Source organism: Amblyomma mixtum, chromosome 7 (genome assembly GCF_055824585.1).
Source record: "Amblyomma mixtum isolate Tamu chromosome 7, ASM5582458v1, whole genome shotgun sequence".
NCBI classification, from domain to species: domain Eukaryota; kingdom Metazoa; phylum Arthropoda; class Arachnida; order Ixodida; family Ixodidae; genus Amblyomma; species Amblyomma mixtum.
The window spans coordinates 110,324,761-110,468,939 of record NC_143018.1 but is presented as its reverse complement, the minus strand read 5'-3'; the positions used below and the strand labels follow the sequence as shown (position 1 = coordinate 110,468,939).

Sequence of the window (144,179 nt, the reverse complement as noted above, 5' to 3'; positions counted from 1 at the left end):
AGTTTTGGAGCCTATTGAGGATGACATTGTCCATGAGTTTGCCTAAGCATGATGTTAATGAAATTGGGCGTAGATTCTCAGTGCTGAGTTTCTTACCCGCTTTAGGAATAAAAGTGATTTTCGCGTGTTTCCACTCTGGTGGTATGTTGCCTGCATGACAGTATTTGTTCATAAGGTCTGTAACCGCCGCGATCGACGTTGCGTCTAAGTTCCTGAGAGTCTTATTTGTTACTTTGTCTGGTCCTGCCGCAGATGTTGTCCGCAGTTTTCCAATTGCGTACCAGACCTCTGCGTCTGTGATGTCTGCGTCTAAATTTGGATTAGGAGTCCCCCGGTAGTCTGGTTGTGTGGTACCATCATCCGTGTTTAGATAACGTTCTGCTAGCTCTTTGATTAGGTCTTCAGTTGTACCCTCATATTTATGTATGAGTCTGTACAGTTGACTTTGTTGCACCGGACGTGTTTGTTCTGGGTCGAGCAGGTGTCTTAGAAGATGCCATGTCTTCTTATTTCCGAGCTGTCCATTGACGCTTTCACATATTTGGTTCCATTGTTGTGTTTGGAGAGTAAGTGTATGTTCCTCGATTCGCCTCTCGATTTCAGCGATCTTTTTGCATAGTCGCTTGTTGCGTTTTTACTTCTTCCAGCGTTCTTGGAGGCCTTTTTGTGCCTGCCACAGGTGTAACAGATTTGAGTCTGGAATCTGCTCCTCCTTCTCAACTGGCACCCCAACGCTAGTGGAGCTGACATCCTCATTCAGGGAGATAACCCAGTCGCTAAGGTTAGAGATCTCCTTTGGAGCTGTTTTGTCGCGAAGTTGCCTGAACTTGTCCCAATCCGTGGTTCGTATTTCTTTTGCTTTGTTTTTAAGTTTCGACGTGGGGAAGGTGATGCTAAGGATGAAGTGATCACTACCAAGGTTTTGCCCGGTGTTGACCCACTTTGCGTCCTTGACGTTTTTAGAGAGGGATAAGTCTGGAGATGTGTCTACACATACACTGTTACCCATATGTGTGTGTGGTCGCTCGGGTTGTTTAGCATTGTCAGCCCTAGTGACTGTATGATTTGCCAGAGCAGGTTCCCTTTCGGAGTTGCTTTGGTATATCCCCATGCTGGGTGTTGAGCGTTGAAGTCTCCCACAATTATTAGTTGAGCCCCAGCAGCCAGCTTTAGTGTGGGACTCCATTGCCTTTGTTTCTGGGCGGGTTGTATACATTAAGAATGAAGAGATTTCAGTCTCCTTTTTGCCTTGGTAGTATTTCAAGTAGGGTGTAATCTTCTTCCGAATCATTTATAAAATGTTGAATTGCGGTGATATTTCTATGCACCAGAGTGGTTGTGAAGGAGCCGGCTGCGTTACTAGTATCATAATGATGTGGCAGATATGCTTTATAGCCTGGCAGTGTAGCCCTGCCGCTAGCTTCTTGCAATGCAATCACGTCTGGGGTTGGAACAGACGGTGCTTGTTGGATGTGGAGCTGCAAGTGGGCCCGCTTGCGGCGGAAGCCTCTGCAGTTCCATTGCCAAATTTCAAATTTTTGGCGTGGTGCCATGCTGGGTTATAGATGGTTGTGGCGTCGTGGACAGATCCAAGATGGGGGGTAGGCGGGCCTCGATAGTTGTAAGCCTATCCATTATTTGCTGCATGCAGGTGGCTATTTGGGATACCAGTCCCTCTAGTGTTGCAAAGCGAATATCTATCTCTGCAAATTTGGTAGTAACGAGGCCTTGGAAGGTTGCTTGTTCTGTTGATATAGCGCTAGTTCTCTCTGACAGAGTATTGATGTCTGCCCTGAGTTTGGTAGGCGCTTTCGACGGCTGCGGGGTGTCGGCTTCCGAAGCCTCGGCCTTTCTTTTGGATTCCTCGCCTTCTTTTGTAGGAAGCGGTCTTTTAGTTGCTATTCTGGCGTCTGGCTCCGTCGCGTTATGGGCCGAAGACTGGGACGCGGTGGAGCGAGTGTGGCAAATAGCGTCTGTTTCCATCGCATTATTGGTCGAAGCCTGGGACGCGGTGGGTGGCATTCTAGCCGCAGTGGCATTCTGTACCTGATGCGCTTGTAACAGGCGTTTAATGTCAGCCAACTCTTTTTTAAGGCTGGCAATTGCTCTGTCTCGGGATTGTAGTTGGATCTGAAACTCCTTCTCTCAAGCGTCAATAGGTTGGGAGGCCTCTGCTGGCCAGCTCACCTTTTTATTGGAGCGGCTATCGCTGCGTCCGCGGCTCGAGCTTCTCTTGTCGTTCCCTGCAGGGTTCCCCTGGGACGGGAAGGAGCTGGAGTTGTTCCGGCTGTGGCTTCCTCCTTTTCCGGTAGCACCGTGTTCCTTCTTCCTGGGCCTAGACTGGTGTCCGTGTAGTGATGAGTCGTTGTCCCCTTGCTTGGGTGCCTGGTCGCCACGGGGCGTTCCTTGTTTGTTCCTGTTGATCAGCCGGAATTTGCAGTTCCGGCTGCCTGTGTTGTGGCCCCCGTTGCAGACGATGCATACGGGTTGGGAGGTTGGCTGTTCTCCCTCAGGTGGAGGCGAGTGATTTCCTCCGCAGCGGCGGCAAAGGTTCGTTGTAGGTTTGTAGCAGACGTCGGCCCGGTGTCCTACCCTCCTGCAGTTGTAGCATACTTCATGTTGCTCCCTGAAGGGGTGGACCCGAAAGACGCCACACTGATAGATTACTTGGCTGGGTAGTTTCTTTCCAAAAAAGGTGATTTGTATTGTTCTGGATTGCCCGATCCTTCGGGCATCCACAACTTCTATTCCTACGTTTCTATTTCCGAAGCCTTGGCGAACCGCTTCGGGCGAGTCTCCCGCGTAGGCGTTGTAAATGACCCCTTTTACTGAGTCTTCGGGCGCCGCCACGTACGACGTTACGTTGTAGGTTTGACCTTGGAGGTTCAGTTTTTCAATCTTGGCGTATGCAGTCGCCCGTTGACGATCGCGCGTGCATAGCGTGAAGGTGTTGTTGGCCGTATTGACTCTGATAATGTCTTCATTCTTCACCGTATCATACGGCAGCCTGGCCACCTCGCAGGCGCAGAAGAGTAGTAGTCCGGGCGCAAAGTCCCTCAAATTCCACCCTTGTGGTCGGCAGACGATTTTGTAGTCATCGGTTGGTAAGCGCGGGAGAAGGGCTTTCTTGCTGAGTGCAAGTAGCTTTTTCCCGTTCTTTCGCGATGGAAAATTGGAATTAGACTTGCCTTGGCCGTGCCCCTGCGCAGGCTCGTCGTCGGTTGATGCGGGCCCTTTATTCTTCAGGCCTCGTTGTCGGTCGCGGTACCGAAGAATGGTTTCCCATTTTCCGTCCTCGAGCTCCGACGCTGATATTTTCTCGCCTTCCACGGCGTACTCCATCTGTGCGGGTCCCTGGGCGCTCAGTTCCCGGCGGAGAGGTGGCGAGCTAGGTCGAGCTCGATGGCTAGGCCGGCAGTCAGCCGGCAATATGCCTAGGTGTCCGTAGATTGGCAAACTCCGGCTTCAGCAGGCTCTGGACAATGGCCCGGATGTCGTCCAAAATATTCGAGCCCGAAGGCTGACTCTTTCTGCCGAAAAGTGGCTTCGAGGCGGGAGCGCATGCGAGACACGTCAGCACAGATCCGTCCTCTTCCTCTTCCCTCTGTCGCGCTGAAGCGTCGCGGCGTTCAGCAGTTTATTTTTCCCGCCAAGCAGCACGTGACGCTGACGTCACAAATATGACGTCACTAAAACACGTGACTTTAACGTCGCGTTTTTGTTTTAATTATGACGTCACTTTTTAGTTGTCCACGCACTTCGAAGACGGCGCTGGCTGCGCACCATGAGCCGCCATGTTTTGAACGTATGGGCTTCTATGCAGCCTACGCTACCATAGTACATCTAGCTTGGAACCTATTCAAGCTTTTGCGCGATACTGTTGCCACGTATCATTGTAGCGTCCGTTCGTTCGCGCAAGGCCGCAACAAAGGGGTGTTATCATTTTTGTTCGTGACGCGAGAAGCGGCTGGACTAATCTCGATTGTTCACAGCCACGAACAACTGCATATACATGTTTCTAGATTACTCTAGATGATCTCGACCTGTTATCTCGAAGTTTCCTTGCCGGCTTTAAATTTAGCGATGCCGCGAGCGGCGGGCATTCGTAGTTCGACGATTGACGAGCACGCGTGTTGCTTACGCCGCCACCGAGTGATTCAGTTCTTTTGCGGGCGCAAGTCAGCCCAAATAAAGAGCTTCGTTTTCAAGTCTTTCTGGTGTCTTCTTGACCGCTGGACTGCCGTCACTACAACGTGACGACGACGACCGCTACGACGACGACCCCTACGACGGCGACCCCTACGACGACGACAACTACGACTACGACGAAAACTACGACTACGACGACAACTACGACTACGACGACAACTACGACGACGAAAACTAGAGCACCGACGACGACGACACGGCCAGACTTGAATCTTTTACCGCTGCCCTTCAACCTTATCATGAACGCTAAAGGACTCGAAGTTAGCATTCTTTGTGTTTATTTTCATTTTAAAGCATCGAGGCGATGCTTCTTTGAGAGGGGGGTAATGCCACGTATCATTGTAGCGTCCGTTCGTTCGCGCAAGGCCGCAGAAAAGGGGTGTTATCATTTTTGTTCGTGACGCGAGAAGCGGCCGGACTAATCTCAACTGTTAACAGCCACGAACAACAGCATCTACGTGTTTCTAGGTTACTCTAGTTTCCTTGCCGGCTTTAAATTGAGCGATGCCGCGAGCGGCGGGCATTCGTAGTTCGACGATTGATGGTAAATTGTTTGTTGGTTTGTTGGTAAATTGGTTTTTGAGGAAAGGAAAAGTATCTGTCTCGCATATCTCGGTGCACACCTGAACCTCGCCGTAAAGAAACTTAGGAAGATGGGAGTGAACGAAGACAACGTATTCACTAGACGCGCCTTCGTTCATTACAAACCATCTAGCTGGCTGGCGCAGGCAATAAAGACAAAAAAAAGCTGGCTGGCGGAGTGGTTAGCGTGCTCGTCTCGCACTCTGGAGACCCTGGGTCGATTCCCCAACTCGACCATTTTCCTACTCGGTTTTATATATTCCTCTGGTCTGACTAGAAATGTTAATTACCGTATTTTCCGGTGTATACGACGCGGTTTTTTGTCAAAAATCTTGCTGGTGCGTCCTATACAAGGGTGCGTCTTATATGCGAATTTTTCGTTTTTTTTGCGAGTTCAGAAGTTACTCAGGTTCATGCTCAAGCTTTTTTCCCCGAAAAAATATCACTACCAATGATGCGGTAGTAACACGGTTAATACTTCAATACGGGGACCGCCGTGCGCAACTTTTTTTAGGTGAACTTTATCATGAAACGGCGGGGATGACGACTTCCAGAATCGCAAACACGCGGTCGTTTCGGAGGCGCAAGCAAAAGTAATGTGAAATTCCAAAAGATGGCGATAGTCGCGCTTCTCGCCATTGTCAAAACAAGCCAAGCCGGAGTTCTTTTTTAGTCATTCTTTGCAACTTCGCAATCGTGTACGTATTACGTTTGTGTTGGAGACTTCGGCGTGTGTTTTCCACTACCTACACCTGTCGTGCTCGGTCTTACTACAGTATGCCACCGAAGTTGCGCAAGAGCTACACCGCAAAGTTCAAATTATCTGCGGTCGAGTATGCTACCGAAAACGGTAATCGGGCTGCGGGCCTACGGAGCTACGGAGCTTTTATGCGATCAGATGAGTCCATCCATGGTTCATTTCGCGATGGTCGAGCAAGCGTGTTTAATTAACCCTCACTAGACTAAGTGGGTAAATTGGGGTGCGTCTTATACACGGGTGCGTCTTATATACCAACTTTTTCAATGAGAGCCTTCATATATGGCGGGTGCGTCTTATACAAGGGTGCGTCTTATACACCGGAAAATACGGTAGGCTAATTGGTTAATTATCTAATTAACAAAACTGAGTCCCACTTACTTGGAGCATCAACATATGATCCTTTTAAACGGTTCCATACTTACAAGCCAAGGCACAATTAGCCCCGTTTGAAATTCGCGCACTGTGACGTCATGACCATTTCGACCCATTGAAAAGCATGACATTTCCGTCCACAACTCCTGCTTACAACGATGAGGCATTAAAGCCTTCTGCCTTAACAGAAACAGATGGCCCGTCGGAGTTCATTTTAAGGCGGAAGCCTTTAATGTCTCATCGTTGTAAGCAGCAGTTGTCGACAGAAATGTCACGCTTTTCAATTGGTCGAAACGGTCGTGACGTCACAGTGCGCGAATTTCAAACGGGGCCAATTGTAATTTGGCTAGTAGGTATGCAACTAACCGAAGGGATTGCATAGTGATGCTCCGAGTAAGTGGGACTGAGCTTAGTTAATAGCTTAATTACCCAATTCGCCTAATTAACTTTTCTAGACAGCCCATATAAATAAATAAAACTTAGAAATTGGTCGAGCTCGGGAATCGAACCCTGGTCTTCGGAGTGCGAGACGAGCATGCTAACCACCCCGCCATGTCAGCTCGACAGTTTGGAATGAACAAAGGCGTGTCTAGTGAATACGGTGTATTCGCTCACTCCCATCCTCCTCCCTTCCCTTCCGTCGAGGTTTAGGTGTCCACCGAGATATGAGAGACCTACATTTCCTTTCCCCAAAAACCAATTTACCGACGAGCGAGGCGTAGAACCGAATGGGCGATGGCGTTCTATGGACTCCTTGCCAGCGTTGCAAGACGCTGTCGCGTTCCACTCTTAAAAGCGAAGCTTAACATCTTAACCACACATCAATGACCGCACTTTAGGTCAAAAAAGTGCCTCCCTGAATTTTGACCGGTGTCCACCGAAATATCTGACACAGTTACTGCGTAATTTCCTTTCGTCAAATACGATTATCATTTTCTTCATTACGGGCCCTCTGTCTTCTTTCACTCCCACTTTTTCCCTTCCTCTAAGGTGCGGTTCAGGTGTCCACCGTGATGAGAGAGAATTACTGCGCCATTTCCTTTCCTCAAAAAGCGTTGCGTTCAAAGGGCAAGGCATCGCGCCTAACAGGTGGTGGCGTTCCCTGGACTCCCTGGCAGCGCTACAACACGCTGTCGCGTTCCACTCCTAAAGGCGAAGCTTAAGCGTCATTAATTAGCAGTTAATTAGTATTCAGGCATTAATCAGTAATTAACCATTAATTAGTGATTTGTCATCACTTAGTAATTAGAACTCAATTATATGTGACGCCACCAGTGCCACAGAGGCAGCGAAAGTGGTGCGGAAAACGCTTCCGCCTCTACGCACTTTAGACAGTCAAAGTGCCCCCTGATTTTTATTCACTGGTGTTGACAATGTTTTATAGTCGGTTGATTCTGAGGAGAGGAAAGGCGCTCAACTGGAGCCAACTGGAGCCCTGGGTCAACGGACAATCAATTGGTAAATTTGTTTTTGAGGAAAGGAATTCTCTTTCCTCTGATCTTTCAACTCTCCTCTATCTTCACGTGGCAGCGGTGGTGGCTCGGCTAGAGCCAGTTGGCAGGCCCGTGGAATTTCCTTTTCATCCCTCTCTGTCACAACAACAACAGGCCGAGCAGCAAATCTGTCCTCGCTACGGCGAGCATGGGTTCGGCCGCTTATCTGTTTTTTCAGCGGCGTCCGCTCCGGCGGACGCACTTGTTGCTGCGACGCGCGTCTTTTCTTTCCCTTTTCTCTTTTATCTGAACTCTTAACTCTCCTCTATTTGCACGTGGCAGCGGTGGTGGCTAGGCTCGAGCCAGTAGGCAGGCCCGTGCAATTTCCTTTTCATCCTTCTCTCAGTCACAACAACACAACAGCCCGAGCAGCAGACGGGCAGCAGAAGAGCCATCACGCCGGAGCCACGATCGCCGCCGGGCGCCGCCCTTCTTCCTTGTGCTAGCCCGTGGTGCTCTTGGCCCTTGTATCTATCATGTAAAAGCCCTTGTACATATTGTATATAAATGTCCTTTGAGTCACCGTCGCCTCGACCGTTTCTTGGCTCGGAGGCCCAGTCCCAACAGGGGTGGCAGCGGTGGGATGCCGCAGTCCTAAGAGTGGATGGCAGTTGCGGGATCGACCGGCGTCAGCTACCTCGGCGCGTTGAGTGCCTGATGTTTTTCCCTCAATTCGCCAGACTGCTCTAGCGCACGTGATTGTAGTTTAGAATAGGGCTGTGTGTTGCACTGGAGAGAGCTTTGCTGTTTCGAGCCAAGTCGGAGCGCTTTGAAAGGAAAGCTGGTGCAGAGGTAGTAAACAAAGCGGAAAGAATTACTTGCGCTTGTCATGCTAGTAGCTCTATAGCAGTGAACCGCAAGGGAATTCTAAAAGGGTAAGCTGCAAGAGACTACTGTGCGCGATGGAGAACCTTAAAGTGAAGGAACTCGTCGAAATTTGTGAAGAGCTAGGCCTTACCGTACGCCGTGCGAAACGAAAGCGCGCGATTCTCGAGATCATGTGGAAGGAGGGCGTAACGGCTGAAGAAGCCAATGAGACCTTGGCTGAGATCAGTGAACGCCGTGAGCGCGAAGACGCAGAGAGAGGGCGACAAGAACGCCTTCAGCAGGAAGAGCGAGAGCGACAAGAACGCCGAGCGCGAAGACGCAGAGAGAGGGCGACAAGAACGCCTTCAGCGGGAACGGCGACAAGAACGCCTTCAGCAGGAAGAGCGAGAGCGACAAGAACGCCGAGATTAGAAAATTAAAAGAATTGGAGCTGCGGAAAAGCTCGCCGGCGCCTAGCGTAGCTTCAATGACAGTGCAGTCTAACGGCCAAAGAATCCGAGACCAACTGCCGCCGTTCTTAATCGGCGTGGACATGGCAAAGTATCTCGTAAAATTTGAGCATGTCTGCGAGAGGAATGCCATTGAGCGAGAACTATGGACTAGCTCTGCTTCCCGGGGGAAGCATCTGAAGTGATTACGTGTTTGTCGAAGGAGGCGTTCGAGAGCTACGAAGAGGTCAAAGAGACCCCGTTGAGGAAATATAAGCTGTCACCTGAGGCATTCCGGCAAAGGTTCCGGTACGCGAAAAGAGGCAGTGAGTCGCACGTCGACTTCGCGTTTAAGCTGAAAGCCGACCTAGTTGAATGGCTCAAGGGCGAGGAAGTTTATGACGGTCGTAATAAAGTGGTAGGGTGCATTGCGCTAAAGCAATTTTACCGCTGTATCCAGGACGATTTAAAGCTCTGGCTGCGGGATATGCTTACTGAGGTTAAGCTCAACAAGGCAGCAGAGCTGGCTGATGAATACTACACTCGCCGAAACTTGCACAGCAGGGCATTACGCATCGAAAAGGCGGAAACAAAGGATGCTTCTCTAAGGTAGCCTGATGGAAGGAAACCGTTCGCGCGTCGCGATTTTCGAAAATATGCGTCTGCTTTAAAGGAGTCTGTGGGCGAAGAACAAAACGAGTTACGGAAATCTGACGATGCTCTTAAGCAGCGCGCAGATGCCCCACGTGCGTTTGAGTCACGGAGGTCTTTGACATGATACCGCTGCAAAAAGGAACGGCGTATCGCGGCAAACTGTACACAAAAGGTTGCTTTTGCAACGATTCGGGAGACAGACAAGAATATGCGGTTGTTGGAACCATATATGCAGGAGATTAGTGTGAACGGTAAGAGGTGCAAAGCCCTTCGAGACTCGGTGGCAACTATGGACGTTGTCCAGCCGTCTTAAGTGTCTCTGAATGACTTTACAGGAGAATGCGCGTGGATAAGGCAAGTTGCCGAGGAGCAATGTGCTTGCTTACCGATCGCTGCAGTGATCATTGAGGGACCGAGGCGGCCGTGTATGCCGCCCTCCCTGGGTATTTTCCTTACCTCTTTTCGAACAGGCGGGAACAGCAGGAAGATAGCTCGATAAAAGCTTTGAGGGGGAGTGCTAAAGGAGGAACAAAGAAAAAGAATGTTTCATTTCATCAGTAATCCGGCTTGTGGTACCGAAATGGCGCTGACCCCCGTGGTCGTAAGTACGAACAGCTTTTGATCCCACAAAAGTATCGCCGTCAGCTATTGAACCTGGCGCATGAAAACGCGTGGGCAGGGTACCTCGGCTTGAAAAAGGCCAAAGCTAGGCTCGCCCCAGAGTATTACTGGCCTCATTGCTAGAAGGAGATTGAAGGCTTTGTGCGCTCTTGCGACACTTGCCAGAGAGTAGGCAAGTCTACCGACAAGTGGCAAGCGCCCATGAAACTGGTGCCAATCATAACTGAACCCTTCCTCCGGTTAGTGATTGATATTGTAGGGCCACTGCCCGAGTGCAAGAACGGTTGTCGGTACATTCTGACTGCTCCGTGTGTCGCAACAAAGTTTCCTAAAGCGATACCTCTCAAGGAGCTCAATTCTCCTCAGGTCGTGGACGCCCTTCTCTCAATTTTCGCCCTTGTCGGATTTTCCTTCGGAAATTCAATGTGACCATGGCAGTGTCTTTACCAGCTGCCTAACCGCTACGTTTTTCGAAAGGTGCGGTATCAAGGTCGTACGGAGCTCGATGCATCACATGCACTACAACCCAGCAGAGCGAATGCACTCGGTGCTCAAAAGAATATTGCGAGCTGTTTGTTTTGAGCGCGAACGCGATTGAGAATCCTGCGTGCCTGCAGCTATGTTCGCTTTACGATCCGCTCCCCATGAGAGCACTGGCTTCAGCCCTGCGGAGCTGGTGTACGGCTGAGCTTAATAATACCGCTGCGCATGCTGCGAGAGTCGTGGGAACGCGATGAGGAAGACCCAAACGTGGTCACGTACGTCTTTAACCTACTTCAAAGGATAGGAAAAACGAAAGATCTTGTAGTGAGCCACATGAAGGCAGCGCAAGAATTGTCAAAAGGGTACTATCACAAGTGAGCAAAGAAGCGTACTTTCGATGTGGACAGCCAAGTAATGATACTGCGACCGTCTAAGAAAAATAAGCTTGAGGTCCAGTAGGAGGGGCCAGCGAACGTGGTATCGAAACTTTCTGATGCCAACTACGAAGTTAAACTAGGTAGAAAGCCCAACAAAATCTATCATAGTGACCTGATGAAACCGTACATTCAGCGTCACGCTGTCGTGAATGTGATTTTGAATGGTTCTGACGAGGAAGGTGCAGAAATCCTGACCTCTGCGGACATGAAGGAATGCGGTTCGGAAGCACTGTAAGAACAGGTCGACCTAGAACCACGTCTAAGACAAGCCCAGAAGGAAGACTTAAGAACGATTATTTCTGAGTTCGAAAAAAGTGTTTTCGGATCGTCCCGGAAAGACGACGCTAATTGAGCACGATATCGAGCTAACGTGTGAAGAACCGATCGGTAGTAAGCCGTATCGCAGTTCTCCCGTAGAGAAAGAAATCATAGCAGGTGAGATCAAGCGAATGTGCGACCTGGGAGTCATTGTACCGGGTGAGAGCGATTACACATCGCCCTTGATACTAGTGCAAGTACCGGGAAAAGATCCCAGACCGTGCATTGATTACCGGCGACTAAACGCGATAACCCGGGATCAGACCCATTCAATACCAAACCTTGAGGAAAGGCTGGAGACAATGTCTAAGTCGAATTAGATATCCACACTAGACCTCGTGCGTGGCTATTGGCAAGTCCCCCTTACAGAGCGCGCCAACCGCTACGCCGCGTTCGTTTCCCCATTCGGAACGTTCCGGCGGACCCAGTCATGTTGAGTTTCGGACTCAAAAACGCGCCATATTGCTTCTCCAATCTAATGGACCACGTGCTCCATGGTCTGTCCGAGTACGCGCTCCCGTATCTCGACGATGTCGCCATCTTTTCTAACACATAGCAAGAACATGTAGATCAATTACGAGTCGTGCTGAACAGTTTGAAAGATGCCGGCCTCACAGTCAAACCTGCTAAATGCCTCCTAGGTTGCGGCCGAAGTGACTTACCTAGGGAATGTGGTGGGGCGTGGCCGGCGTAGACCATCAGAAATAAAAGTAGCCGCTGTCGTAAACTACCCCCGGCCAACCACTAAGACCTAGATAAGGGCCTTTTTAGGCTTAGCTGGATATTACCAGCATGATGTAAAAGATTACTCGATGCTTGCCAGTCCTCTCACAGACGCGCTTCGAAAGTCGGAACCCGTGAAGGTGATATGGGACCAAAAAAAAAGACAATGACTTTCAAATGCTGAAACAAGCCTTGAGCGTGGAGCCAGTTCTAATGGCGCCTGATTTTTCAAAAGGCTTAAAATTCAGTGCGATGCCAGTGATCGGGGCATGGGAGCTGTGCTATGCCAAGAGGATGATGAGGGCAATGAAATGCCAGTCTTGTACCTAAGCCGTAAGCTGACTTGCCGTGAAGAGGCGTACAGCAATTCTGAAAAAGTATGCGCCTGCCTGCTGTGGGCCGTTCAGAAGCTCGCCTGCTTCGTCGCCGGTTCCAAGTTCGCAGCAGAAACCGACCACTGCCAACTAACTTGATTAAATAATATGTCGTCTAAGAGAGGCCGGTTACTGAAGTGGAGTATGATACTCCAGCAGCACAATCTTGTAGTTTGTTATAAGAAAGGCGAGGCAAACGCGAACGCAGACGCACTAAGCCGTGCGCTCTGAGCAAGGCTACCTTTGACCTCCTCGCTATTTACATTTTGTCATTTCGGGAACGGTTGTCAAGTTCGCTCGTAAATCGGACAAAATTGATGTTCTCATTCGCGGCCTCAGCCGATTGTTTTCCTGTCCAAATGATCTCGAGGGACCCAATTTACACTCATTTCATTCCTTGTGTTGCATGCGTTTGACACTTTGTTCGAGTTCTGATTTTAAGAGTTCTGGTATCCCACATGTGTCTCTTGTTGAAGAGGGAGCGAAAAGGGGACAGAACTATTGCTAGCGGAGTTTTTATGACCGTTAAGTCTGGTGTTTTAACGGTCGACGGAGGGCACTTGCTCGTGTTGGGTGTTGCCTGTTGTCTGTCGGTTCTTGGCAACATGCAGAACGATCAAGCTCTTCGGAAGGACCGAGCGAAGCTGGCACAGGCACCTGAGCCACAAGGCGGCGGAGCAGTGATCCTGTCCTGACGAGCGGCACCTGTTCACAGAAAGGAGCCTGGAGCTACCTGCGGCTGAGCACCGGACGAGAACTTGGAGGAACCTGGTGTACGAGCGCGCCCCTCATCCGAGCTACGCGGAAGCAGCTCGTCTTCGTGGCGCATTGTCTGGCGGCGGTGGTGCTGCTGTGCTTTTGCCCACATTCCGCTGGCCTCTCTGGAAACCAGCGCCGCGCGCCCGCCGTCGCGCAAAGCAAGCCCATCCTCTAATCGGACAAATCGCGGCTTGCAGCGTGAAGCATCCCGCCTCGCCGGCGCGGACCCTTCCTCCTCCCCCTCCTCTCCGTCGGTTCGAACTCCTACGACGCTTCGGCGGCTGCCCTTTCCAGTCTGCAAGGCTTCAACGGCCGAGCCCTCCCGACCATTCGTCTAATTTTAATGGTAATGGCCAGTGCCGGGACCTGATTGGAGGATTTGAACGGCTGGCTGCCGCAACGGACACCGGCGGCTAAAAAAACGGAGCCGCGCTGAGCAGCGTCCGCTTCGGCGGACGCGGTTGTTGGTGCGACGCGCGTCTTTTCTTTCTTTATTCTCTCTCCTCTGACCTTTTAATTCTCCTCTATCTGCGCGCAGCGGCGGTGGTGGCTTGACTGGAGCCAGTGGGGAGGCCCGTGCAATTTCCAACAGCAGCAACAACAACAAAAACAGTGAGGTGGTGACGAAGCGCGGCTACGGCCGCTTATTTGTTTTTTCAGCCAGCGTCCGCTTCGGCGGACGCGGTTGTTGCTGCGACGCGCGTCTTTTCTTTTTATCTTTCCTCTCATGTGTTAACTCTCCTCTATTTGCACGTGGCAGCGGTGGTGGCTCGGCTGGAGCCAGTTGGCAGGCCCGCGCGTTTCCTTTTCATCCATAGGACCTGTACGAAAGTGTGCGGAACCTCGGGGTAACTAAGGTCTATATGATTAGTTGAACAGCCGCTCACAAGCCCCACTCCACATCCTCAACGTCTACAGCCCCCCTAGCGACAAAAGTACATGAGTGGCAACCCTCGTTCGTAAGGCCTGCGCGGCTGCACAAACAGGGATGCTACTCATCTTAGGTGACTTCAACGCGCCGCATACCGAGTGGGGCTACCCCCGCAAAGCATGCAGTCGTAAGGGAGCCAAAGTGTGGGAGACAGCCCAAACACTGGGCCTGACACTACTCCTAGACCCCGACAGGCCTACTCGCATTGGAAACAGTGTCACACAGGACAGCTGCTCCGATCTCACTTTCGCCCGCAACATCCCAGACGCACGCTGGGAAAACCTCGGCATGAACATAGGTAGCGACCACTATGTTCTCAGCACAACCTTCACGGCTACACACAGCAAAGCCCCCAACCGAACAATCAGGCACACTAACTGGGACGCCTTCCGATACGTGCGTGCCAAACGCACTTCGGCCCCCATAGACGACCTGAACAAATGGACTAACTCGCTGCTCGAAGACACCGCCAATGCCACCTCCACGACTACCCAGGACGAGGATGGCCCCTCTCCCGACGCCAAACTCATACACATGTGGGAGGCCCAGCGCAGTGTTAGCGCTCGCTGGCTGCGCCAAAAACACAATCGATCCCTCAAGCTCCGTCTCGTTCGCCTCGAGCGAGAGATCGAAGCTTACTCCATTAAACTGAGTCAGGAGCAATGGCATCAAACCTGCGACCGTCTTAACGGCCAGTTAGGATGCAAAAACTCGTGGTTCTTGCTCAGACATCTACTGGACCCAACTCACACCAAATCCACATCTCACAAGAACCTCACCCATGTCATACACGCTTTTCAGGGCACAAATGAGGAACTCTTCGCTACCCTGAAAGACAAATACATCAATATTTCCACTGAAATTCCCATCCCTTCAGGGTACACGGGTGCTCAGAACACTAACATGGACGCCGACATCACGGCAGGAGAAGTCCGCGCCGCCCTCAACCAAATAAAACCACCGCAGCCGCTGGCGACGACCACATAACCAACAAGATGCTTCGTAACCTCGAAGATCAGTCCGTCGAGGCACTCACGGACCTCTTCAACCAACACTGGCATGAGGGTCGCCTTCCAGACACTTGGAAGCATGCCAAAGTGATTTTCATACCTAAGCCAGGCAAACCTAAGCCAGGCAACTCCTCAAAAGGCCAGACAAGAGCATCCAATTGGCACTCATTTCGTGGGCCCAGGAAGTCGCCCCCACCTGGGGGCCACACCAAGCCCACTGCCCTAAATCCCTCCAATCTATGGCAATAAAGTTGTTTCTCTCTCTCCTTTTCATCCATTCTCTCAGTCGCAACAACAACAAAACAGGAAGGGAGGCATTCGGTTTGGTGGTAGTGGTGAAAAATGGCTGAGGCTTAGCTAAGGTTAAGCCTAGTCAGATGCGAAGCATATTGATGGCTAGGCTTGGTAATACATGGCTTTCCTTGGTTGAATACTTGGTCATTTTAATACAACCACTAGAAGTGTAGCAAGGATTGCCGTGGCAGCTGTATACGGGATCATCGGTGAATTCAATGCAGAGTGTACAACCGCTGCCCCAGCACCGGCTACAACAGCATTCTTGGCACCCATGGAAAGTACATTAGAAAGCTGAGGCAAGCTCAGCTTTATGCCGCTGCTGTAGCGTCATGTGGTCAGCTGCAGCGCCTCTGATGTGGAGCCTCCACCGCCGCGGCCGATCGCGCGAGCCGGCGGCCCATCTCTCCTCTGCTGTGACGTCATGTTGTCACGTGGTCAGCCGCCGCGCCTCTGATGTGGAGCCTCCACCGCCGCGGCTGACCGCGCGAGCCGGCAGCCCATCTCTCCTCACTGTGACGTCATGTTGTCACGTGGTGTCACGCGGTCACGCTAAAGGTCAATGGTAGTTCCACCGCCGCGCTTGACGGGCTGTAGTGTAGCTCTAGTGATATGCTTCGCATAAAACATTTATGGGCAATCAAAATTTTTATCAGGAAGCTGATTGGGGTAGGACCCTATTTGCCCTTTCCCTTACAATACTAGGTGGAGCCTGCACGTGGCAGCGGTGGTGGCCAGTTGGCAGTGGTGGTGGTGGTGAAAACATTTATTCAGAACAGGAGGTGTTTGGATCGGCCCGTAAGGGACCGATCCTCACAAACACTAGGTGGAGGTCCCTAGTTTGGGACCCCAGTGGCGGTAGCCGCCGCCCGGGCGCGCCCGACCAAGGCTTGTTGGGCCTGTAAGTCGTGGCAGCCGAGCAGGGTCGCCTCCCAGTCCTCCCGGGTTGGGTTGGGGATAGGGGGAATGGCCGGGTTGGAGGGGCAGGCCCACACCATGTGATAGGTGTCCGAAGACACCGCACCACAGTGCGGGCAGCTGCCGCTAAAGGAGGGGTCAAAATGTTTTAGTGCTGCCGGGCACAGCAATGTATTGGTGAAGAGGCGGAGAAGAAGCCGCTCATCCGCCTTCTTAAGGCCTTTACATGGGCTAGGGTAAAGGCGATGGCTATCTTGAAAGTAGGTTGCGATATTTTTGAACGTATAAACCGGATTAAAATCGGGTTCCTGATCAGGTGGGGAGGAGAAAACAGCCCGGTGAGAGAGCGCGCGGGCGGCTGCGTCTGCTGCCTCGTTTCCTGCCAACCCCTGATGAGCAGGGGCCCATATGAGGTGACGGTGTGCGGGGTCCGTATCCCGTATGCAATTTTGGTATATTCGATAGGCTAGGAAGGGAGTGCTGCCTTGTTCGACGTTCCGACAGGCCCCTCGCGAGTCGGTAATTATGTATTTTGAATTGGAATGTGAGGCCGCGAGAGCAATCGCGACCTCTTCTGCTTGTGTTGCACTGCGGGCTCTGAAAGTGAGGCCGTTAACTGTGTTGCTGTTGTGAACTACCGCGGCCGTGTACCATCCCCCGTGGTGAGGGCCGGAGGCGTCCACGTAGTATACACCTGTTTTGTTGCCATAATATCGGGCTAGCGCTTCCGCTCGTGCCAGGCGCCGACCATTATGGTCTTCATGTGACATGTTTGCTGGAAGAGGCCGCACGTGGAGGGCACGTCTCCACAGTTCCGGGATGCGAAACCTGTCTTCCATTGGAGGGGTGTGTTGTATATGGAGTCGAGCAAGAAGGCGGCGACCCGACTCCGTTAGCGACAAACGCGTGTACTGGTTTGTAAGGTGCGCCTCCCGGAGCTCCCGGAAAGTGCCCGTGCACTTCATACTTCTCTCAGTCGCAACCAACCAACCAACCAGCCCGAGCAGCAGACGGGCAGCAGAACAGCCATCACGCAGGAGCTACGCTCGCCGCCGGGCGCCGCCCTTCTTCCTTATGCTAACCCGTGGTGCTCTTGGCCCTGTATCTATCATGTAAAAGCCCTTGTACATATTGTACATAAACGTCCTTTTACTCACCGTCGCCTCGACCGTTTCTTGGCTCGGAGGCCCAGTCCCAGCAGTGGTGGCAGCGGTGGGATGCCCCAGTCGTAATAGCCTCCACTGTGCAAAGGCACTGGGAAGACTATATCGCAGAAAGCACGGTACAGTTTCTTCTGTTTCACAGTCGTCCGAAAATCATTTGGAAACCGCGCGGAAAGGAACACTGGCTACATTATGCCAGCTCGATGGTTTGGAATGAACAAAGGCGCGTCTATCTCCAGCTCAGTGGGACTTAGTTTAGTTCATTGCTTAATTAACCAATTAGACTAATTAAGCTTTCTAGTCAGGCCAGACAAATAAATAAAACCGAGAAGGAATTTGGTCGAGTTCGGGAATCGAACCAGGGTCTCCGGAGTGCGAGACGAACACGGTAACCGCTCCGCAATGGCAGCTCGATGGTTTGGAATGAAGAAAGGCGCGTTTAGTGAATACGGTGTCTTCGTTCACTCTCATCTTCCTCCGCCCCGCCGCGGTGGCTCAGTGGTTACGGCGCTCAGCTGCTGGCCCGAAAGACGCGGGTTCGATCCCGGCCGCGGCGGCCGAATTTCGATGAAGGCGAAATTCTAGAGGTCCGTGTGCTGTGCGATGTCAGTGCACGTTAAAGAACCCCAGGTGGTCGAAATTTCCGGAGCCCTTCACTACGGCGTCCTTTATGGCCTGAGTTGCTTCGGGACGTTAAACACCAATAAACCAAACCAAACCATCTTCCTCCTCTCCCGTTACGGCGAGGTTCAGGTGTCCACCGCGATGTGCGACAGATACAATTTCTTTCCTCAAAAACCACTTTACCGATGAACAAGGCTACAGCCGAACGGGCGATGGCGTTCTGTGGACTCCCTGGCAGCGTGGTGGAATGGTCACGTGACCAAATATGGCGGCGGCCGTGCTCCCGCGCTGTCAAGCGTCTATAATGCGCGCTTGTCTTGGCGTGAATGCTTTGCTCTGCAGTCCTCCAAGGAGAAGTGGCAGCGACAGGAAGAAGCTAGAAAGCGACAACGTGCACTAGAGACGCCAGAACAGCGTGAAGAACGTCATGCAAAGCGTCGTGCTAAGGATGCAGCTCGGCGACAACGTTCTACCTCGCAGAGTGGCTCCACATCATCGGTCACCGATGAATCTCATCACCTGAGTTGTTTATGCCCAGTTTGAGGAATTTCTCCGTCGAAGTGTTGACCGGCAGTCCGAGAGCGCATTTGTATGTTTTTCTAAAAATTGCCTTCACTGCTCCTTTTCTTGCTCGAGAGGTGTTTGGTAGGGGACGCCGTATAAGATCCTATTGACCACGAGGGCATGTACTAGCCTACATGTGTCTTCCTCCTTCATACCTCCTCTTCTGTTGGAAATTCTTGCAATCATCCTGGTGACCTGTGCTGTGGTATTTGCTAGCTCTCTGATCGTATGATCAATACGACGGTTGCTTTGGATCCACATGCCGAGGATCTTAACTTTCGATACTTCCGGAACCTTCGCTTCCCCTATGTAGATATCTTTGGAGTTTTGCAGATCATACCCTTGTCTACAAGGGTACAAGAACATATCGAGGCCAACCTTCTCGCGCAGAAAACAAGACTGATGCTTTCCGCAACAGGCCGAAACACGCTGCGGTTGCTCGGCATGAGGGACGCTTTGAAAGAAATCAATAGCACAGCGAACGTTCCAAATGAAATCAGGAGAATCATTAAGATCAGTCCGATTCCAAAAAACATGCATCCCGATATACATAAGGCAAGAAGAAAGGCAAGATCTGAATTCCACGAAAGAAGCTTCGCCGGGGCAAAAGACGTATTATACGTTGACGCAACAACATACAGACACCGATACGGCTCGGTAGCCAGCGTGGTGGATCACCAGCTCAGGGAAATCAACTGCACTTCGATAAAATCTAACAACATCCTCGAGGCTGAGGAAGCAGCAATTGCACTCGCCATCACCCACCAGAGCGACGAGCCCCATGCACACATCATTACAGACTCGCAAGAGGCGCGCAGAAGGTACAGCAGTGGACGCATATCCATTGCAGCCATTCACATACTCAAGGCGAGGACAATCACTTTTACGAGATGCTTCATCACGTGGACACCAGGCCATGAGGCTGTCAAAGGGAACCAATGTGCGGACGCCAATGCCCGAGCATACGCCAACCGGGAGGCGCGCACCGAAGGGGAACTGGACGCAGTCACTAGACGGTATGAAGCCATCTTAGAACACCAACGAGCCCTCCGTAGGGACTACCCTCCTCCCCACAAACACCTTAGTAGAGAGCAGTCGGTTGCTTGGAGACAACTGCAGACTAATACATACCCCAATCTGAGTTTACTCAGCAAAATTTATCCTTCCACATATGCCAACAAAAGCCCACTATGCGGTGAACACCCAACGCTTTACCACGTTACATGGGCCTGTCAGAAAATGCAGGCAGTGCCGATAAACAACACACCAACACCGGAGCAGTAGGAGGCTGCGCTGTCCAGCTCGAAGCCTGAAGAGCAGCTCAAGCTCATCGACAGGGCTTGCAAGACTGCAAAGGCCGCTGGGGCCCTGGACTGAGGGCTCCACCTACGCTTCGATAAAGAACACTTGTTGTACAATAAAGTTTTTCATTCATTCAACACCTGACCGCTTAGGAAGGCCTCAATGCTACCAGGTGAAGGCAACGCGCCGAGGAATCGCCAGATGAACACGCTCACTATTGCTCACGCAATTTACCCGTTTGGTTTGGTTTGGTTTATGGGGTTTAACGTCCCAAAGCGACTAAGGCTATGAGAGACGCCGTAGTGGAGGGCTCTGGAAATTTCGACCACCTGGGGTTCTTTAACGTGCACTGACATCGCACAGTACACGGGACTCTAGAATTTCTCCTCCAAAGAAATTCTAGCCGCCGCGGCCGGGATCGAACCCGCGTCTTTTGGGTCAGCAGCCGAGCACCATAACCGCTGAGCCACCGCGGCGGCAATTTACCCGTTTAACCAGAGCTAAACGAGAGCTAAACCACTGCAATCTCCAAAAAATCATGGCGCTCTAGCATTGCTAACCACGGAATATTGAGTAGTAGTAGTAACCGTGCTTTATTCAAATAATGATTTTCAAAAATGAAGGAAAAGAACACTGCTAGCCTCGGCATCTGCCATCGCTACAGGAAGCACCTGAACTGGGGCAGCGGAAATAGAGGAATGGCAGGGAGACTGGAGAAATGATTGAAAGAGGTGAGGGGGCAACCAGAAAGGAAAGGTGGGAGAGAGGTACTATATGGAAGTATCCTGTCTACGAATCAACAGAAAACAGGGTTTTGCAGGTGGACACCAATGCCATGTAAATGAAAACAAGATTGAGGTGTCCTCTCCTTTTTTTTCTTCCTTTCTTTCCCACCTTTCCCTTAGAGCGTGGCTCAGGTGTACACCGAGATATGTTACAGATATACTGATTTCCTTTCGAACCAACGGAGAGGAGGGGGAGGAGGAAGGGTCCACGCCGGCGAGGCGAGATGATTCACGCTGCAAGCCGCGACATGTCCGATGAGAGTCTGGGCTTGCTTTGCGCGACGGCGAGTGCGCGGCGCTGGTTTCCAGAGGGGCCAGCGGAATTTGGGCAAAAGCACAAGGCCCAGGCAGAGAGGTTTTAAAGAGGGTTAGAAAAATGCAGGTGCCGCCAGGAACAAAACCTGCTTTTTATTGCGAAAGCAATACTGCGCTAGGTTTTGAGACTCCAGCGTCGTCCCGGCTGTTGTGACGTCACGCCAGACGGAGAGAAAACTGAGGCCCAACTCGGCTCGTAACTGCTGTCCCAGGGGATCCACGCTCCGCCACGCAGCAGCTGCGCGCCGCTGCCGCGAATAAAAAAAACAGCAAAACGAAAAATGAAAAACCAAAACAAAAAAAAACAAAAATATAAAAAAACAAAAGCTGAGCACAGTGGCAATTGCCACCACCCCCGTTTCAAAGGGGGCGCTCCTATCCATTCATCCATTCATCCATCCAGCAGTTATCCGCAACCTCGGCTGCCGGCTTTGGCCGCGTAGCTCGGAGCTTCTAGACAATCATCCGTTAGCATCAGCCGCTCGTTTCGGCGACCGAGGCACGCATAAATCTCCCAGCACGTGAGGAACCTGGTGTGGTGAGTATAATGCCATGTAAAACAGACCACCAGCCAAACCAGGCGCAGCCAGGGCTATTGGTTTTGCAACTTACCGGGCTTAACCAGCTAAGCCTCTGTCATTTTTTTAAGATGCACACTGGCACCTTACCCGTTAAAATATTTTGAGAAGGAAAGCAAAGAAGGAAAGCCAGCCGAAGAATGTGATGAGTTGGCTGGTGGCATTGAGATGCTTTAATGGCCGCTGGCCTAGCGGCAGCGCACCGCCCCGCATCACTGTTAGCCTGCCAGCGTCTGCGAAACTCATCGCTTTGGGTTCCGACCTAGCATTCTGCTGAACTGAGGCCTGCCTGTTCCTGCCGCTCCTCCTGATTTTGAGCTTGTTGCCTCTTCTGGTCTCCCTCTTCTCTCTTCTACGGTGAGGCCGTTCCAGGTGTTGGGGTTTTGGCCAGGTTTTTTTAGTGCTGAACCGATAGTTAGGTTTAATGAATCCTTAGGCCTCGTTCAATGTCTTTAGATTCAGTGGGTGGGGGCCCGGTGCCCGGGTGGTTCGCCAACCTGCCGGGCCAAAGTTTGCCCCTGGATTCTTTCGGACGGAATGGTGTCAGTGACATTCCCGTATCACTTGTACCCTTTGAAGATTGGTAAGCAAAATTCAAAAATTCTAAAATGATCCAGGAGCAGATGAAGGCTGTGACCAGCCGCCACTTGGAGATCTCTGAAGTGGGCCCTTTCAGCCGTAGCGGCATTCTGTTTCGATCCTCGGATGTGCGGTGCGCGTCAAAGTTGCTGCACTGCACATCGAGAGAGAGAGAGGTGGCTCTTTAAGGAAAAGCAGAGATTTTAGCAGGCCTGTATATTCGCTGACATACTACTGTGCGTAAGGGAGGGAGTAGGGGAGTAAAGATGGAAGAATGGTGGTAGAAAAGAGCGCGGTCATTAAGAGGGTTGCAACGCAATAGTTCACTGCATGTGGCTTCCTTGGATGAGACCGAAATCAAGTTGTATGCATGGACAGGGGAATGATCAAGTGTTTGGCAAATTAGAGTGTGTTTAAAACACCAGTAGCCCCTAAATAGACAAATAAGAATAACATTGCACGTTGCTGCTGTCTGCAGCAGCGTAAAGGGCCTAATATGTAGTCCACTGTGAGTGGCACTTGGGTGACGGACTGCATGCATTGTTCATAGTGCACACGTTCGTTGGCGTACGCTGGACATGCGAAGGGAATATGAAGCACAGTCTCAATTGAGCCTGAGTTGTCTCTGCTTGCTCCAAGCGGTATCGTAAAGTTTTCGTCAACGCAAAATCGCATCATTTCCAGTTAAGCCCTTCATTCCAGAGCAACTCGCTTGTTCAAAAAGTATCCGCGGCGTGAGCCCTCTCTCTCTCCTCAGAAACTACTTGACTTTCAGGATGCCGGTGTTGGCCTATTATATATACCGCTGTACCAGAGGTGCTAATGGCTCACGTGTGCCGACAGTCTGGGATTGCCACAGCTACAGAATCTTCGTGCCCGTCTGAGCTTAATGTTTCGCCCATAGTGCACCACGCCAACCCGCTACAACCTCGTACTTTGCAATGCAGGAATTGCTGGCGCTTTGGTCATAGCAGCAAAACTTTCAAATCTGCGACGCCGTACCGACTATGCGGGGAGAACGATTCCGTAGACTTCTGCACATCTGAGGGGCCCACTTGCAGTCTCTGTGGCGGCGTTCAGCCAGCTTATGGGGCTGGCTGTCCTAAACGTTCTGATGAGCAAAATGTTCTGAACATCATCCAGCAGAGAAGGTGCTCTAGAGCTGATGCTTATGCACAATTAGGCAGGAAAAGGCTCTCTTACGGGGGTCTTGCTAGGTCATCTGGGTCTGAGGTAGAGGTGCTGCTGACAAAGACTGTGATTTCAGCTATCGAGAAGGCGCTTACAGGCGTTGTGGACCGTATGTCCATATTGAAAAATCCGGTATCGCGGCAAACCGGATTTTACCGGAACATATCGGTTTCATACCGGTCCGGTATGACTCTCATACCGGCGAGACCCGTCCGGTTAGATGGCTATACCGGTTCATACCGGTCCGGTATCGATCCCAAACCGGACAGACCGTTCCGGTACGGAGCTCATACCGGGCAATCCATTCCCGGTTCGAAGCTCAAATCGGACAGACCAGTCCGGTACGGAGCTCAAACCGGACAGACTAGTCCGGTACGGAGCTCAAACCGGACATACCAGCCTGTATTCAGAGCGATATGTGCTGCGGTTTTGGTCCTTGGTCTGCAGATTGACTGTTGTACGCCAGCAGATATTTATTAGGGGAAGGGGGGTGGGGGGGCAGCGTGCGCATAAGTGCGATAATCAACACACACACGGTTTTGCTGAAAGGGCTAGCAAAAGAAAAGGGCTAAGCGTGAGCTTCGCAGTGGCAAAACATGCAGTTTGTGCATGAAAGGCGGGGGCTGTATGAAGGGGAATTGCGGGCAACCGCCATATTGGCTTCCTGTGCAGCACCCTGACAAAGCCAGAGCGGCTGTGTGCGGGCAAACGGCTAGTATATATCCGCCAGCAGCCTTCGTAAGTCCTTTGAAGATTACTCTGTATTTCACAGTGCAGAACTTCAAGACTGGCTGATAAACATGGCGAGCCTCCGGTGACTGCGCCAGAGGCTCCAAAAGGTTTGTTACTGTCGCGTTCATTGCAGCAGCTTTCTTAATGTTCGCTAGCGGCAGCCTCTAGCGACGCACCGATGAAGAAAGAAAATTCTTGGTTTCCGTGCAGGAATTCTTTGCTCTTCTTCTTCAAGTGATCGCCCACTGATAACGCAACTTGTCCAAGCGTCATCGCCAGCGGCCCCACCCTTCACTCTATCAGGAACACATACTAATCACAAATCGCCCAGAACATTTCTATCGACGAACAAGAAAAGGTTAATTCAACGGAGCCGGCAGCTTGGGGTGTTCCCTTAAGGGCGACGCTTCGTGCTAGCTATAAGATACAGCGCTCGAGAGAACAAAATAAAAACAAAAACCACCTGTAGAAACCTTACACGAGTAACCCGTCTTTGCGCAATTTTTTTAAAGCTTTTTTCTTTTCTCTCCTCACCGCCTTGCCTTTTCCTGGGTCCGGTCGCAAAAAAAAAAAAAAAAAAAACCTGCGCATTCCTGGCTTTTCTATCGGCCTTTGTTCCTTCCCCTTGGGCTCCTCTGTGTCTGTCATGTCCCTTCCAGTGCCGTTCCCCGAAGCGGCGCGGAGGCGCTCACACTACAACCCACGACCGAGCATTTTAAGCCGCCCTCCCGACCACTCTCCCCGCGAGGCTTCCATGAAGTGGCGAGGAGGTTCCGATTCTGCTTGTTCACTGTGCCCGGTCGCAGCGCGGTGACTTTATGCAGAAGTCCTCCCCCACCTTTCCTGATTTTGTTTGGAACAGGTTTTTCACTCCTGCGGCTGGTTGAGTGTCAAGCGATGAAGGTAGCTGCGAAAACACGCTGGCACTCGCTCGTTGGCGTTGAATTTGTGTTATACAATTTTTTGCGCCTTTCTTCGTTTTGCCTTGATCAATCCATGATCAAAGATGACATTGCCTTCAATGCGTACGTCCAGTGCAAATATGGTGGAACCCTATCATCCTTGTCTCAGTGATGAATGACTTCGCTCCGAAAGACGTGACTGGTGAACATTTGACCGGTGGAGGCCACGGCGGTGAAGGCGGATTTTATGACGGCGACGTCGTGCTGCTAGGACGTAAGTACGCATTTTAAATCACTCTGTTCTTTAAGTACTGCCTCCGTTTCGGGTATATGCTCGGCGTCAACAGAAACGTTCTAACTGTCCAGTGTCTTTTTAACTAAAACTTTGTAGATTGCACAGCGTAGAGCGACGAAATAGCGCAAAATTTTCTTTTAGTTACATACCGAAATTGCTTGTCCTTCATGATAACACGACTAAAATTAGTTTTATAGTCTGTATTCTTTCTTTACAGAGGCATGTGGTGTACACGTGCGGGAGCAATCATCGATAAGCGTCCTGAGGGGGAGCGGCTCAAGCCCTTGAACAAACATCAAGCATCGCATCGATGCTGCGGTATGTGCCGTAAATAATAGAGGCTGACGACGCAAGCATCGGAATCGTCCGAGCAAACCTGTTTACACACCAACAATGTTACGACGCAGAGTTTCAATACATTATTGATTCAAATATGGAATGCGTGAGGTGCATTCACGATACTGAGCATTGCCAATGCTCAGGGCCTGGCGTCTTGAGACGCCTTGCTTGTCTGTGGCTTGTCTGGGCCCACGAGTACCCGCAATTCAGAGCCCTGTTTGTGCTGCTGGGGTATGCATTTGTAATTATTGCATACAGGTGTACCTCGGGAATGGAATTTTTATTCCTTCGGCAACGTGGGCAGCAGTTATGGTGGCACCCAAAGATTCGCGTTTCTGCAAGGACGCAGCCTTTGGACGACTCCACAACTCCTGGAAAGGCGCGTTACAGGGCAAGCTTGCCATCGGAACCTGAAGTCAGAAGCCTCGACAGTGGGCAGGAAGCCAATGACCCCTGAAAAGCTACAAGCCATTGGCCGTAAGTTGCATGTCACAGTGCTCAATGCATTATGTTGTGTGTCAGTGCCCAATTAAATGATAAGGTGGGGGCATTATGTACTACCAATCATATTTTCTTTTCTGCAGGTGCTTTTCACTACTTCATTGGCCAGCACCCTGTAGAGACCCCAGCGCCGGTAGATCGCCGCAAAGAGTTAAATTATTACCTCAGTGGGCTGGTTCAAGACATGCAAAAAAAATAAACATCTTTTGGAGTTTTTGATGCATTATAATACTCACCAAGCTACCAATACTTGGTAAAAGCTGGGAGCAAATAACACAATTGCACATCGACTGCAATACGAGTCGCTGATAATCGCAGATTACCAGTGTCTGAGGCTCTGTATATTGCAGCATTTGGCATGTACACTTATGGCCCCAGTTTTTGGGCAGATTTAGTCCAAGTGGAATATATTGAAGCATTTTATTCCTGACTTTTTCCTGTGATACAGGGCCTCCTGTATAATACGGGCCTAGCCTGTAGAATACAGGACTGTCCTGTAATCCGGTATGAATTTTAAACCGGAACCGCATACCGGGTTATTGTACAGGATTTGCGATACCGGATTACCGGAGTATCCTGTACAAAACAGGAGAGTCCTGTATTATACAGGACTGTCCTGTTTTATACAGGATATTCCGGTAATCCGGTATCGCAAATCCTGTACAATAACCCGGTATGCGGTTCCGGTTTAAAATTCATACGGGATTTTTCAGTAGGGGTCGACTACCTTCAGTGAAGCTCTATCCCAGATCATTTATAGTCAGGTTGCTCCTTCAACTGTTGGCCTTCCCGTTTCATTAACTAGTCCTTTGCAGATGAATGCGCATTGTATAGGGCCGTTGATAGTCCGAATCAGTGTGTGCAGTTACAGAATGATTTGAACAGGGTGTCTGATTGGTGTAAGAAATGGGGTATGTTTATTAACTTGCAGAAATCTGTGTATATGCGAGTCACAAAAAAAGAAAAAGCCCCATGAATTCTCTTATACAATTAATTGGACAAAACTTTCGTCAGTATCAGAATACAAATATATCGGCGTCTTCATAACCTCCAACCTAAGCTGGAGACGACATATCGACTATGTAACAGGAAAGGCATGTCGCGTTCTTGGTTTTCTAAGGCGTATCACCAAGCAATTCCCTTTAGAAACAAAAGAGTTACTTTTCATGACAAACGTTCGCTCGGTTCTCGAATATGCCCGTGCAGTATGGGACCCTTGGCATAAAACGGATATAGATAAACTTGAGAGGGTACAAAACTTGGGTATCCGATATGTCTTTAATAACTATACGAGGAGTTTTAGCGTTTCACGTGAAAAAAACTCGCTGAGATGGAAGACGCTTGAAAAACGTAGATATTGTTTGAGGTTAGAATTTTTTCATATTATTTACTATTCCAATACTGGCATAAACCGTGACGTGTACATCCATTCACCAAGCGATATTTCGCTACGCCGTGACCATCGATTAAATGTTAAGGAAATTAACTGTAAATCAGGGATGTAAAAATATGCTTTTTTCCCTAGGTCTATAAGAGATTGGAACCGCCTCTCTGAAGAGCTGGTATTAATTACGTCAGGTGATTTATTCTCATCTCTGTGAATGCTGTTTTTAGGCTGTATTAATGTTGCATCATGGTTTCATTGTATGTGCTGCACTCTGTTACCTTTTTCTTTCGTTCGTATGATGTGTTATTCCCCCCCACTGTAATGCCACTTGTGGCGCTCTGGGTATTACAATAAACAAATAAGCATAGGCTTTCCGGTCTCTCTCCCCTGAATCCTATTCCTGTTACGTCCTCGTCGGTGCCTGCACATGGTTCCTGGAGTCTCTCTACCGCTTGCACTACGGACGTAGGGATGATGAATCATTCCCGGGAGCGTCGAGCTCCTTCCTCTCCGTCCAAGTCTGCCCTCCAAAACAACAAAAGCAACAAAAGTTCCTCCAGTAATCCGCATCACACCGATGTGTTAAAGGAGGCTGTCACGGCATCACTGCTTTTGCATTAATCATGGCGAAGTTAAAGGTCGCACGTTGGAATTGCCGTTCAGTTGCATCGTCATTTCACGATTTATCTCATTATTTCTCACTATTTATTTGCCACCTAATCTCACAATTCGACCGAGACATAATTTTACTTCTAAAAACTTGGCGTACTCCTATTAGGTCATCCTCTGTCGAACTTTTCCGGGTATTCGGAGCCGACGCAGTTGCGGCCTGGTTGCAGGCTTGTGAACATTAATTTCTTCTTAATTTTTTTCATCGGTCGCATATGTCACAGCAAATTCAAAGTCCTGACTGTGAATTGTGTCTTTTGATATCGCAATTCCACAGGGTTTTCCGCTTATCGTTGCTACTGTCCACTTTTCTTGAGGTGTCCCTAGTACAGATCATTAAAAGAGCGGTGATTGCTGGTGATTTCAATTCTCATCACGTAATCTGGGGTTTTAGTGCAGGTTCATGTGGGCAGCTCCTTGGTCATGGATGTTGGGAAGAACGTGCGTTGCTGCAACAGTTCAGGAGTTACTTAAATGCGTTCCGATTAGCGGTCTGTCATTGACTTAACATTGGCCATGAACAGACGGCAGGTTTCTTCGTGGTCTACATTGGATTGTGGTACTTCCAGTAAACACTTTTCGATAGCTTTCACCACAGTAGCTTGTCCCCTCAGAGTGACTGCTTCTCCACAAAAATTCGTAAACTCCACACTTTTCAAAGAAACTTGTGTAATCCTCTTTCTCCTTCATTGCATCATCTGTTAACTTGGATCGCGCTCAGCAAGTTCCCTATTTCCTGTTAGGGGCCTCTGAGCGTTCCGTGCTAAGTACTAAGTACTAAGTACTAAGAGGTATTTGGAAAGGAATAATGGTGCCGGGACTTACTTTCGGCAATGCGGTTCTGTGCTTAAGGGCAGAAGTTCAGTCGAGATTAGACGTAAATCAGAGAGCTGTTGGAAGATTAGCACTAGGTGCCCACGGCAAAACCACAAACGAGGCAGTACAAGGGGATATGGGCTGGGCATCGTTCGAGGCACGGGAAGCTAAGAGTAAAATACTATATGAAGAACGCCTGAGGAAATTGGACGATAACAGATGGGCAGCTAAGGTATTTAAATATTTATACAGAAAGAACGTTGACTCACAGTGGCGGAAAAGAACTAGAAAACTAACCAGTAAGTATGCCGGTCATGAGGACGGAGAAAGAAAGAGCATTAAACGACAGGTTAAAAACGCGGAAGTTAAAAATTGGATGAATTCAATGGAAAAGAAACATAGTGTAGAACTATATCGATTCTGGAAAAGGCAGATCAGGAAAGAATTTTTCTATGATAACTCAAGAGGCAGTGCCCTACTTTTTGAAGCTAGATCAGGGTGTCTTAGAACGCGCAGCTACAAAAAGAACTTTAACGAAGAAGATGACACATGTGCAGTGTGTGGTAGATCTGTGGAAACAATTGAACACCTCATAATCAAATGTGATGGTATCCATCCGGATGTCGGTGCAGGCACAGTCACTCTTTCTGAGGCCCTAGGGTTTAAAGATAACAATGGTCATGTAAATAAATCTGCAGTGGAAGTCAGCAAAAAGCGATTGGAGGATTGGTGGCTGAAAAGCAGAGATGTGGCATAAGGTTAGAATAGTAGGAAACCGTAGGCAAAGTTGATGGAGAATCTTAATGAGAATTGCCAACACACTAAACAAAAAAAATAATAAATAAAGAAAAGCTGAGCATGGTGGCAATTGCCACCACCCCGTTTCAAAGGGGGCGCTCCTATCCATCCATCCATCCATCCATCCATCCATCCATCCATCCATCCATCCATCCATCCATCCATCACGGTGCAATCTACGGTCAAAAACAACCAGCTCTCCCTCTGGTGGAATGATGAGTGTGAGAGAGCTTTTCAACTGAGAAAAGATGCCTGCAAAAGCCTCTCTAATACGCACTTCCCGAGGAATGGGTTAAATTGCAATTTTTACCAGGCTTCATTTAAAAGGACCATTGGTAAGACGAACGAGGAACACGACGCAAATTTGAACAGTTATCTATCAAGCCCAAACAACTGTAAAGCTTTTGTGCCGATTCATGGAACGCAACCATAATTCGCCGTCTTCTGAAGTTACAGAGTCAGTGGTACCAAATACAAAGCCTGGCTCTGCTCTTTCAAGCGCGGCTGGTGGTTCCATTCGTCCTACCCCCTCTGCGCGCAGACTTCGTTGCGGTTACACCCTCTGAATTATTTTCCAAAGTTCCTGGCCTCAAACCAGCAGCCTGGATGCGATGGGGTCTTTATCGCTGGGGTGAAGTCTCTTGTGGAAGGCTTTACCTCTGATGTAGTGCATATTGTGAATGTGTCCCTTGGGACAGCTTGGCTCCCTGCTGAAAGGAAAATTGCGAAAATAATCTTACTTCTCAGAGATCCTAAGAAGGGTTCTGTAATCGATTACATTCGGCCAATTTCCCTCTAGTCTAATTTAGTAAAACTTATCAAACGTATTGTTTGCATACGACTTACAGGTCACTTTATTCATTACAAGCCTTCAGTGCTTTTAAGAAAGAGTTTCGTCGTGGGCGCTCTATCTAGACTGCTCATTTAGATTTGAAAAGCAGAATTAGGGTTGCAGTGGAGAAGAAAGAGGTCGCGGCTTTAGTGACTTTGGATATCGCTAAAGTATATGACAACCTACAGCATTCTATACTATTGAGCAAGCTCAACTAAACTGGCGCCTTTTTACATTCTTGCATGGGTGCAGGAATTCCTAAAATATATATTCGGAGGGTTCCTTTCCTTCCGAAACCCTTCCTCAGACTAGAGTTGTGTCTCAGGGATCGGCTCTGTCTCCTTTACTTTTTAACATGCTTATGTGGAACATACCACAGTCAGGGTGATATCAAAGTGTATGTGTATGCGGACAACACAGCCTTTTTGCTTTTGATAGAAACATTCATTCATTTTACCAGCTATTACAGGCCTACGTCAATGCCCTGGAATTATGGCTGGGTAAGTTTCTTCACTCTTAACGAGACCAATTCTTGCGTTCTCGTTTTCCCTCCAGCGTTCCCTCTTTATATGTTTGTAGTGTATCGTAGCTTGTGAATCCCGCAAGTTAAGTCCTTAAAGTACGTAGGCGTAATACACGACCCTCACCTAGACTGTTGACCTCATATCAAAAGCATAGCCCTCGAAGGTGAGCGAGCTCTCGCTCGCCTAACGCGACCGCATATCCAAAGCACTTATCTGCCAATGTGCTAAACGGCCTCCTGGAGGAATATCTGTTCTAGTATGCGAGCCATGCTGTTATGTTCACAGATGCCTCTCAACAAGGCGAAAAAGCAGCAGTAGGTGTTTATTCCCACACCCTGGATTCGTGCTATTCTATCCGGGTCCCTGATAATACACCAATTTTCTCTCCTGAATTTCTCACTAATGGTTTGGCCCTTCAAACAGTTCCCCGCAATATTTCTCAAGTAACATTCTATCGGACTGTCTCAGTCTTGGCAGCGCTTGGAAGTTTGCAAACTAGTCTCTTGTACTGATCCCTAATGTACTTTGTGCCACTTGATGTGCAAGAAGCACGTTTTCAGCGGATCCCAGGGCACTGCGGCATTGCTTCAAATTCGATGGCCGATTTCTTAGTGAAATAAGCCGTCAATGGACCTATTTCCCATGTCGTTCTGGACCTCACCAGGCTGACCACGACCCGTTATGAACGTTACCTAAGCCATGAGCCCATCCTTGGTACAGCGGAATTCGAACATATAAAATTCACATGGAACATATGTCCTAGCGCATCAAGGCAGTGTGAGGTTTCCATGACGCTGTTGCGCTACAGGATTCCTCGCCTGAATCTATATTTCTGCCTTTCTGGGCTTACGCCGTCGAATCTATGTGCGTCATGCGGGGAGGAGCAAACGCCAAATCATTTTTTCCTCTACTGCCGGCGGTTTTCACGGCAGAGAATTCACTTTTTCAAAATCCTCTCGCTCAATTAAGGCTGCCGTTTACTCTTCCCGTCCTCCTCTCCTTCGCTGGAACAGTCAAAGGGCATTTTTGTGTTCACTTCTCGATGCCTTTACTTTTCTCTCGAAATTATTTCAGTTCCGATTATTGCTTTAAAATTTAGTTATTCCACCCACACCGCTTTGTTTCCTCTATGTTCTTTTCGATTTCCTCATAATTTCTCAAAATTCGTGATTTTTCACCGATTCTTCTATTTAAATTGATGAGCCGCTTGAGATAAACCTGCATGAGTTTCTCCATGTTTGGATGTGCACCAAAACCTGGCCAATACCCCACCGCTGCTATGTGCCATCCTTTTGAGGGCCGGGGCCACCGAGAGATCGTCCCGATCATGAATGAAAGATACCAACGAAGAAGTGTGCGAAATGGTGACAGTTATGAAGGACGGTACTGCAGAAATGGCAAAGGGATGTAGTGCTGGCAGCCCCGATGAAATAGATGATCGAAGGAGTCCTGGTCGCCGAAACTTCAGAGCCCCAGGACGCCTGAAGCCGACGGCCGAGGCCCCAGGACGCGCCGAACGGCAGGGGCAGGGTAACGGTATCTGCACATGCAAGCGGCGTCTCGGTTCGGTGGGCTTGGTCACATCGTCGGTTCCAGTTCGTCGTGTGTGATGGTAGGGTCGGGGGACATGGAGGGGGTTACAACGGCGAGGTCGGTTCGGGTCTGAAAGGCTGGAGTACGGCCGGGCGACGCAGGCCAAGGAATCACGGCTGTCACAGGACACCGAAGCTCCAGGACCAGGATGCCGATGATTCCCCAGCACCTCACACCAAATGTTACGTGACGCCCAGCCGAAGAATGAGACGAGTTGACTAATGGCCGCTAGCTTAGTGTAGTAGTAGTAGTAGTAGTAGTAGTAAGTGGTTATTTATTGTGCATTTGATATGGAAGCTAAAAGAATATTTGCTGCCCCGGCATCTGCTATCGCGACAGGAAGCACCTGAGCTGGGGCAGCGAGATAAAGGATAGCAGGCAGAGAGTAGAAGTGAAAGAAAAGTGGTGAGGGGACAGTCTAGCGCCAACGCTCCGTCCCGTGCCACTGCCAGCTTCATCTTCTTCGTCGCAATAAATACAAAAGATAAAATTTGGTTTTGATCGAAGGAACGACTTACTGATGCCTCACTTCTTGGTGTACACGCCAACCGCTTCTGAATGAAGGAGTGATGGAGGGAATGAAAAACACGAGAGGAAGTTGCGCCACTTTCATGGAAACGAAAAAATTTATCGAGCGCTCCAGAGACCGAGCGTTCTTACGTGCACTCACATCTCTCAGTATACGGGCGCTTTACATCGTCAAAATGCGGACGTTGCGGCTGATTGAACACTCACTTGGTCATAATACCTGGAACTAAGCTTTAACGACGAAAGGAGAAAATGACAAAAAGCATTGTTTGGTTTAAAGGGAGTATGCACCGATTTAAAAGTCGCTTGTAAATGTTTGCATTTCTTAGAAATGATGTTAAGAAGCATTCTCACCAAGTATAAGTCTTCGGACCTGAGCCGGCAATTTATTATAAATTTTTAACAACCGCGTTTTTCAAAATTCGCGGCCCGATTGGTGTCTTCGTAGCAACCGATTATGAAACTATAATCTAGAAAATAGACATCACTAGTGTCTTGACGTCGGCAGGCCATCACACGCTGTCATTCGCTGGAGCCACGGCAGCCACGTCCTCACGTGCACACTTCCGGTAGCCGTGAAAATCATCTGCTCCTGCCGCCGCGGGGCCTCGGGCAAGCGCGAGCTAGGGCATTGCCTTCGCGCATATGCTTTAAATTTACCACTGCAGCCTCTTTCTGTCGGGAGTTCGGGAGCCACTCGCAATGCCTTTGTCGCAGTGGCAAGCGAAGAAATCAGACGACCGCCGCAATCCAGGAAGGCAAAGAGATAGCGTAGAGACGCTGCCGACGCTGCTGCTGGGGTGCTGGGTGCGACAACCGGAAGTCGCAAAACCGTACGTCAGCGAATGACGTAATCATGGGCGGGGTCCAGCCCCAGAGCTGTTTTCTTTATTTTTTTTTCTAGTGCCCGTATGTAGGAGTGAGGGGCGAGAGGAGGACCGTAATTTTTAATCGTCTATAACTTCGTTGTTATTGATGCTAGCTAAAAATTTCTTGCGCTGGTGTGACGAGTGATCGAATGCCTATCTCCCGTGAACCTTATGGAATCTCAATTAATTTATTGCAGAATTCTTTTAAGGGGTTTACCTTCCAAAAGCGACTAAGGGCATGAGAGGCGGCACAGTGAAGGGCTTCGGAAATTTCAACCGCCTGGGGTTTTTTGAAGTTCACTGACATCGCACAGTACACGGGCCTCCAGAATTTCGCCTCCATCGAAATTCAACCGCCGCGGCCGGGATAGAACCCGCGTATTTCGGGTCAGCAGCCGAGCACCATAACCACTGAGCCACCGGGGCGGCTAAAACCGGTCCTCTAAGCCAAATCTTTTAACAGGCGGCGGTTGATGCCCAACACCTGTGGCAGACAGCCATCACTAAAATGCGACTATGCGCCCTAAGCACGTTACCTCTTCAAAACATGGTTAGAGGTTTAAAAAATCCGGCTGGACCAACGCGATTCCCAGATCATTTCATCAAAATGGTGTTTTAAAACCCAAACTTATACTGCGTAGCAGATAATTTTTCATGCGCCTTGTAGCAAAGTTGAGGCGGGTTCCTCCAACTGCTACTCACTCAGGGGCGGCCAATTGCGCTTAATCTCCTCCGTCATACGCCAAATGAAAAACTACTGTTGTTAGGAATTCATAACCCCTTAGCGGGAATGATGGAAGCACACCTCACCACATAATACGAAAGACTCTCAGCACTGAAATCCGAGGGTTCAATCCGAAGAAAGCTGGAATAAAAAAGAAAGAATCCGTGCACACACCTTGCAAATTACACTACATCTGTGATTTCTCTAACAGGTCTCTTACATTTATTTATTTCTTTATTTCTTTATTTATTTATTTATTCACACTGCAGCCCTATTGGGCTATTACAGGGGTGGGTGTGAACAACAATGTAGGAAAACATGGAGCACAACAATGGCAAACGTCCGAAACATCCGAAACAGTATGAGTGAAAACACGAAAAACGGGAAAAAACACTCAATAGCCGCTAAAAACAGCTCTAAAGGAAGATAGCGAGTCGAACGGGGTAAACAATTCCAATATTCGATTTCACGCGGAAAAAAACTGTATTTAAAAGTGTCCGTGCGGGCAAAATAAGGCGTGATGTTTAGGCTGTGATGACTTCTATTTTTAGTTGGTATAGCAGGGATTAGGTAATCATTTGCAGAGGTCCGGCAGGAAGAGTTAATAATGCAATACAAAAATTTTAAAGACTCAGTCCTTCGTCGAGATGAGAGTGGTTGCAGGCCCAGTGATGAAAGTGCTGCTGAAGGCGAAAAATATCTACTAAACCTGTGGCATATGAAGTGAACGGCTTACTTCTGCGTTGCCTCGATTTGGTTAATTTCGCGTTGTTTGCGCGGGTTCCATACAGGGGAGGCGTATTCAAGTAGTGGACATATTATCGACTTAAACATTAGTAGTTTCGTATCTCTAGGAGCAGCTTTTATTGTGCGACGGAGATACCCTAACTTTTTAAGTTCCTTTGAGGTTATGAAATCTATATGTTTGGACCATGACATAGTGGGTGTGAAAATAAGACCAAGGTATTTGTATTGACTCACACTCTGGATGGGGGTACTGCTAATTTTGTAAGTACACACGGAAGGTGTCGTTCTGTTTGTGAAAGTCATAACAACGGTTTTGCGGATGTTAATAGTCATTTGCCATGTAGCACACCAAGAGCTAAATTCTGAAAATGATTTCTGAAGGTGTGAGTGATAATCAAGGCAGGAAATTTTGTGATACAACACGCAGTCATCAGCATACAAACGTTGGTTGCAGGTGATGTTACAAGGTAAGTCATTTATAAAAATCAAGAAAAGCAATGGGCCCAATACAGAACCCTGTGTTTGAAGGACACAAACTGAGAACGGTTGGAAAGAAAACTTGAAATCCAATTGAGAAGGCGGGGGTTGTTGAGGATCATGTCAAGTTTATACCTAAGTTTTGACCACCTGGGGTTCTTTCCGGAGCCCTTCACTACGGCGTCTCTCATAGCCTGAGTCGCTTTGGGACGTTAGACCCCATAAACCAAACCAAACCAAACATAAGTTTTGAGTGAATCACTGTATCGAATGCCTTCGAAAAATCAATGAATATTGCGTCTATCTGATTGCCTGCATCAAGAATACTGCAAATTGTCGTGAGTAAATTCGTTAAGTTGTGAAAAAGTGCTGAAACCGCGTCTGAAGCCATGCTGAACATTTGTTAATAAATGATGTGATTCGAGGTATTCCATGATGTGTTTGTAAATAATGTGCTCTAAAATTTTACATGCATGAGAGGTTAAAAAGATTGGTCTATAATTAGATATAGTTTGCTTGTCACCGCTTTCGAATAGAAGGACGACTTAGGCCATTTTCCAGGATGAAGGAACTGTACAGAAAGCAAGAGACTCGCGAAATATGACAGCAAGGGAGCGGCAGGTCCATAATGAGTAGCGTACCAAAAACAAGTTCGGGATACCATCAGGTCCAGCAGATTTCTTAGTGTCAAGTTTCAAAATTACGTTCAGAACACCTTCTTCACTGATATTAATATCTTTGATTGGCACGGCACTACGAGCAATTGTGACTGGTTGGATGACTTTATTGTCACAAGAAAACAGAGAGTATAAGTACTCATTAAATGCATTGGATATATGAAATGTATCTTTAGTCGGTTCATTGTTAACCCTCATTGTAGTAGCTGTCGTATCCCGTGGAAAAACACATGACCAAAATTTACGCGGGTTAGTCTTTAGTAGATCCTGTAACTGCACTCGGAAGAAAAAATCCTTAGCGGAGTTCATTTTCAATCGAAGCTCTTATATCGCTTTGATGAAACGTTTCATGGCTGCCTGATTGTCTAAGCGCTTCGTACGCCTAAGTCTATGTACACGCCGTGCAAGATATAGTATATCTCGTGTCATCCAGGGAATTTTCGTATTTTTCTTCTTTGTTTTCTGAGTTATAAAACACTGAATACATTTTGTAACTAAGGATTCGATATAGCTCACCAATGTGTTGACATCACATGTAGAACTCAGTGTAACGAATTCTTCAAATCCATCAGCTAGGGTGTCAATTACTGAAACGTCATCAGCATGATTAAAATCGGGAAACCGGAAATAACGAAATTCTGTTTAGTAATAGAAATATTTAAGGAGGCAAGAACGGCCTTGTGGTCGGAAATTCCCTCAATGACATCACATTCGTAGCCCTTTCTCACAATGTTAGAACTAACGAAAATCAAATCTAGCAGAGCGTCGCATCTTGTAGGTTGATTGGTAATCTGAATAAGGTCAAATGAAAGGGAAAAGGAAAGTAGTTCTCTATTTATGGCGGTTTCTTTTACCAGCGTTAAGGTAGGCCAGTGGATGCCGGGGCATTAAAGTCACCCATGCAAATAAGGTTGCCCCAAATTGAAATGCTGCTCGTTAATATACTGAATAAGAGATTGAACTTCACATCACGTCCGCTGGATGCCGACGTGATGAGGGCAGGGCAAAGCGCATTTACACCAGGCCGCCCAGATTTTGCTTCGTTAACCTTAGACGCCGGCAGGCTGGCTGGTTGAACCAAGCGCATATGCTGGGTGCGTCAAAATTTCTCACGCATCAAGGTCTCGCAGTAATGCGTGTAGTAGGGCAATTAGAATACCCCGACCTATCAGGCGCTGCTATGGCGCCTCATAACCTTGGCATTTTCTTAGGTGTTACGTAGCGGGACATACTCCTCATAAGAAGACCTTGTTTTCTTCGGCCTTTTGGTACACCTATTTAAAAACGTGTGGTTCTAGAGGGGATGGGGTGCCACGCACATGTAAGCTCATTGCCGCCTGTTTCCGTAGGTGCTCACCGTAACCTTCGAACACGGTAACATCTTGGCCAGCGTCACCACGTATACTGTGGGGCTTAACATCCTGAAGCGACACATGGACTTTCAAACACGCAGTGTTGGAAGGCTGTGTAAAAAGTGCGATCACATGAGGTACAACGATTGGCGCTCATTTTCCACAGCACTACGGCGTTTGTGTGCTTCGCCTGCGTCAAAATACGCCCGGGGCATTCGGTCCTGAACCCACGCCTTTCGGACCAGCATCCAAACGCGAAAACCATTAGGCCTAGACATTGGATTAGTGTTGACAGGCTGTAAATGTATTCCTTGTGCTTTGTATCACAGCAGAGTATGTTTTTTCTTAATAGCTGGTGTCGATTCGGTTATGCGTTCGAGCAAACGGATTGTATCGCGCGGAGAATAACATTTCCGCAGAAATAGGTGCGTAAAAAACTGTTATTCAGCTATTATAACTAGCAAAGTTTGATTTATTTGAAAACGCAATAATTTTTTTTTCTAAAACAGTTAAAAAACAACACCTACAACAGTGCCAGAAACTTTACGAAATAGCATAAACAACTTATTATCAACTGTAAAAGGACAGAAAGCTTGAACAATATGCATAAAATAGACAGCGATGAACAGGCATCCTCAGATATTTGAGTACATTAGCAGACCATAGGCGCTGACTGGGACCAATTGTTCAATTTAGCTTTATGAAAATATATAGCTAACGAATCCGTGACACTTCGTATATTATTACAGAAAGTGTGCAGTTACGTGCAGCATTTTTGTTATGGTGCTATTTTTTACGCACTGACAATCAGTTTTAATTAGCCAAAACTTGCGCATTTATAATTACACAGGATTGTAACGGTGCTAAGGTTGTAATTATACACCGGACGGGAGGATGAGGATTTACTATATGAACACTATAAGTAATAAAAAGAAGAAGTCCTAAAATGGAATCCATGGACCGCCATGTTTATTTTCATCGAGTGGCTGTGAGTATCCCCGAATAGACTTTACACAAATTCTTTACGTAATCATTTAGGAGAGACAAGACATATTGTGAAGGATCGAGTAGTAGGCGCAAACTGCCCCTGACACAAAGAGTTCTAATAACCAAGCAGTTTCTTCAAATTTACTCCAAACCCGGAACAGCACATAAATTTCAATTGCCAAGAACAAACAGATTCCTCCGGTAGACAAAAAACACCACAACGGAATGAAGGTGCTTATCAGGTAATAACGCTGTAGTCAGTACAGCCCTAATGCTGCGATCGTTTCCTCTACGGTTCAGTTTCTCTTTGTCATAGAGGTATCACCTGATACTTATGCACCAGCGGTCGTTATTTGTGTCGAAATAACCGGACTTACATTTCAAGGCAGAAAGCCCTACTTCACGAGCTCAAATCGACTCACCGAGTTTCTCTGAAGGTTGTCCTTGAGGGTGACCACGGCTAAACTACAAATAAATAAAATAAATATTACCGGATCTGGGCTGGGAACCCGCAGTGAGGCGAACAGATCAGCTTCTTACCCACAGCACGGGAGCACTACGCTATCGCCGCGTATTTTTCTTTATTGCCCGTAAGAACTGCCATAAAGGAAATTCTGAATATAATAACGCCACAAAGCACTCTGCTGCTTAATACGATCCATCCGTACCCCCGCACGTGCCCACCTTCACAAACATCAAAATCTTGGAAAGCACAGGCATCCATTTAGATATGGCAGCCGGCTCGGTGGCTCCTCTAAACAGCCTATACCAAAGCGTACTGCTCACGGAATAGATATTTTGACGCCAGTGGTGATTCGTCGTGGCAGTCTATCATACGGCTCTTCCAGCGAATCAATACTCCCATCAGCATCAATAGATCACATTGAAGAGCACAGTATATCTCAACAGCCAAACTACAGATACATTAACCTGCGATTTCAATGTCCATCTTGAGCGTTAGCTGTCTTATGTCCCAGATAAATATTGCATCGCTGCACAAAAGAAAACAGCGGTCAGTGGTCTCTGGCGTATTGCGCAGGAGGCAATTCACCATCCATGGCACAAACATCTCCTTAGCGTAAAGTCGTGCTTTGACAAGCAGTGTCAACGTGCACAGTTTAAAGGAGAACGTTTTTCCAGCATAATAAATGCACATTCGGTTAACTCGATTTACAAACACTGATGCCACGAAACTCCTGAAAAGGTTGGTGATACAACGGTATAGAAAACAAATAGTAAGTACCTGAGTCATTTGCCTTCTCGAGAGGCTATACAGATCGCCCAAACAAAAGCGCGCAATGAGGAAATTGAAGGTGTGAGCAACTTCCTTAAGAAATCTGCGTAGAGGCACCGCACGAGTGTGTCCAGTGGCAGCGAATAGGAGAGGCAAATGAGCACTGAGACGCCCAATAACCACAGCTACGAAAATAGAGCGGTTTCCAGATCTGAAAAAAAAAAAAACGCGAGACAAGTTGATGGACGAATAAGTGAAAAATGCCTATACCATCAGACTCCAGAAAAAGAAATAGGTTGTCACGACGTATATATGCTTTGATTGAGAGCGCCTACTAAAGTAGCAAATATTTTGCACATCACCTGTACTTTCTTCCTCGCACAATATAGAACCTGCCGGACAAAGGCAAGTTTCGCAAATAAAAAAAGGCTGAAAACTTCGTCACAAGCGGCCATTCAGAGTTTCTTACCTGTGAAAGCATGGGTTTGTCTTCTCATGGACATTATCTGTGAATCCCAGTAGGCTCCACTGTTCCTTATTTTGTACCCAACAACCCATAGATACTGAAGGGCACCGCAGTCATAGCTTATGCCATCAAAATGACTTGGCCTCGCACCCAATGTGTCAACCAAATCCTGCTGCCACGCTGGCTCAGTGGTTACGGCGCTCGAATGCTGACCAGAAAGACGTGGGTTCTATCCCGGCCGCCGCGGTCGCATTTCTATGGAGTGGAAATGCTAGAGACCCATGTACTCTTCGTTATTAGGGCACGTATATTAGGGCAGGTGGTCGAAATCATCCCAATATCTCTACTACGGCGCCCCTCATAGCCTGAGTCGCTTTGGGACGTAAAACCCCTATAAACCAAACCATAATAAAATCAACCGATATCCTTTGGACTTATCAAACTTCAGTGTGGCGCCTGATACCTCGCAAAATTCTGCACGTGAATGGCATCGCCGCAGCCGATCACTACTCGTGTTAAACTGCAATACACTCTCGCGCTCTGCATTGCATATTGTCGTGTCCAATAATTAATACTGCTATCAAACCAGCATCGTCTCCAGATGGCCCGATGACCCAGCATAGCAAAAGCATGAGCCAAACAGGCTTAATCATACTTACGCACGTCTACTCGGTTTAGCTAAGAGAAAACACTACGACTTTTTTTTTAGCAATACGTTGTTTAGGACCTTAAAGTTGCTGCTTAGTGCTTCCATTTATAGGTCAGATAGAGCGTGCTTCCTAGGGTGAACAAAAGCTGTAAAGTAGAAGACGCGTCACCTTCTCTGCACTCACGTAAAACAACCGATTGAGTAAAATATTCACAGCAAGTTAAAGACTACAATCGATCACAAAATTTTACGAAATGCGTGTTCACAAAGAAAAAAATATGATAAGCAATGCAATCCGAATTTCTGTGGTAATGATACCATTTGATGGCGCCCACATTCCCACACGACATTATACATGCATCGTGATTCACGCGCATGACGGTATCGAAACAAAATGCCCCTCCACTTTTGCGCCTGATTGTACATCTTGATACACGCAACGAATACACATCATAGGAACATTACGCATCCGTGAGCGAACTATGGAATGTTCGCTGCCATCTGATCGCTAAATAGTGAAAATAATGGATAATGGGAAGAGCCTGTACGCCCCATAAGGTGGAGAAAAGTGGCTACTGCAGTCTGCGCAGTATGGTAGAGGTTCTGAGACGTGCGGGTGATTCCGGGTGCGTGGTGCTAGGCTCATAGCTGGAAGTTGCATTCTTGCCTGCTTGAGGACGCCCACACCAACGGCACAAAATTGACAAAACAGCTACGATCGAAAGGCTGGAAGATCAAGACCGCGTCGGTGGTGTTATGGTTTAACATATGCAGCGGTAAGCGGACAATGCAGACAGACAGCCACCAGTTTTCCGATGGGTACAAACAACTTTCCTCGACCTGCTGTTTGCCCTTTCAGTAGTGAAATTCTTTGAAAAGCGGTCAGTGGCCTTCCCATTTTCAGCGCATCGGTGACAGCTCACATTATAGGTCACCACACATGCCATACGTAGGTTGTGGGCAACGATCAGACTGCTCTGTTGCTACTGATAAACACCGCAAATTTGTAAAACCAGGAGCATTCCGTTATGTTTTCCCTCGTTTCAATGGGGTTTCGCTTTTTTCATTTATTTATTGTTCTTTGTTGCTTGACAAATGTACGCAAACACTGGTCGGACCCATAGCCAACCGCTAGTAATTGGTCCAATAGAAAAAAGTATACAAGCATGCAGGAAACAATATACTAAAATAAAGACAGAGTAAGTTAGTATAAAGAAGGCTATACATCACTCTAAACACTTTTAAGAGCATCAACAAAAGAAACACATATATTACAGATTATATAAACTAAAAACCTACAGATCAAACAAAACGCGTAGAACTAGGGGCAAAAAGCTAGGGGCAAATAGCTGGTAAGTCTTTACAGAGCATCACAAGGGTACAGCACACGAGAAGGGAATAAACAGATTTCAGTACATAGTTTTTAATTACAAAGCATTGCTTACAATAGACGCAAATGTATAATTCTATAAATAAATCAAGGTATCAGTATTCGGCTACATGCAAATAATATCGGGCAAATATCTAAAACGACTAGTAAAAAATGAAAGTATGAACTCAGTGTGTCATTCTTTTTAAGGTAATAATTTTTTATTCCAAAGGAAAAGTTATTGGCAGTCTTTAGGTCATGTGGTAGGTTATTCCAAATTTTTACGCCTCTAAACTCTAGGAGACGCTTTCCATATACACTTCTTTTCACTGGCAAGTTAAAATTGCCGTACGTGCGGCTCCGTGTTGGAAGTGACGGGATGTTAAATATAGATATGTCAAACGGGAGGTTGATTCTTACTATTTATGGACACATTCAGCAGTTCTTTTCTCACGAAGTAAGCTGAGTAGTAATACGCGTAGTTTAGTGAATGGTGCCTTACTGCGTACAGTGTAACTAGAAAATTAAATTATTCTAATTGCTTGCTTTTGTATCTTTTTAATAGGCTCTAGGTAAGTACTGTACGTCCAGCCCCACGACTAGATGCAATATAAAACGTGAGTATGTATTAATGTGAAGTATAGGACGCGCAGGATATTGGTATCAAAGTATTCGCGCGTCTGAAGAAGAACATAACAACCGGATGCCATCTTAGAGCAAGTCGCGTCAATATGATGTTGCCAGTGTAAATGTTTATCCAGTGTGACTTCAAGGTAAGCAAAAGTATTTGTTGACTCAAGCTGGGTCTGGTTAATCGTTATTGTAATATCAGTTTAAAGAATTGATTTTTTCTTTGAGTGGAACAGTATGTATTTAGTTTTTTTAGCATTGATTGTTAATTTGTTTGCGAGAAACCAGTCAGAGATTTTTTCCATTTCTGTATTTGCTATGCTTTCAAGTTCGACCGTGTGATGAGCAGTAACTACAATAGCAGTGTCATCAGCATACATGATGGCTTTGGATGAAGTTAATACCTTGGGTAGATCATTTACGTACAGTAAAAGGAGCAGCGGAACAAGAGTAGCCCCTGTGGTACCTCTGTGTTTAGGCGCTGAATCGATGACGATAAAAATTTCATTGAAACAATTTGTTGGCTGTTTGTGAGCTGGCTAGAGAAAAAGTCAAGCACCTAATCGCGAAGTCCATATAAATTGAGTTTATTTAGCATAAACTAAATTCAGTCATTGTTAACTGTGTCCAAGGCTTTTTTAATGTCCAGAAAGAAAACTGCTGCGAGTCTCTTATTGTGCAGAGCATTATTAATTGCCTGCCTAAGAGTGATGACTGCTGAGCTGGTGGAGTACTGTGGGCTAAATCCGTGCTGCTCTGGGCATATAAAGTTATATTTCTCAAGAAACTGATGAATACGTTTGTAAAGAATTTTTTCGACTATGGTATTAAAAAGTTGGAGGCTTATCAAGGTTAAGCCCCAATGGATGCGAAGCAGCCTTCGTTTTGCATTCTTATTATTAACGTCCTTAGCGTTTGGAGGCATCTTGACCGCATACACGCCCGGCGCAAAGACGCTGGCGCGGTTGCGGGCACAGAGACTGACGCGACGGCGGGCGCGCGCCGATTCATCCCTGGCGTGACGTCCCATATCACGTGATGCAGCGATGGTGGCGCCGCCGCCGCGTCGCGCGCGACGGCGCGAACCGAAGCGTGGAGGCCTCCGCCGGGCGACGTCCGACGGCGCGATATGAGGCCCCATGTGCAGCCGGTGTGACGTCATCACGTGACGTCACATCGTGTGATCTCACTTCAAGGTCAATGGTGGCCACCGCCGGGCGTCGCGCGAAGGCCCGAAACCTACGTTAATATGTTTCGCATAATAACACTAAGTACAGATATAGGTCTGTAACTGGAAGGGTCAGAGGAGTCCCTGTTCTTGAATACAGGAGTAACACGCGCTATTTTTAGGGATGATGGGTATGTGCTGTTGAGTATCGAATGGTTAAATAAATGGCATAATATGGGTCCTAGAACATCAATATTTTCATTAATTAGCTTCACAGGAAAGCCGTCGTAGCCTGCCGCCTTGTTTGTTACTAAATCACTTCAGCTAATTCAACTTCGTGCAGAACGAAAAATTTAAAACTGGCCGTGGCAGATCACTCCTAGTACTTATATCAGGAAGTTTCGATGCTAGATCAGGGTCAACTTTGGTGAAAAATATATTAAAGTCTTCAACTGTGTGCTCAGTAACATTGGAGGGAACTATGGAACGTTTTTTTTAAAGTTACGTGTCACCTCATCTACAATCTGCCACATTTCCTTTGAATTCCCAGTGGCGGCTTTTTTGATTCAGCGTGCAAAATATTCCTTTCTGCGGGCTCTCATTAACGACACTGATTTATTACGTGCGCATTTGAACTGGTACTAGTAGTACTGGCTACTTCTATGAGGTAGCCATTTGTGATACCAATAGACCTTCTTCTTTAATACGTTCAGAATTCCTTCTGTCATTCATGGATAAATTGGCTTATAACGCCTCGAGGCTGTTGTACTTCGGCTACTGAATATTATTAGATCCACAAGGGTGGTAATCAGGTTAGAGAACTCTATATTGTTACGTGGCGGCCAGCCGAAGAATGAGGCGCGATGAACGATAGACAAGAGATGATCTTAATGGCCGCTGGCCAATCGCGAGCGCTCCGTCCCGCGCCTCTGCCAGCTTCGTCTTCGTCACACTACCCGGGGCCACCGAGCGATCGTCCCGATCGGTGACGAACAGAACCGCGAAGTAGTGATGGCCTTGAGATGACTGTTGACCAGTAAGTAGGAGATGGCGAAGCGCTGGCCGCCACGATGAGAAAGATGAGAGAATGAGTCCCGGTCCATGAAGCCTCCGTGCCGCAGGTTGCCAAGAGCCAGGTCCCTAAGACGCGCCGAACGGCGGGGCAGGGGAACGGTGTCTTCATGTGTGTGCAGCATCTTGGATCGGTGGGGTAGGCAGGTCGGGTCGGTCAAGGGTCGCTTCCAGTTCGTTGTGTCGGGCGGTCAGGGCGGAGGACGGGGCGGGGGAGCAACGGCGAGGTCGGTTCAGGTCGGAGACGCATGGGCAAGCCGGGCGACGCTGGCCAAGGACTCACCGCTGACGACCACGGCTGACACAGGATGCCGAAGCTGCAGGACCAGGAGGCCGATGATTTACCCCGCACCTCACACCAAATGCTGCATATGCATATGCCAGCCGTCACTTACGTATCATTCTCTTCCGCCCCACCAGTTCCCGATGGCCAATACATCGTTACTCCAGCCCTTGATGTGCCTCTCACACGGAGTGTTGCCCTCGCGCATACAGTGGTCACTATGTTTGCCAATCAAGCGTCCCTTCCGATCCTCAACTTTTGATTGCACGTTGATCCGCTTCCCCAAGGCATTTCGCTCGCCACGCTATGCCCTGCTTCTGAATGCGTTATATCGGCTGTCACCGGCTGTGTACCCCCCTCGCCGAAATGCCTCGAGTCCGACGTCCCACCATCTGACCAATAAGCAAAAATGATTGCCCCTGACCTCTTACCAGCACAAACTCACGACCTCAGGTGTCTTCTTTCCTCTTTTCACGACATCTTTGACTTTGAAAACCGCCCTTTGGCTCGAACCTCTGTGGTAACACATCGCATTAACACCGGTGACGCCGCTCCTATCCACAGAGATCCGTATAGAGTCTCCAGTACAGAACGGAACATCATTCAGCAGGAGGTGGACAAAATGCTTACTAAAGACATTATAGAGCCATCGTCGAGCCCTTGGCCCTCACCAGTTGTCCTAGTTAAAACGAAGGACGGGAGCTGGCGCTTTTGCGTTGATTACCGGCACCTTAACCGCATCACGAAAAAGGACGTGTATCCTCTCCCAAGAATTGATGACGCTTTCGATTGCCTTCACGGAGCCAAATTTTTCTCTTTCATCGACATTCGATCCGGCTATTGGCAAATTGCTGCAGATGACCAAGACCGTGAAAGGACTGCATTCGTCATGATATTAGTATCTTCATGACAGATTAGGTCGGTATTGAGTAATAACTTTTTGCGGAATGATTCATAATCTAGCTTTGTGTCAGTTCTTGATTTATTCCCTTTTATTGCAGGGGGTGTGTCTACGGTAACGAAAATCGGCAAATGATCCGAAATTGGGCTTTGATATACGCATGCGTGTGCACCTGTGTCAATATTTGTCAGTGCATGATCGATAAATGTTGCCGAAAAAGTGGTTATGCGCGTCGGAGCATTAATCAAATTGCGAACGTTGTATGACTGAAGTAGATATGTATAATCCAAGGTGTTCTTAGTAAGTGTGCCAGTATTAACGTCTCCAACGATTATTATTTCATTTTTGTAGTTCTTGGCTAAAGATGACAAGATTGTTTCCTATTTGTCAAAAAACATGGCGAGACTTGAGCTTGGGCGTCGGTAAACTACGCCCACTACGAGTCCCTACTCAAGTTTCAATTCAATTCAATTCAATTCAATTCAATTCTTTTTATTATCATTTCTTCAGCACAGTACATAACATCACTGTCTGGATCCTTAGCCAAAGGCTAGTTATGGATCCATGCAATAAAAGCAAAGATATTAGTGAGGACAAATGCTCTCTATATGCATGCCAAAATAATACACATAAGAATGGTGGAAAAATGCAAAGCGTACAAGCAAGAGCGTTCAAATTACAGAAATACAAGAGGGCTCACTACAAAAAAAATAGAAGAGTGTGCAAAAAAAAACAAAAAAAAACATGAAGGCAGGAACAGCATTCTTTATACAAAATAAACGCAGTTGCGTTAGAAGTGATTATTCAATGACATATAAATGGCAAACCCAACATAGACACTACAGAGAATAATAAGAAACAATCACAAAGCGATTTGCATTGTAAATCAGGTAATTATTTGTGACAGAAAAAAGGTCTTCAGTGAAATATAAGGATTAGACGTTGCAAAGACTGCAGAGGGGATTTTATTCCAAGTTTTTACCCCTTGATACTCGAAGCGGCGCTGGCCATAGTCATTGCGAGATGTAGGAACCAGAAATCTTCCCTGTGCTGCTGAACGGCTGTTAGTTGGGGCTCTATGGAATGTGTTCAAAGGAAAGGGGGAGGTGCCGGAGAGGACTCTTAGTACGAGTAGTGCAACGCGAAAATCTCGAAGCTGCAATGCCGGCATTATTTGGAGTGTAAAAAACAAAGGGCGAGAAGGCGTATACGGTGTTGTACAAGTCATTATTCTCAGTGCCCGCTTCTGCAGGCGTAAAACAGGTTCAATGTAAGTGATGTAAGTGAACCCCCATGATTCTATACAGTAAGTTAATTGGGATTGGAAAAAGCTAAAGTATATTGTTTTTAGTGTGTGTATTTCGAAATGTCGCCGAGCTTTGGCCAGAACGAAACATGCATAAGATAGTTTGCTGCGCAATTTTTCGATATGCGGTTTCCAGTTTAATGCAGCGTCTAAGATTACACCCAAGTACTGAATAGTTTTAACTTCTTCAATTTCTTTATCTCCTATCGATATTGCGGAGCAGGTATTCTGGTATTTTTTATGAGGGGATGCAAATATAACATATTTAGTCTTGCCTATGTTCAAAGTGAGTCTATTTGTTAAAAACCATTTATTGACTCTCTGAAGTTCTGAGTTTAAAATATGCTTGGCTGTTTCAACGGAGTTAGCAGTCACCAACAATGAGGTATCGTCGGCGTACATAATGGCACGGGTATTTATTAGGCAATCGGGTAAGTTGTTTATGTAGAGTGTAAAAAGTATAGGCCCCAGTACTGAGCCCTGCGGAACACCTACGGAAATAGGACGCGAACTTGACGCGTGTTCGTCAATAATAACACACTGCCGTCGCCCAGTTAAATAGCTTCTAAAGAAATCAAGTGATACACCTCTGAACCCATATCGTTCTAGTTTCTTGCATAAAATATCGAGATCCACAGTGTCGAATGCCTTCTTAATATCCAGGAATACACCAACAGAAATATTGTTATTATTGAGTGCTTCATTGATTGAGTCAGTTATAGAAAGCACAGCCGTGGTGGTCGATCTAAATTTCTGAAAACCATGTTGGGACGTTGACAGAATTGCATTTTTAGTCAGGAATTGCGTAATTCTTTTAACCAATAGTTTTTCGAAGAGAGTGTTGATACAGCTAAGGATTGAGATCGGCCTATAGTTTCCGAGTTCATTAGGATTCCCACTTTTGTAGATAGGGACTACCTTGGCGAGCTTCAAAATATCAGGATAGATGCCGGACAGAAACGCTTTATTAAATAAAGAGGCTAAGGTGGCAGCTAGGACGCCACTGTTGTTTTTAATTATGGAAACCGGAATACCATCGAGACCCGTGGCCTTAGTGGCATCTATTGAATTAAGTGCACTCATTACTTCGTCACTGCTTATTTCTATAAAACCGAAGGTCTTTTCAAGATACTCAGGCAGAGAAGGTTCGTCTGTGAGACCCATACTTAAACGTAAATCAGCACCCACTGAGCAGAAATGATCGTTAAACTGATCTGATAGCAGGTGTTTATCTGCGGAAAGGGCCAGGTCAGGAAGTATTCGGTTTGATGAAGTAGGCTGAATTATCGAGTTCACTGTAGCCCAGAGTTTCTTAGAATTGCCGGCGCATGCGTTTATTTGGTTGCTAAAATATAGCTTCTTCTGTACACGCATGGTAGCAACAGCTTTATTTCTATGAATCTTATACTGAGCACTATAATATGCGTTCCCTCTGTTTTGTTTCATTTTGGTGTGCCAGTGATCGCGCGTTTTTATCATGTTTAGCACAGCTGCTGTCATCCAAGGGCACACTGGATGTGTATAGTACGTTTTTTTCTGCGTAAAACTACAATCATTTATCACAGCTTTAATTCTATCGACAAGGCTGCAGCAGTGTTCATTGGCATTCATATCGGCGAGGTCTGCAAAGCTCATTTCAGAGAGCCTGAGTGCGCATTTTTGATAGTCAATTTTCTTCCTATGTTCGCACGTGCTGTCAGAAGTTCTACGTCTATCTCTATCGTCTACGCGGTATAAGAAGGCAATCGCGAAGTGATCTGCCACTGCCGTATCATATGCCCCAGCCAAATAACTAGGTGGCACGAAATTGCATAGAACATGGTCGAGGCATGTCGAGCTGGAACCTGCGATTCGGGTCGGAGTAGAGATAAGATTCCTAAATCCATATGAAAATAACAAGTCAGTGTATTCACTGTGGTTGGCACCTAAAGTATCAATATTAGTATCGCCGACGATGATTGCTTTTTTGTTCATATCGGTTACGTGTATAAAAACAGATTCAAGATCATTCACAAACTTACTGCGATCTGCGTGGGGGGCTCTATAAACAACACCAACCATGACACCTTCAAGTTCAACAAATAGAAATTCCGAACTGCTACTGACGGATGCGTTAAGAAACGGACATTCGCAGTGTACAAGGGTCTTTTTAATGTACAAACCTACCCCTCCTCCTCGATTGTTCGAAATGCGGGGACGGGATAGAAATACATAATTGGGAATGTTATAGCTTTCACCGGGCATCAGCCAGGTTTCCGTAATGGCTATAACATCGTAAAGAAAGCTGTGCTCTGCTAGAAACGTACAAAGGCCGTCAAAATTTCTAGCTATGCTCCTTACATTGCAATGAAGTATGGTGCGCGATTCATTTGACGTGAAAAATTTATGAGTGGTTCGTACAGTCAGCATTTTGAGTGAACTAGACTATAAGGCCGAGGTCGGCCTCGGTAGAAATTCGGATCACGTCCGAGTTGTCTGCTTTTCGCGCCAAGATCCGGCCACGAGATACCCATGCATACTTCCAGTTGTGAAGTTTCTTCGCCGCTATAGCCCTAGCAAGCAACACTTTATACTCTGGGCAAAGATGTTCGTTTACGAACACGGATGTTGATCCAGAAATGCCAAGGTCCGATGTGATTAAGCGAGTTTTTTTTGCCGATTCGAGCAGTTTATCACGGGCATCACTTGACCTGAACTTAACGATGATATTTGATTTGTTCCTGTCTTTTGTTGGCACTCGATGCACGAGGTCAATATCGTTCACCGTTATTTCTGCTCCAACCTTCGTGGCAAGAGCGGAGACAATGCCTGTCAGTGACTCGCTGTCAGTAGTAGGGATGCCTTTTAACTCAAGGTTATTTCTCCGACTGTACTGCTGAAGTTCAGTTAGCTCTGCTCTAGTACGCTGCAGCTGTTTCGAAAGTTCACTGTTTTCATGCTTTAGATAATTCTGCTCTTCCTTAAGCTCGCTTATCTCCCGACGAGACTCGGCCAGTTCTTTCTTAAATTCTTCAAAACTTTCATTCATAAATTCGACTGATCCCCGCAGGGTGCCAAGCTCATGGTTCAAGTTCTTTCCCAAGGCTTCCAACTTGCTATTAAGCTTCACAAGAAAACTTCCAACTTCTTTCACAGTAGTTGGAGCCTTGTCGAATAGCTTTTCACTCTTTTCTTTCGTGTTAGACGGGGTACCGGACCCTTCATCATCACTCATTGCTTCAGGACGACCCAGGCGCAAACTACAAAATGTGTGTACAAGTAAAGAGTATTACAGACCTGTAATACGAAAAGTAGGATGAGCGTCGGGCCGATGCGTTCGTGCCTGAATCGTCCTCAGCAATGGTTCGTCCAGGGCCAAGAGTTCAGCTTTTATACGCCCCGCTGCATCAGTGCGCCACAGTCGGAGAGCTGGAGTATGCGCACATGCGCCGACGCAGTAACCACTGGGCCCGGTGTGACGAAGTTAGTAGAAGCCAGCAAGTTGCGTTGGCAATCGTTGGCACGTGTTGGCGAACCGGGAAGCCGTGACAGTGATCCAGACAGCCGGGCCAACTGTAATACGAAAAGTAGGATGAGCGTCGGGCCGATGCGTTCGTGCCTGAATCGTCCTCAGCAATGGTTCGTCCAGGGCCAAGAGTTCAGCTTTTATACGCCCCGCTGCATCAGTGCGCCACAGTCGGAGAGCTGGAGTATGCGCACATGCGCCGACGCAGTAACCACTGGGCCCGGTGTGACGAAGTTAGTAGAAGCCAGCAAGTTGCGTTGGCAATCGTTGGCACGTGTTGGCGAACCGGGAAGCCGTGACAGTGATCCAGACAGCCGGGCCAACTGTAATACGAAAAGTAGGATGAGCGTCGGGCCGATGCGTTCGTGCCTGAATCGTCCTCAGCAAAGGGACACTGAGGAGAGCACTATTAATATTTTTTTTATAGTAAAATCCGATAGTTCGGCATGTCATGGCTTTGTTGCCACTTGGCCGGCAGCGAAAGATGCATTTATTTCTAAGAAATTTGGATTCGAAGTTGAAAAAGTTTTTCCCGCCGCTCTGATTCAAACTTGGGATTCGTCTATGACGACAGAGGACTAAGAGACATGAAACATGACGTGCGCATGACGTAACGCAGATTCCGTGATTTCTGGCGGCCAGCAGTGCGGCCTAGCAGCAGCCGAAAAGAAAGCTACCGCCGGTCGCACGTTGAAGGCATCTATCGGCTATTGCGGCCGTCGCTACAGTCGCTTCGATTACGTTTGCACTGGCGTTTTGCCAGCGTTACGATGGATCTCGTTCTCGAAGTCGTCAACGAAGTTCTCGCAAATAGACACCTTTAGCATACCGTGTACCTTGTTACCTCTAGCGGAATACCGGGAGCCCGCCTACCGCCGGAAAACGGGCGCTGATTTGTCCCGATGCTTCAGGAGCGCGCGTAGCAGCCGGGCACGTGGCGCCATCTGGCGACATCAAGGCGATTTGCGCATGCATTGGCTGCGCCTCAGTGATGCATGATTTCTCGGTTCCTGGTGTTGCTAGAACCATTCGTTCTAGCAACACTGTTTTGTTCTATGATCTCATCACGCTTGTACTTGCGAGTTTGGCCTGTGGCGGCGATACCTGTATTTTGGTTCTTGCTCTTTTCTACGTTACAAGAGCTTTGTTGTCAGTATGAGTGGCGTTTTTGTAATCAGGAGCTGGTATTCTGTCGATACAAGCCAACTTCAATTTCTCCTCAGTGTCCCTTTAAGAAATAGTGCTTCAAGTTCGGGCGAACAAGATGAAACTGGTGATAAGGTAGTGTAGTGCAGGCTATCTGTAACAAACATCGCCACACCGCCACCACGAAACTGCGAGTTCCGTGGTTGTGATAGTGTAGTGTAACCAGAAATTGTAATGCTTTCGTTCTTTTTCAGCCAAGTTTCCGTGGTCGCTATGATTTCAAAAGACTCCCCTTGTTCAACGATAAACGAAAGTAGGGGGCTGAGGTTTTTGTTTAGACTGCGAACATTAACATTAAGTGTGGATATGTTTTTTCTGGGAGCCATTATGAGGTCAAGCCAGGGTTATTATCGCTTTGTTTTTGTGTCCCATGGGCCCGGGTTATTCTTTATAGATCTCCTTCGCAGGTCACATGAACCACCTACGATTTTTCTGCTCTCCTCATTATTATTTTTCCTTCAAACACCCAAGCAAACTTCCAGCTGACATCGCGTTTGGGCTGGATTCCTTTCTCCAACAGTATCTTATTTTCCGGGCACAAGTGTTCATTGACGAATATAGGGTCAGTTCCTTCAAACCCAAGTTTAGTTAGTTTATGGGGTTTAACGTCCCAAAGCGACTAAGGCTATGAGAGACGCCGTAGTGGAGGGCTCCGGAAATTTCGACCACCTGGGGTTCTTTAACGTGCACTGACATCGCACAGTACACGGGCCTCGAATTTCTCCTCCAAAGAAATTCAACCGCCACGGCCGGGATCGAACCCGCGTCTTTCGGGACAGCAGCCGAGCACCATAGCCACTGAGCCACCGCGGCGGCTCAAACCCAAGTATGGATGCGTTTAGTCGCGTCTCTTTCGCAGCAGCAAAGAATTTGTCTCGGTTGGTCCTTGAAGCAAACCGTAGAATCACATTTGGTGGTCCTTTAGCCTTAGTAGCTACACAGTGTGCAACCTCTATGGCATGGCTGAGTAGTTCTGTAGACAAGCATACGCTAGCAATGCGTGGCTCCATATGCGGCAAGATGTTTGCGCCTGTACTCAAGAGGTAGGAAAAGACGGTGCCACTCAAGGCTGTATCGTCAAACTAGACAAGCTATCGATGGTAGTGAGAAACTCAGCGCACCAACCAAAAGCACCGAATGTGGAAACTGCGGCCGTCGCGAAACGGCAAACTAAGAACTTTCGAGGTGGGTGCGAAAGACAACCACAACAGTACAAAAACACGCGGGAGGACGTGAGCCTGGCGGCGACTATTCGAGATAAATGACGTCTCGTATTGCATCACAAAGAAAATGATAAATCCGCGTGGCAGCAGCTTGACCATGGACAAATCAACAACACAAACCTTCGCGGCAATATCAAAGCCTGAAAATTTGCTCTGTACTCCTTTGCACCAGCAAAATACCTAACTCCCGTAGCGTAAAGGCTGTCTCGGAAATAGTCTCCAGGCCCCATGAAATCGACCTAGAGGCAGGTTTTGGCTTAACAATTTCCTCCTCCAGACCATAATTTCAACAGTGAAAGCTGGACGCAATTGTTTTGTCTAGTGGTAGTTGTTTGCAAGCGTGAAACTTATGCACCTTGGAGGTTTTTGTATGTCCCGGAGCCTCTTATACAGAAGCCTTTTGGGAGGAGACAGGGAGGCGACACAAAGATTTTCGGCCGGGCGAGAAAGGTAGGGGAGATAGAGTATACGAACCTATACACGAAGCCACATTGGCATGCATATTATTAGTTACAGTCGCCTCTCTACATTTACTCCCACACTAGTTATTTTGAGGCTATAACAGAAAAGTGGACGAGCTGATTTTGCTTGTAAAATATAGAACAAAGAACGCAGAACAAGCGCTTTCAAAGCACCGGAATTAATAGAGGGAAATACGTTGCAAAGGCGGCCATGCTCACGAAATTCTCTCCAACAGCGCAATTTAGCGCTCTTGCATCCGATAGAAGACTTACTAACGCACGCGGCACCAGCCTTAAAGATGAAAAAGGTTTCCGCGGCTCGTCGGTATTTGGATTTTTCCAGGCAATGAAACAACTGCTCAAAAAAGCCGTAATGCACAGCCCTTTAAGATTTTATGTTTGTTATGTTTGGATTTTATTAGCGTTATAGGCTGCTGTGCTTTCGTTCACCTGGCCACAGTATAAAAACCACATTCCAGCAAAAAAAGAAGTGCTCAGTATGCCAAAAAAAGTTTTTAAGCGCTACTTCAAAGCCTTATTGCGCTGCCGTTATCTGTCAAGTTTTTGCGCCCCGCCGCGGTGGCTTACGGCGCTCGGCTTCTGACCCGAAAGACGCGGGTTCGATCCCGGCCGCGGCGGCCGAATTTCGATGAACGCGAAATTCTGGAGGCCCGTGCACTGTGCGATGTCAGTGCACGTTAAAGAACCCCAGGTGGTCGAAATTTCCGGAGCCCTTCACTACGCCGTCTCTCATAACCTGAGTTGCTTCGGGACGTTAAACCCGAATAAACCAAGCCAAACCAAACCATGTTCTTCCAAAGCCTATACACTTTGCCAGCAGAATGCATGACACAGGCAGATAGAATTGGGAATTAATCATTAGAGCCCCTCGTCAAGACCAGGAGGGCGACTAACGGAAGGTTTGGTTAGGAAAATTGCACAAGCGGAGCCCTGTATATTAAGCTCATGATCCCCACGCAAAATGTTCTGAAGCTGATACATGTGCTCTGATGCTTGTGATGATTTTTCAAGCACCATGCAAGGAAAACAAAAAAAACGAAAAGGAGAAAAATTTATTTATTTCCATCTTTACTTCTCCAGTTAATGGCAGCAAGTGGAGGCTGTCTTGAAGCAAAAAAAAACTGTTTCTTATTAGACTTCCTACATTTTCCTAACGCAACAAGGTGAATTCCCGAAACACAAGACGCTTGTACTTATACACACCATCAGCATAGTTTTCTTCTGCTGTGATAACAATGTTATTCACTCTAGAGGCAACTCCACAGGACAAGGTAACATACAATAACAAGGTAACATACAATACGATACAGCAGATACCACCGTACTTGCAAAAAAAAGTACCACCTAGAGGATAATAACTAGAGGATAAAATAAGTCCGATAATTAAGAATAATGACCCATCACTTCAGGATCTAGTTCACAGATTTTCAGCGGAAGAAAGGCAGCTCTTTTGTAATAAACACGGGAAAAACAGCGATGTAGAAAACAAAGTACAGGGATCAAATGGTCAAAATATGCTGCTTAATAATAAAAATAAAACATCTGAAAGTTGAAAAATGCTACCTGCTTGTAGTTTTGTTTCAACCTTAAAAATCACTTCCCACCTAGAAGTTCCGCTTAGGGAACTACCTCCCACTTAATCCGAAGCTGATCTTCAAACACGTAGCCATCGGTCGAGATATCGCCAAGATCAAGCGAAGAAGTATTAAAATAAATTGGACAATTACTTGATGTTATAGGCTTTCTGAAAGACTCGCACATACGCCATCCCTTTACTTCAATTTGGCGTTCTACCCCACCTTGCGGATGTATGATGCTCAGCTTTATTTTGTGCTCGAATGGCCACTGAACAACGTCGTCTGTGATCCCCTTGTGCAGAACGACCCGCGCCCATAGTTTCACAGAGTCGCCGACTTTCTGCAGTGTAATTCCCGGTGACATGCAGTACCCACACAGGTACACCCGCTCGCTCTCGTACTTAGCCACGCCTTTAGTGCATGCTTTTTCTTGCAGCAACTTTACTCCTTTTACATAGAAGACCGTGTTTGCTTGTCGCATTTCATCACGCTGGTGCATTGTGTTAATGCGGTCCAGAGTCTTCAGGCTGTTCACTTGTAGTTTTTGGATAGATGCCATAGTCTGTGAGCAACTGTTAGCACTTTGCCTTGTCACGTTCACAAACCCATCTTTGAGTGTGTTTTCCAGAGTGCTTAACCTGGTAGAAATATTATTGAAGACATCAACACATGTTGTAAAACGCTGTTTCATCTCGCCATTTGCATTCTTCATTTCACGCGCACCCTCTGCCACACTTTCCTTAATTTGAATTGTTTCTTGTGTCAATTTCTCTCTCATTGCTTCTTTGAATGTGTTTATCCCATGAGAGATTTCGTTTAGTCTGTCACCATGCGTACCAACATCATTTACCAGCCGCTGCAGATGGCTTCCCATCTCCCTCGCCTGCTCCGCTAAGGCTTGCCCGGAGGACGTTGCAAATGCAGCATTCTCCCTGCTGAAGGGGTGACTGTCACATTCGCGTGCAAGATGCGTTGCACAGTTCGATCTGAGGTGGGCGCACTCGTTGCTGCAAAGAAGTGATGCCGAGCACTTTGGACAGGGGGCAGAGTGGTGTCGGCATTCCCGCTGGAAATGCATGGAGATCTCCGAGACAGCCATCACAGTCGTACAGCCATGTTCGTTGTTCCAGCACTTAACCTGCAATTAATAAAAGATGGACGGGAAAAGCATTATCACCAGCGCGCTTGTAAAAACCGCCCGGAACATTCCTGCGCACAATGTCTACGAAGGTTATTCCGAAAGCAATCGCTTCAATTTTTCGTTTCGACACTGTTGCGTCCGAGAATGTTACACGACATGGTATCAAAAACATAACATTCCTACAATTATTGTGTTAATTTTGTTGTTCCCGGATAGGCAGAAGCGGAGCATTAGACAGCTAAAATAAAATCCAATATTGAGGCGCGTACGAAAGAGTGCTGGTATGTTTAATACCCCACTGCTGAAGATACACCCGCTTAAAACAGCGGACGCTTGCTGAAGGCTTACAGAGACGATACGGTGAACGTCAGTATCGTGAAGCAGTGGGTAATGCATTTCAAAACATGCCGCCCAATAATCAGGCATGTATCTGTATTTCCATGAAAGCGCTTTGCATCAAAAGAGAGCGGCTGCAATAAAGGATACGAAGTTCACAAAAGGATGACCCCGAGAAGCGAGGTTCTTTAAGTTCTCAGGCTCATTTCCCATTCATCACTTTCAAAAATGGCTAGATGAGCTAACTTTATCTGATCGTCAGATTAAATAGGAACCGTATGCACAGGGGAGAGTCGGTTATAATTACTTACGAATGATTACACCAGAAAAATGATGGCATGATGAATGAATGATGACATCTGAAGAATGTGGCTCTCCTATCTTGGCTCAGTCTATTATAAGCCCTTCTTAAAGCTTATTATTCTTCACCGCTAAATCTGCACAAGGAATTATGGTAACTGTGCGGGAAATAACTCCATATGGGTGATATTGAGGCTTATTAAGGCGCCAGCCTCATTGCCCCATTGAGCGAAAACCCGTCTCTGTGTGTCCGTTGACGCTCAATATTAGCCATAAAAGACGGCGTCCTCATGCAACCTGGCTGGTGGCGGTGAAATTAATGACAGGTTGCGCGAGGTTGCTCCGGGAAATTTAAGCAAACTTGATCGCACAAGTAGCCCCGGTGGCAGCACCCGTCAATCAAGGACACTGGCGCATCGCTTAACCTTACATTACTGCACCAGGAGTGGTATGAGTACTCCAAGGGATCTATGAATATTAATTACAGAAAGACCAATTCTGCATACATGGGCATTAGCCAATAGCTACCGTGGCCTTAAAGGTAACGGAGTAGATTCCAAGAGAAGGCAAGCGTAGCAGGGGGGCGGCAGAAAGTAAGGTGGGCGGATGAGATCAAGAAGTTTTGTGGGGATACGGTGGCCGCAACTGATAGCGGTGATAGCGTTAATGGTGATGATCGTGAGACTAGCATAAAAGAAGACGTTGGGCGCAAGACTTGTCGAATAAAGTGCGTGTCAGAAACATCTCAAATGAAGAAACAGCTCACTAAAAGCCCAGAAAGTCCTTCATACATTACAGGGGATACATAGTGAGGACTCAGCATAATACAAGAAGCAAACGTGCAATTCAAAGCAAAAGGAAGCAAGGAAGCTTGGGTTGCTCACAACACAAAACAAAGTGAGCTATGAGCGTAAGGAGAGGCTCAGTCGCTCTAGACAACGCTTCGACAAAAGGACTTGGCGTCATCCTGAGTTAGACGAAATATCCTGTCGCCGAAACAACATCTCGTCCAGTTATAGGGAGGACTGAAAGAAAACTTTGACAGAATGCCTTACTTCGGCATGTCCATTTCTTGACAAACTTACAATCGTTAATATTTTATGCGACATTTGCGCGGCACTGCCTGTTTCTTGCATTTCGTTATCCAGCGGGCGCATGCTGTGGGTCAACCAACACACAAGCTCTCAATGGCACATAAAGCAGCAACAGGCTTCGTTGAAAGAGACACCACGCCGTGAAAAAAAAAAGAAAGCACGCCCTAATTAAACGCGCGCTAGGTAATCTGAAACAATTATGCGTTCCACAATACACCAACACCGACTACACAGTGCGTGACTAAAGCAAAGAAGAAAATGGCACAGCCCAGCATTATACACAAAAGCGTCCTGTTGAAACCTCTTAAGTGATAATCGGAGAAATGAGCACTGCACTCTTCCATTTCAGTAGGGCACCAGCCGAGCTCGCACTACAGTCGGCTTTTCCCATCGTGGCCAGCCCTTCTACGGCACCTGTGCACATTCTATCTCAGCCTCCTGTCCGAGATGGACTGAAGCCCGGCCGAATTCATCCATTTTAACAAGAGTTTCACAGATATAGAATGTCACCTACGTTCAACCAGAAGTGAAGGGTTCAGACCTTTGGGCTATTTGGTTCATAGCAGACACGTACAAGCGCAAATAACACGGATAGAGAAAGAGACTTGGACAACACGAGAGGGTTGTCCGAAATATCTAGTTGTCAGAGCTAACAGGGGTCAAAGTACACAGGTTTTAGCGTATATGGAAGCGGTACACAGTAACGTTGTGGAAAAACGCTCCACGGTTCAGTTGCAGTTCCTCTCTTCTTCTTCGCTCTGACTTTCCGCAACAAAAAGCACCGTTGCAACTTCTTCGCTGTGAGTAAGCTACTCCTCTATAGAGTAGCGAATAGAACACCAAGTTAAATTCAGTGCGTAGCTTTCATATGGTGTACGTTTTGAAACACGAAAGCCGTAGCTTCAGCCTACTCTCGTACAAACATGCTCCAAATATAAAAATACATCTTAGTTCTCTCATATACCTTTGCATCCCGGAATATCTATAAGTAGTAGCCTGTTTAGCGCATCATAGCGTTACTAGCATTTGTGCCACAAAACTAAACATAACTAGCTGTCATTAGTAAAAACAAATACTATTATCAGTCTTACGGGTTCTCGTAAGAACAAGACAAAATATATTGAACATTTTTGACGATATTACGCTACCTCACATATCGTTAAAAGTGGCTGTTCGTGGCACGGTTCAATATGTGCTTAAGATTGAAGCAAATTTTGCCTAAATAGGTACTGTGCGGGGCAAGCCTGCCGTCGCCGGCGTTGGCAATGCGTTAGCCGCATGCGCAAAAGCTATCGCTTTCAGGGACTGTCCACTGACGCCTTCGGGATGGGGGACGCTCTGGTGAGGTGTTGCTGCAGTCACAATCAGCATCAGCCTGACTACTGCCACTGCAGGACAAAATTCTCTCCCATGTCTCTACATTTATCGCTGTCCTTTGCCAGCTGCGGCCACCATATCCCCGCCAACTTTTTTCTCATCCGCCCACTTAACTTTCTGCCGTCCCCTGCTACGCTTGCCTTCTATTGGAATCCACTCCGTTGCCCTTAACGACCAGCGGTCACCTTGCATTCACATTACATGCCCTGCCCAAGCCCATTACTTCCCCTTGATATCGACTAGAATGTCATCAGCCCGCCACTCAGCCCGCTTACGGGCTCTTAGCTTTACACCTATCATTTTCCTTTCCATAGCTCCCTGCGTTACCCTTAACTTTAGCTGGACCCTCTTTTTTAGCCACCACGTTTCTGCGCTATAGTTGAGAACCGGTAAGATACATCTGTTGCATACTTTTCTCTTGAGGGATATTATTAAACTGCCATTCTTGATCTGAGAGAACGTGCCATATGCTCTCCGCCCCTTCTAGTTATTTCCCTCTCATGATCCGGATCATCAGCCAGTGCCTGCAATAGGTAGACGTATGCCCTTACGTCTTCCAGCACCACGCTATCAAATGTAAGATGCTTTTCCCTTGCGAGACTGTTGAAGATTGCTTTGGTTTTCTGCATGTTAATTTTAACACCTACCGTTATGCTCGGCATGTGTAACTGATTGATCATCCTTTGATGCTCATCTTCTGAGTGACTTAGCAAGCTGATGTGATCAGCGAATCGCAAATTACTTAAGTATTCTTCATTAATTCTTATCCCCAACTATTCCCAATCCAGGCCTGGGAACACCTCCTGTACACGGTCGGTGAATAGCATTGGCGAGATCGTGTCTCCCTGCCGGACACTCTTGCTTATTGTAATTGTATTGCTGACTTCATGAAGGACTTTGTTAACTGCGCAGTCGTTACAAATATTGTCACTCTTGTGGGCTCGGTGGCTGTGCCACAACACGGTCTAATCCACCCGTCTTCGCCATGCAGGTTTTCTCGCCGATGATCATCTGCGTCATGATCCCTGCAGCCTTCTGCGGTTCCTGGATGACAGCAAACGAAAGTGCACCCATGCGCAGTGCAAATGGTGGGACATTCTGCGCTGCACCTACTGACGCCCCCGCACCTGTGCTACTGACTCAAGCAAACTGGACCCTCGGACTAGACTGGAAAGCCCCATCATCAGCGACATTCTACGGACAGTCTATAAAAGAGCAACAACCGATGCCAGCACTCTGTGGGCTCGGTGGCTGTGCCACAACACGGTCTAATCCACCCGTCTTCACCATGCAGGTTTTCTCGCCGATGATCATCTGCGTCATGATCCCTGCAGCCTTCTGCGGTTCCTGGATGACAGCAAACGAAAGTGCACCCATGCGCAGTGCAAATGGTGGGACATTCTGCGCTGCACCTACTGACGCCCCCGCACCTGTGCTACTGACTCAAGCAAACTGGACCCTCGGACTCGACTGGAAAGCCCCATCGTCAGCGACATTCTACGGACAGTCTATAAAAGAGCAACAACCGACGTCAGCACTCTGTGGGCTCGGTGGCTGTGCCACAACACGGTCTAATCCACCCGTCTTCGCCATGCAGGTTTTCTCGCCGATGATCATCTGCGTCATGCTCCCTGCAGCCTTCTGCGGTTCCTGGATGACAGCAAACGAAAGTGCACCCATGCTCAGTGCAAATGGTGGGGCATTCTGCGCTGCAGCTACTGACGCCCCCGCACCTGTGCTACTGACTCAAGCAAACTGGACCCTCGGACTCGACTGGAAAGCCACATCGTCAGCGACATTCTACGGACAGTCTATAAAAGAGCAACAACCGACGCCAGCACTCTGTGGGCTCGGTGGCTGTGCCACAACACGGTCTAATCCACCCGTCTTCGCCATGCAGGTTGGCAACCATCTGAGTTTATTTTCAAAGAAAACTATCAATTACTTTTTGGTACAGCTCCCGAGCCCCCAGTGTTGCCTTGTTATCAGTGTCGAGTGCTTTAATGTTGTTCGGTCTCTTCTGCTGCTGTGCGGTGACATTGAGAGCAACCCCGGCCCCGATAAGCTCGACACTATCCTTAGCGAACTAAAGAAGGTGTCTTCTAGCCAGGCAGAGTTAGTGAATGAAGTGCAGGGGCTTAAGGGTCAATTGCTCTCAATGGACCAGAAAATGTCTAATTTGACCGTACGCCTCAGTGCTCTAGAAACCCACTGTGAAAATCTACCCACACTCCGTTCAGATCTAGAGGCAATGCAGACCACAGCAACCGAGACTGCTCGCCTAGTTGGTGTACTAGAGGATCGCCTTGACGACGCGGAAAATCGCTCCCGACGCAACAACCTAATCTTCTATGGTTTGCCTGACACTAACCCTTCTGAAACATACTCGCAGTCCGAGGACCTAATAATTCGTCACTGCTCCGAACACCTCGACACCCAGCTAAGTGCAAATGATATAGAACGTGCCCATCGCCTCGGACGCCACTCTGAAGACCGGCAACGCCCGGTCATCGTTAAATTTATATCCTTCAAAACTAAGGAATCAGTTCTTTCAAAAGGTCCGAAATTCAAGGATACCGGTTATAGCGTCGGTGAGGACTTTTCACGTGTCCAAAATTGCCGAAAACACCTTGTGGCTTTTGCCAAGGCAAAGTCTGCGTCTTTTTCCCTGAGGTTCAAAACGATGCATATTGGCCCAAAACGCTATATTTTTGATGAATCATCTCAGTCCGTACAAGAGATATCGTAACAATCAACTAATCCTTCCCGGTCATCGCGATCTTCCCGGCCTACTCCTCGTGCCAACTTTCCATTATCGGTAATCTTTACTAACATTCGCAGCTTCCTGCCGAAACGTGATGTCGTGTGAAATCTTGTAACATCATCAGGCAGCAATCTGCTCGTTCTAACTGAAACATGGTTGAATAACGACATCACAGATTCCGAGATATTGTTCGACCTGCCTCATTTTCGTCTTTTTCGCGCTGATCGCAAAGATGCTCGGGGGGGGAGGAGCTCTGATTGCAGTCCATGAGCAGTTATCTTGTTCTAGCATTGAAGTCACTTCAGACTTAGAAATTCTATGGATCATGTGCCGGGCATCCCCATTGACAATATTAATTGGTGTGTGTTATAGACCACCTCGCACCAGTCCTGACTTTCCTCGCAAACTTCACAATATTTTAAATAACATGGTTTCCAAGCACCCTAAAGCACACATCCTCCTGTTTGGGGATTTCAACTACCCCAATATCGACTGGCATAACCAGTCTCAGCCTATAGCCAGTCAAGAAGAGTCAAAAGAATTTATAGACGTTTGCCTTAATTTTAATTTAACCCAACTAATCTCCGAACCAACACGTGTCGCAGGGGAAACGGCTAACACACTCGACCTTATACTGACCACCAATCCAGACAGCCTAGAATTCATTACGTATCTCAGGGAAATCAGCGATCATAAAGTAATCCATGCCAGTTTTAACTTCTCACCTGTAATAAGACAAACTACTCAGAAAACTATTAGCCTCTACAATGAGGGAAATTATGACGCAATTAACACCGAACTAACTAACTTTCTATCGACGTTTCAAACGGATCTTCATAGTAGAAGTGTAAACAACAACTGGGTGCTATTGAAACTTAAGTTTTCTGAATTGATCAATAAATATATTCCGACACGAAGTTTTCGAAAAAATAATCAAAAACCCTGGTTTACAAAAGCTCTTAAAAAGCTTGAAAATAAGAAAAAACGCGCATTTCGTACAGCTAAGCGTCAAGCAAGCCAGCAGGCTTGGGATAAATACTACGAAACCGAACACACGTACTTGGCGGCGATTAGAAGTGCGAAGCGTTCATTTTACGAATTTGATCTGCCAAAAATGATAACCGAGAACCCCAAGAAGTTCTGGAAATTGATAAACCCGAAGGAAGCACGTCTTCCAACCCTCACTAACAATTCTGGTGAAAGGATGACTGATATCGAATGTGCAAACGCGTTTAACACTGCGTTTTCTTCCGTTTTTACTAACGAATCCGAAGCACCGTGTTTTAGATTGCCTCTTATAATCACCACAGGCATGGACGCGATAACCTTCAACAGTAATGAAATTTCGTGCATAATCGACAAAATTAACAATTCCTCGGCCTCCGGCATAGATGAAATCAATTCAAAGCTCCTGAAAAACACTAAATCAGTCTGTTGCAGCATTTTTTGTTCATTGTTCTCGCAATCACTCTCCGAAGGTACCATTCCAGACGACTGGGAAGTGGGGAAGGTCGTTCCCGTCCACAAATCAGGTAGTACTGATTCACCTCTTAATTATCGCCCCATTTCATTAACAAGTAAGCCGCCGCAGTGGCTCAGCGGTTATGGTGCTCGGCTGCTGACCCAAAAGACGCGGGTTCGATCCCGGCCGCGGCGGCTAGAATTTCTTTGGAGGAGAAATTCTTGAGGCCCGTGTACTGTGCGATGTCAGTGCACGTTAAAGAACCCCTGGTGGTCGAAATTTCCGGAGCCCTCCACTACGGCGTCTCTCATAGCCTTAGTCGCTTTGGGACGTTAAACCCCATAAACCAAACCAACCATTAACAAGTGTACCGTGCAAAATCATGGAACATGTCATTTACTCTCAAATCATGCAATTTTTGGAATCAAATAATTTCTTCCATCCATCACAGCATGTATTTCGCAAGGGGTTCTCCTGCGAAACTCAGCTAGCCATTTTTCTACATGATATTCACGCCAACCTTGATACTAACCTACAAACTGACTCCATTTTCCTAGATTTCGCTAAGGCATTCGACAAAGTACCTCATCAACGCTTGCTTCTTAAACTCTCCCAGTTGAACCTACATCCGAACATAATTGCATGGATTAAAGCTTTCCTCACGCATCGCTCTCAGTCCGTCGTCATTAATAACCAACTTTCCAACCCGCTTCCAGTAACCTCTGGCGTCCCACAGGGTTCTGTTCACGGTCCTTTGTTATTCCTCATATACATTAATGATTTACCCCAGCATGTCTCTTTGTCACATCCGCTTGTTCGCCGATGATTGCGTCATTTATCGCTCAGTGACTAACCATTCTGACCAAGAATCCCTTCAGGCAGACCTGCGCCATGTGCAAGACTGGTGCTCCCAGTGGATGATGATGCTCAACTCTAACAAATGCAAGTGCATGTCCTTTCACCGCCGTCGAAATCCTCTTGTTTTCAAATACACAGTCTGCAATTCCCCAGTTGACCTCGTCCAGTCATATAAATACTTAGGAGTCACCATTTCCAATGATTTATCTTGGCGTTTGCACGTGACTAACCTGATATCATCTGCTAATAAAACACTAGGTTTCTTAAAACGTCACCTACGGGAAGCCCCACAACACGTAAGACTACAAGCGTACATCTCATTCGTTAGAACTAAACTTGAATACGCATCACCCATCTGGAGCCCTCATCAAGAATATTTAACACACGCTATCGAAGCTGTTCAAAACAGGGCTATCAGATTCAGTCACTCCTCATACACGTACGACGTGAGCATATCATCCCTCAAATCTCAGTCAGGTCTAGCTAATCTTTCTAGTCGCCGTCGCATAGCCAGTCTTGTCCTGTTTCACAAGTTCTTTTATTCACCACTAAAACAAGAACCATACATTTGCGCACTTCCACAACGCAGGTCCCATCGCATCGGTCATTATCTTCAAGTTTTGCGTCCACGTGGCCGTACCACTGTTTTTGCCAACTCATTTTTTTCTCGTGCAGCAGCTGACTGGAACGGCCTTCCCCATAATATTGCTGCCATAACATGTTCATCATCATTTTCAAGCACTGTTGATTCCTGCATTTTGTAAACCCCACACCTTATGTAACACCCTGGAAAAGGGTCTTTAAGGAAAATAAAGTGAAGTGAAGTGAAGTGAAACGGTTGAAGCACAAAGCCCGGGTTTAATAAGACGATAAGGGTGTTCCAGACAGCAGAGAGCTCGGGCGAGGAAGAAGATGACATTCGAGCACCTCGAATGCCCAAGGCATGGCAAGTTCCAGGTAAAACAGTTCGGCCGCGGTACGGCGCCACTGATTGGATCGTACGGTGGCATTGCTCCCCCTCTCTCAAGGACACCGACTCGGTGCCGAAGGAGTGTGCAGCATAGAGAGAAGGGACGCCACATGTGTCCGGCGGCAGGTGTAGACACACCTGAAGCGCTAGCGAGCGTGATACGGCTTCATCCATGCGACATACTTCGGAGGTCGGCCGTCTAGAGCAGCGAACTGTGCCTTGGGGGAGAACTTCATAGTTCACCTCACGGAATGGCGGAGTACCTCGTTGGGGCCTAAATATCGGCCTATAAGCTTTTCGGAGCACCCCCGCATGCGGACGGGGCTCCAAACCCAGACTTGTTCGCCGGGTTCGTAACGAACATATCTGTGGCGGAGGTTAAGCGGCGAGCGTCGTGGGTTTGCTGGTGCCGGATGCGCTGTCAACCGAGTTGGCGGGCGGCCTGGGCGTGACGAACGAAGTGAGCAGCACCCATAACAGATGAGGGAGTACTAGTCGGAAGCACCATTGCGTCCAGCATGGTTTTGGCTTCGCGACCATGCACTACACGGAATGGAGTGAAACGCGTCGTTTCTTGTAGAGCAGTATTATAGGCTAATGTAAGGTAAGGGAGTATGGCGTCCCAGTTGCTGTGGTCTGCGTCAACATACATAGAAATCATGTCAGGGACCGTCTTGTTCAGACGTTCGGTGAGCCCGTTCGTTTGAGGGTGGTAAGCGGTTGTTTTGCGGTGACTTGTGCCGCTAAGGCGCAAAACTTCCTGCGTAAGGGCCGAGGTGAACGCCGTTCCCCTGTCAGTTAGAATGATGATCGGTGCACCGTGACGAAGAACAATGTTTTGAACGAAAAAGTTCGCAATTTCGTCAGCGGTACCACGAAGGAGAGCTTTAGTTTCACAGTACCAGCTGAGGTAGTCGGTGGCGACCACAATGAAACGGTTACCCAGCCTGGACTCTGGAAATGGGCCGAGTAAGTCCATGCTGACTTGATGGAAGGGGTCTTGTGGCGGATCAATAGGCTGTAGTAGTCCGGCTGGCTTATTCGGTGGCGTCTTGGGACGTTGACACTCGCGGCAAGTTCTGACGTAACGCTGGACAACTGCAGCAACCCTGGGCCAGTAGTACTTTTGGCGTATCCGCGCAAAAGTGCGCGAAAACCCAGGTGACCAGAAGGTGGGTCATCATGGCACGCCTGCAGGACTTCGTCTCGCAAGGCCGCAGGTACGACAAGCAGATAGACAGCTTCCGTGGGGTGGCAGTTTTTCTTATACAGCACGCCATCGCGCAAGCATAAGGACGAAAGTCCACGTGAGAAGATTCGCGGTGGTGACTGAGCGCTTCCTTCAAGATTCTCAATGAGAGGCCGTAGTTCACTGTCGTCTCTTTGGTATTGAGTGAGGACGGACGTGGAGATGGCGCCGAGAAAAACAAAATCGGCGTCGGGATCAGCTCGGTTGTCCTTCACAGGAGCACGAGACAGACAGTTGGCGTAACTGTGCTTCCTACCGGACTTATAAACGATGGTGACGTCGAACTCTTGAAGGCGAAGGCTCCAGCGTGCAATCCGCTGCGAGGGATCTTTGAGGTTCGCCAGCCAGCACAGCGGATGGTGATCACTGACGACTTTAAAAGGGCGACCGTATAAGTACGGGCGAAATTTGGTAACTGCCCGCACAATTGCCAGGCATTCTTTCTCAGTGGTGGAATAGTTCGCCTCCGAGCGCGGAAAGGTGCAGCTTGGGTATGCGATTACGCGTTCAAGACCATCCTGCCACTGCACAAGGAGCGCACCGAGGCCGATGTTGCTGGCGTCTGTGTGCAGTTCGGTGTCGGCTGACTCGTCGAAGTGGCCAAGGATGGGCGTACTTTGGAGACGAGTGCGGAGGTCTTCGAAGGCCTGTTGTTGCTCCTGGCCCCGTGAAGAACGGTTCGGCATCTTTCATGAGGCGTATGAGGGGCTCAGCGTTGTGGGAGAAGTTCCGCACAAAGCGCCGATAATAGGCGCAGAGACCCAAAAAGCGGCGCACACTTCGCTTATATAACGGTTGGCATTGGAAAAGCAGCTACGGTGGCTGTCTTACCGGGGTCAGGGCTAACTCCCTTAGCGCTCACGATGTGGGACAGAAACTTCAACTCCTGGAAAGCGAAGTGACACTTTTCGGGCTTGAGGGAAAGACCGGCCGAACGAATTGCGGTGAATACGGCGCGAAGGCGCCTCAGGTGCTCTTCGAACGTGGCGCAGAAGATGGCCACGCCATCCAGATACACGAGGCAGGACTGCCATTTTAGATCGGCAAGCACGGTGTCCATCATCCGCTGGAAGGTGGCAGGAGCCGAGCACAGGCCGAAAGGCAGCACCCGGAATTAGTACAGACCGTCTGGCGTAATAAATGCGGTCTTTTTCCCGGTCGCGTTCCTCCACCTCGATTTGCCAATAGCCACTGCGTAAATCTAGCGACGAGAACTACGTGGCGTGGCGTAGCCGGTCCAGGGGTCATCAATCCGTGGCAGACGATAAACGTCTGTTTTTGTGACCTTGTTTAGGCGCCTGTAATCAACACAGAACCGTAGGGTTCCATCCTTCTTCGCCACAAGAACAACAGGCGATGTCTACGGGCTCGTCGACGGCTGTATCACGTCGTCCTGGAGCATTTCTTGAACTTGTCGGCGAATGGCGTCACGTTCCTTCGAAGAGACACGATAGGAGGCTGGCATAACGGTCGCTGATTTGCGTTAACTATAATGCGGTGTTTTGTGAGAAGAGTCTGCCTAACCTTGGAGGTTGAGGCAAAACAGTCGCGGAAAGATTCGATAATGCTCTCCAGGCAGCGTTTCTGATTAGACGGGAGGTTCGGGTTCACGTCGGTCTTCATGGGAGTGGTCGGCGTCTGCACTGATGCCGGGATTTCGGACAACGCGTGCTGTCCCGCGAATTCACCAAGTTCTTCGAAATACGCAATAGCTGTTTTGCCAGCCAAGCACTGAGGTTCAGAATCAAAATTGGTCACGAAAAGTTCGGTTCGCCCACTGTTCAATTGAATAATTCCGCGAGCTACACAGACTTGCCGACCCAGGAGCAGCGAGATGTTGGTGTCAGCGATGCCACGAGTGCAGGGGCTGTTATCGCAACATGCTGGCTCTTGACGGGATCAACACCAGGTCGTCACAGACGAAGAACTTAGCCCTGCGTTGCACGGTATCGTCGTCGACATGGCCTTGGGTGGAAAACGACGCGATTAGCTCCTGAAGGTTGATGACGGCACCGTACTCCTGAAGGAAATCCAAACCGAATATGAGGTCCTTGGTACACTCGGGTAACACAGCGAAGCAACAAGGGAAAGTAACACCGCGGATCTGGATTCGCGAAGTGCAGACACCAATCGGAGTTACGACATGGCCACCAGCTGTCTGGATCTGCGGCCCAGACCAAGGGGTGAGAACCTACCTCAGGACCGTGGCTAACCAACTGCTCATTTCAGAAAAATCGGCGCCGGTATCCACGAGTGCGGTAACGTCATGGTTGTCGGCTGATACCGCGATTTCGGCGGAGACCAGCCGGTCGCAGCGCGTCGTTGAGGCCGTCGGGTCAGGTCGTCGTCGGTCGGAGCGTCGCGGCGAATCTTCGGGTGGAGCCTCTTGACACAGTCCACTAGCGGCGGCCCTACCCCCGGAGGACGCCGTCTTCAGTTTTCCCGATGTGGGGACGCACCTCTGAACTGGCCAGAGGATGATGGGCGGCCGAGCGAAGGGAACCGCCTTGGGGAAGGCGATCGGTACTAGAGTCGCTGCGAGGTCGAGGACTGCACGTTATCAGCCAGGTAGAGCTCGATATCCCGTGGTTTTTCACCGTAGCGCGGTCGAGGTGCGTCAGGTGAAAACCCCCTTAAACCCATTCTGCGGTAGGCGCAGTGACGGAGAATGTGGCCGGGCTCCCCGCAGTGGTAACAGAGTGGCCGATTGTTTGGCGTACGCCACACGTGCTCTTTGCTCATGGGGGGCTTGGACTCCTGCGGCACGGAGGGTACTGCTGCGGTTGGGTACTGCAGAGATGGTACTGGCACAGGAGCGACGGGAGAAAAGGCTTGCATCGCTGCCCAGGACTTCGCAGGCCCAGGCGTAGTGCGTCGCTGCACGTCATAACGGCGGGCGCCGGGTGTGGAGCTGGGGGCGGCTGCACAGCTCGTCGGATTTCGTCACGGACTACGTCCGTTACGGCAGCGACAGTGGCCTGTGGAGCTTCAAAGCGAAGTTTCGCCAGTTCCTCGCCCACAAGGCTTCTTACGAGCTCCCGAAGCTCCTCGGCAGGCAGCGACGTAGGTGTGCACTGGGAAGCAGCTGCTACAGTAGCCTGACGTCCGTATTGCGTGCCCCATTCCTGCAGAGAGCGCTCGATACCCATGGCCTCCCTCGTAAAGTCAGCCACTGTGCTTGGCGGGTCACGGACCAGTCCGGCAAACAGCTGCTCCTTTACGCCTCGCATTAAGTGGTGCACTTTCTTGGCCTCGGGCATAGCAGGGTCGGCCCGATTGAATAGTCGCGTCATGTCCTCGATAAACCTCGCGACGCTCTCGTTCGACTGCTGTGATTTCGAGCGCAGGGTGACCTCAGCCTTCTCTTTACTTTCGCTGGTGGTAAATGTCGCTAAGAGCTCTCGGCGAAAAACCTCCCAGGTGGTAAAGGAAGCTTCGTAGCTCTCGGAACATGTTTTGGCCGAATCCTGCAGGGCAAAGTAGACGTTGCGCGATTTGCGCTCGCTGTCCCACTCACTGAAACCCGCCACTCGGTCAAAGATGGCCAACCAGTTCTCGAAGTCATCGAACATCTCCCCTTGGGGCGGTGGTGGCGACCGGGGTGCGTGGAGGACGAATGGCCGTGCATTCCCGTAATGCTGAGTTGTCTGGCTAGCCACGGTGGATGTCAAGGCTCTTACCGCTCTTACCGGCGCTGTCGTTTGACCGAACTCCGGATGTAGGCCTCGCAGACGGCGGATCGCTTTGTGGACGGGTGGTGAGTCCACGCGTGGAGAACAGGTGTCAAGAATGTCATTGTAGTCTGAGTACATGGCACTCTACCCAGCTGCTCCATCAAGTATGTCACCGACAAACGGTTGAAGAACAAAGCGCAGGTTTAATAAGACGATATGGGCGTTCGAGACAGCAGGGAGCTCGAGCGAGGAAGAAGACGACCAAGGCATGGAAAGTTCCAGGTAAAACAGTTCGGCCGCGGTACGACGCCACTGATTGGATCGTACGGTGGCAATATATTGCAGTATTTTCTCATAAAACTCTTCTGCACCCTGATTCCTCCATGCCTGCATGACTGCTGAGGTTTCTACTGAGTCAAATTCTTTCTCATAATCATTGAAAGCTATATGGAAGGGTTAATATTTTGCGTATTTCTCACTCACCTTATTGATGGTGTGAATATGATATATTATCGAGTATCCTATACAAAAGTCTCCGTGATCATTTTTTGGTAGATTAAAGTCTAAGGTTGTCCTGATTCTATTTACGAATCCTTTAGTATATATCTTGTATACAACGGGCAGTAAGCTGATCGGTCTCTAATTTTTCAAACCCTTGCCGTTTCCTTTCTTAAGAATGAAGATAATATTCGCATTCTCCCCAGCTTTTGGTACGCTGGAGGTCATAACGCATTGCGTATTCAGGGGGACTAGTTTTTATAACACAGACTCCTCTCCTTCCTTCAAGGGATCTTATTTTAAGTGATCCTCACCAGCTGCTTTACCATTTCGCATTGCTCCAAAGGCTTTTCCTTACTTCCTCTTTCGTTACTGGCGGGATCTCCCATTCCTGTGCACTACTGCCTCTCTAACGTTTTGACAACGTTGGCTACTGTGTTGATTTGTATACAACTCTTCGGCTACTTTAACTATCTTATCCGCAATGCTAATGACATTGCCCTCTTTGTCTCTTAGCGCATATATCTGGCTTTCCTTATGCCTCGTTTCCTCTTCACTGCTTTTAAGGTACTTCCATTCTTCAGAGCATGCTCGATTTTCTCCATACCAAATTTCCTTATGTCGGCTACCTTGCGCTTATTTATTATCTTCGATAACTCTTCCCGGTCTATTCTGTTCGTAGGGTTTGTCGCTTTCATCCTTTGTCGCTTACTAAAGGGCAACTGAAGAGTTTTTAGACTTCGATGATTTTAGCCGAGCCGAATGCTTGAAACTGCAGGTAAAGCATGCGGAATCTTTTTGCGCTGGGATTTGCATTGGTGATGTAATTGCCGACTAAAGGGGCATCGACGTTCAGGCTTCCCTGCAGTGCACAGCGACAGGCAGAGGCCCCAGTGATGACGTCACGTACGGCGGCCCTAAGTTACAAGCGAAGAAGGGGTTGTTTCAAGGATGAAAAAAAAAATCCGTCGAAGGTGAAGCTCATGAAGCATTGTTTGGCGGCATCGGAAGACGCATGGCAGCATGTAGACGAAGGCAGTGGACATCTGAAATGTAGTCAGTTATGACGTCACTACGAGTTTCCCCGCACTTCTCCAACGCAGTGAGGAGAAGCCTGAAAATCGTCGTGGTTTTAATCTGTGTCTGCGTCGCCATTTTAAATGCTAGCGCAAAACTACTTTGCACGCATTACCAAGAACCTTCAAGCATTGGAATTCTCGAATAACCTCGAATTGTCAAGAAACCATTTCACCCTGCCTTTAATCATATTATCCCAGTTTGTTCTCGTTAACAGCCAGAGTTCCAACCCTCTTCCAGTAACATCAGGCGTACCCCAAGGTTCTGTACTTGCTTCCCTCCTATTCTTAATCTATATAAACGACTTACCCTCAAACCTGGTTTGCAGTGTTCGTCTGTTTGCAGACGACTGCGTTATTTACCGCACAATTTCCAACACCTTTGACCAATCACAGCTCCAAAACGACATTGACACAGTGCATGCCTGGTGCGATGACTGGCTAATGTCGCTTAATCCTAATAAATGTAACTCGTATCTTTTGACCGCCGACGTAACCCCCATATTTTCCCTTACTCCGTTGCTAACGTTCCACTAGAATCTGTATACTCATACAAGTACCTAGGTGTCACCTTGTGCCAGGATCTCTCCTGGCGCTCCCATGTAACGGACATCGTCGCATCAGCTAACCGGTCATTGGGTTTTTTGAAACGTCAGCTACGGCACGCCCCTCAAAGTATTAAACTTCTCGCCTACCAATCACTCATTCGACCAAAACTAGAGTACGCATCTGCTATCTGGAGCCCGCAACAAGCATATCTCCTCAGTTCACTTGAATTTGTCCAAAATAGCGCCACGAGGTTCATTCATTCTGCCTATTCATACGACATCAGTGTATCGTCACTTAAACGACAATCAGGTTTATCAACTCTTGCCCATCGTCGTCGAATTGCTTCTCTTAGTCTGTTCCATAAGTTTTTTTACAGTTCCCTCGGATAACCACCCTACATTACACCGCCAGCTCGCATATCTCATCGCACCGGCCATCCACTGCAAGTTTCATGCCAACGCGCCCGCACCGTCACTTTTTCCGCATCCTTTTTTCTTCGCACTGCTAAAGACTGGAATGGCCTTCCCCACGACGTTGATGCCATCACCTGCCAATCAAGTTTTGTGAACAATTTAAATATGCATTTCATAAATATCATGTAAGCAATCATATTCAATCTATATTTGTACTCCCACCCCTTATGTAATACCCCCAAAGTGGAGTCTTTAAGGTAATAAAGTGAAGTGAAAGTGAAGTGAAATTCGTATCCAGATATAACTTGCTTGTATGCTGTCAAACCATCCTGCCGCCTACTTCGACTGTTCACTCCATAATGATAGCTGTGAGATTATGGTTCATTGTTATAATATAAGGACCGCCTTCCACAGTAGGAGCCAAATATCTGTTCTGCGCGATATTCTGAATTCCTCTACTTTCCTTCTTACGGCTAACTCGTCAACGAGCTTCCGTTTCACTAATTTCTTTTTTTTCCCTCTTTAGGTACAAGCTAATTCGAGACATTGCCATTCTATGATCGCTACAACGCACCTTTCCGAGGATCTCCACATCCTGCGCGATAGGAGGGTGAGCGCATAAAATGTGTGGTGAGCGGCAAGATTGACAGATGGCGCCACATGCGCAGACTCCACCGACGCCGATACAATATGCAGTAGCGGTATGTCGCGGTGGCAGTGATGTTCAGTCACAAAAAACCCGCCTTGTATTTACTGTTTGGACACACCATGGTGGCAGCGGCGGGGTGTGTGCACGACTCGAAGCTGGTGAACAACAATGCGTGATACTGCGAAGTAGTCGCGTAGAGAAAGTGCGTCACAGCGCTCACTGCGGAGCTAACCCTAACGTGACAACGTTGACGGGAACGCGCTAAGAGACCGCTTCACTATGCAACACGGGATTGTACACGTGAAGCAACGGCTCTACCGGAGTCGGAGTCTCAGCAGCTTGCACCGATGATTCAGTTTGCTGTCGAACTACCAGAAAAACTTGATTTCCGATGTCCAGAGGACTGAAAGTGCTTCACAAGAGGGGAGCGTTACGACGTCATCTCATGTTTAAAGAACCAGGTTGTGAAACACAGATCAACACGCTGATCTACGGCATGTGTCTAGAAGCAGAGCTTGCCTTGGCTTTGTTGAGGCTTACGGACGCTCAGAAGGAAGAGTACGACGCCATCGACCACGCGCTCACGAAACACTTTGTGCCTCGCACGAATGTGATATATGAAAGCGCCAAGTTTACAAGATCAACGCAAGATCACGAAACCTTCGACGCATTTGCAAAAAATTTGTAGCAGCTGGCCGAATCATGCGAGCACGGCACCTTGAAGGAAGAGCTCATTCGTTATTACAAGCCGTCTTTCCCGCTTATCAGTCCAGACATACAATCGGGACGTCCCATGTGAGTCGGCTTTTCGACACAACGCCGCACTGACGATATTCGGTTTCAGACGAACAGGAGCCTCAGTGGTTTCGTGTTAAAATTAATCCCCAGAATATGGGAGGCGGATATGTCAAATAGTGCGATAAGCGAAGGAAGGTAGCAGGGGGCTGCGCATATATGTATAAGAACAGCCCCCCCCCTCCACCACAAGTACAGGGCTGATCAATTTTTTTAGGAAAAAAACAGCAAAAAGCGAATCGAACGCAGGTTCCCAACGACCTCATTCACCTCTCTCTTAAGCAGCTCCTCGGTGCTGAATTCCTTCCAGTCGATGTCTTCCTCCTGGCACTTGTTGCCGTCGTGCGGACAGACACGAACGCCTCCCTCCCCGCACTGCTCGTAACACGACTGGCACAGGACGTGCATGCATGGCAGCAACGCGCATAGCCTTCGCACCAGTCCGCAGGCGCTACATATCCTGTTCCTCGGAATCGGCCTCGTAAAGTGCACTGGTCTCCAGTCCAGGTCGGCAGCAAAGCCGACCAGCGTGTAGGGCCTGCTGGTAGGAGGCATGGTCCCGTGCGTCCGCTTGCAGCAAACAGCTGAAGGAACTGCTCGGTCGCTTCGATAAGGCGCGGCCGCTATCTCTATGTGCTTTACTCTGTTGTCAAGGTTACAATCGCTTATCTCCTATATGCCATTGTTTCCTGACAGGAGCGGGTGACTGCGGGCCAAAGTACCTGCTGGGAAGAGCGTACCCTCTAGAAGCTGGCCTGGAAGCGGGGCTAATATGCTACACAAACAGTGCGCCCCCTTTTCACGTGCTACTTCCCTTCTACCACGACACGGCTCAGACAGCCACCGATATTAAGAGAGCTACAGTGCCGTTCCTGTGGGCACACACACGCAAGCACGCACGCGCGCACGCGCACACGCGCACACGCGCACACGCGCACACGCACACACACACACACACACACACACACACACACACACACACACACACACACACACACACGCACACACATATACATACATACATAATTATGCCGCCGCGGTGGCTCAGTGGTTATGGTGCTCGGCTGCTGAACCGAAAGACGCGGGTTCGATCCCGGCCGGGGCGGTTGAATTTCTTTGGAGGAGACCCGTGTTCTGTGCGATCGATGTCAGTGCACGCTAAAGAACCCCAGGCGGTCGAAATTTCCGGAGCCCTCCACTACGGCGTCTCTCATAGCCTTAGTCGCTTTGGGACATTAAACCCCATAAACCAAAACCAAATTACATAATTATTTTGTCATATTTACACATGGAAGTATGTGTGTCTGCGGAAGCGCAAGACAGCGCGCTTGTGGGCGGGCCACGACAATCAAAGTGCAGACTCAGTACAGACAAAATTACATGGTTTGCGATATAAAAGAGAGAAAAAGAAAAAAAACATATATTGATAGAAACAACAATGTGGTACTGATACTAATGATCACTGAAAAGCCACCAGAAAAAGACGCACTTAAAAGAAGGAGTAGAAGGGACGACGCTGGATACACAACTGAAATTTACTCGGTGAAAGTTGCCACAACAAAGCGCTGTGCAAATGCGTGGAAGCAACCAGGCCTAAAAAGATTAGAGCACGTTAAAACCCTCGGTGGTCGAAATGTCCCCCAGAGCCTGAGTCTCTTTGGGACATTATACCCCCACAGCCCACAAATCATAACAAAACAATCAAAAAGACATTTGATAGTGCAGGTCTGTTTATTCCACATGACAAACTATGTCCCCTTCATGAAATAGCATTCGATTGAAGTAAACCGGACCGAGTTGTTGCGAACGCATTCAGTGCCTAACTTCTTGATTTAAATGCTTCCAGAATTTCTCGCTCTATTTGTCTTTTTCCGCGGCCGGTGATTCTGCCATCACTGAAGAGGGTGGTTAAGGACTTGACTGTTGGCAATGGTTGCAATCTTTAGACACATTGGCTTTGTTATCCGGTTGCAGCGAGGTTCGGTGCTGTATTAAGTGATCGTTAATACATTGTTCAGTCTCGCCGATGTAGACCTATCCACATAACAGGGGGAGAGAATGTACAACGTTGGCAGTACACTTTGTGTACATACTCAGGTGCTAGGCATTGCATTTGTTTTTTGAGCTCTTATTGGCTGAGATATAAGCACATAGTGACGACGGTTTTGTTCGAGCTGAAAAGAAAACGTTCACACCGCATCTCCTGGCAACGTTTTTAACATCATGCAAGGCTTTGAGCATGTATGGCGATACAGCACCTCTCATTTTTTGACAAGGCGCGTCATCATTGTTAGCGAAGTCTGACTTAAGCTTTTTAGACAGTGATTCATCAACCGAAACTAGAACCTGTTCAGGGTAATCCGCTGACGCAAGCGTCATAGCTGTGCCAGAAAACTGTTATCAGGCTGCTTTTGCGCAGGACACTACCTAGGCAGTGGCTGGCTATGCCCTGTTTCACAAGTTTGGAATGTGACAAGAAGTAAAGCAACAGGCCTTCCTTAGTGGGAGGTGCGTATCTCCAGCAAACGTGGCTATCGCCAGAAAAGGCAAAAAGCAAGTCTAAAAACCTGATGCAGTAATCAAGTGGTACCTCTTGAGTTAAGATCAATTCTTTGCAAGTTTCAATAAAAAAGGCTAAAATGTCATTTCCGACCAAGTCTACACTGCCGCAGGAAGTTCTTTTTTGTAAATCTTTTTAAAACTAACTCCCTGTGACCGTGTCGGTGCGTGACGCTACCGGAGCAAGTGACAGCGGCGAGCGCACAATAGTGTTCTAAAAGCAGTTGATGGTTTCAAGCCTCTTATCAAGCCTTCTACGCCCACAAGAATGCAGGCAATCTCGATAAGGCCTCTATACTGCACGCAGACTTTGGACATGGGCTGCTGATATGTTTTGCGACGAGACGTGTCTATGGAAGCCTTTGCGCAGCTCTAGATAAACGTGGACTCAGTACGTACTGTTATGTGCTCTGTTCAGGTGTTTCTCTACTGACGATTTAATTGTGGTTCGATGAGACTTGAGAAGCGGAAATAATAAATTAATATTTGGCAATGGTACAAGCACATCTGGGGTTATGAAAGATGGTAGAAACTTATATGCTTGTAGATGATTTATTGAAAGGCACTCTCAGACAACAGCAGTGGCGAAAACAATGAGAAGTAAGCCAGGTCGAGCATAGACATCCGTGGCGGTAGATATATGGCTAAAGTGCATGGCCGTCTTCGTCTTTGTCATGAATTTGCGCCTTCTTTACAATGCAAGCAATTGTTACGAAGGAATTGTTGGGCAGTTACACAGTCGCGGTAAGCGGATGATGACTGCTAGCAGATTTTCGGTTGTGCTTTCGCGACTTTATAACACAGTTTTATAATATAGTTTTATAATATATTTTTATAGAATTTTATAGCCACGGAATCCACGTGCACGAGAGTTCCCTTATGCAAGCCTTGCCAGCGATAGCGCAGCTCGAGATAGCAGCGTTCATGTTCAGCGGAGTTTTCGTAGGATCATCGGTCATACGATCACGTTAATCACTGTCTACATCGAGTACAACTAGCCCACCATTCGTAAGACTGGACGAAAGTTGCTCGTATCATGAAATTTGTTTCCTGTTACGAACGCTCTTCCTTACGCCTCGGCTGGGCACGAGGAGCGAATGTTGCCGTCGCATCATCGCGGCTTTCTTTTATGCTGCCTGCGCCATGTTAATGCAGTTCGCTTGCGGCTCGCGCGCATGCTTCCATTCGCGTCCTGAACATCTCAGCTTTCTGCTTGGTGTCGCTCCGCTCGGTGGCGATGAAGTCTACAGTCTGCCTACGTGAATTTATTTATTTATTTGTTTACTATGTGAGAATACTGTAGGCCACTGCTTGGCCCAAGCAGGAGTGAATTTAATTTATTACGTAATCAAAAGAATAAATGTGTACAATATTAGCGGCCCACCGATAGAAAACATACTTAAATAATGAAATAAAACAGCGCATGGAACGGGACGAAACATGAAGGAGAAAAACACAGACACGGGCGCTGACTAACACCTGAAATTTTCTTCCGATGCAGGACAAATATGTAAGGTACAAAGAAGGGGGTGTGTCCAAGGCGGTGCTGCACAATCACCGAAACAGTGTAGTCACGTCCAAGGGTAAAAACGATAAAAAGGTGAAAGGCCGAAAAAGACAAAAAGCGATAAAACCCGCGGTGTAAGAGGTCGGGACGGAAAGTGAAACCGATGAAAACAGATATACACATAGCCAAAAGGCAAAAAACGGCGTTAAACTAACGGTGAAAAAACGGGACTAAAATCGCGACACAAGGTGATTAACAAAATTAACAAAAAGACAGAGAGGGGCATTTATGAAAAGGATTAAACATTTACACTGGCTCTAAGAAAATCCAATTCTTTTTGCGAGAAGCACAGGGAGGGTGTACTCACACATTGCTCCTTTGCGTTGTGAATTTCGAACGCTTCTGCGATTTTCATGGATATCCTATCCCATCCTATCCAAGGGTGTGTCTTGGACACACCCCCCTCTTTGTACCTTACATATGTGACCTGCATCGAAATAAAATTTCAGTTGTTAGTCAGCGCCCGTGTCTGTATTTTGCTCCTTCGTGTTTCGTCCCGTTCCTTGCGCTGTTTTATTTCATTATGCAATACAGAACTAGCCCGGCATCTTCCACTTCTGAACAAAACATACATATCAAGAATATTAGCAGGTAAGTAGACGATTTAACACATCAGAAAAATTTTGCGAGGAAAAAACAGATGCTGGTAGGTAACGAATTCCAATCTTGCACTGTTCTGGGGAAAAAACCGTACTTAAAATTGTTAGATTTGGCGAAAAGGGGAGTAAGTGAATGCTCATGAACGCTCCAAGTCCTTTTCACTAGAGGACGCTTTATGCACTCTGGAAGCTTCAGTTTATTTTTTCCCGTTAATGTATTAAACAAGAAAACCAATCGATTAATCTTTCTGCGGATTTCTACTGTACGAATGTTATTTGATATCTCTAATTGCGAGGAAGAGTCCTCCCTTATGTATTTTTCGTATATAAACCTAACCGCTTTCTTATTGACTTTTTCAAGCACCATTATGTGCTTTTTCGCGTACGGGTCCCACACGAGGAAAGCATATTCAAATAAAGACCGTACGCAAGTTTCGTATGCCAATTTTTTAATGTGTGCTGGTACAGTTTTGAGCTTTCTTCGTATAACCCATAGCTATCGCAATGCAGCTGTAGAAATATTTGGAATGTGTGACGACCATTTTAACTTGCTCTCGAGTGTTACGCCTAAATATTTATATTTCTCAACTTCCAAATTCATATTACTAATCATATCATAATATTTAACCGTTCAAAGCAAATATAAATCCTTTTGCAAGTTGTAAGTGCTTGGCTTTACACAATAGTACTAGATGCGACTTGTTTATTGATTTTATTTAGTTGCTCTGTTTCTTCTGAGTTTTTGGAATGGAATACTTCGTCTGGCCATATGGTGTTGCAGTCGCTAGCGGTTGCTTGTTACGCGCGCGAAGCATAGAGAAACATACTTAGCGCTAGTAATACTTAGTGCACTTGTAAAAGTCATCGCGGGAAAAGTGCAAACAGCAGCTTGCAGCACCTACAAGCGCGAGACAACGAAAGCAGAGAAACGTTGCGATCGTTCACTTCGCGCATAGAGAAACATGTTTGCGTAAGGTTACGTAAGCATGTTTCTCTATGCGCGAAGAGAACGATCGCAACCTTCCTCTGCCTTCCTTGTCTCGCGCTTGTAGTCGCTTCACACTGCTGTTCGCAGTATTCCCGCGATGACTTTTAGTAGTGCTCAAATGTGCACCTAGTTTTCAGCAAAAGTAAGTCGCCTTCCAATTCTCTCGTGTGTTCAAATCATCAAATTTACTGCGGCTAATCCGCCAATGCGCCTTATTCAACCGTCGGCTAGTGTGTCGCTCTTTCGGTTTGCAAATCCCAAAGCTAAGTCAGCGGATGTTTTCACACCAAAGTGCAACGTTCGATGTACGAAAACAGGGCGTTTTCTAGGGTTCGAGCTTTCGCTAAGTGGGTACCGGTATGTTGCTCTGGCATATTTACCTTCCTCTATGAGCTGCTTTCTTACGAAAGTCGTTCATTAATTGGAATCCTAGAAAAATCAAGTGTCATCATGTGTGACGTAGCTTCAATGCGACCAAGCTTTGTTGAAACACAGGTAGGAATGGAGCGAATTTTTTCTGCAGATTAAGATCTGCTCGATTGCACCCTGGTAGGATTTTACCAATCCTAAGTATGTTTCTCTATGCTTCGCGCGCGTAACCAGCAACCGCTAGCGACTGCAACGCCATATGTCCTGTCGAAGTATTCCATTCCAAAAACTCAGATGAAACAGAGCAACTAATTAAAATCAATAGACAAGTAGCATCTAGTACTAATGTGTAAAGCTAAGCAATTACAACTTGAAAAAGATTTACCTTTGCTTTGAACGATTAAATAATATAATATCATTGGTAATATGATTTTGGAAGTTGAGAAATATAAATATTTCGGTGCAACACTCGACAGAAAGTTAAAATGGTCGTCACACATTCCAAATATTTCTACAGCTGCATTGCGAAAGCTATGGGTTTTGCGAAGAAAGCTAGAAACTGCCCCAGCACACATGAAAAAATTGGCTTACGAAACTTGCGTGCCGTCTTTACTTGAATATGCTTCAGTCGTGTGGGACTCATACGCGAAAAAGGACACAATGGTGCTTGAAAAAGTCAATAGGAAAGCGGTTAGGTTTATATACGAAGAATACAAAAGTGAAGATTCTCCCTCGCAGTTAATGATATCAAATAACATTCCTACACTAGAAATCCGCAGAAAGATTAATAGATTGGTATTCTTGTTTTATACTTTAACGAGAAAAAATAAACTGAAGCTTGCAGAGTGCATTAATCGTCCTCTAGTGAAAAGGACTCGGAGCGTTCATGAGCATTCACTTACTCCCCTTTTCACCAAAACTAACAATTTTAAATAGTTTTTATTGCGAAAGCAATATTGCTAGCACTTTTCTGCCGTCGGTGGAGGTCGTTCCTTCGCTCCGGCGCAGCTGCGGCGCACGACCACGTGACATCGTGACATCGTGACGTCACGACCAGAAGAGAGCAGGGGCCCCAATTCGTCTCTTCGCCGTAGTCGTTCCTTCACTCTGCGTGGCGGCTACCACGTGACGGCCTCCTCGGCCCGCGGCGTGAGGGTGCTCGCTAGGAGAGGATAAACGGGGCGCCGCAGGCGCGCTCCGCTTAGTCATGTCTGAGGAGTTGTACAAGGCGTCGCTGGAGCGACGTGCTGCGCGCAAACGCTGGCGCCGTGCAGAGGAGACAGATGAAGAAGGGTAAGAGCGGTTGGCTAAGCAACACGCCTATGCCGCAGAATGGCGAGCCCGGCGGCGTTCTACATGTTCTCTTTCTTTCAGTCGCAACAACAAGGCATCGCGCGAATGGGTGGTGGCGTTCCTCCTTTCCTTTACGGTGCGGTTAGGGTCTCCACCGAGATGATAGAGAATTACTGCGCCATTTCATTTCCTCAAAAAGCCGGTCGCCACCCGTGACCTATGGACGCGGCGCACTGCGCTCCAAGACGCTTTCAGTCGTCGCGCAGCGGCGGCCGGTAGCCACACGTGACCTGTAGACGCGGCGCACTACGTTCCTTCAGTTGGAGGCGCTGCGCGCTTTCGCAACCTACCAGGCTTAACCAAAGCTAAGGCCTCGCCAATTTTATGCGAAGCATACTAAAATAGCCCAACCCAGCTCCTCGAGCGCGGCGGTGTCGTTACCATTGACCTTTCGTGACCTCCATGTCATACCACGTGATGCGTGACGTCACAGCAGATGAAAAACGGGGGCCCAACTCGCGCCGTCGCGCGAGGCGTCGTGACCAAGGATGACCATGTGGTGCGTGACGTCACAGCAGATGAGAAACGGGGGCCCAGCTCGCTCCGTCGCGCGAGGCGTCGCGACCAAGGAGGACCACGTGATGCGTGACGTAACGACATAGGAGAAACGGGGCCCCCGCTCGCGCCGTCACGCGAGGCGTCGCGACCAATGTGTTTCCTGCTTCTGCCGCTAGGTCCGCTGTAGTGAACACGTGATGCTGGAGCGGTGGTATACAAGGGGGTGCGCCTGCCTCTGCTAGGCGTAAACGGGATAGAGATGCCTCCTGGAGACAGGGCTCCTCCTTGGAATGAGAAGCAAAAGTTGCGGCGTGCTACAGAGACTGATGAAGAGCGTGAAGAACGTCTAGCCAAGCGGCGTGCTCGATATGCAACTCGGCGACAATATGCTTCGCATCTGACTAGGTTTAACCTAAGCTAAGCCTCAGCCATTTTTTTCCCCAGAACAGTGCAAGATTGGAATTCGTTAACGGCATCTGTTTTTTCCTCACAAACTTTTTGGGATGCGTCAAATCGTCTACTTACCTGCTAATATTGTTTATATGCATGTTTTGTATCGGTGTGCTGCTAATATTGTACAATTTTATTCTTTTGGTTATGCAACAATTTAAATTCACTCCTGCTTGGGCCAAGCTTGGCCTACAGTATTCTGGAATAGTAAACAAATAAATAAATAAATTCTCGTAGGAAGACTGTGGACTGTATCGCCACCGAGCGGAGCGACACCAAGCAGAAAGCTGAGATGTTCAGGACGCGAATGGAAGCATGCGCGCGAGCCGCAAGCGAACTGCATCAATATGGCGCAGGCAGCATAAAAGCAAGCCACGATGATGCGACGGCAACATTCGCTCCTCGTGCCCAGCCGAGGCGGAACAAAAAGCGCTCGCAAGAGGAGACAAATTTCAGGATACGCGCAACTTTAGTCTAGCCTTACGAGTGGTGGGCTACTTGTATTCGATGTAGACTGTGATTAAAGTGATTTCGGACTGCGTATGACCAATGATCCCACGAAAACTCCGCTGAGCATAAACGCTGCCATCTCGAGCTACGCTATTACTTGCAAGGCTTGCGTAAGGGAACTCTCGTGCACGTTAATTTTATGGTTATAAAATTCTATAAAACTATATTATAAAACTTAAAAGTGTAAGGCGCCAAAGCACAACCAAAAACCTGCTGGTAGTCACCATCCGCTTACCGCGATTGTGTAAATGCCCAACAATTCCTTCGTAACAATTGCTTGCATTCTAAAGAAGGCGCACATTCATGACAAAGACGAAGACGGCCATGCACTTTAGCCATATATCTACCGCCACGGATGTCTATGCTTGACCTGGCTTACCTGTCATTGTTTTCGCCCCTACTGTTGTCTGCTGAGTGCCTCTCAATAAATCCTCTTGTTAGAGTATATAATTTTGTACCATCTTTCGTAACCTTAGATGTGATTGTACCAATGCCAAAGATACATTTATTATTTCCGCTTCTCAAGTCTCATCGAACCACAATTAAATCGTCATTATTAGATATGCATAGAGAAACACCTGAACAGAGCACATAACAGTCAGTAGTGGGTTCACATATAGCTAGTGCGGCGCTACAGCTTCCGTAGACACCTCTCTTCGCAAAACGTATCAGCAGCCCATGCCCAAAGTCTGCGCGCAGTCTAGAGCCCTTATCGAGATGGCGTGCATTATTGTGGGCGTATAAGGCCTGATAAGAGGCTGAAAACCATCAGATGCTTTTAGAACACTATTGTGCGCTCGCCGCTGTCACTTGCGCCGGTAGCGTCACGGGCCGACACAGTCACGGGTAGTTAATTTTCAAAGAATTTACGAGAAAGAACTTCCTGCGGCAGTGCCGACTTGGGCGCAAATGACATTTTATCCGTTTTTATTGAAACTTCCACAGAATTGAGCTTAACTCAAGAGGTACCACTTGATTAATGCATCAGGTCTTTAGACTTGCTTTTTGCCTGTTCTGGCGATAGCCACTTTGTTGGAGATACGCACCTCCCACTAATAAAGGCCTCTTGCTCAACTCCTTGTCACATTCCAAACTTGTGAAACCGGGCATAACCAGCCACTGCCTAGGTGGTGCCCTGCGCAAAAGCGGCCTTATGACAGTTTTCTTGCACAGCTATGACGCTTGCAGTCAGCGGGTTACCCTGAACAGGTCCTGGTTTCTGTTGCTGAATCACGGTCTAACAAGCTTAAGTCAAATCACTTTGTTTACTATGATGACGCGCCGTGTCGAAAAATGAGAGGTGCTGTATTGCCATACATGCACAAAGCCTTGCACGGTGTTAAAAAGGTTGCCACGAGGTGCGGTGTCAACGTGTTCTTTTCAGCTCGCACAAAACCGTCGTCACTGTGCGCTTATATCTCAGCCAATAAGAGTTCAAAGAAGAAATGCAATGCCTAGCAGCTGAGTATGTACACAAAGTGTAGTGCCAAGATTGTACGCTCTCTCCCCCTGTTATGTGGATAGGTGTACATCGGCCAGACGGACTAATGTACCAACGATCACTTAAGAGAGCACCGAACCTCGCTCCGCCGGATAACAAAGCCAATCTGTCTAAAGATTGCAACCATTGCCAAGACTCAAGACCTTAGCCTCCCTGTTCAGTGATGTCATAATCACCGGCCGCGGAAAAAGACAAATAGGGCGAGAAATCCTCGAAGCATTTACAATCAAGCAGGTAGGCATTGAATGCGTTCGTAACAGCTCGGTACGGTTTACTTCAACCGAATTCTGTTTCATGAAGGGGATATAGTTTGTCATGTGGAATATATCAGACCTGCTCTAACAAATGTTTTTTTGATTGTTTTGTTATGATTTTTGGGCTGGGGGGGATATAATGTCCCGAAGCGACTCAGGCTATGAGGGATATTTCGACCACCGAGGTCTTTAACGTACACTGATGTTTTGTAGGCCTGGTTGCTTCCGCGCATTTGCACAGTGCTTTGTTGTGACAACTTTCACCGAGTAAAATTCAGTTGTGTATCCAGAGTCGTCCCTTCTACTCCTTCTTCTTTTCAGTGCGTCCTTTTTCTGGTGGCTTTTCCATGATCATTAGTACCAGTACCGCATGCTTGATCGGGTCTTAATGCCCAAAGGAACGGCACTGTAGCTATCGGTGGCTGTCTGAGTCCTGTCGTGGTTGAAGGGAAGTTGCAGGTGAAAAGGGGGAGCTACGAAGAAATGCATATACTTACCCTGCATTGTTTGTGGAACATATTAGCCCCGCTTACAGGCCAGCTTCTAGAGGGTACGCTCTTTACAGCAAGTACTTTGCCCCGCTGTCACCCGCTCCTGTCAGGAATCAATGGCATACAGGAGATAAGCGATTCTAATCTTAACAATGGGTAAAGTACAGAGAGATAGTGGCTGCGCCTTATCGAAGAGACCGAGCAGTTCCTTCAGCTGTTTGCTACAAGCGGACGCATGGCATCATGCCTCTTACTAGCAGGCCCTACACGCTGGTCGGCTTTGCTGCCGGCCTGGACTGGAGGCCCATGCACTTTACGAGGCCGATTCCGAGGAACAGGATATGCAGCGCCTGCGGACTGGTGCGGAGGATCTACTGGTTGCTGCCATGCATGCACGTCCTGTGCCAGTCGTGTTACGAGCAGTGTGGGGAGGAAGGCGTTCGTGTCTGTCCTCACGACAGCAACAAGTGCCAGGAGGACGACATCGACTGGAAGGAATTCACCACCGAGGAGCTGCTTAAGAGAGAGGTGAATGAGGTCGTTGGGAACCTGTGTTCGATTCGCTTTCTGCGTCACTTTCTTTTCTAAAAGAATGGATCGGCCCTGTACTTGTGTGTGTGTGGGGGGGGGGGCTGTTTTTATACATATACATATATGCGCAGCCCCCTGATACCTTCCTTCGCTTATCGCACTGTTTGACATAGCGGGCGCCCATATTCTGGGGATTAATTTCAAACACGAAACCATTGAGGCTGCCGTTCGTCTGAAACCCAACGTCGTCAGTGTGGCGTTGTGTCGAAAAGCCGACTCACATGAGTCGTCACGCGTGTATGTCTGGACTGATAAACGGAAAAGACGGCTTGTAATCACGAACGAGCTCTTGGTTCAAGGTGCCGTGCTCGCATGATTCGGCCATCTGCTACAAATCCGTTACAAATGTGTCGAAGGTTTCGCGATCTTCCTGCGTTCTTCTCGTAAACTTGGCCCTTTCATATATCACATTCTTGCGAGGCACAAAGTGTTTCGTGAACACGGGGACGACGGCGTCGTAGTCTTGCTTCCGAGCGTCCGTAAGCCTCAACAGAGCCAAGACAAGCTCTGCTTCTAGACCCATGCCGTAGATCACCGTGTTGATCTGTGTTTCACCATCCTGCTTCTTTAAACCTGATATGGCATGGTAACGCTCCCATCTTGTGAAACAACACTTCCAGTCCACTGGTCGTCAGAAATCAAGTTTTTCTGGTAGTTCAACAGCCGACTGAATGAGCGCTGCAAGCTGCGGATACTCCGACGTCCGGTACAGCCGTTGCTTCACATGTAGGATCTCGTGTTCTATAGTGAAGCGATCTCTTAGCGGGTTCCCGCCAACGTTGCCACGTTAGGGTTAGCTCCGCAGTGAGCGCTGCGACGAACTTTCTCTACGCGACTACTTCGCAGTATCACGCATTGTTATACACCAGCCCGCCGCTGCCACCACTGTGTGTCGGATCAGTAAATATAAGGCGGGTTTAAACTGACTGGGTTTATTCGAGACTTAATATCACTGCCACCGCGATATACGGCTTCTGCATATCGTATCGACGTCGGTGGAGTCTGCGCAAGTGCCACCATCTGTTAGTCTTGCCACTCGCCACACATTTTATGCGTTCACCCTCGCATCGTGAAGGGTGTGGAGGTCCTCGAAAAGTTGCTCTGTAGCGAGCACAGAACGGTAAGGTCCCGAATTAGCTTGAACCTGAAGAGGGATTAAAAGAAATTAGTGAAACGGAAGCCCGTTGACGAGTTAGCCTGAAGAGGGAATGTAGATGAATTCAGGATATTGCGCTCTTAAAGAGATATTCGGCAGAGAAAGGCGGTCTTAATATTAAAACAATAAACCATAATCTCACAGCTATCATTACGGACTGAACAGTAAAAGTAGGAGGCAGCATGGTTCGACAGCATACCGGCAAGCTATCTCGGGAGACGAATAATATGATTTAGAAACGACAGAGGATGAAAGCCACAAACCCTGCGAACAGAATTGACCGGTCAGAGCTATCGAAGGTAATAAAAAAGTGCAAGGTAGCCGAAATAAGGAAGTTTAGTATGGAGAAAATCGGCCATGCTCTAAAGAACAAAGGTACCTTAAAAGCAGTGTAGAGGAAACTAGGCATAAGTTAAGCCTGATGTATGCGCTAAGACACAAAGAGGGCAATGTCATTAGCAATGTGGATAAGATAGTTAAAGCAGCTGAAGAGTTCTACACAAATATGCGCAGTAGCCAACGTTGTGAGAAAGTTAGAGAGGCAGTAGGGCACAGAAATTGGACATCCCGCCAGTAACAAAAGAGGAAGTAAAGAAAGCCTTAGGAGCAATGCGATGTGGTAAAGCAGCTGGGGAGGATCACGTAAAAGATCCCTTGAAGGATGGAGAGGAGGCTGTGTTAGAAAAACTAGTCCCCTGTATACGCAATGCGTTATTACCTCGAGCGTACCAGCAGCTGGGAAGAATGCGAATATTATCTTCATTCTTAAGAAAGGAAAGGGCAAGGGTTTGAAAAATTGCAGACCAATGTTCCGGTGTTCTTATGGAATCCTACCTTAAACATCGTACCCAAATTGTAGCCATTGGTGATTCTTTATCAGATGCACTTCATGTTTCCCAGGGTGTGCCGCAAGGCAGCATCCTGGGCCCCTTTTTGTTCAATTTGTACGTGAACGATGTTTACGGTATCGCTCCATCCGCTACTTTTGTGAATTATGCGGATGATACAAGCGTGTTTTTCACAGGAGAATCAAGTGATCACCTAATAGCTGCAGCAAATGTAGCGCTTGCTAAGCTTGATGAATGGACCCAAAAAAAATAGCTTGAAGATTAATGCTGATAAAACTAAAGCAGTTTTGTATCATACTAGGAACAAAAACATAGACACACAAAACACAATTACACTACGGTCAACTCCTGTAGAGATTGTGTCTAGTTTTAAAACTCTGGGTGTCATTTTTCAAAACACAATGTCATGGGATGCCCACATAGATTATATTACAAAAAAACTATCACAAATAGTAGGCATTGTTTCGCGAAATCGCCATGCATTCCCTCGCCACATTCTGATGCTGATTTATAATGGTCTTTTCTCCCCTAGACTTAATTATTGTCACTTGGTATGGGCATCGACTACTAAATCTAATATAGAGAGAGTGCTCATTCTCCAAAAAAAGTTTTTAAGAGCTGTCGAAAACGTACCAATGCACTACCACACACATGAATTATTTAAAAAATACAATGTAATTCCAGTAACAAAATCCTATGACTACCGGCTTTGCAAGTTGTTCAAACAAGAAACTAAATGTAACAATTGTACTATTCAGAACATAGCTCAGCTAGAGAATAATGTAGTTTCATACCAGACGCGTCATTTTGAACCATGGAAGGTTAACACAAGTAGAACTACATGCGGTCTACAAATGCTGCAAAACAAGTTACCCCGATTACTAAACAGTTTGCAAGCTAAAAATATCCAACTCGACAATATAACTTTCAAAGCACTGCGCGATCTTTTCAAAACGAAGTAAAACGAGATTTTGTGTCTATAATATTTCCCCTTGAATGTATTAAAAATGTGTGTACGTGTTACACTGAAATGTGGTAACAGTATATATGTTTTAGCGTTTTTCTTGTAATATGATGTTTTTTTTTCACTTTTTTTTTCTTTACATGTTGTGATAAAATATGCTGTGTATAAACTTTTTTTTACGACATTCCGCCAACTGCCAATGAAAGGGGGCCTGCGGCCCTGTCAAGCTGGCATCTGGCAGCTTTTTCTGCAGGCTTCCTGCATCATGTAATGTGATGTGAATAAACTTCTTCTTCTTCTTCTTCTTCTTCTTCTTCTAAATCAGCTTACTGCCCGTTGCATACAACATATTTACTAAAGGAATCGTAAATAGAATTATGACAACCTTAGACTTTAAACAAATAAACAGTGATCACGGAGGCTTTAGTAAAGGATACTCGATAATATATCATATTCACACCATCAATCAGGTGAGAGATAAATGCGCAGAATACAACTAACCCCTTTATATAGCATTCACTGATTATGAGAAAGCGTTTGACTCAATGAAATACTCAGCAGTCATTCAGGCATGAAGGAATCAGGGTGCAGAGGAGTTTTATGAGAAAATACTGGAAAGTATCTCTAACGACTGCAAAGCAACCAAAGCCCTTCAAGAAGTCAGCAATACAATTCCAATATGCAAGAGTGTCAGGCAGGGTGACACAACCTCGCCAATGCTATTCACCGCCCGTTTACAGGAGGCGTTCCCAGGCCTCGATTGGGAATAGTTGGGGATAGGAGTTAATGGAGAATATTAAAGTAATTTGCGATACGCCGATGACATCGCCTTGCTAAGTCACTCAGGCGATGAGCTGCAAAGGATGATCAATCAGTTAAACAGGCAGAGCAGAACGGTAGGTGTTAAAATCAACATGCAGAAAACCAAAGCATTGTTCAACAGTCTGGCAAGGGAAAAACATTTTACATTTGGTAGCGTGGTCCTGGAAGTCGTAAGGGTATACGTATACTTATTCCAGGCACTGGACGGTGATCCGGATCATGAGAGGGAAATAACTAGAAGGGGCGGAGCGCATATGGCACGTTCTCTCAGATCAAGAATGGCAGTTTAATAATATCCCTCAAGAGAAAAGTATGCAACAGATGTATCTTACCGGTTCTCAACTATAGCGCAGAAACGTGGTGGCTAAAAAAGAGGGTCCAGCTAAAGTTAAGGGTAACGCAGGGAGCTATGGAAAGGAAAATGATAGGTGTAAAGCTAAGAGCCCGTAAGCGGGCTGAGTGGCGGGCTGATGACATTCTAGTCGATATCAAGGGGAAGTAATGGGCTTGGGCAGGGCATGTAATGTGAATGCAAGATAGATAACCGCTGGTGGTTAAGGGTAACGAAGTGGATTCCAATAGAAGGCAAGCGTAGCAGGGGACGGCAGAAAGTTAAGTGGGCGGATGAGAAAAAAGTTTGCGGAGATATGGTGCCGCACCTGGCAAAGGACAGCGTTAAATGTAGAAACATGGGAGAGGATTTTGTCCTGCAGTGGCCGTAGTCAGGCTGATGCTGATGGTGACTGCAGCAACACCTCACCGCAGCGTCCCCCATCCCTATGGCGTCAGTGGACAGTCCCTGAAAGCGATAGCTTTTTCGCACGCGGCCAACGCATGGCCAACGCCGGCGACGGCAGGCTTTTTCCATAACAGGCCCCTTAAGCCCTCGCTTTAAAAATCAGCCTTACTGACTTGCCTGCCCCGCACAGTACCTATTTAGGCAAAATTTGCTTCAATCTTAAGCACATATTGAACCGTGCCACGAACAGCCACTTTTAACAATATATGAGGTAGCCTGATATCGTCAAATATTGACGCCAGCGCTCGTGCAGATGGAAGCGCCTCTCAAGGAGAAGAGGAAGTGTGTGCGTGTGTGAAAGTGGAAGTGATCTGGAAGCGCACGTCTGTCGACCCGCTGTGGACCCTCAGCCGCTGCTTACCAACGTGACATCTGGTGCAGGTGCTGGGTACGTCGTTAATGCACCGTACGCCCCCTTCAAGCCGCAATTCGAGCCCCGTACAAATACCGAAGGTAGACACGCCAGTCCACCAGGGCAGTCGCCTATTACAGGGCTTACCTCCCGAATTTGGACTGCTCCTTGTTACCCATTGTTCACGGAGGGCAGATCCTACAACGATGAATCCTCCAGCTACAGTGTCGCCGGTCCTGCTCCACCACCAGCGAGAGCCACCCCATTTTCGCGGTCAACCACACGAGGACGCCGAAGACTGGCTGGACCAGTATGACCGGGTGGCCATCTACAATGGTTGGGGCGCTGATTGTAAGATGCGGCATGTTTATTTCGCCCTTGAAGACTACGCGAGGACCTGGTTTCTGAACAATGAATCTGGCCTTGGAACGTGGGATACGTTCAAGACAGAGTTCCTCCAAACCTTCAAGGACAGCACGTCGCGCAGGGAGAAGGCCGACCTGCTTTTAAAAGCCAGACATCAACTCCCCAGCGAGAGTGTGACGGTGTATGCCGAGGAAATGAAGAGGCTGTTCCGGCGTGCCGACCCAAACATGTCGGAGGAGAGGAAGGTGAGCTTCCTTATGAAAGGTGTTATGGAGCAGCTGTTCAGCTGTTCGCCGGCCTGGTTCGAAGTCCTCCAGTCACGGTAGCTGACTTCGTAAAGGAGGCGAGCACCATCGAAGTCTTTGGACATGAGGGCCCGGCAGTACGATCGTACGACAGCGTCGATGCTCATGGCCACTGTTGAGGACGCCACGGTGAAGTCGGCAGACTCCTTACGTGAGATGATACGATGTATTGTGAGGGAGGAACTGGCAAAGCTCTTTCCGGACAAGGAAAAACCTCCGCCTAGCACTCTTGCTGACGTTGTCCGTGAGGAGGTGCAGCAAGCTCTAGGCACTTGTACAGCACTACCTGTTGCCGGCCCTGTGCAGCCTCAGCCCCCAAATCTCAGCTACGCCGCCGTCACACGCCGTTTTATTCCATCGCAGCCGAACCGACGTTACGACACATCTGCCTCCGCCGCTGCACGAGCTCCACCTCCCCAGCCGAATTCTCCACAGCGGCTAGGACACCGCAGAACGGATGTCTGGAGAGCGCCAGACAATCAGCCGCTGTGCTACCACTGCGGTGAGGCTGGACATGTTTATCGGCGCTGCCCCTACAGAGAGCTGGGCCTTCGAGGATTCCCCGTCGGTTGTCATCGTCCGATGTATGGAGAACGACCGCTGGAGATCGCGGACTACATCTCGCAAGCGGACTCCGTACAGCGCCGTTTCTCTCGATCTCCATCGCCGCGTCGCTACAGTTCCCCAGGGCGAGGCCAGTCTCAGAGTCCCCGCAGGGGAAACTAGATGCAGCAGCCTCTGGAGGTGCGGCTGCTCAACGACAAAGTATACAAGATCCTCCATCGCCACACGACAGTTCTCAACCAACGCCGAATTCCGTAGCCGTACCGACGATTCTTGAGCCCACGTACCTCAAAACTAGCCGATGTCCTGACGCACCCCTCCATGGCCACGACACCCTTCCTCGATGCCGAACTCCTTCGACGCACCGAAGCCGAAACCAAACGCCTCGACATCCCCAAAGTAAGACACCACCAACTGCCGACTTGGATATTTTGGTTGACGGCGCCGATGTAACCGCGCTGGTGGATACATGTGCCGATTATTCAGTACTTAGTGGACAATTCGCTGCGGCACTAAGAAAGGTCACAACCGCTTGGGATGGCCCACAGATGCGTACTGCAGGAGGACATTTAATTACACCTACGGGAACGTGCACGTCGAGGGTAACCGTGGAAGGCCAAACATTCTTGGCGACGTTCGTAGTGTTAGCCGAGTGCTCCCGAGACGTCATACTCGGTATGGACTTTCTGACCGAAAACGGTGCAGTTATTGATCTTCAATCGCAGTCCGTCAAGTTCTCGACCGAGAAGGCCATATCCGTGGATAGTGTTCTCCCAGCGGCGCTGCACATTCTGGACGAACACGTGACCGTGCCTCCACGCTCCAGTGTGATGGTAACCGTCGGTTCAAAGCACATACGGGAACTTGAGGGTGTCGTCGAAAGCAAGCAGCTGTTGCTACTGGACAGAGGAATTTCCGTCGCCAGGGCGGTTGTCTTCCTTGAAGATAGCAAGGTCAACGTTCTTCTCACCAACTTCAGCAACGAACACCAACACCTTAACAAGGGGACGACTGTGGCGTATATTGACGCTCTTAGTAAAAATAGGTCTGTGCATAGTTTAACATCTGCTTCAACAACTGAGCCCGACGGACTTGCTGGTGTTAAGTACGATATTAACCCAACCTTGCCGCCCGGCCAGCGAGACAAAGTACGGGAACTGCTCAGTCGCTACCGTGGTGCCTTCGCGTCCTCGCCACGCGTCGGGCGAACGCATCTTGCGAAACATCGCATTATTACAGACGAAAATGTTCCTCCACTCCGACAGTCACCTTATCGAGTGTCTACCAAAGAACGTGAGGCTATTACCACACAGGTGAAAGAAATGCTCGCAAACGACGTTATTCGCCCTTCTAGGAGCCCGTGGGCGGCACCTGTAGTGCTTGTGAAGAAGAAGGACGGCACCTTACGATTCTGCGTTGACTACCGTCGGTTAAACACCATCACTAAAAAGGATGTGTATCCGCTGCCCAGAATTGACGACGCCTTGGATCGCTTATGCAACACCAGATATTTTTCTTCCATGGATTTGAAGTCTGGATATTGGCAAATTGAGGTAGACGAAAGAGACCGCGAAAAGACGGCATTCATCACTCCAGACGGGTTGTACGAGTTTCAGGTGATGCCATTTGGTCTTTGCTCGGCACCCGCGACTTTCCAAAGGCTCATGGACACCATTCTTGCGGATTTGAAGTGGCAAACTTCTCTGGTCTACCTGGACGACGTCATCGTTTTTGCCCCGTCTTTCGAGGAGCACCTTCGTCGCCTCGAGGAGGTCTTGCAGGCCATAACATCATCAGGCCTTACTCTCAAAGCCGAAAAATGCCATTTTGCTTATGAAGAGCTAAAGTTTTTGGGCCATGTCGTCAACCAAGAAGGGGTTCTTCCGGATCCTGAAAAAACATCCGCCATTGCCAATTTTCCACCACCGCGTGACCAAAAGGAAGTTCGTCGCTTCCTCGGGCTATGCGCATATTACCGCCGCTTCGTGGAGAATTTCTCTAAAATTGCTTCACCCCTTACTGATCTGACAAAAGCGCATGTACCGTTCAAGTGGGAACTTCCGCAGCAGAAGGCGTTTCAAGAGCTTCAACGCCGCCTGCAGTCACCCCCCGTGCTGGCGCACTTTGATGAGCTTGCTGACACACGGGTCCACACCGATGCGAGCAACGTTGGTTTGGGTGCTGTCCTTGTTCAAGTTCAGCGGGACCAAAAACGTGTCATCGCCTATGCCAGCCGTGCACTCTCCAAGACGGAGGCCAACTATTCTGCCTCTGAAAAAGAGTGCCTCGCCATCGTGTGGGCAGTTTCCAAGTTCAGACCATACCTTTATGGCCGATCCTTCAAAGTAGTGACCGATCATCACGCACTATGCTGGCTGACCAATCTCAAGGATCCTTCCGGCCGCCTAGCTAGATGGAGCCTCCGACTTCAAGAATTCTATATCACCGTCATCTACAAATCCGGTCACACACATGCAGACGCAGACTGTTTATCTCGCGCTCCCGTGCAACCAGCTCGGGATGATGCTGCTGACGACGAAGAAATATTCCTGAGTGCTGTCCATACCAGCGATTTCGCCGAGCATCAACGCGCCGACCCCGATCTTCGCAACGTCATTCGTTATCTTGAAGGAGCCAGCAGCACAGTTCCTAAAGCCTTCAGGCGCTCTTTGTCGTCTCTCTGCATGCGTAACGGTGTTCTCTTTAAGAAGAACTTCGCTGCCAACACTAGGCCGTACTTGCTGGTCGTCCCCGTGTCCCTACACAATGAAATTCTTCACGCCTGCCATGACGAACCAGCTTCCGGCCACCTTGGGATTACTAGAACACAAGCAAGAATTCAAGAGAAGTACTACTGGCCGCGCCTGGGTCATGACATTGCACACTACGTCCGCACTTGCCGGGATTGCCAGCGGCGTAAGGTCCCGCCCGTGAAGCCAGCCGGATTCCTCAAGCCCGTTGAGCCGCCTTCGCAAGCATTTCAACAAGTCGGCATGGATTTGCTGGGTCCTTTCCCTACATCAGGCTCCGGGAAAAGGTGGATAATAGTAGCCACTGATTATCTCACGCGTTATGCAGAGACAGCATTCCTTCCGAATAGCACCGCCCTCGAAGTAGCCCAGTTCTTTGTGCATCAAATCGTCATACGTCATGGAGCTCCACAAGTTTTGATTACGGACAGAGGGGCTGCCTTCTCCTCTGAGCTCTTGCGCCATTTTCTAGTTTTTAGTCACACCAGTCACCGTAGGACGACTTCTTATCATCCCCAAACTAACGGATTGACGGAACGTCTAAACAAGACGCTTACAGACATGCTTTCCATGTACGTGGACGTGGAACATAAAACCTGGGACGACGTCCTGCCCTATGTCACGTTCGCGTATAATACAGCCGTACAAGAAACCACCAACATGACACCCTTTAGCCTCGTTTATGGCCGTCAGGTGACGACAACACTCGATGCCATGCTGCCCCATGACGAAGACCACCCAAATGACGACGTTGCATCCTTCTTACAACGCGCCGAAGCTGCCCGTCAACTCGCACGGCTTCGCATTCAAGATCAACAGGGCCAGGACGCGCAACGCTACAACCTACGGAGACGGCTTGTTGAATACCTCCCAGGTGACCTCGTCTGGGTTTGGTCCCCAATCCGACGACGCGGCCTAAGTGAAAAGCTCTTGCGCCGCTATTTCGGTCCTTACCGAATTGTGCGACGCATTGGAGCCCTGAATTATGAAGTCGTACCTCACGAGCCCCAACAATCTCGCCGCCACCCCCGCCCCGAGGTGGTCCACGTCGTTCGCCTGAAGCCCTACTACGAAAGGGCGCACTAACTCTTCTCGAGACCACCCCTGCATTCGTGGCGGCATCGGGTCGATGCCTTCGCAGGAGGGGGGCTAATGACGCCAGCGCTCGTGCAGATGGAAGCGCCTCTCAAGAAGAAGAGGAAGTGTGTGCGTGTGTGAAAGTGGAAGTGATCTGGAAGCGCACGTCTGTCGACCCGCTGTGGATCCTCAGCCGCTGCTTACCAACGTGACAATATGTTGAATATATTTCTGTCTTGTTCTTACGAGAACCCGTTAGACTGATTATAGAATTTGTTTTTATTAATGATAGCTAGTTATGTTTAGTTTTGTGGCACAAATGCTAGTAACGCTATGATGCGCTACACAGGCTACTACTTATAGATATTCCGGGATGAAAAGGTATATGAGACAACTAAGATGTTTTTTTATATTTGGAGCATGTTTGTACGAGAGTAGGCTGAAGCTACGGCTTTCGTGTTTCAAAACGTACACCATATGAAAGCTACACACTGAATTTAACTTGGTGTTCGATTCGCTACTCCATACAGGAGTAGCTTACTCACAGCGAAGAAGTTGCAACAGTGGTTTTTGTGTCGGAAAGTCAGAGCGAAGAAGAAGAGAGGAACTGCAACTGACCCGTGGAGCGTTTTTCGACAACGTTACTGTGTACCGCTTCCATATACGCTAAAACCTGGGTAATTTAACCCCCGTTAGCTCTGACAACTAGATATTTCGGACAACCCTCTCGTGTTGTCCAAGTCTCTTTGTCTGTCCGTGTTATTTGCGCTTGTACGTGTCTGCTATGAACGAACGAGCCCAAAGGTCTGAACCCTTCTCTTCGGGTTGAACGTAGGTGACATTCTATAACTGTGAAACTCTTGTTAAAATGGATGAATTTGGCCGGGCTTCAGTCCATCTCGGACAGGAGGCTGAGATAATGTGCACAGGTGCCGTAGAAGGGCTGGCCACGATGGGAAAAGCCGACTGTAGTGCGAGCTCAGCTGGTGCCCTACTGAAATGGAAGAGTGCAGTGCTCATTTCTCCGATTATCACTTAAGAGGTTTCAAGAGTACGCTTTTTTGTATAATGCTGGGCTGTGCCATTTTCTTCTTTGTTTTAGTCACGCACCGTGTAGTCGGTGTTGGTGTATTGTGGAACGCATTATTGTTTCAGATTACCTAGCGCGCGTTTAATTAGGGCGTGCTTTCTTTATTTCATGGCGTGGTGTCTCTTTCAACGTAGCCTGTTGCTGCTTTATGTGCCATTGAGAGCTTGTGTGTTGGTTGACCCACAGCATGGGCCCGCTGGATAACGAAATGCAAGAAACAGGTAGTGCCGCGAAAATGTCGCCTAAAATATTAACGATTGTAAAGTTTGTCAAGAAATGGACATGCCGAAGTAAGGCATTCTGTCAAAGTTTTCTTTCAGTCCTCCCTATAACTGGACGAGATGTTGTTTCGGCGACAGGATATTTCGTCTAACTCAGGATCACGCCAAGTACTTTAATCGAAGCGTTGTCTAGAGCGACTGAGCCTCTCCTTACGCTCATAGCTCACTTTGTTTTGTGCTGTGAGCAACCCAAGTTCCTTGCTTCCTTTTGCTTTGAATTGTATGTTTTTTTCCTGTATTATGCCGACTCCTCACTATGTATCCCCTGTACTGTATACAGGAGGTAGCGCCGTCACTTTCTGGGCGTTTAGTGAGCTGTTTCTTCATTTGAGATGTTTCTGACACGCATTTTATTCGACAAGTCTTGCGTCCAACGTCTTCTTTTATACTAGTCTCACGATCATCACCGTTACAGCGATCACCGCTATCAGATCAACATCGACCGTGACACAATTACAGGTATGACTTTACAACCAAAAAACTTTAGTGCACTAATATGTATACTTATGTACTACGACGCTGCCCAACCCGTTCTGATCTGCGCACTAACTGCGTGGAGGCAGACGACGGCGCACCGCCGCCCGCGCTCCGCCTTAAAGGTATGACGCGATCATCATCATCAGCAGCAGCCTGACTACGTTCACTGCCGAGCAAAGGCTTCTCCCATGTCTCTCCGATTAACCCTGTCTTTTACCAGTTGCGGCCACCGTATCCCCACATACTTCTTGATCTGATCCGCCCACCTTACTTTCTGCCGCCCCCCTGCTACGCTTGCCTTCTCTTGGAATCTACTCCGTTACCTTTAAGGCCACGGTAGCTATTCGCTAATGCCATATATGCAGAATTGGTCTTTCTGTGATTAATATTCATAGATTCCTCGGAGTACTCATACCACTCCTGGTGCAGTAATGTAAGGTTAAGCGATGCGCCAGTGTCCTTGATTGACGGGTGCTGCCACCGATGCTACTTGTGCGATCAAGTAATATGCGTTGTGGGGCTAGTTGGTTCATTCTCAGATTTCTTTTATGCGCACAAAAAGACGACACAATAAAACAAGGTAGACAGGACGGAGCGATCAAGCTTGCTTTCCCGGAGCAACCTCGCGCGACCAATCATTAATTTGACCACCACCTGCCAGGTTTCATGAGGAAGCCTTCTTTTATGGCTAATATCGAGCGTCAACGGACACACAGAGACGGTTTTTCGCTCAATGGGGCAATGAGGCTGGCGCCTTAGTAAACCTCAATATCACCCATAGAGAGTTATTTTCCCCACAGTTACCATCATTCCTTGTACAGGTTTTGCGGTGAAGAATAATAAGCTTTAAGAAGCGCTCATAATAGACTGAGCCAAGATAGGCAAGCCACATTCTTCAGATGTCATCGTTCATTGATCATGCCATCATTTTTCTGATGTAATCATTCGTAAGTAATTATAACCAACTCTCCCCTGTGCATACGGCTCCTACTTAATCTGACGAACAGATCAACTTAGCTCATCTAGTCATTTTTGAAAGTGAGGAATGGCAAGTGAGCCTGAGAACTTAAAGAACCTCGTTTCTTGGGGACTTCGTATCCTTTAATGCCACCGCTTGCCTTTTGACACAAAGCGGTTTCATACAAATGTAGATACACGCCTAATTATTCGGAGACAAGTTTTGAAATGCATTATCCACTGTTTCACGATACTGACGTTCACCGTATCGTCTCCGTAGGCCTTCAGCAAGCGTCCGTTGTTTTAAGTGAGTGTATCTTCAGCAGTGGGTATTAAACATCCCAGCACCGTTTCGTACGCGCCTCAATATTGGATTTCATTTTAGCAGTCTAATGCTCCGCTGCTTCCTGTCCAGGAACAACAAAATTAACACAATAATTGTAGGAATGTTATGGTTTTGATAGAATATCATGAACAACATGCTCGGACGCTACAGTGTCAAAACGAAAAATTGAAGTGATTGCTTTCGGAATAACCTTCGTAGATATTGTGCGCAGGAATGTTCCGGGCGGTTTTTACAAGCGCGCTGGTCAGAATGCTTTTCCCGTCCATCTTTTATTAATTGCAGGTTAAGTGCTGGAACAACGAACATGGCTGTACGACTGTGATGTCTGTCTCGGAGATCCCCATGCATTTCCAGCGGGAATGCCGACACCACTCTGCTCCCTGTCCAAAGTGCTCGGCATCGCTTCTTTGCAGCAACGTGTGCGCGCACCTCAGATCGAACTGTGCAACGCATCTTGCAGGCGAATGTGACAGTCACCCCTTCAGCAGGGAGAACGCCGCATTTGCTGCGTCCTCCGGGCAAGCCTTAGCGGAGCAGGCGAGGGAGTTGGGAACCCATCTGCAGCGGCTGGTAAATGATGTTGGTACGCATGGTGATAGACTAAACGAAATCTCTCACGGGATAAACACTTTCAAAGAAGCAACGAGAGAGGAACTGACACAAGAAACAGTTCAAATTAAGGAAAGTGTGGCAGAGGGTGCGCGTGAAGTAAAGAATTCAAATGGGGAGATGAAACAGCGTGTTAGAACATGTATTGATGCCGTGAATAATCTTTCCACAAGGCTAAGCACTCTGGAAAACACACTCAAAGATGGGTTTGTGAACGCGAGCAGGCAAAGTGCTAACAGTTGCTCACAGACTATGACATCTATGCAATACCTAGAAGAGAACAGCCTGAAGACCCTGGACCGCAATGACAAAACGCACCTGCACGATGAACTTCAACAATAACGCACGGTCTTCTATGTACAAGGAGTAAAGTTGCTGCAAGAAAAAGCATGCAAAGAGGGCATGGCTGTGTACGAGAGCGAGCGGGTATACCTGTGTGGGTACTGCATGTCACCGGGAATTAGACTGGAGAAAGTCGGCGGCTCTGTGAAACTATGTGCGCGGCTCTTTCTGCACAAGGGGATCACGGACGGCGTTGTTGAGTGGCCATTCGAGCACAAAATAAAGCTGAGCATCATACATCCGAAAATGTGGGCAGAACGCCTGGTTGAAGTTAAGGGATGGCGTACTCTTAAGCAGTTCAGAAAGCCTACAACATCAAGTAATTGTTCAGTTTTTTTTCCATATTCGTCGCTTGATCTCGGCCATGTCTTGCGCGATGGCTACGTGTTCGATGATCAGCTTCGGATTAAGTGGGAGGTAGTGCCTTGAGGGGCACTTTTAGGAGAGCAGCGATTTTCCAGGCTTGAAACACCACTACAAGAAGTTAGTGTTCTTTCTACCTTCAGATTTTATGCACTGCGTGTATTTATCAGTGCATTTTGGCCATTTTGTCCATGAACTCCGTTCTCTACAGCGCCACTCTTTCTCCCAAACGTTTCATGACATAAAACCTGCATTTTTTTGCACTGCAAATCTGTGAACTGAATCTTTAAGTGCTGGTCGTTATCCTTTAATTATTAGCCCTCTATTATCCGCTAGTTTTGTATCCTTTAGGTGGAAGGTCAGCAGTAGCTGCTGTCTCGTATTCTATGAACGACAAATATTACCGTGTCTTGTGCAGTAGTCATCAGAGTGAGTAAAATCGTTGTCATGCAGGGAAAAAAGTCCGTAGGTGTTTATAACTATGTATATCTTCTCCCTGCGATTCAACTGATGATTGAAGGAAAATGTGGGAAGACCGGCATGGAACTCAGCATTTATTTGTTTCATGATGGCCTCCAAAATGGAAATAAACTGGAGATGTGAAATTGAAAATAAATTTTCTTGGCTTTCCTTTTTCTTTTCCTTGCATGTAGTTTTTCTTTTCTCGGCAGCATCAGAACCTTTTGCGTGGGGATTCTGCTCTTAATATACACGGCTATTCTTGTATCGCTGTCCTAATCTAGCGTTCCGGTTGTTGCCCTCGTTGTCTTGAAGAGAGCCTCGAATCTTTCATTCCTTATTATATCTGCCTGTCGCGCATTCCGCTCACAAATTGTATAGGTTTGGTGAGAACTTGAAAAATCGCGGAAGCGCAAGCACGCTTTCAAGTAGCGCATATGAACTTTCGCTTGACATGGGCAGGAAATGGGTTTTGATATTGTGGCCTGGTGAACGGAACGGTAGAACCCTATAACGCTCTTAAAATCTTAACACGTTTTTCTCTTATAGTCTCATAATAACTGTAGTGCGAGAGTAAACGTGGAGAGTCGGCTGGACCTGTTAAGATGGATTTCAATGTGGCTTCGTGTATAGTTTTATACACTCTCTCTTCGCTGTCACTCTTGCCCGGCCTAAAATCCGTGTTTCGCCTCCCTATATCCTCCCAAGAGGCTCCTGTATGAGAGGCCCATGAACATATAAAAGCTGTAAGGTGTATAAGTTTCGCACTTGCAAATAACTACCACTAGGCGAAATAACTACGTCCTGTAGGTCCTGCGTCCGGCATGGTCTTCAAAAATCGAGTACTATTGCAGTCGGGGCCTTCTCGCGCGATTTTCGCGTGCTGCTATGCTGCGATTCGCCCTCCGTTAGTCTCTTTCTCGGCAGTTAGTCCGTTGAGTTTGCGCACGGCGCGCATTTGTGGCAAAAAGAGTGTCGTGTGCAAATTTAGGGACTAATGAGCCGTTTTGAGGAATAAAGTTGTCTTCACTCCCCCCTGGGCTGGTTTTTTTCGTACAGTGTACGCCCACTAAAAAATCACGACCTTGTCAGTTTTAGTGTGCTAGTACTGAATGAATCACTAGCGAAAAAGCTATGGCGTGTCATGTTGAAGCCTCGAAGAAACTCGTGTCAGCTCGGATGTGGTGGTGGCGGAAAGTGTTCATTCTGTCAAAATAAAGATAAAGAGGTGAGGCTCTTTAACGAGCCCCGCAATGGTGGTGTTCTTGTTGCGAGACCCCATTGGTCGAAGCCGCCAGCTTAGCCCTCATAACCAATTCCTATTAGACCTGAAGGTCCGAGCAACCAAGCAGGACCTCCTCCCATTCCTCTCTGCTAGGGTTGGGGTGGGGGGGGGGGGGGAGAGGAGCGTCGCGCCCGCTGCAGCCTATGAAAGGGAGGCCAATGTGTGAAGATGAAAAGAGAGAAATGGGATTACGTGCGCATGCAGATGCTAGAAAAAACAGGCGAAAGGTAAAGCCGCTGTAGGAAGGTGCAGGCAGACTTTGGAGCAGGCGCCAGGAGATATGCCCCAAAACCAGTGTGCGAATGTGTGCATATTTAATGATTCCGTCAGCGAGACTCCTTTATTAGTCATAATTCACAAAAAAATTTTAGCACAAAATTCAACGTCGATTACCTTAAATGAGTTAGTATTTCAAAACTGTCTGACTGTACAAGGCACCATGACCAATCCCCGACTGTGGTTATGTACCACTCCAGCACAGGACCACAAGAAGAACATTAGCAGCAAACGGTAAATGATGCATGAAGCCGGGCCGTCGACAGACGCCGAAAACGAACGATGTACACGGCGAGCTCAAAAGCAACGCAAAAGAGAGCGCCAGCGTGAGTCAGCCGATCCTCTGGATACAGCGAGACGGAAAGCGGAAGCCGAACGGCGTAGGTATAACCATGCGATGGGATCCACAAACAGATGAAGAGCTGAAGAATCGAAGAGCGAGAAAGAAGACGCGATTGATGAATTCACCGGAGGAATGTGCAGTAGGTAGGCTATACAAGTGGCTTCAGAGTGCGCCTTACAGGGGGAACGGCGACTATAATCGCAATTGGCAGCTCAGGCGGCTGATCGCAAGAAGAAAGCCGAGGAACGATGGCAAGAGTATTTAGGTGAAGCTCGAATTTTTAAGCTTACAAAAAGCTGTACAAAGATATACACAGCTAAACAAGGGCAAACATCGAAGTCGCATTTAGCTTAACCAGCTTAATCGCGGCAATTTTTTTTCCCTGATAAGCGGCAGATGTCAGTAAAACGTAACACACTTATTAGATGCTGCAGATATTAGCAGCGCTTCTAGCCCGTCATAGGGGTCCCTATCGTTGCTTTCAGAGGCTACAAAACGTAGAAAATTTAGTTCTTTGTCGCCATTCCAATGGTCGAAAAATATAAACAACTCAGCCTACTTTAACAACCTCATAATCCGCAGGTCCCCATCTGAGGAACCTCAAAACTTGAAGGGTGTCCAAAAGTCAGCGGGCCGCTTATTTAGGCTTCATCCATGTCATAGGTTTCCAGACATGTTCACGGCGTTCGTACGATAGAGAGGTAGAAGGCGGCACAGGAATATCACGCTGGTCAAACAGGCGACCATCCTCAGAAGTTGCGGCCATACTGTACCAGGCTACCATGCATTGTAAGAAAAGAACTGTAGCGCCACCAAGACGTACACAATAGAGGACCAAACAGGACTAGCGCTAAACTTAATCTAACTTTATTCATTAACAGCGCAGCAAATATAAGGAAAAACCAGGACACGTGCATAGAGATACCAGCTTCCACACAACACTGTCTACCAAACCGTTCAAGATACGCCATTTCCGATTTGAAGAGGCTCACCGACGTATCGCTAACACAAAATACACCTGTCTTTCTTATACGGAATGCTTCCAATAGTTCCCTTGCGCTTGTATCTTTGCTTTTACCTAAAATGTTTATTTTACAACATGCACCATCTAGCCCAACAAAGCGATGTTCTGAACTACCATGCATATCTGCCCTAGCAACATCGCCCAGTCGTGATTGGTTCTACTTGTGGAGTTCCGGTGTCCGCTAAAAGCAACGGTGTGTCCTTTGCTCGCTCACCATATTAAAATGCAATCATTCGCGCGATTGAAACAATCAACATGGATAGATCAATTGAAATCTCCCGACAGCTTCACAGTGGCTGGAAAAAAAAACTTCGAATGAATATATGTCGAGAACTGGGCTCCAGCGAGAGAGAAGAGAATATGAGTGAGAAATTAATTACCGCATCCGCCCGTGTATAGAAAGAGAGAGAGCGAGAGAGAGATAAGAACAAAGAGTGCAGGCCCAGGATAGGAGTACGACCATATATTCAGCCACGTTGCCGAATGCAATCTAATCAGCCTAAGGTCAACAGAACAAGTAGCCGTTGATTTGAAGCTATAGAAGCGTATAGGTGGTATACACTGAGACCAAGAAAAGTGAAAATGCGTCAGCAGCTGGTAAAAAAAAAAAACACGTTTCACAAGAAAAGAAGATTATCGAGACACAGACAGCAGGACATTACTCAGTGTATAAAATTGTTTCTTAAAAAAAAACCTTATTTAAATCCATCGTCCACGCTCGTGTCGAGGAAGAAACTGCATAATTCAATCGCGTTCAAATGCAGACAGAAACTGGCACTCCGCATTTTATTACACTAATAGGAGTAACACAAAGTCGCAAGATAAGATTGCTGTTTGCGTGCAAGTCATTCCAGAACACACAACTAAAGCCTGTTTTATATTCAAGCGAAAATGCTAGCGAATCCAGCCACGCCAGCAGAAATACCGGTTTTGAGTCGTCTCTGCAATGAGCGACGAGGTTTCAACTTTCAACAAGTTGTAAATTTTCGCCGCGAGGCGCCGCTCAATCGCTTGCATGTGAACCAGACTTAAAGGAACCGGCCAACGCAGACAAATTGATTATTCGCGTCCGCGCTGGGAGGCGAGTACATCGAGAGGCAGCGCGTTATCACCGCTATTGTCGCGTTGGGAACGGGCGGAAAGAGAAGATAACAACGCCCTTCGGAGGGGCGGAAAAGCCCTTTTCCCTGTTTTAGAAGCGCAGCGAGTTGGCGCGTGATGTGATGTCCGCTGCAAGCATGCAGTACACATTGGTCGGGTTCTCGGCGGAACTGGACTGGAGGCCCCTGCGCTTCCTCAAGCCCGTTCCACCGAACAGGGTTTGCAGTGCCTGCAGACTGCTGCGTCCGACTACCGCGCTCCTTCCGTGCGGACACACACTGTGCCAGTCATGCTACGAGCAGTGCGCTGAAGAAGGTTCGCACTTCTGTCCCCTCGATGGCTACAAGTGCCAGGATGAGGAAGTCGACTGGAGAGATTTCTCTGCACGCGAGCTCCTAAAAAGACAGGTGAGAACGGAATGAAGCGGTGGGCGTCTTTTAGCGGTGATATTTCATCGATAGCCGCAATACACTGAGCGTACCGTATTTATCTGTCAGGGATGTGAAAAAAATTATTCTGCGCAAACTGCTGACTGTTTGGAGTGAAGCACGCACATAATAGATTAGTTTGTGATAGTCTCCGTTTTTTACAAATAATTTAACATCAGAACTTGCCTGGACTGCCCGCATCGGTGAGGAATTGGAATCGACTCCGCTCAGAATCTTCTTCTACGCAGGAGACTAGGCAGCTTGCGCCATCTGGGCTATTGCATGACGTACCCCAGCTTCGAGCAGGAATATTAGTCGCCTTGGAGATCACCAGCTGGCGCAGCCTCTCAAAATCAATGTCCCGCTCGCCTCGACGAAAGTTCTGCTCGCAGAGGACACCCGTTTTTCACCGATTCCGGGCAGTCCAGGCAAATAAAAAACGCAGACTACCACAAGATGTCCTGCGGTATGTCCTTGAGCACGAAAAAGCCAGTAGTTTGCGCAAAGTAATTTTTTATATACCACACAGATAAGTACGGACGTCCTGTATATAGACCTTATGCAAAATTGCTGCCATCTATCGGAGAAAAGAAGAACCAGTGGAAATCCGCCATGTAGGAGGATGACAGAAGCTCGTTCCGCCTCTGCTGTCTGGATTTAGGCGTGCCCTGCTTTTGCTTCCTTACTGCTGTGCTGGCTCGAAAATGTTATTTACTGTCACTTGAGCCTGTAAACATGACTGAATGGTCAGTCGACCTGTTTCTGCTGCCCAAGTTTCTAAGTGACTTCGCAGACACTTACTACGCGTCCAAAACCACTTTCCGAACGCCACCGAGTACGGAGCTACAAGTTTTTCACGGAGTCCTACGTATGTTTGCCGACGCTGAACACCAAGAAATGCACGAAGCAAGTGTAATTTTCGTTTACGGCTAAAAATGTGCGTATTTCGGTCTAGTTTGAGTCAGTTTTTATTTGGTTCGATACTTTTTGCGGACGGGCGTGCTGCTTGAATTGCTCTTGTTGTGGTTGCGTTTTCTGTGCGTTGTGTCGGCGCCGAAAGCAAACGATAGTAAACTTCACGCTCATGTTGGTAGTGTCGAAATAAGTAGCCTCTCAACATGCTACGCTTTTCATTTTCATTGCAAAGTTGATACAGCATTTGGTTGTTTGCCTATATAGTGCTCTAGAGCCCCTAGTTTGCCCTAGTGCCCTAGACCGAGAGAGAAAACATTTTATTATTATTACCGGGCACATAGACCCCTGGGTCGCCGCAGACCCCACTACACAAGTGCTTACCATTCTTGGACTATCGCCGTTAAAAACACGTAGCCCGTGAATGCAGCACTGTCTATGGTTTTACCACGACGAGCAAGCAGTTGTGCACTGATATTTTTGGAGGATTCTACGCGCGTTATGCATTCCCGCTGCTAGTTGGAAATATGGTACCGCTTGAGCGGCTGCCCTTACGGTCCTTTCTTTTTTTGTTTACACAACACACGGTTTCGTGGAAACCGGCTGGTTCAGTGAAATCGCTACACGCATACAAGCCGTCGCTCCACAAAATAGGCACCTTTCCCTGGTCCAACAGAAACGATTGACTGACTTGCAGAGCGCAAACGTTCTGTGCCACGGGCACTTGACCCTTGCTAGTGTTTCCGTCGAAACAAATATTCGCACCAAAAACTAACGCGTGTGACCGCTGCAGCGGATAACACTAGGAGCGACGGTTCTCACAAAGCGCGACCCGTACCACTGAACAGCTGATCACGATCACTCTCTTGCGAGGCCGATAATCGCAGCACTTCACGGGCAATCGGAGCAGAAAAACAGCTTTTGTGTGATATTTTCTTCGTGCCTACAAAGCTTATTTCTAATTTCATTTGCTACATGGCGATAACGACATGTGTTGCGCCATGTCTCGACTTGTAGGGACGGTTCTGCAACATTTGTGCCGCGGATGTCGGGGATCGCAGTCCAAAAATAGAAATGCGCTCAAATGAAGCGCTCTTGCATTTTTTCCCTGGGCGTCTTTGTGACCCTTCTGCTTACAGCAAGGCACTAAGCAATATGTGGGCGCACTGAGGACGGTGACACTCGAGCGCGCGCGACGAGCGTGCACCAGTACGTACTGTGAATCCGGCGGCTATCCTCCAACATGGCGGATCGCGCGCGGCGACCGCTAGATGGCAGTGCATTTCGCATAAGGTCTATAAGGGGCTTGCTCCTGGGCACGGTGCTCCTGAGTGAAGGTTGCGAGCGTTTTACTGTACGGCACCAGAAAGCTTCCTCGCTTTATTGCTGCAGAATTAAAACGTTCTTAAGAGTAACCTTAATATACGTGGCATGCTCCGCGGAAAACGGACTCACCAGAGAATGCGAATGGACTAGGACGGCATGCGAGTTGGTGCACTAATATCGTCGGCTGGCAGAACGCACTACAGGTTTAATTGATTTGTTTGCGCCATCAGATAACAAGGAATGTTTGGTGGTGGTGGTGGTGGTGAAAAACATTTATAATGTAATAAATATTTACAGAGAGGTGATTGGGGTAGGCCCTATTCGCCCTTTCCCCTAACAATACTAGGTGGAGCCCCTATTCCGGGGCCCCATTGGCAAGCAACGCCGCCCGCGTCCGGTGAACCAAGGCCTTTTGGGTCTTTAGGTTCTGACAGCCGAGCAGGGCCGCCTCCCAGTCCTCTCTGGTGGGGTTGGGGTTGGGGGGGATAGATGGGTTTGACTGACACGCCCAAACCATGTGGAAGGTGTCAGCCACCTCCCCACAGAACTGGCACGCGCCATCAAAGGATGTATTGAAATGTTTAAGCACCGCCGGGCACAGTACAGTGTTAGTAAGAATTTTGATGAGGAGGCGCTCGTCAGCGCGATTCAGACCCTTACAAGGGGCCGGGTAGCGCCGGTGCTCCTCCTTGTAGTAATCGGTGATTTGTTTGAATGTAATGGCCAGATTGTCTGATTGGGAGTACCCTTCCAAGGACAGGGAGATAGCCCGGGGAGAGAGTGCGCGGCCGGCCTGATCGGCTTGTTCGTTTCCCTGGAGTCCCTGGTGACCGGGGGCCCAAATCAGGTTGCGTGGAGTTGGATCTTCAGATCGACAGCTATATTCCAGTATGCGCCAGGCAAGCGGGGGAGCCCAGCCCAACTCGTAGTTCCGACAGGCCCCTCGCGAGTCGGTAATGATGTGTTTCGACTTGGGAGTAGTGAGAGCAAGAGCAATGGCAATCTCCTCCGCGTGTGTTGCGCTGTAGGCTTTGAAAGTGAGCCCGTTGACTGTGTTTGTGTTGTGTACGACTGCGGCCGTTTACCACACCCCGTGGTGTGGGCCGGCAACGTCCACGTAATACACATGTTGTTGGTTACCATAGTATCGCGCCAACGCTTCCGCGCGCGCCTGGCGACGACCGCTATGGTCTTCTCTGGACATGTTGCGGGGAAGGGGTCGGACCCGGAGGGCGCGTCTCCAGGGTGCTGGCACTCTCTCCCTTTCCTCAATATGGTAGTCATGTTTGATGTGTAGCCGGTCCAAGAGGCGGCGTCCGGACGTGGTCTGTGCAAGACGCGTGTATTGGTCGACTAAGTGTGCCTCTCGAAGCTCCCGAAATGTGTTCACCACGCCCAAGGCCAGAAGTCGCTGGTTGGACGTGGTTACCGGGAGGTCGAGAGCCCGCTTGATGACTTTCCGGTGGATGACCTCCAGTTGGTCATCCTCATGTTTGCGCAGGTGCAAGTAGGGGGTTGAGTAGAGGATTCTACTCGTTACGAAAGCATGGGCAAGCCGCAGTGCATCCTTGCTTCGTAATCCGCCCCGCTTGTTGGAGACCGGGTAGACCATGCGGCCCACCTGGTCTCCCACCGTGCGAAGTTTGGTTAGGGTGGTGTCGACTCTGCGTTGGTGGTGTATGAAGAGACCAAGGACGCGGATCTCCTTGGACTCCCGGATCGGTCCCGAGGGGAGACTGATGCAAAGCGGAGTTGTGTCCCGAGGGGAGGGACGTATGTGCACAAATTCTGATTTAGACGGGGCGCACTGGAGTCCGCAGTAGGCCGCGTAGTCGTCGACTAGGGTCGCCGCTGCTTGCAGGCAGGATTCCATGTGGCCCAGGTTACCTTGCGTGGCCCAGATTGTAATGCGTTTATGTGTGATTTTAATCCATGCTCCATTATTGCTTGCATAAATCTTTAAAGGGTTCGTCAGGCATGTAGCTCTGGTCATTACGGTGCTGCACTATAAAGGAGCAGGCACAGAGTTTCTTTGAGGCACATCGGAAGGAGTGTTTTGAAGCTGTCTTTCTTCACTAATGAAATCCGTATTAGCAGGAGTGCACTGAAGTTCGTGTTAAACAAGCGATTTGATCTAGATGTAAGTTGCCTGTCTGAAAAAAGAGCTACGGGCTTCCGCTGTGATAATGGCTGCTCACGCATACCTTTTTCTGTGAGAATTTGCGGAGGTGTGAAGCTAATGATTTGTTAGGAATCTTGAAGCAAAACTTTTGGATCGGTTTTAAAAACGCTTGCGAAAGTACGATTTCGTTCCGTATATCAAGGACAGGCACAGGCGGACAGTTAGGCTTGTGGTGAATTAGCAAAGCACGACTTCCGCCGACTTCGCTTTCTACAGTAGGCATGTCAGAGTGAGTACATATGTTCTTTTCTTGTTTAGATTCTTGATTTCTCCATGTGTCCTGCAAACTAAATGATTTCGAGGTCACATGATGTGCAACACGCAGACATCGCAAATTTGAAGTCAGATAGTGCTGTCGCGACTACTGTCATCGGCACTGCGAAAAGGAACGCGTGAGCGCGTGGCAGATCGCCTTTGAATCGTTCCTGCGTTGATACGCGGTGGCCGCTTTCGGAAACAAAGTGGAAAGGGAGGTGCTATCCTCCATTGCGAGAAGCAGGCAAGCCAGCAGAATCATTTTCCCCTCATTGCGAAAAGCGCCCGCCAAGCAATTCTACGAATAGGGCTCGATACTATCTGCCAAGAGCTCGTGCATTCCTTTACATAAAGCTGAAGACAGTACAGCCGCTTAGAGGGGTGTCACTGGAGTGGTTTCTAAAGTGTGCCTTTCTAAGATGCCCCTAAAGACTTAATGGAAAGATAAGTCTATGACTGCAAGTACACTTCGGGTGCACAACTCTTTCCAGCATAGAAATCATAAATTATGGGAGATTACGTATGCAAGACGAATAGGAGAGTTAGAGCCGGACTGAATCAGGAAGAACATGGCAGACGGAAATGTCTCCCAAATCGGAAGTGGGCGCAGTCCAATCGTACGCGTCGGCGGCGCTCAAACATTTTTGCTGCTTAGCAAAGCTGATTTAGGGTAAATTTAACCCTGAATAGAATATTATAGCATGCATGTAGCATACCAAGGACATATAGCGATCCGTTCCGCACCTCCCTAGCCGACACACGCTGATCGGACCCGACGCAGCAGGCGTGCGAGCATTTGGGGCACATGGCGCCATCTGGTGTCCTCAAGGCGTACTGCGTATGCGCAGTGGCGCTCTGCGGACGCGGTTTACGGTAGCTGATCGCGGGTCGGGCGGTGCTATAACTCTGCATGATAGGTTGAGATCTGAGTCATTTGGCACATGGTCCAGAACCAATGAACTAGTCAAACGACGAAAGACAGAAGAAACGGGAACAGGAGAGGAGGCAGAGACAGGAACTGAAAGGAAAAAAATTGAGGTGATGCCATATGTGCATAGGGATTCCCACAACATCAAAAAAGTTGATGTCAGGCAAGGTGTTAACGTCGTCTGTTCTGCGCCATGCAAACTTTCAAGCCTTTGTTCGCGTGTTGCGCGTGGCAGAACCAGAGCTCTGGTGTGTACAGCACTGTATCGAAATTGTTGCATTACATGTGTGACACGTCTGGTGCATAAGATTCCCCCGACTTGGGTAAAAGTTTACATCGGCCACACAGGTCGCTGCATTAATGATAGGCAGCGAGGGCACCACAAATCTTTGAACCCCACTCACGGAGCAAACCAGCGACGCCAACGCCTGGATGGCCACTGCGGCCCGCCGTTTTCCAACGTCAGTATTCTAGGTAAAAGCAAGGCCAAGAGGGAAGCGCGGAATTCTCGAAGCTTATCACAACAACATGCAAGAGGATAACTGCATTCGATTCAGAAGGAACTACGTTTCCTTTCGAACCGGCGCTAGCACCTTGATTATCTGCCAGGCATAACTGGAAAGTGAGAATTGGCTTTGCGAAAATGAAATGGCGCCGTAATTTTCTTGCATCTCGACGGACACACGAACGGCGCCGTAAGGGAAGGGAGGCAGATGGAATGAAAACCATCGTTGGGGGGCGTGTGACTTGGTTGTTGTGCTGCGCATTCTGAGCTGGTTTTCTTGGGAGACGGACCTGTTATAGTCGCAGTGTGCGCTTGTCTGTCCTTCGTCGTTTTACGGGTTTATTTGTTCTATCCAGAAAAGGCTTACAGTGCCGAAACAGACAACGCACAAAAAGCTAGACGGGAGAGGCGAAACTTCCAACTGATTTATTCACCGCGAATGCAAATGAATATAAGGCAACGAATCAAGAGGGATAGTAAGAACCACACATGCGCGGAAGGGTTGTACAAAAATTGAAAAAAATTACGAGGAACTTTAGCGGCTAAAGTGGTGAAAGGCGGAAGCCTGAGTGCTGCATTTTGCTACGCGATTGTTCACTTCACATCTTGTTGGTGCATTAATTAACTGCCAATTAATGACGCTTAAGCTTCGCCTTTAGGAGTGGAACGCGACAGCGTGTTGTAGCGCTTCCAGGGAGTCCACGGAATGCCACCACCCGTTCGGCGCGATGCGTTGCCCTTTGAACGCAACGCTTTTTGAGGAAAGGAAATGGGGCTGCAATTCTCTGTCGTTTCGGAGGACACCTGAGCCGCACGGTACAGGAAGGGAGGAAGTGTGAGTGAAAGAAGAAAGAGGGGCCGTAGTGAAGAAAATGAAAATTGTATTTGAGGAAAGGAAATTACGCATTAACTGTCTCACATGTCTCAGTAGACACTAGTCGAAAATTGTATTTGAGGAAAGGAAGTTGCGCAGTAACTGTCTCACATATTTCGGTGGACACCCGTCAAAACTCGCGCGTGGTGACGTCACGACAATTTGGACCAATCTGAAACGCGGACAAATACGCCTTGCTCGTCGGTAAATTGCTTTTTGAGGAAAGGAAATGTATCTGCCTCTCATATCTCGGTGGACACCTAAACCTCGCCGTAACGGTAAGGGAGGAAGATGGGAGTGAACGAAGACACCGTATTCACTAGGCGCACCTTTGTTCATTCCAAACCATCGAGCTGGCATGGCGTAGTGGTAGCGTGCTCGACTCGCACTCCGGAGGCCGGGGTTCGATTCCCAAGCTCGGCCAATTTCTTACTCGGTTTTATTTATTTATCTGGTCTGACTAGAAAGGTTAATTGGTCTAGTTGGTTAAGTAAGCAATTAACTAAACTCAGTCAAATTTACTTAGAGCATCACTATACGATCCCTTTAATTGGTGGCATGGTTAGTAGACTAAGTACAATTGGCCCCGTTTGAAATTCGCGCACTGTGACGTCACGATCGTTTCGACCAACTGAAAAGCGTGACATTTTCTGTCGACAACTGCTGCTTACAACGATGAGGCATTAAAGGCTTCCGCCTTAAAAAAGAGATAGTCGAGTCACACAGGGGTCTCACCCCCGTGTATCTAAAAAAGCAGTTTCATTCTTATATATGGCGATTGATAGGGTAATAACACAATCGCTACAGTTGCTTTTGATATAGAAAGCCTCTAGCAGTTCACTGGCGGTCTGGTCCTTACTTCTGCTTAAAACCTTCGTTTCTTTCAGCCTTGCTGTGCACTTAATCTTTCTTTCTTCACCGTAGGCTTTACAGTGATGGGGCAGGTGTGAACATGTGCCGTTTTTTAAATCCAGATTGTGTTCGGCTAATCGGTCGTTAATACAGCGGCCGGTTTGGCCGATGTACTTCTTTCCGCCCTTGAGAGGAGTCTGGTAGACAACTCCCACGGCACATTAAACAAACGGAGGTGCATGTCTATTCTTACATTCAGTTTTCTTTCCCTTGTTGCAATCAGTTTTAATGCACAGGGCAGCCAGTTTCTTGGGGGCGGAAAAAACCCCAGGTACCTTGTATTTTGTTGCCACATGCTTCAAATTGTGCGCCACCTTATGGGTGTACTGGATGACAACCGGTCCATTTTGGCTCTGGAGACCTGATCTTCATTGCCTTATTTACTACATTCTTTCTTCAGTTTTCTCAATAAAGCCTCTGCTACTGTGCTTACAGTCGACGTTGGAAAGCCTGCTTGTTTCAACTTCCGAACCTGGGTTTGAAAGCTTTCGCTCGCTTCATGGCAACATGATTTTTTCAGCGATACTTCCAGGCACATCTGGGCAATAGCGCCGTCTTCGAATGGGCAGAATCATACGACATTAATTCTTTTCGTGCGCGAGGACAATACATCCAGCAAAAGCATTCGTCTTTAAGGGTGATGTTAATGTCTAAAAACTGCAACCTATTGCCTTGGGCAAGCTCAGGATTTAAAAAAATGGCACAGGTTCACATCTGCCCCATCGCTTTAAAGCCTGCGGTGAAGAAAGATTAAGTGTACAGCGAGGCTGAAAGAAACGAAGGTTTTGAGCAGAAGTAAGGACCAGACAGCCCGTGAACTGCTAGAGGCTTTCTATATCAAAAGCAACTGTAGCGATTGTGTTATTACCCTATCAATCGCCATATATAGGAATGAAACTGCTTTTTTAGATACACGGGGGTGAGACCCCTGTGTGACTCGCCTATCTCTTTTTTTTTCAATTTTTGTACAACCCTCCCGCGCATATGTGGTTCTTGCTATCCCTCTTGATTGATTGCCTTATAATCATTCGCATTCGCGGTGAATAAATCAATTGGAAGTTACGCTTGTCCCGTCTAGCTTTCTGTGTGTTGTCTGTTTCGGCGCTGTAACCTTTTTCTGGAAACATGCATCAACTAGCCCCCCAACAAGTATTACTCAGTTACCTTATTTGTTCTAGGCTATAACTCTGTAAAGTCTGCTATGGTCGCGCTGTGCGTTGCTGTGAGTGACCGCGGTATTCCTGAATTCGGTCGAATACTCTCAGAGCTGGTAACAGTCGTCAAAACCTGGAACGCAAAGTTGTTTCGACGTTGGTGCAGAAAACTTCGCGACTGATCAGAAACTGCAGCGTCATGCTGCTGCAGGAGAACGTGAGAGGGCAGCTGAATGCGTCTCTAGAGCTGAAGTTCGGGCGACGCCTCCCTACACACACCTGACCTAGCCAACACCGATTCATAAAATCATCTTTGAGCACCTGAATGTGTTCAATATCTCCTTGGAAAGAATGGAATACTGGGATCATACTTCTGTCACCAAAATAGGCGGCGGGTTTTTGCAAATGCCGTACGCCTCTTCACTTAAAAGAACGTCTTGTTGGGCTAGTCGTTAAATGCTCATCTTTGGATAAAGGTGAAACACACCCACAGACACAAGCAGGGTAGACAGGACTGAGGTGCTCAGTCCCGTCTACTTTCCTTGTGCGTGTGTGTACCCTCAAAGAAAGGGGAGCCTCTTCACTTAATGTTTAAAGCCGGATTTGGAAAGTTAATGGAATGGTGCCAATTTTTGAGATGCTGCTAGAAATATTCGTTTTCTCTACTGATGAAATGCTGAGCGAATTATTGCAGTGGCATGTTCCTTAGAAAAAAAAACAAGAGAAAATATTTCGGAAAAGAGCGCCTCTTGTGTATTTCATCCCAAAATGGCATGAAAAAATTGGCTGTGGTTTACCTCTGGTTGACCTAAAGGAATGCGAAAGAACGTTTCTTCTTCCTCGCTTCCGTCTGTCTTCTTGCAGCCTCCTCATCCATAGAGAGACTGTTCAGCCGAGCCGAAGCGCACCGGCATGTACCCCGAGGCCATTGCTGCCAACCCTAGGGACTTTCCCCTAGATCTAGGGGATTTGAACGCTGTTTAGGGGAAAAGAGATTTTTTTTGTATAATCTAGGGAAATTTCATATGCTCGGAAAGTTCTTTGTTTTTCTCTCAAATTGGGAAGACAGTACAAGCGTTTCGTTGCTTTTTCTCTACAACTGGCGGAGGCCCGCACAACACCGCCGCGCGCTCGAATAAAGCTTGTTTGGGACGTTTGCCTGTTGTCGCTTTGGGACGTTAGACCCTCCAAAATCATCAACCGTAATTCACAGTGCCACCACGGCGAACAAAGTGGGTTGAGATCACATGAGGCATACAAAAGCTGTAACAATCAGTGCTTCATTGTTTTAATTGACTCAAACAGTAATGTCAGCCACCCTCTAGAGCAATCGCAGCAAATGAACAAGCCGCTTTCATATCGCAGTTTCTGTACACTCCTCAAGCGACCTCCAGGTATTTTGTACGAGGTGTCCTTCGGCTGAAGTCTAAACCGACACAACATGAGGGAAAAAAATTCACTTAATTCCACATGCCGATGCATGTTAGCTAATATCTTGTGTACAGTGAAGAAAAACAACACAGACATGATATAGAGCCTTTGATTTGTAATTTACAAACAGCGCTACGGTTTATCTTGTACCTTCATTTAGAAGTTCGTCATTTTAGATCCTTTGTTTTAAATTTACTGCTAATTTGCTTACAAACTTCTGATAATAGGGCAGCTGCATGATAAAACTTGCTACTGAACTACGGATAAGTATACATTTTTTCACAATTAAATACTACCCGCCGCGCTGTCTCAGTGGTTACGGGGCTGGGCTGCTGACCCCAAAGACGCGGGTTCGATCCCGGCCGCGGCGGCTGAATTTCGATGAAGGCGAAAGTATAGAGGCCCGTGTGCTGTGCGATGTCAGTGCACGTTAAAGAGCCCCAGGTGGTCGTAATTTCCGGAGCCCTTCAGTACGGCGTCCCTCATAGCCTTAGTTGCTTTTAGACGTTAAACTCCAACAGACCAAACAATTGAATACTATTTTTCGTATCAAGGGAAATCTAGGGAATTTTTGGTTGCAAGTTGGGGGAGAAGCGGCTCTGGAGGTTGGCAGCACTGCCCGAGGCATCCCCTCCTCTCCCGAGAGGAAGGAGCTAGCGCCCTCTATCGCACTGCTAGGCGACGGCGAGGGGGTGGAGCGAGCGCGCGCTGTCGCAGTCGCTGGGCAACTGCGCGGCATGTGCTAGGAGCGGTGGTTGCTCAAGGTCAGCGTAGCTACGGTGCGACGGCGACCACCCTGGCCTCGCTTTGGCTGTCGGAGTGTTGCTTTCGCAACAAAATACTGCTGTCTGCGTATTAGCAATTTCTTCGAGCGGTTGCGTTCAATATCACAGCGCACTAAACAGTTTACAATGAAATGGCAGCTACTGTGCTGTTCAATCAAGACTTCATTACCAGTTCGGTCGAATAACTTACCATCTTTCCTGCCTTTGCAGGTCAGGTGCTGGAACGATGGAAGCGGCTGCGAGTACGTGGGGTCCGCTTCGGAGATCGTCGAGCACTTCCGACGTGACTGTAAACACCACGCCACCTGCTGTCCCAAGTGCTCTGTGACCATTCCTTGCTGTGACATTGTCGGGCACCTGAAACAAGGCTTCTGTAATTCAGCGACACTCAGGGAATCCGATAGAGAGCGGCAATCAGGATACAAAAACGAGACAACTTTCCTAACGCTTTGCAGAGCGGCCGTTGAAGAACAGGCAGGCGAGGTTAAGGAATCTCTGGGGCGATTAGTTGGTTCTGTCAGCACACACGCTGATCGGCTGCACGAAATTTCTCACGCTATTAAGAGCTTCAAGGAGAGTGTCAGGCAGGAACTGGCAACTGTGACAGAGCTGAATCGTATGTGTTTCGCATCAGTCATGAGTGAAATCAGAGCGTCTAAATTGCAACTCCGAGAACATTTTACCAATAGAAGCACCGAGTATAGCCTAGAAACACCGAGTATCATCTTGGGTAACATAAACAGATTAGAAGAGACAATGAAGGATAAACTGTCGCAGATTGAAACTGCATTTCAAGGATCCAAAGCTGAAGCGAATGAAAATACTCAGATGGTACTGGACTGTACCAACAACATTCTGCGACACATAAAACTTGGCGTGGCGCACTGCGAGTTTTTTGTGAAAAATATCAGATTACTTTATCAGACCGCGATGACGACAGGCTTGGCTAAGTATGTTAGTGAGCGGGTTTACCTGCGCGGGTACTGCATGTCACCTGGAGTCGACTTGGAAAAGGATGGTGAAAGTGTAAACCTGTGTGCTTACATATGCATTCACAAAGGTGACATGGACGACCAGCTTCAGTGGCCTTTTGAGCACAAAGTCAAGCTGACCGTCATACATCCGGCACACGGCGCAGAACTAGCAGTCGAGGAAAAGCCTGCTCGTTCTGCGAAATTCTTCAAAAGGCCAACATCATCGAGCAACAAATCTTGTTCATTTAATGCGACGCTTGACGCTGGACGTCTAATCCATGACGGTTACGTGGAAAATGACCAGCTACGCGTAAAATATTACCTGTTTCCATGATTGGCTTTTGCAAGAAAACGGGTTTCTGCGACTAAAAACCTGTTCCAAGCAGCGTTTGCTAGTTTAGTACTGCGGGTAATACCCTACAAAGTGCGGTAATTTGTTCACTCTTGCTCACGAAAAGTTGGTTCCTCGTTTCGGCTTGTATCCGTGAATGTAGACATTATTTACAGTTGTATAGTTCCACAAAACTCTGCTGACGTTAACTCTGAAATCAGAAATAAAAGCATTTATTTCAAAATAAAAGTTCTATGCTTAGCGGAAATTTATTTTGTGATTCAAAAAGAATTTACACACAGAACTATTTTCTATGATGTTTAGAAAAATCTCCCTAGGTGGAGTAGGTTTGGGATAAGGGAGTAATTACTGATTAGTATTCACGCAAGCGAAGTTCTCGTGGAATCTGCGTAGTTTTCCCCTGTAGTCAATGGCTGCGCTTGGGTGGTTGCTAATAAGTAACTATTCTCCAATTGCAGAATAGTATTTAATCCGACAGCCTACAAAGAAAATGTTGCCATTTCTCTTGCTGCACATCCGGTCCGGTACAGAGCAAGGAATTTGGGCAACCGCGTAAGAAGTGACTCAATGCATGTCTAAAGATCCAAAAAGGAGGAGAGCAGCGAAATATCTTCACGCTTTATTTTATTGCCTCTGCATTCCGCATCCTAAGCCTATCGAGTTAGTTTACCACCATATGTATTGTTGCAGGCCGGAAGGCTGCCGTTCGAAACTCTGTCTTTTATTACGAACGGGCGATATCAAGAGGTCAGTGGGTGGGAAAAGTACGTTTTATAAGTGTTTACCTCATGGGAAAGGTTTCATTTGTGCAGGGAATAAAGATTACCGCTTTAAGTTGGTCAAACAAACTACTCTTTGTATTATCTAGTCCAGAAAATATTTTAAAGCGAAAGATTTACTGGCCTAGGCAAGCCAATGTCATCGGCGCCCCAATTTCACCTTCAAGTGGAGGACCGGTGAAGGTGTGGCAGCCACGTGGCAAGCCATGTCACTTACCGCAGCTGAAACCGCGCGCCGCCGCCGTGACAGCCGCTGCATCGGAACGCCGTCTTGGCAGCTGTGGCCGCGTGACTTCGCGTTGCAGTTCTCGCTATGACACGGAGCGAGTCGGCCGGAGCCGTCCACGTCGTTGGGGGTGGTGGTGGTGGTGAAAACATTTATTACGAATGAACAGGAGGTATGTTTGGATCAGCCCGTAAGGGACCGATCCTTACAAACACTAGGTGGAGGTCCCTAGTATGGGACCCCAGTGGCGGTTGCCGCCGCCCGGGCGCGCCCGACTAAGGCTTGTTGGGCCTGTAAGTCGTGGCAGCCGAGCAGGGTCGCCTCCCAGTCCTCCCGGGTTGGGTTGGCGATGGGGGGAATAGCGGGGTTGGAGGGGCAGGCCCACACCATGTGATAGGTGTCCGAAGACACCGCACTACAGTGCGGGCAGTTGCCGCTAAAGAAAGAGTCGAAATGTTTTAGGGCTGCCGGGCACAGCAATGTATTGGCGAAGAGGTGGAGAAAGAGCCGCTCATCCGCCTTCTTGAGGCCTTTACATGGGCTAGGGTAAAGGCGATGGCTATCTTGATAGTAGGTGACAATATTTTTGAACGTATTGACCCGATTAAAATCGGATTCCTGATCAGGTGGGGAGGAGAAAACAGCCCGGTGAGAGAGCTCGCGGGCGGCTGCGTCTGCTGCCTCGTTTCCTGCCAACCCCTGATGAGCAGGGGCCCATATGAGGTAACGGTGTGGGGGGTCCGTATCCGGTATGCAATTTTGGTATATTCGATAGGCTAGGAAGGGAGTGCAGCCTTGTTCGACGTTCCGACAGGCCCCTCGCGAGTCGGTGATTGTGTATTTTGAATTGGAATTTGAGACCGCGAGAGCAATCGCGACCTCTTCTGCTTGGGTTGCACTGCGGGCTCTGAAAGTGAGGCCGTTAACTGTGTTGCTGTTGTGAACTACCGCGGCCGTGTACCATCCCCCGTGGTGAGGGCCGGAGGCGTCCACGTAGTATACACCTGTTTTGTTCCCATAATATCGGGCTAGCGCTTCCGCTCGTGCCAGGCGCCGACCATTATGGTCTTCATGTGACATGTTTGCTGGAAGAGGCCGCACGTGGAGGGCACGTCTCCACAGTTCCGGGATGCGAAACCTGTCTTCCATTCGAAGGGTGTGTTGGATATGGAGTCGAGCAAGAAGGCGGCGACCCGACTCCGTTAGCGACAAGCGCGTGTACTGGTTTGTAAGGTGCGCCTCCCGGAGCTCCGGGGAACGCCGGTGGCAGGCAGCGCGAGCGGTCGCACGCCACGTCGGCTCTACCAATGATCGCTATTATTTGCGGTCCTCAACTCTTCCCCGTAGAAAGCTTGGCACCATCATCTCCGGCAACCTAAGCGGCATCCGTGGACACCACATTTGCCAAGGTGCGCTGAATTTTGTTTCATTTTCAGTGCTTTGAAGACCTCGCCCCATCTCTGCGGCGCTAAGCCTGACGGTGGCAAGGCCTGCGCCGGCAGCGTTCGGGGTTTCCTCTGGGATTCCTCGGCAATGGCGGTCGAAGGCCAAGTCACCGGATACGATGTCACCTCCATAGGGATCGTTAACATGGAAACCGTTCAACATGAAGAGCCTCTTCCCAGCGAGGAGGAATACCTCCAAGACATGGTCCGCGTATGGCGCGGACGCAGGAAGACTAAGGCCTCCAGGGACGCCAACACGGACGCCTGCCAGCAACGGGTGGCGGGACGCTCTGCACATGTGCAGGGCGAGAACGCGCAACATGCAGCTTTGCAACAAGCAAAACAGCCCCGGTGGCGGCCGCAACACACGCCTCGCATCGGGAAAGACGAAATCATTGTGGTGCTTAAGCCACGAGAAACCATCGACCTGAAGGCCACCTTAGGTCCTGGACAAGCCGGCGCTGCCGTTCGCAGCATCCTCGGGGACGCCGCAAGTGTGGGGCTTGCAGTGTGGCCCGTGTGGGAGCAAAATGTCCTCGTGTGCACACTGAAATCAGTGGAAGCTGCGGAGAAGCTGCTCCGGGACGTCATGCTGCCGGTCGGAGGCCGCACGCTGCTATTCCGGGGCCACCCTAAGCTCTCCGGCGAATTCTGCAAGGGCGTCATCACCGTCTCCCCGGACGAGACATCTGAGACTGTCAAGAAAAAACTCAGTGAGGACCCCAACGTAATATCCGTGCGCAAACTGGGCAAAACGCAGGTTGCTGTGGTCACCTTTGTGGGGACAAGGGTGCCGCGGACCGTGCTTTATAGTTGCGAGCGTCTCCCCGTCCGCTTCTATAAGAAAACGATCCCTGCCTGCCCTCGCTGTGGCACGGTGGGGCATCGGGCCGACGCCTGCCCGCGGCCGCAGCCTGGACGCTGTGAACGCTGCGGGGCTCAGGTTGCTCCTGCTCCTGACGGTGGCCCAGCTGAACATCAATGCTCCCCGTGCTGCCTCATCTGCGGAGGCAGCCAACCCACCGGAGCGCCTGGCTGCGCGGGCAAGTACCGCAAGGTCGTCAAGCCGGGACGCCCCCCACCCCAAAGCAGAAGCAGACGCCGGGACCTAAAAAGGCCCAGACGCCCACGGCCGGACCCAAGCAGGCTCTGGGGCCCAAGCCCGAACCCAAGAAGGCCCAGTCCGGGCCGCCAAAATTTGTGAAGTCCGGGAACCCGACGAGGCCGCCGGTCCTGAAAGCCGAGAATTTCCTACCTCTGGTACCGCGCCAAAATCAGGTGAGCAGTTGGAGTGGGTTAGTCTCTGGGCCCACCCCCCCTCCCTCCCCCATTGAATCCGCCCTACAGCGGCAGGTAGAGGAGCTCAGGCGCCAAAATCAAATTCTCGCCCGTAAAATTCAAGAATTAGAAGCTAAGCAGGCCGGGCAGTCTGAGCCCATGCAGAACGCTGAGCCTGAGGATAGTGATGACGGATCCTCAGTATCATCTTGCCTAACTAGCGTCTCGCGGCAAACCGCGGACACGGTGGTCGATTCAGCCCCCGCGGACGCCGGCCGCTTCGAGGCCCTGGAGCGTAAAGCCGAGCAGTTGGAGGAGAGGGTGGCAGCGCTCCCGAACCAAATTATGATTGCGGTCCGCGAGTCCTTTCAGGACATGTTCAGATCCGCATTTGCTGCAATGCTTCCCGACATTGCGGCCCAGGTGACTGACTCTGTCCTTAAGGCGGTGCAGCCCTGGGTCAGCTCCCAAATAAAAAATTCTCTCTCCTGCGACTCCCCGCAGCTAAAACGTAAAATAGCTCCTCGACAGGCAGCGGAAGAAAGCGGTTCCGGGAAGATAGCCGCGGCGTTGATGCAACCCCTACCTGGGGCTGCGCCGGCCCCCGAACCGAGTGGCTACCCAGCACTGTTAAATAACAACATCAATATGGCTGGCAAACCTTCTCAGAAAGCTAAAAACAGACCAATTCGAAATCATTCAATGGAACTGCAGGGGTTTCAGAGCCTGCAAAAAACGGTCACATCTCCAGCTCTACCTGCAGTCCCATGGTGACATGCCGGCGCTTCTTGCTTTGCAAGAGCCCGGCAATGATGCTAAATTCTCTGGGTATAGCTCGTTTCAGGGGGGCTCCTCGACCTGCATCCTGGTGCATAAAGCATACACCGCGATTCAGGTCGATCTTGATCTGGAGACTGAGCAGGAATACACCATGGTGAGGGTTCTGCCTCTCAGGCGCCGCGACCCGTCAATACATGTACTTAATGTGTATTGCCCCCCGCATAAGCCGCGTGTTACTTTCAGCGAAATTTTCTATCGTGCTCTCAAGTAGGCTGACAATGAACCCCTGGTGATCATTGGGGATTTCAACGCACCCAGTCTACATTGGGGCTATCACTTCGAGAAATCCAGAGGACGCAAGCTGGCGGAGCTCATCTCCACCCTTCGTCTTACGTTGCTCGCGGATCCGTCTTGCCCCACACGTGTGGGCAACTCGGTCACCCGTGACACGTGTCCTGACTTATCTCTGGTTAGGAACACTACAAACGCCACATGGGAGAACCTGGGGGATACCCTGGGCAGCGACCACTGCCTTCTCCGCATCACGCTTTTGGCGAAGGCAGCCCGTAAAAAATGGGGCCAGGCGAAAATAACCAATTGGCAGCAATTTCGAACTCAGGATATCTCTCCCGTACTATTCTCCGACGGCTATGCGGAGTGGGCAACACAGGTCACCAACATACAGAAACAACACACGCAAACACTTCACACCACCGACGAGATCCCCGCAGTGGACAATCACCTCCTGCATCTGTGGGAGGCGCGCCGGAGCTTAACAAAACGATGGAAGAAACACAAGACGAATCGCAAGCTTAGAGCTCGTATTGCACAACTTACGGAGCAGGCTGCGGCATATGCCGCCCAGCTCACAGACACCAATTGGATAGAACGCTGCAACTCGGCAGCGCGTCAGATGAGCTCGAAGGGGAATTGGCGTCTCTTGCGCAGCCTCATCGACCCTTCTCAAACGAAAGGGGAGACGCAAAAACAGCTCCGGCGGGCTCTGCACGGGTACCAAGGTACGACGGCGCAACTTGCGGACACTTTGTGCGACAGGTATCTCTGCCGCACAAACGACCCGGTTGGGCCCGACTACACGTACTCCGGCAAGCCAAATCAGGATTTAGACGCCCCTTTTGAGTTGCATGACCTTAATCCGGCCCTGGCTAAAATGCGCCGAGGTGGGGCACCGGGTCGGGATCGCATAACAGTGAAACTGTTGGCGAACCTCTCCGACTGTGCATATCTCCATTTGCTACAATACATAAATCAGATCTGGGATGGGTGTCCGCTCCCACTCGAATGGAAAACATAGCTTGTAACGTTCATCCCCAAAGCAGGTAAAGCCGTGACTACGGACAACTTGAGACCCATCTCATTAACCTCGTCTGTGGGAAAGCTCATGGAGACGATGGTTCGGGATCGCCTGTCTCCATACATGGAGGGTAAGGGCCTCTTTGCAGACACTATGTTCGGGTTCCGCCCGCACATGTCTGCACAGGATGTCCTACTCCAACTACACAGGGACATAATACGACCCACAGCCATGCAACAAAACGACAAGGCCATTCTCGCCTTCGATCTTAAGGGGGCGTTTGACAATGTTAAACATGGCACCATACTCTCTAACTTGAACACCACTAACTGCGGGGCGAAGGTCTTCTTCTATGTCAGAGACTTCCTCTCTGCGCGTCAGGCACTCCTCCGGATCGAGGACGAGGAATACGGCCCGTACTCTACGGGTACACGAGGTACACCACAGGGGGCGGTGTTATCACCGCTCCTTTTCAACATCGCCATGATGCACCTTCCCGGCCAACTGGCTCAGGTGGATGGCATAAAACACGCACTCTACGCAGACGACATTACAATCTGGACCACCGAGGGGAGCCTTGGGGAGATAGAGGACCGCCTTCAGCAGGCCGCCTCCATAGTCGAAGCATATGCTGCCGACTGTGGTCTCCAATGTGCTCCCGCCAAATCAGAGCTTCTACACGTCAGGACAAACCACAAGGACAACACGTCTCTACACATATCTCTGTCGGGCGGTCCCATCAGAGTAGTGGCGGAGCTCCGGATCCTGGGTCTGTTCATCAATAACAAACTTAGGCCGGACTCTACCATAGCGAAACTCAAGAGCATAGGTGAACAGGTAGGGCGCATGATCCGCCGTCTTTCCAGCAAGCGGGGTGGTCTGCGGGGCAGGGACGCGCTACGGCTCGCCTATGCCTTCGTGACCAGCCGGATCCTCTACGCCGTGCCGTACCTACGCACCACCAAACAACAAGACGAGCGCATTGACGCCATCATCAAGAAGGCAACAAAGCGAGCACTGGAACTCCCGGTGGCTACCTCCAACGCCAAACTGAAGGCGTTGGGAGTGGTAAACTCCTATCAGGAGTAGCGGGAGGCCCACCTCGTGAACCAATATACGCGGCTATCGCAGACGGTGCCTGGGCGCCGCCTGCTAAACCGCTTACACATCCAACACACATGCATACCAGAGGGGACGGAGCACAGCCCGGTGCTGTGGCGCCACATGCTCTTGGTTGCTCCGCTCCGCGTAACATGGACATGGCTTCAGATGAAGGCAGACGACAAGCGCGGGTTCGCACGCTTGAGAGGCAATATGGCTATAAAGAGGGCGTCTATTACGTGGACATCACAGGGCCGTCGCCCGCGGGATTCTTCACGGCTGCCGTAGTCCACCGGGGAATGAATGTCGATGGGCTATCTTTTCGGGCCCCAAATTCAACACGAGCGGAGGAAGTCGCAATAGCTCTCGCTGCCGCCGATCCAAAATCGAAAACGGTTATCACAGACTCTCGCCGGGCCTGTGAACATTATCTTGCAGGCGAAATATCACCTCTGGCCTCGCAAATTCTAAGACGCGCTCTCGCCGATCCAACTCGCACAAAAGTGATCTGGGCTCCTGGCCACCAGGGTCTACGAGGCAATGAGGCCGCTGATGCGGCCGCCCGAGCGCTCACACACCGGGCTCCTCATCCTAGCTCTCATGGCTCAGAAGCTCATAAACCGCTTCTGCGGTTCCACGAAATCGTAATTTATTATTGCGACAGCCACCGTCTCTATCCGGCACCTGCCAAGGGGCTGAGTAAGGCGGAGGAGCGAACTCTGCGGCGCCTGCAGACAGGAACCCTTCTCTGTCCTGCAATAGCAAAACACTTCGATCCGAACACAGATGGGCGCTGCCCGCACTGCGGAGAGATCTGCGGTATCTTTCACATGGTGTGGGCATGTACTCAGAATCCTCACCTTCCCCCCTACCCCACCATGCAGCAGGGTTATTTTTTTTTTACCCTCAAGCTATCTTTGATTAAAGTTTTTCACCACCACATCCCGGAGCTCCCGGAAAGTATTCACCACCCCTAGAGCCATAAGCCGGCTGTTTGAAGTAGTGATGGGGAGGTCAAGGGCACGTTTAACAATTTTGCGAAGGATGACCTCAAGGGCGTCCTCCTCTTGTTTCCGCAGGTGGAGATAAGGAGTCGAATAGAGAATTCGACTAGTTACGAAGGCGTTTGCCAGCCGCAAGGCATCCTTACTTCGTAACCCTCCGCTTTTGTTGGAAACCCGGCGGACCATGCGGCCCACCTGGTCCCCCACCTTACGGAGTTTGGCCAATGTAGTGTCTGGCCGCCTGTGTTTGTGGATGTAGAGTCCGAGTACCCGTATCTCATCACTTTCGCGTATGGGACCACTGTCAAGAGAGAGTGATATTTTAGTTGTGCACTTCTGTGAGGGGCGGAGGTGCACAAATTCCGATTTTTGAGGGGAACATTGAAGACCGCAGCGGCGGGCGTAGCGGTCTACTATCGTCGCCGCTGTTTGCAGGTTGGTTTCAATGTCTCCTGTGCTGCCCTGCCTGGCCCACAGAGTGATGTCATCGGCGTACAGGGCGTGCTGCACGCCGGCGACACCACCCAGCTGGGCCGGCAGGTGCATCATGGCCATATTGAAGAGCAGCGGGGAAAGTACCGCGCCTTGAGGGGTTCCCCGCGTGCCGAGTAGGTAAGGACCATGGTCTCTATCTTGAATTCAAATGTGGGATTGACGATCCATTAAAAATTGGCTTATGTATTGGAATGTGTTGAGGCCACAGTCGGTGTGACTTAGGTTAGTGAGTATGATCTCATGTGTTACATTGTCAAATGCCCCTTTAAGATCCAAGGCGAGTACTACCCGGTCATTATGGGGGCATTCGAGGGGGTCAAGGACTTCCCGATTGAGTTGCAGGAGGACATCCTGTGCGGATCTGTGTGGGCGGAATCCGAACATGGTGCTCGCTAAGACTTGTTTGTGTTCAAGATATGTAGATAACCGATCCCGCACCATCGTCTCCATTTGTTTGCTCACACATGAGGTGAGAGAGATGGGGCGGAGGTTATCTGTGTCAATTGGTTTGCCAGCTTTAGGAATAAAAGTGACCAAAGCCGATTTCGCTAAACCACGCTTAATTGAGCTAAACTTCAACCATTTTGTAATTCTATATGCTCATTTTTGAAATCGTTGCAGAGCTGTAAGCATCAAATAACAAGAGAAACACCTTTATGGCCACGTAGAACGAAGCGTCGAGGATATCCTGCGCGAGTCACCTAAGCTAGCTGGCTCGACAGGTGGCCTACACTCTAAGAACTGCTACTCCTGCATTAAGAGTAAAAGAGCCTCGCTACTCCTGCAGGTCTCAATCTACTCTCTCTACAAACGAGAAAGAGTGAAAGGTCCTGTTCACTCCTCTTGACAAAAGAGTAAAATGGCGTTTCCACTCCTGCATACCCCAAGGGAGTTCAGTGCTTGTTTTACTCCTCCGCCAATGGAATTAACAAACAAATGATAACGTTCATGCGGCTCCACAGGCTGCACAATAGATATTATTGCTCATCGTAGCAAGCAACTCGTATTATTTTCTTATGCCGCAAAGAATAATCTACAGCGAGGACGCGTTGTTCATTTTGCTAAGAGCGCTCGCCATGCATTCCTTCAAACTTGCGTTTAACTGTATTTTCGCGGAAGCACTTACTATATACGTATACGTGAACTACGTATACATACGTATACGTGAACTACGTGAACTAAGGGACTCGCTACTGCAAATGGGCATTGAATGCCCATTCACACTTGCAAGTAGCAAAGGGCATGCGACCAGCAGTCGCTTGCGACCAGGCAGCAGCTCCACGACACCGTTCCTCACACCTACAAGGGTGACCTGCGGGTCGCCTGCTCGTTTGATTCTCACTTGAAATGAGGTCTCGGGAATGACGTCAGTCACGCGCTTTGGCCCAGGCTCCTGCGCCCTCGCGCTCGGTCTTTTAAAGTGGTCTGGTTCCTCGTTATTAGCAGTGTGCTGCTACAACCTGAGCGAAGAGGAGAATATCGTGGCGGTTTTGATGTGCGCCACTTCCATACAATCGTAAGGGCGCGCTAGCTTCTCGGGGCCGGCCTGCCAACCTGGATGCCGGCTGCCGGCGTCAGAAAAATGCACTGGTATTGTTTGTTCACGACCAAAGCTCTCGGATAGAGTATCATTAGCCAATGTCGAGTTGTTGGTAGAAGCGATAACAGCCATACAAATTTCCTCCCATAGCCGCTTTGCTGCTGCTCTGGAGTTCGCCTGGCCTCTGCTATAGCTCCGCTCCTGAAGGGGTCGCGGAAACCGAGCATATATTTATTTCCCTATGACGCGGGGTTCAGAGTAAAACGGTGCCGAGGGTAGCACCTAAGTGCTGGCCAGTTTCGAAGCGCATTCAGCTACAGCAGCTATGTGAAATCGGCTAGGTTTAGCGACGACAAGGGCAGCCAGCGAGCAGCGCACAGTTCGTCGCCCGGCGCGACCGCGGGCGGCGTCGTTGCCGAATGCTCGGCTCGCTCAATGATTCGCTCCGTAGCTTGCGAATCGCGCACGCAAGGCTGGAAAATCGAGCAGCGACTGGCCTGCGATTGAGCGAGCCTTTATGCCCACGTTTGCAGCACAGGTGAACAAATTTAGCACACATGTATGCATGGAATATCGGCTGCGTTGCGGCGATTCTTAAGCTTGTCCTCGACGCCATCATCACCGTTCGGGTGGACCAGAGCATATCTTTATTTCACTACGAGACATAGTTCACAATAAAACGTACTTACAATGCAAAGAGTAGCACCTCAGCGCTAGCCAGTTTCTAAGCGCTCTCAGCTCTGGCATCGAAGCGAAACCTCCTAGGCTTAGCTACGAATACGGCAGCCAGGGAGCAGGCCGAAGCTCGTCGCGCGGCGCGCTCGCGAGCAGCGTCATTGCTGAAAGCTCGGCTCGCTCACAGATTGGCTCAGAAACTTGCGAATTGTACTCGCAAGGCTGGCAAATCGAGCAGCTAGCGGCTGGCCTGCGACTGAGCGCACGTTCGCAGTACAGGTGAACAACAATTATAGCGCACGAATGCTTGGGATACCGGCTGCGTTGCGGCCACGTTAAGGCGATTCTTAAGCTCGTCCTCGATGCCATCGTCACCGTACGTGACACACAGGCTGAGAACTTGAATTCGAGTACGTGCTAAAGTAAGCTGCTCGTATTTCTCGGAACAATCTGAACTCGAAAAGACAGTTGCTTCTGTCGGCTTCCATGCATGTGGGCTCTTGCTAGTGAACGTTCACTCGAACAGGATGCGGCGAGTGCGGGCCGCTGTTGAATATAAGCTAAAGTGTGAAGCAAGTATCGTCGTAGTTCCGTAACGCAGTTGATATCACAGTAATTCGCTTGTACGGGTCACATTTAAGCTCTGTTTCATGTAGATCTCCGTCGAGCATGCCAGTGTCGCGTAGAGTAATGCATCGCAGCTGCTCTTTGTCCTACCGCTCGCGTCGAACATATCCTTGATATGGACCTGTTTGCGATACGGTGCGTTTCTTTGCCTTTTTTGTCGCATTTAAGGGATTTTCGCTGCCGTCAATCGAAATTGCATTCCGTCAACAGCGTCGTCTGCGCCGTCGTCTGCTAGGACACCCGGGGATGGGATCACAGGATCGCAGCTTCTACAAACGACATGTCAGCAAAAGTATCTAAAAGCGCTTTGGTATTCGCATTTAATAAAGAAATAAAATGAAAAATATAATTTGTTTTTGTTGCGAACACAATTCAAATATTAGTAATAAAAAAGCGCATTTGTAGGTTTCTTCAACGAAGCAAAACTGCAGCCGTCGTCACGTTTTGTGTTATTTGGGTTTTCGTAGCATTGTTTGAGTGCTCGTGCGGTGGACGTGTATGAAGAACACAAGTGTGTTTTGGAAACCAACGACGAGAATTACGCCCTGTCAACACTGGTGATTTTGAACGGGTAAAGCCGTGAAGAAAGGTAGCGCTACGACTTCTTGTCATCTGGAGAGGCAACGAAGAAGAATGTGCGGTTTTGCTAAGCCTTGATGAGCCGTCTGAACGGTGAGTCCCGTGTACGTTTTTTACTTCTGATCTCTATTCGCACGCGTTATTAGTGTGCGCCTATATAGGGATGGCAGTGCAGGCAGTCTGCGTGCGGTTGCTTCAGCTATAATGCGTTAAGGCCGATTCACACGACGGTCCGTTCGCCCGCGGCCCGCGCACTACGTATTCATGCGTCACCACATTGAGAGGCGCGCTGTCGGCCGCGGCAGCGGGCGAACGGACCGTCGTGTGAATCGGCCTTTAGCAGAAAAGAACGGGCGTATAGGCCGCATGGCAACTGTTGCTCCATAGTCTCTATCTGCGTTTAGTACTCGGGTGCCGCGGTAAATAAAAATGCCACCAGTTATCACAACAGAGTTATGCGGTCGCTTGCTAGCGCTGCGAAAAACAACAGACAATGTTTACTACATTCAATAGCATAGATTTGTGCTACGTAGGAGAGGATGATGAGCGTGCAGTGCCATGTTAGAGAGCGCTCTTGCTAGGCCAGCCGCGGACAGACAAGGGAACTGACAACGGTCGAGTTGCCTCGCGGCTGGTGCCCGCCAGATTGATTTGTGCTACTTAGAAGATGACGATGAGCGGCAGTGCCGCGCGACAGAGCACTCGCGCTAGGCCAGCTGCCAACAGACAGTGCTCAGTGTGTGTACTCGTCGGATTAGTGCTTACGCCTTAATATTTGTCATACAATTTTTTCGGGGACAATGATCGCGTGTAAAAGGCTGGGGCACATCCCTTGCCTAGTCATTTGTAAATTTTTATCTGTGCTTCCCCATGGAACAGAATTTGACACAGTATTATGTCAAAGTTAGATCGTTCTTGCGTCTGCCCTGAGGTGTAGGTGTCGATGCTTCCTCGCCTTCAGATTTTGAGAACTGTTTGGGATGCAACTGCGCACTTATTTAGGATTTCAAGCTTTTTGCTATATCCCTCGTTTGTGCGGCCCGCTTTCAAGTCGTTCGCTATATCGGTGATGGTTTGTTATTGATTTTCACTTTCTCTTTTTTATTCTTGGTTGACTGCCACCAGCTGTGCTGCCGGCGATTCTCCGCGCTCGGAACTATTCGCAGGCACGAGACCCTACCCACAGACCTCCCTGCACCACACTCTCCAGTTTTCTTCGGTATTTTTTTCCCTTGCTCTTACTTGCATTGCCACTAGGCAGTTTTTATTTCTGTGCAGATTTGTTAAATGCAATACCAATTTTCGTTTCATGCTGTGATGTGAGATATCGTGCTTCTTGCTAATGATTGCATGCCTTTTCCATCCTCTCGTCATTTGTGCAAAGCCGACGCGTCTACTGCTCGCTACGTTCAATTTAAAAATACCTTCGGTGCTGCTGCAAAGCACCCTAGTAGTAATAATTAAATCCTGTGCATGCTATATTCGAATAGTTACGCTCTTTTCATCATGCATAAAAATAGTGGTATTCCAGCCTGCTCATCTTTCTATGCGGTTTTGACAGTCATGTAAATCTACTGAAAAAATGTATATCGGTGTATCACATACAATCTGTTCATTTTTTTTGTCATGGGCCATCTGATTGCTTTTTGTGTTCCTATGTTAATACCTTATTCTAATTTATGAAGCAGTAGACAATTTCTTCTCTTGTCATTCATGACATTGTTACGGCCACTGACAACAGTTGCTCTGACATATTTATTTGCAGTTGCCAGCTGCCAGTATCTACTGGGCCATTCGTGCTTCCAGCTTTTGGCTGTGCTATCTCTGCTCAGCTCTTTGTGGTAGGTATTGTTTTCCAGTGATGCATACCTTACCTGCCTATTTAGAAAAATTTCGTAGACATAGGCTCACAGCCGGGTTTAGAAATGCATGCAGAGCTCTACGTGCACTTAGCAGCAGTACCTCCCTGTATAATCACATGAATCTGATCGTGAATTACATTAATGTAATTGCATGATCTGTATGAAATAGTCGCTCATGAAGCTTTTGACTGCTGCTGTTAACATAATGGAGTTTACACTGCTTCAGGTGCAGTGACTATTTCACACATGTTGCCTCTTATGCATATGTGCCCTCTGAAAGGGCGAACATATTCCTTTATCCCTTTAAAAAACATTGTGTTCTATCATGATGCTTTACCGGTATTTCTGGTGTATAGACCAAAATGTCACTCAGTATTGTAACATGAAGCGGGAACTCAGTTTGTCCAATGTTTTACAGGTAACATGAAGCAGGAACTGAGTTTGTCCAACGTTTTAGGGGTCCTAAAACATTGTACCAACACAGTTCCCACTCGAGTTATTGATCACTTCGCTCTGGCCCTACCATAAGCTTGCCGTCCAGGTTGGACAAATTGGTAGAGCGACTGCTCCGGTGAAGTGGTGGTTCTGAGTTCGAACACCGGACCAGGACGAATCTTTCTTTAACTACGAAGTTTCTGTGAAAGCTGTATAGCTTTCCTTTGTAGCCATTTGGCTGTGCTCGAGTGGATGTCAATCAGTAATTACTCCTTATTACAGATCTTTTGTCAACGCCAAACTGATTCAGTAGCAACAAATAGTAGAAGGGTAAAAGCATGCTGCTCCCAAAAATTCGTTAAGCATGTTATAAAATGTATGCTGTATTGTTTTAACTGCTGCAAAGAAATAACGGTGATGTTAGATGCCCAGCCCCTATTAGGTAAACATAGCTCGCAATTAACACAGTGGATGGAAAAGAAATATGGACTTCAACCCTCACGACGACCCTCACCCCAGTAAAACAAAAAGTGCCAGTGTTGCCATACTTGAGAGCTTTGCTCTTTAAAAGTGCAGTAGACTGCTACTCAAAGTTGACAAAAAAATGCGTCTCGTTTTCTGCATGTGCATTCCACAGTGCTGGTGCCATTTTCACTGGCCATTGACATTCAGTCGCATGATGTGCACCCCACTCCTCGAGTTGATTTTGTTTGTCTTGTGAACCTGCCGTCAAAATCAGTGCAGTATAATGCTTCCCCAGTTGATCTGCAGGTAATCTTGTCCTTTGCCAGCTGCTGTCACCCTTTCTCCACAGAGAAGGGCGGTGGGAGTCCAAGCCAGGTGGAGTTGAAATATTTGACTAGTAGTGGACAGGGATCCTGCGGTTTGTTGAGGACACAGGCAAATTGGAGACTTATGGAAGAATTTTTTTACCAGCCAAAAAAGACGCATACACAAGAGAGAACCGCACAGGACAAGGGCTGGTAAAAGCCGTAGTCCTCTGTGGTTCTCTCTTGTGTATCCGTGTTCCTTGGCGGGTAAAAAAATTCCTCCGTAAGTCTCCAATTTGCCGGTGTCCTCCACAGATTGGAGGATCCCTGTCTGTTACTAGTCAAATTTCACTACTCCACCTGGATTGGACTCCCACTGCCCTTCTCAAACTTTTGAAATCCTGTTGCCCTATCAGATCATCAGCTGTCGGTTGTATTACTATCGCTTCAGTGAAATTTGACATGTAGCGGACAGGGATCCTAGAATTTGTGGAGTACACAGGCAAACTGGAGACTTATAGAAGAATTTTTTTACCAGCCAAGGAAGACGCATACACAAGATTCGTTGTCTGTGTTTCACAACTGAAAGTTCTAAGTGCGTGCAAAAGTGTATCGTGCATTCGCACGTATTTTGAGAACTCAATTTTTGCAGCGTTAGGTTTTCGGAATTGGAGCTGTAGCATTGCCGCCACAGAATCCCGCTCGTTAACAAAGGGCAAACTTATTTGCTAGGTATATATTCGGTATACCGCAACCAGTACACGTCACTGTTTGGAAGGTTCTGTCGCGAAATTTCTGATTGTGCAAGGTAGCTTTTCTTTTAAATTCAAGCGCTCTCTATTTGCTTTTTCCTGTGCATATTCAAACGGTCGTTTCAATTCGGAAGCGTTGGTGCTGCAAGACGTGCATACAGAAGCTACGTTTTTGCACAAAGCTCCTGAATTTTTGAAAGCGCAGCTCTGACAGTTCTCGTTGTCATAAATAAGTACAAAGCAGCCTAATCTTTTTGGACACACCATTTCATGCTCTTAGCTGATTCTGAGAAACAGGCTGCCTTTTTTTCTGTTTTTGGTGTGAAACATTCCTAACAACTTCTTTCTTTCTCCATGCACAGATAGCCTATGCATACACGGGCAGCTTGATTGCAATATTTAGGGCAATATTTATAACAGGTGCAGTGAGCCTTGGTGCATGTGGACAGAAATTAAGCTAGGGTGGGGTGGGGTATTTTCGCACAGGGTAATGTTATGCGGAGGGTTTGGCGTATTGAAACCGAGTCTTTCTGAGCTCTTATTAGACGTCCCAGCACCAGGACAGTAGTTGAGGTTTTTCTTCTTTGTTGTCTAGTCAATGGTTTCCATCACATAAAATAGCCTTAATTCTAGCTATCCCGTGGCCGTCTAACAGAACGATGCAGATATACTGAAGTGATCAGTGTTGCATAAAAGTAGTGAGAACATTGCAAATGCAAGACAACTTCATTGGTTTGCAGTGCACTAACGTGGCAGTCATAGAGAATTACACATTACATTTGCAAATCTAAATTGTGCATAATAATATGAACTGGCACGTAATGTGCGAAGTAATCACAGTTATCTCGTTCATGCCAAATGCTAGTGTCAAACATTGTCAGTATTGCATATTTATAAAGAGCAGACATGCTGCGCCTAACTTGTCGTTGGATAGATTTTATTACTATGAAAGCAAAAAGTTTACACATGGCTGTCGTGTTCTTGCGTGGGAAGTAGTATTACCTTAAATGAGTATAAACACCAAATTTTTGGTTATATGTGTTCTTTGTAGCGACGTGCTGGGCATTCGTATACATAGAATTGTTGCATAGTATTCGTCTCCAATCGCTCAATAATTACAACCAGATTTCTTTTCTTCCCTGTTTCAATAGCATAGCAATTGCTATGACATCAATGTTCAGTATAGGTTATGGAAGGCACAAAAAAGCTACGATATCGCTACTTCATCGTTTTAATTAATTACAATGCTAAAGCCAGCCTGCCTTAAGAGTCGGAATCACAATGAATGACGAAGCCGCAATTATATTGCAGTTTTCCTCATGCCTCCCCTGGCTTATACTGACCTCTGATGCCATTGCCATTGCTCAGTTTTTAAAAGTGAAGCAGGAGAGAGAAGATATTTAATTACAAATTATTTAGCAGTCATAGGCGAATACTGTGTGGTTATCCGTGCATAGTAATGCCTTATGCATCATTAAAAACAAAAAAAATGTGCAACTGAAATTTGCTCGGCTGCTGACCCAAACGACGCAGGTTCGATCCCGGCCGCGGCGGGTGGAATTTCTTTGGAGGAGAAATTCTAGAGGCCCGTGTACTGTGCGATGTCAGTGCACGTTAAAGAAGCCCAGGTGGTCGAAATTTCCGGAGCCCTTCACTACGGCGTCTCTCATAGCCTGGGTCGCTTTGGGACGTTAAACCCCATAAACCAACCCAAACCAAACTGAAATTTGTTGTCTGCCTCTTTGAGATGAAAAATTTTGAATTCTTCCTTCACTATTTTAGAGCATGAAATTCAGTTAATGGTATCTGAGAAACAGGAATTTGAACATCCATTTCTCTTCAGCAAGAAAACTGTCATTGCTTTAAGTGTTTTCCCGATTCAAGGTTACCTTATATTTTAAACTGCACAATGTATTATGTGACAAGAAACGGTCAAGCACAATAGATGTGGTTTTAGAAATGACTGGAAGTGATAAGGGAATACATTTACTTAGAGCAGGTAGTGACCGCTGATCCTGATCATGAAGGGTAATAACTAGAGGAATATGAATGGGGTGGAGTGCATATGGCAGGTTCTCTCAGATCATGAATGGCAGTTTTTCAATACCCCTCAAGTGAAAGGTATACAACAGCTGTATCCTACCGGTATTCACCTATGGGGCAGAAACGTGGAGGCTAACGAAGAGGGTTCAGCTTAAGTCAAGGACAACGCAACGAGCTATGGAAATAAAAATGATAGGCGTAACGTTAAGAGATCGGAAGCGGGCGGAGTGGGTGAGGGAACAAACGCGGGTTGAAGACATCCTAGTCGAAATCAGGAGAAAAAAGGGTGCTTGGGCAGAGCATGAAAGACGAAGGCAAGATAATCGCTGGTCGTTAAGGGTAACGGTGTGGATTCCAAGAGAAGGCAAGCGTAGCAGGAAGCAGCAAAAAGTTCCATGGGCGGAGGTTTGCAGGAACACGGTGGACATAGCTGGCGAAGGACAGGGTTAATTGGAGAACATGGGAGAGGCCTTTGCCTTGCAGTGGGCGTAGTCAGGCTGATCATGATACTTGCAGAAGAGCTTGCTCATGTTAAAATTTTCATTTGGTAAATATGTGCTTGTTTTACATGCACACAGCTTTTGAAAGGACTAGCATAGTGATAATTGTATTGGGCTTCATAAAATTGTAGCTCTGAATGAAGGTTTGCAATGAAAGGTGTCTGCACTTGGTCACAATATAGGTACACACTAGTGGCGACATGACACACACGATCAGTACATTCTAGTTGTATTCTTTCTTTTTTTTCATGGGGTTATATGCAGGATAGTATGAAAAGGGCATTGGAATTGACTCTTACTTGCATTATTTTCGTTCATGTTTGCAGGCACCCGGAGAAATCCACGCATAGCCAAAGCTCCTTCACTCAGCCGAGCAAGCTACGGCATCATCCAGCATCTTAGTTTCTTTTGAGCGCTTACAGCTCACTGTGGTGGATTTGGTAGATGGGTTTACTTTGCTTTTGGCAGTGTTCTTGGCATGTAATGTCAAGTACACCCCAAAAACAAAGCGGGCTTGTCTGCTGCTTGAGACACTAATGGGGCTTGATCCTAGCGAGCGCCTCCCGAGCGTGTTTTGGGCAGCCACAGCAATCACAGCAATGACTTGAGAAATAAAAGTTATGAGTGTTGTACATTTGTGTCATTATTTCTTGAACCATTGTTATTCCCAACGCAGACAGAGCACCATACTAATGTGCAAACTGTAGTGTAGCCATAAAGTAGTTGTATGAGCGAAAATTATTCTACTCAAAGATTATAATCCTTTTTGCCCATTACTCTTTTGTAGATGTAGCGCAGGTGGATCCTGCAAAACATATGACCAACTTGCTCTGAAGAATATGTGAAATAAGAAAATTAGTAGGATACATTGAAAACACGTGAAACTCCTTTTGAAGGAGTAAAAGATCTGGGCTGATACTCCTTGAAGGAGTATAGTCACTCTAACAAACGGAGTCCTGGAACTCTACCTGAAAGAGTAGTGGGATGCTGTTTCAATGTGGTAGCTTTACTCCCTCGGAGGAGTGCCTGTACTCTATTGCAGGAGTAGTACAGTACTCCTTGAGTAGGTGTTGGATCACTCTTTGTCCAGATGGAGTAATTTTATTCTGGAAAAAAGAGTGGAATATGGGACAAGCGAATACTCCTTCAAAGTGTCTTCTGGGCACTCCTCTGCACTCCTTTAGTTCTAAGAGTGTACGGTAAGCCTGGCCATACACATTGGATGTGGTTTGTGGTTTATGGGGTTTAACGTCCCAAAGCGACTCAGGCTATGAGAGACGCCGTAGTGGAGGGCTCCGGAAATTTTGACCACCTGGGGTTCTTTAGCGTGCACTGACATCGCACAGTACACGGGCCTCTAGAAATTCGCCTGCGTCGAAATTCAAACGCCGCGGCCGGGATCGAACCCGCGTCTTTCGGGTCAGCAGCCGAGCACCATAACCACAGAGCCACCACGGCGGCATTCACGTTGGAGGAGAAGGGTATATTTAATGGTGGACTGACTGGTAGGCAGCGAGGGGATGATAGACGGGAGCCAGGTGGGGGGTTAGCGTTTTAACAGAATAGCTAGCTTTCTCCCGAACCGGTCAAGCGGCAAATTTCTTCAGAAAGCCTGGGCACTCATCCCAAGTTTTCAGCTGGCGAAATATCTGATCAGTGAGAACTGTGTGCTGTCATATAATATACCGGTAGTGTTCCTCAGAGCAGGCAGGGACTTACACCTCTAATAAATCCGGAGAAGCGACTCCGTTTTTTTAATGGAAAGAGCATACACATCTGACTGGACACACTGATTTAGCACAAAACCTTTTCTAGCGTCATAGGGCGCGGTTAAATCGAAGATTTGTTTTGAACCATGGTACGAGAAATTCATTGCCAACGGGTTACTAGCTTCAGCTAGCCTGAGAGCAGTCCGAACGCGACAGTGGAATATGAAGTTTTTAGCGGAAATGCTAATGCCTGTGACTGTACTCTTTGTATTGGGACGGTGCAGAATTGCGCCCCAGCCGGAACAAATTCAGGAAAAAAAATTGGCTGTGGCTTAGCTAAGGTTAAGCCTGGATATCTCGAAGCGAAAAGCTGCGGCGATGCTCGTGGTTTAGCTGAAGGTTGTACTTACGGTTACACTTAGGGCATAGCTTTCTGGCTTTTCCGAAACGTATTGTCTTAGCTATAGACCTTTTTCAGTTTTAGCCTCGCTCCCAGCGCGCCGAACACCGCCATGTTGCTTTCCTCCTCTCTGGCTGGTTCGGAAAGGCGGTGTCTGTGCTTCCCGTGCGTTCTCTGCGGTTCTCCGTGTTTACTGTATGCGGTTGCTTAGCTGTAGTAGCCCGATTTGGGTGTATGTGCGATGAAAACTGCAACGAGGTCTTCGGGAAACCACTGAGCAGTCGTCTACTGTTCAAACAACTACAGGAAGCGAAGACGGCTTGAAGCGGAGCAATGTTAAGAACACAGAGCCACGGCGGCAGTGCGGTTGCGGGCTGTTTCAGGTACACATACCTTACACGCGAGCACCTACTGCTGATGTTGCTAAGATATGTGTCGTCTGCGACCCTTCCAAAATCAAAACATAAAGAATAATCTGGGTAAATGATGCAGCAGCACTGCGGGTTACGTGAAGCATTTCTGTTATAACTGCCGACACTGGCGACTGATTATTAACGACAGCGGCACTGTAAACACACATATTTGACAGCACCTGAGAGCCATGATGCATTGCACAAACGCCACAGCTGTTTGCTTGCAGTAAATATCCGATAAACCAGCAGGACTTAAAAAACTGAAGGCCTCAACTTTGACGTGTCCACCATGCATCGTGACACCTCATGCTTCGACCAAATACTATGTTCAACTGACGCCATAATGCAAAGTGCCGATTGTTAAAAAAAAATGTGCCTATTAGGGACGTGCAATCAGCACGCACGCAGTGCCCACCCGACCACACGCATGCGCTTTCTCGTTCTTTCGGCATTAAGCAGCGGCCACACCCGAGACGGACCAAGCAGATACGCCCCTCAGGAACTGTCACAGCAGGTGCACCAGTTTCGACTGTATAAATTACATCGCGTTCGAAGGCCAGATGCCTCTCTACTACATCTTTTTCCGAGTTTAGCGAAATGTCAGATGACGCGAAGCTCCAAGTCCAGTTTCCTCGGTTCCTGCGACACTTTACTTCGACGCGCGGCGCCGCTGTATCCACTGGCGCTCCGAAGAGCCACACATTCGCATGTTGACGCTAAGAGTGAACCACCCTACATTTGCACGCTTCACCTGTTATTTTACCGTTCGTACCATGTAATCAAGAAATTTATGCGAAGCCAAAAGCCGCAACAGGATTCTGTGCGCTTATGCGCTCCAGCGGTGCCTTCTCCATGTAGCACTACAGAAAGTACCGTTTTTTAGGACAGTGCAGAGGGAAAATGTAGTGAAAGACGAGGTCGAACGCTGTTTCAATCTGTTCATGTCACCGGCGCAACGCAGAGCAGACCGCTTGAGCGCTTGACAGCAACACTGCTGTTAGCTCGGAACGGAGCGGTTTTTCTTTTATAATTATAACTACAACAAAGAAGCGCTCAGCAAGTTTCGTGTTCGCATTAATAAATGTCTCCATTATAGATACCAGAAAGCCGTTAAATGAATTGCGCACACTTGCGTAGAAGCGCACCTCCAATGTCGATTTTCGGCACAACTTGCAGGGAAACATTCGCTTCGCCGCTCGCCGAAGCACGGGCCATTTTGTTCACAGTTGCTCAGTGCATACAGTGCAACAGTTTGCAGGTCAAAATACTAAAAAAAATCAACACTCGGATAAGGCTGAACAGCGCGGCGAGTATTCGCTGTCTGTACGCCAGCGGCGGCCGCCCAAGCCAACATGGCGGAGAAATCGGCCAGACGCAAGACGGCGCTGCTGTCGAAAGATGGCCGCGCGCACCTGAAAAAGGTCTATACAAAGTTTGTAAGAAGGTGGAGGAGGAGATGCGCGTGCAGTGGATACGGTGCTGTCTTAGAAGGTTGCTTTAGAGACATGTACTGTGGTGTCCATTCCTTTCGGGTGTGCACCAAGAAATGAGAGACAGGCATTTGCTTTCCTTAAAAGCAATTTTCATTTAATTTCATTTTCCTTAAGTCCCTTACGGCGCGGTTCGGGTATCCACAGAGATATGAGAGAGACAGGCGTCGTTTCCTTCAATTGAAACCAATTTTCTTTTCATTTTCCTTCTCTTATGGCGCGGTTCGGGTGTCCACCGAGATATGAGAGTTTCCTGGCGCGCTGGTTGTCTTTCATTTTTTTTTATTTGTGATATTTTATTTCTGTCATGTCTTTTTTTATTGTTTCTTTGTGTCAGCGACGGCGGCCACCTGCGCCGTACTTGACGTCCTTAGGTTTCGTGCATGCCCAGAAGTGGCAAATCTGGGCTCCGGCTCACGGGAAGCGCAGTGTTGACAAGCCTAGTAGTGCTTTTTGGTTCCAAAAAAGGGTGAAGAATAAACGGAGCGTGGAAATTGAGAACAGGGAGGGGAGTGGTGGCGGCTGCTCCACCATATGCAGAGCCAGGTTTTCGTAGCTGAGATGGCGCCGTTGTGTTGATCATTTTCCACCGGAGCCAATACTTAGTGTCAGTAGCTGCGTGTTCTCTTTCGGTTAAAGCGACAGTTGTTCGCAATGAAGCATGGTGTGCTCCGCTATTTTCTCCTCGCATCTTACATAATGCTGCTTGCACCACGAGAGCGGGGTAGGACCGGTGGCTGTATTACAATGTGCGAAGCATTCCCGACCTCGCTCCGAACAGCCAGTTCTCCGGACGTTGCGTGAGGCATACAGCTACACGGTCACCTCTTTTAGAGCGCAGCTCTTTGGCGTCCGTTCCTGGGTTTCGCGTCGTCGTCGGCCTCGTAACCAGCTCCGCCCCCAATGTCACGCTTTTCAATTGGTCGAAATGCTCGTGACGTCACAGTGCGCGAATTTCAAATGGGGCCAATTGTACTTTGGCTAGTAACCATGCAACCAATCAAAGGGATCGTATAGTGATGCTGCAACTAAGTTTGACTGAGTTTAGTTAATTGCTTAATTAATCAATTCGCCTAATTAATATAGAGGAGAACGAAGAGGTCAGAAGAATAGAAAAGAAAGACGCGCGCCGCAGCGAGAACAGCTTCCGCGGAAAAAGACGCTGCTGAAAAAAAAAACAGATAAGTACGAAGCCGCGTTCCCTCCACCACCACGCACTTCCCCACTCAGTAAGACGTTGCTCGTTTCATATACGTTGTGTCGAACATCCTAGACAGTTCCAACAATTGACAGGTTAATGACAGAACACATGGATAGAAATACAATAATATAAATATGAAATAGCCTAATTAACCTTTCTAGTTAGACCGCATAAATCAATAAAACCGAGAACGAAATTGGTCGAGTTGGGGAATCGAACCAGGGTCTCCGGAGTGCGATACGAGCACGCTAGCCACTCCGTAATGCCAGCTGAATGGTTTGGAATGAACAAAGGCGCGTCTAGCTAATACGGCGTCTTCGTTCACTCCCATCTTCCCCCTTTCCCTTACTGCGAGGTGCAGGTGTCCACCCAGATATGCGAGAGAGATACATTTCCTTTCCTCAAAAAATAAATTTACCGTCCAGCAAGGCGTACAGCCGAATTGGCGATGGCGTTCTGTGGACTCCCTGGCAGCGTTGCAAGACGCTGTCGCGTTCCACTCTTACAGGCGAAGCTTAACATGTTAACCACACATCAGTAACACACGCAGACAGCCAATGGACGCGCCATTCGCTGGCAGCACTTGATTCATCATTCACAACCACATTCTTAACGTACGCTCCCTTGCCGCACATGCCAAGGACGTACACCACGATCACATTCTGCGCCATTCCTCTGTACTTTGCTTTGCTGAAACCTGGATGGATCCCGAAGAGCCTCTCGAAATCATAGATTTCCTATACTGCTGTGGTGCTCGCAGAGACCACAACAGAGCGGCGGGAGTCGCTATCTACTTGCGCACAGGTCTCTCTGCAATACCAGTCGAAATGTTTGGCACGTCACATGAAGTTGGCGAACTGTGCGCCGCAGAGTTGCCCAACGGCTTGCTGGTAGTAGCTGCCTACTTCGCCCCTACCGCACTCACGAAAGACGTCGTGCACTTCCTGCAACTCGCATTAACCGTCCATCGATCCACACCGATGTTAGTAGTGGGGGACTTTAATGTTGACATAAAGACAAACAGCAATTTCCTAACACTTATGCGGGAGAACATCCCGTTCCTCTCGCTCGTAACGCGTCCCACGGCTGTGACAACCTCGCGAGGCACTTGTATAGATCTCGTCTTTGAGAATCAAGCATTGGTGTACCAAGTCGAACATATATCAGTCTATTTCTCCGACCACAAAGCTTCCTTCATGACTGTCAAGAACTCTTAGTGGAGTCTTTGTTAAAGGAATACGTGAGAAAAATAAAAAAAAAATTCTGTGATAGCGCATACATGTGTTGCTCGATTTATTTGCCTCAATCTATCGAAAAGGTGAAACAGCTTATTTGCTGCGCTCAAATTTCGCATTAGGAAGTAACGTAATCGTCGGTAATTTTTTGCGCAGCCGTACTCCGCTGGGCGTCTTCCGCCTGACGCTTTTGAGTCCATACAGCAGTGTTCTGCTCGACGCCATCATCTGTGGTATGCGTCCTGAAGCCGTATTTCAGGCGCAGGGACTGCACACGGGGAAACCACTGTGCCCGTAATCAATCCATCAGAGAAGGGCACCCTCACGATGGCGATCCTTATGAGGGCGTCCCCACTGTCATCTCGTGAAGGATTTACTCGGTGAGGTGAGGGAGCACCCCCGTGCAGCAGACCATGCAGCAGACCGTGCAGCAGACCGTGCAGCAGACCGTGCAGCAGACCGTGCAGCAGACCGTGCAGCAGACCGTGCAGCAGACGGTGCA

General features: G+C 48.2%; 4 protein-coding genes and 1 long non-coding RNA gene across 6 annotated transcripts; 4 read left to right on the top strand and 1 right to left on the bottom strand.

Annotated features, from left to right (window-relative positions):
- The first annotated feature begins 25,146 nt into the window (after window positions 1-25,146).
- On the top strand, window positions 25,147-26,484 carry LOC149337205 (uncharacterized). Of its 2 annotated transcripts, XR_016284607.1 has the most exons (4): window positions 25,147-25,203; window positions 25,442-25,542; window positions 25,822-26,040; window positions 26,148-26,484. It is a non-coding gene; the product is annotated as an uncharacterized LOC149337205 (long non-coding RNA). The 2 variants fall into 2 exon arrangements; XR_016284606.1 differs by having other exon boundaries at window positions 25,822-26,484.
- Window positions 26,485-55,577: 29,093 nt separating this feature from the next.
- Window positions 55,578-75,900, bottom strand: LOC149337203 (uncharacterized). Its single transcript, XM_089553382.1, has 2 exons — window positions 75,590-75,900; window positions 55,578-57,252 (listed from the first exon to the last, which is right to left on the bottom strand). Exons 1-2 carry the CDS (start codon window positions 75,872-75,874, stop codon window positions 56,155-56,157), a joined length of 1,383 nt encoding a protein of 460 aa, XP_089409508.1. The 5' UTR covers window positions 75,875-75,900; the 3' UTR covers window positions 55,578-56,154.
- LOC149337204 (uncharacterized) lies at window positions 61,651-63,275 on the top strand. Its single transcript, XM_089553381.1, has 2 exons — window positions 61,651-61,959; window positions 62,263-63,275. The coding sequence occupies exons 1-2, from the start codon at window positions 61,651-61,653 to the stop codon at window positions 63,109-63,111; spliced, it is 1,158 nt and encodes a 385-aa protein (XP_089409507.1). The 3' UTR covers window positions 63,112-63,275.
- Window positions 75,901-86,673: 10,773 nt separating the features above from the next.
- LOC149337202 (uncharacterized) lies at window positions 86,674-102,155 on the top strand. Its single transcript, XM_089553380.1, has 2 exons — window positions 86,674-86,986; window positions 100,486-102,155. The coding sequence occupies exons 1-2, from the start codon at window positions 86,702-86,704 to the stop codon at window positions 101,152-101,154; spliced, it is 954 nt and encodes a 317-aa protein (XP_089409506.1). The 5' UTR covers window positions 86,674-86,701; the 3' UTR covers window positions 101,155-102,155.
- Window positions 102,156-106,068: 3,913 nt separating this feature from the next.
- On the top strand, window positions 106,069-119,732 carry LOC149337201 (TNF receptor-associated factor 6-like). Its single transcript, XM_089553379.1, has 2 exons — window positions 106,069-106,412; window positions 117,908-119,732. Exons 1-2 carry the CDS (start codon window positions 106,128-106,130, stop codon window positions 119,003-119,005), a joined length of 1,383 nt encoding a protein of 460 aa, XP_089409505.1. The 5' UTR covers window positions 106,069-106,127; the 3' UTR covers window positions 119,006-119,732.
- The last annotated feature ends 24,447 nt before the right edge of the window (window positions 119,733-144,179 follow it).

Coding starts and splice junctions, on each gene's coding strand:
- LOC149337204 (XM_089553381.1), top strand. CDS start 61,651: ATGCAGGTTTTCTCGCCGATGATCATCTGCGTCATGATCCCTGCAGCC. Junction 61,960..62,262: donor CACCCGTCTTCGCCATGCAG/GTTTTCTCGCCG, acceptor TTCGCCATGCAG/GTTGGCAACCATCTGAGTTT.
- LOC149337201 (XM_089553379.1), top strand. CDS start 106,128: ATGTCCGCTGCAAGCATGCAGTACACATTGGTCGGGTTCTCGGCGGAA. Junction 106,413..117,907: donor GCGAGCTCCTAAAAAGACAG/GTGAGAACGGAA, acceptor CTGCCTTTGCAG/GTCAGGTGCTGGAACGATGG.
- LOC149337203 (XM_089553382.1), bottom strand. CDS start 75,874: ATGCCTCCTACCAGCAGGCCCTACACGCTGGTCGGCTTTGCTGCCGAC. Junction 57,253..75,589: donor AGGAGCTGCTTAAGAGAGAG/GTGAATGAGGTC, acceptor TATTAATTGCAG/GTTAAGTGCTGGAACAACGA.
- LOC149337202 (XM_089553380.1), top strand. CDS start 86,702: ATGCCTCTTACTAGCAGGCCCTACACGCTGGTCGGCTTTGCTGCCGGC. Junction 86,987..100,485: donor AGGAGCTGCTTAAGAGAGAG/GTGAATGAGGTC, acceptor TATTAATTGCAG/GTTAAGTGCTGGAACAACGA.